The sequence below is a fragment of the Miniopterus natalensis genome, chromosome 10 (genome assembly GCF_054644295.1).
Source record: "Miniopterus natalensis isolate mMinNat1 chromosome 10, mMinNat1.hap1, whole genome shotgun sequence".
Lineage (NCBI taxonomy): Eukaryota > Metazoa > Chordata > Mammalia > Chiroptera > Miniopteridae > Miniopterus > Miniopterus natalensis.
This window is the reverse complement of record NC_142090.1, coordinates 10,214,769-10,336,664: the sequence shown is the minus strand read 5'-3', so window position 1 is coordinate 10,336,664 and position 121,896 is coordinate 10,214,769. Positions and strand designations below refer to the sequence as shown.

General features: G+C 47.1%; 1 protein-coding gene across 2 annotated transcripts; it reads right to left on the bottom strand.

Annotated features, from left to right (window-relative positions):
• Nucleotides 1-2,362: 2,362 nt before the first annotated feature.
• Nucleotides 2,363-104,673, bottom strand: CREB3L2 (cAMP responsive element binding protein 3 like 2). Of its 2 annotated transcripts, none has more exons than XM_016221921.2 (12): nucleotides 104,257-104,673; nucleotides 48,529-48,745; nucleotides 34,298-34,473; nucleotides 32,296-32,383; nucleotides 28,556-28,740; nucleotides 25,746-25,892; nucleotides 24,807-24,865; nucleotides 23,144-23,212; nucleotides 10,387-10,486; nucleotides 10,023-10,149; nucleotides 8,473-8,689; nucleotides 2,363-6,772 (listed from the first exon to the last, which is right to left on the bottom strand). In XM_016221921.2, the coding sequence occupies exons 1-12, from the start codon at nucleotides 104,356-104,358 to the stop codon at nucleotides 6,697-6,699; spliced, it is 1,563 nt and encodes a 520-aa protein (XP_016077407.1). In that variant the 5' UTR covers nucleotides 104,359-104,673; the 3' UTR covers nucleotides 2,363-6,696. The 2 variants fall into 2 exon arrangements, with proteins under 2 accessions (XP_016077407.1, XP_016077413.1); XM_016221927.2 differs by lacking the exon at nucleotides 104,257-104,673 and adding an exon at nucleotides 68,205-68,575.
• Between the last annotated feature and the right edge of the window lie 17,223 nt (nucleotides 104,674-121,896).

The following is a 121,896-nucleotide window of genomic DNA, read 5'->3' as shown; positions in this document are numbered from 1 at the left end:
GTTATGGGCCAGGTGGTTGGTTTGCTTATAAAAGATATGCTTATAGGCAAGTCCTTTACTCTCTCTAGGAACTGGCTAGTGCTGAGAGGGGCAGTCCTTCCTGGGGCAGCAAGGCCCCAGATGTCAAAGCTTCAGAGATACAGCAAATATAAAGGCACGATCAATACAGAATGGCCTCAACCCAGTCTTTGCCCCTCCACACCACTCGGTAGATCCCAGCATGTCGAGCAGGAGGCTCCCGTAACAGGCTCCCAGTGTAAGAAAGAGCGAGGAAGGGCGAGTTACTAAAGCCTCGCAGGGAAGGGCCCCTGTGCAGGAACAGAAGGGAAAGTCACGGTGCTCAGAGGAAAGGCAGCAGGAAATGAGTGCACCGGGCTGAGGGCAGGGTTAGGCGAGGAGCAAAGACAACGTGCTGTTGTTCTTGTTTGTTTCCAGGTAGACAGAGTCCACGGCTTTGGTCTCTAACCTCCCCGGGACTCTTTCTGAGGCTAAACGAAGCCCCAGCCCCTCAGGGAGGAGAGCACTGCGCTCAAAGTCACAGGCTGCAATGGAATAAGGCGGTTTTGCTCCGGTACTTTGACCTTTATCAGCCATTTCACCAGAATTCCTGGAGCGTGAATCTGCGCTCGGCGCCCCCTGCAGCCGTTCATGTGAAGACGGGCCCCTCTCCCGGCTCAAGTCCACGGCCTCATTCTCAAGTGTCTAAACCGGGAGGCATGTTCCCACGCACAGAGTTCTGAAATCTGGGCAGGGAACAGCTAGGAGAAGACAACAGACTCAGCGCTCAGGCTGGACATTTCTAGAGAACCCTGATTTTCTCCGTGACTGACTGAAAAAAACAATCACCTCTCTCAATATTCCTCCAACCGGAGCCTCGGATTCAGCAAGAGATCCCATTCAAATTGCTGGTCGGAGGCTTCCTTCAGCTCGACTAGATAATCAGCTGAGCACGCACATGCAAATCCATGCTCAAAAAAACGAAAACAAAAACGATTGCTCTTAAAACCAGATTACCAGGGTTTTAGAGACTGGACAACATTTTTCTATTTAAGAAAAAAATACTTTTATTTGCAGGAAATGGAAATACAAAAGCATAACAATTTCAATTCATTTCTCTCCCCAAACTAAGTACAAGTTACAAAGCATTTATATTTTTGGTATTTACTTAGCTATGATAAAGAATAAAAAGTCATTTAAAAACAGCGCGATACAACAGGTAATAGACTGGCCGTGTCTCTACACTTAGACACTGCTGGTCTATTGAACTCGTTACAAACAAAAGGCGAGCCCAGCCATCAGCACAGACATTAAAGCTCGAGGTTGATTATGGTTCAGGGTCTGCTCAGCGCTGTTTAAGGGTCGCTCACACTTTGTCAGAGTGCTGGTGTTTTCCATAGACTCATAAAGTGTTTTTACCTGAAAGAGAGATTTTCCTAAGCACTGTGGGCTTTGGGGCCATGGTGCCAAAAGTTCACGTTCTCGCCCAGTTGGTGAGCAAAGGACAGGAGCAGAGCAACCCAGCTAAAACCCCTGTGTTTTTTCCTTTCCAGGGTGCAAAGCCCACTCGCTGGAACTCGCAGAAGATTGGGTGAGAGGACAAGAGATGGCCACCTGGGGGACATCGCCAGCCTGAGGCAAAGAACTGGACCTTGCACGGGGCCAGCGCAGGGAGCAGGCACTGTGCTTCCTGCCCAGGGATCTTAGAAGTGTGCAGTGTTCACACCACGGAGTCTGCTCAGCCTAATCCACAAGCTGTTGCACTTCCAAGACCCCATAGCTGTTTAGCCAACTCAGAGTAACCAGTTGCCCTTGTTTCCTATCTATACAGTAACACTTAAAACGTATTTAGCACAGCACTCAGCCCTTAACAAGTGCTCAAGAAATATTTTTTCCTTCCTTCTTGAAACCAAGAGAAAATAAAGCCTTCCTGAAATTTAGGTTGTTCAAAATGACCATAGGAAACAAGGCCTGGATTTTTCCTGTACTAAGTGCTGACTCTTTGGCCATGGAGGCATCTCGCACTGATCCCCAAGTGGGCCAGGTTCCTTGGCCTTGGGAAAATGTTCTGCTAAGTGGATTTATACTACCTTTAATCCCAGCTGGTCATTTTTTTACGCGAGTGCGCCTCTACACAATGGGATTTTCCTAATGGGCGTAACCCTGACCCTGTTCTCCTGATGTACAAATCTGGTCGTTGCTCACTTTTAGGAAACCATTTCTGAGCCTTTGGATAAAGTTATTTCTCCCACCCCCACTGCAATGTAATATTACAAGGCTATCTATGAAATCTCCCATGCATAAGGCATGTGTAAGGCACGAGTGTCTAAGACAAGGGAGGAATATGTGTATGTGTGTGTGTGTGTGTGTGTGTGTGTGTGTGTGCGCGTGACGGGGGGGAGGAGGGAGGGAGGGAGAAAGAGGGAGAACCTTCGCACTTGTGTGTTTGAATAGCTATTGATTAATGATATTTCCTCACCCCCTTATTCCCCAGGGCCTCATGCAACACTGTTCCTCGGGAGAAAGGGAGGGAATGAATGAATGAATGAATGAATGAATGAATGAATGAATGAATGAATGAATGAATGAATGGAAAATCTGAAATCTGTCTCTGGCTCCTTCACAGCCCACATTTCACAGCGCCCCCGCTCTCTCCTGTAACTGCTTTCTGGGGTGCAGCAGGTGGAGGGGGGGGCGGGAGGTTTATCCTATATTTTTCCTAATTGTCTCAGCTGAAAACCATTTTAATGAAATCACTCTGCCCGGGCACCACCTGCTACCGGTTCCACAGTCCCGCAGGCACTGCGAGCCGGCAGCTGGTCCTTGATAAAGGTTCTCAAAGGCTGGGTTCCACAGAGCCAGGTGAGGGCCCCAGGGCAGGCCAGGGCGGCTGCAAGCCTCGCCCCTGCCTCCAGCCTCCCACGCTGGCCGGGGAGCACGGCGGCCCATCTCCCCCGGGGTGTCTCCATTTGTGCACACCTCTCACGTGGCAGGTGTGTTCAGAGGAGCAGGCCCGGAGGGGCCTCGGGTCCTGGTTTTGTGGTTTGGCTCGGTCTCAGGACATGGGAGGGAGGAGCCATGAAGGGCTGAAAACTTTTAGTGAAATGCTTGTGACAGAAATCCTGGACCCCGACTCACTCGCTGCCTGCACTGGGACGAACCGATTCCACACTCCTGTGCTACGGGCACACGAGACTCCCAGCCTCTTTCGGCATTCAGCCTAACCCGAGAGATTTAGGAATTAGAAACATGGTATTTATAGTTGGCTTGTAAATAAGCTAAGCTCAAAGCTGCTTTTACAATCCACAAATCCGGGCTCCAAATTAAAACCACCGATACAAACAAACAGATCGCCTCATTTTGCTCACACTGGAGTTGAACCTCCCCCCCCTTCTGCCCTAAGGAGCAGCGGAGCTCGGCTGTGAGGTTTTTACATAACACTCGCTTCATGTGCGAGAGGCCCCAGGGTCCCAGCACTTCAGGGGATTCATTCCCAAAACCGGCGGCGAGGCCTTTCACTTTCAGTATCCATTTCCCAGTGTAAAGTCAAGAGCTGTGAGGACCACGCTGGGGGTTCTAGGTTACTCGGGGCTCGCCCAGGGAAAAGGTGCCTGTTCTCTGAATTGTTATAAGAACCTCCTCCAATGGGGGTCATCAAAGAAAGGAAAGAGGGAAATATAATTAACACGTACGATGGACAGACTTCCTCGCTCCGGTTTGTGATCGCCGCTATTTGAAATCGGCGGGGCTGACCGGGGATTACTGACCAGTCTGGGGACCCGCTCTGTGGGGTCAAGTCGGGGACAGAAACGTGCACCCGTCCATTAATTATTTGGGACCCACCTGCTATTATCCAACTCTTGTCTCCTGACCCCATTATGTTCTCCTAAAGGCATGTGTTCAGTTTCCTTTACTCGCCAAAGCAGGGAGTGGAGGGCAGAGGTTCTCGGCACAGCGGCAATACTAGCTCTCGGGGCCCCCTTAAAACGGCCATTTGGGCTCCCAGTCTGATGTCCCCTGTCTCTAGATTCCGATTCCGATCCGAAGAGCCGTTTCCCAGACAGAAAACCCTACTGCGTGGAGGTCTGGGGAGAGTGTGTGGCCATTTGGTTTTATTTACTTTTATTACATTTATTGGGGTGACATTGGTTAACAGGGTCACGTAGGTTCCAAGTTACACCTCTATGGTGCATGACCTGCACATTGGAGAGGCATGTCAAGCCAGGGAAGGTGGGGTGAGAAAGGAATCCCCAAGGCACTAAGGACGGGGCTACCAGTTTGCTGCCCCTTCCCCTCTCCCTCCTCTTCAGAGGAGCAGATGTCCCACGCTGGCTGATCTAGGAGCCTCAAAAACCTGATCTGGCCTGGCCGGTGTGGCTCAGCACTTGAGCATCGACCTAGGACCCAAGAGATCATGGTTCGATTCCCGGTCAGGGCACATGCCCGGGTTGCGGGCTCAATCCCCAGTTGGAGGCCCGCAGGAGGCAGCTGATCAATGGCAACTGTCTCATCATTAATGTTTCTCTCTCTCTCCCCTCTCTCTCTTCCTCTCTCTGAAATCAATAAAGATATGTTAAAAAAACAACCACCACCACCAAAAAAAAGCCTGGTTCCGGTGTGGCAGGTGGGTAGGCTGACCCATTCTCACACTTCTGCCCCTATGGAACCTTTCCTTTTGCAGCGTCCAAATACTACTTGAGTTAATTCTATCTTTTCTCCTTACATGACACGGTTACCAGACAGCAGCCAGGCCCAGGAGGATCCAGGGCAGGAGAAACGGAGAGAAAGGAGTGGAGGGGAGGGGAGCAGGAGGCAGGCTAGCAACCCCGGTTCCCACACATCCCAGACGGCCCAGCCCTCCTTGGCCAGCGTAAGGGGCAGCGAGGAGCGTGCCGAGGACTGACAGGGCCGCCAGGACCACTGCAGTCTGCACCCTGCTCTCACACGCTGCCGAGAAGGTGAACTTGGCCATCTCCCCATCTGGAACGCTCTCCACCGTAAGTGGAGAGACACAGGAGTCACGGATGGTGAGCCCCAGATGTACCTGGGCAGACAAACAGATCTGCTTACGAGGTATGGTGGCAAATGTTAATGACATTTACCACGTATCGGACAGGGAAGGAATGGAAGGCCCAGCTGTGGGATTAATCCCTCTTAAGTACAGGTTCTAATGACAACGTAGATGAGACAGGGAGAGCGAGAGAGAGAGAAGAGTTAGAGCTAAAGGCCCTTCTGCTTCTACTAAAAATAAAATACAAAATGTAAGCTAATTTCCTACAAAAAATCTTTTATGAGCTAGGGAAAAACACTTCAGGAAAATTTCCTACATTATACCATAAAAAGGCAATTTCCATTTCTTATCTGTATGAAAGTGGAGAGATTTTTTAACTACAAAAGTTACTTTAATCATTAAAAAATAATAATAAAAGTAGGATGGGGGTTAGGTTATGTCTCTTTGGGTGAGCTGCAAAGTAGCCAAACCTGACTATAAAAGGTAAGACTGTGGATACACAAATGTCACCTGCTCCAACCCCAGGAGCAGCCTCGGGCCACCCTGTGTGGAGGCGGAAGAGAGAGTAAAGCAGGTGGAGGGGAGGCAGGAGGAGGGGCCAGGAGCAGAGAGACAAGCTAGCAAGGTTGTCCCCAAATGCCTGCTGTCAGGACAGGGCTTCCCTACTCTGTTCTGGGCGCGGGACAGACCAAGGGTCTGGCCACAGATCACAGGCCTGAGCCATCCTTTCCTCTGAGTTCATTCTGTAGGACGGCACATGCTTACAGGGGCTTCCCAACTACAGCGACAGGGCCCCAGGAACACAGGGGTTAAAGGAAACGAAACGGGGTCTGGAGGGCCGGGGAGCCCGGAGCCCAGGCTGCCCTCGCTGGCCGAGGCCAGCAGAAGACTGTGAGGCTGGGAGGGCGGCGGCCCCTCCGGGGTTGCAGCGGGAAGCCTGGGCGAGCTAATAAATACTATTTACAAACGGGGAGGAGAGGCCGGGAGGCGATGGATCGATGGGCCGCGGGAAGGGACGGGTCCCGGAGGTGGAGGTGAGGAGTCCTACAAGCAAGGAGCCGGGCGGGTTCGCGGAGGAGAGAAGCCCGAGTCCTGCAGGCATTGCACTTGCGGCCTGTCCGGGGCAGAGCGAGCTGGAGGCCGGGAACTGCAGGGTGGCGGGGTGGTGGGGTGGCGGGGCGCTCACTGGACACACCGGCACTTCCAGGGCTGACGGTGGCCACACCGGGGACCCGGGCTGAGTCACAGTTTCGCCAGATCCCGACAGGTATCCTGGGATTTTCATGGCCAGAGTCTGGGGTCTCCAATGAGTAAGAGTCACCTCTTCTTCACAGAGCCGGTCACACCCCGCAGGTGAGAATCAGGCCGTACCTTTATCTTTCCGGCACTATGGGTAGAAACAAGCCCGCTTGTCCCACCCCTGACCCTAACGTGATTTCCTACGGCAGGAAGCGAAAGGGACCCGCGGTGCCCGGCTCCCCTCTGCAGGAGGGACTCGGGCTGGAGGGGAGGCGCGCTCACCGCAGGTGGAAATCGCAGGCCGTCCTCCCGTCCAAAGCCGCGGCTGCTGGGCCACTGCTCAGCCACGTCGTCAACCGTGCGGGGTGGGGAAAGGGAAGGCTCATGACAAAGGTGGTTTGGGGACGTAAAAGCAGAGCGAAGAGAAAGAGGGAGGTGGAGGCCGCCTCTCAGAAGGTGGCGTTCACTCTTCTGTCGAGTTCCACGACCTTCAGGGTTTCATTCCCCTCCAGCTTGGCGCTGACCCTGGGAAGGCATGGAGAGGAAACGGAGGTCTCAGCCAGGCCGGGTGCAAGGCAGTCATCCCACCGTTACAGCTTTGAGGGCTGGCGCAAGCACGGCTCTTCCCACCCGGTAGCAGGTCCCAAGTCTCCCGCCACCGGCCCATCCGCCGTCCACTCTACTACCTCTGTCCATCCCCACCCGGGAGGAGACATCCGGCCCAGTCCGAGGCTGATTTGTTATATGTTGCTTTCAAGTTACTGTATTTACTGAGGGTGGTTAGCCCTGTGCTAGACTCTGGGAAGGAGAACACAGGAGAAAGGCTGGTCCCTGTTCTAACATAGCAAATAATCCAAATAAAGGCCAAAAAACCCCACCCAAAACTAACTTGAAATAACAATAAATATATAACAGAAAATAACTACGTTATTAAATTGTGTAACAGCCTGGAAAGTCTCCAGCCACTCGGAGGAGGAGTATGCAGCTTCAGGAGGGAGGAGACATCCCAAACAAGATGGGATTTCAGTGGGGCCTTGAATAGCTGAGCTAAGAGGGGAGATGACTTGTGTCATGAACCAAAGAATCAAGCAGCTGAGTCTCTGTAGCTCTAGAGTTTCTCTATAATAAAATAATAATAACCTCTTAAAGTAGTTAACGAGATTTATATGTCATATTTAGTGCTTAAAATGGTAAGTGCTAGCACATGTTAAATATGCAGGTATGATGTAAACCTATAAAGTAAATGTAATCAAGAACCTTCCCCACAGCACTAGGGGGAGAAAGCTGAAGAATTAGAACCAGAATCTCTCCCATTCCACTGGCACAGCATCATTTCTGGGAGGTGCAGGGGCCGATCACCAACCACACCACACACAACCAGGAGCGTGCAGCAGACCGTCCCTCCTGTTTGCCACCCTCAGGTACCTCCCCTAACACCTGATACTCAGGTAAGCCTCTACGTTTACAAAGGGACTTTTCTCCATGACTATCTAAGGGAAACGATTCAGGGAGGATTGGAGCCAAATGTGTTCTTTTCAGTGTGGAAACACGAACATGCACAGGGCCTTTTCAACGGTGCCCCTCAATATAAATATATACTTATAACTGATGCATGTTTATTTACATATAAATCATAAACCTATATATTGCTATATAGCATAACGTATACAGGGTGGGGCAAAGGTAGGTTTACAGTTGTGTGTACACAAACCACAGTTTATTCTTCTATCATCATTTACTAGGATTTTTTAAAAATTATTTTTCATACAAACAACTGTAAACCTCCTTTGGCCGATCCCTGTATGTACGTCTAGCTGGAAGGCAGTAGAGAAGGTGTCTTGTGGCTCCATTTGCCTAACAAGCCTCCTCCTGTGGCTGAGCTGTGTGTTCACTCCTGTGGCTTTGAGACGACGATGAAGAGTGTGAGGAAGGGGGTCAAGCCCTTTCCCTATGTCACGGAGCGACCACTGCACCACTGCCAGCTCCCCAATGACAAAGCGGGCTGTGCCAGGGCGGGAGGGGGCGGTCTTTTCCCATGTCTGCTAAGGGCAGCTACTGGCAAACAGTAGGCCCGCAGAGTCCCAGGCCCTGGAAACAGGCCCTAAAAGAGTGGAAGGACGGGCTGGACTAGGCCTCCGGGAGAGTCTCCCCCGCAGTCCAGGCTGCTGGCTCCCGACCCATCACCAGTGCATCGGAGGAGAGGAGTCTGTGTGCCATCCACTCACAGGCGCTGCTGCAGCTCCAACAGCACTGACTTCTCCAGGCTGCTCTCGTTCGAGATGATGAAATGGGGAAGATCCACATCAGGCCTGGGCTCCAGCCCCGACGCCCTGAGCAGGGAGGAGCCTCTGTCCCAGTGGCCCAGCTCCCCGGCCGAGGCGGGGCCAGACGGCTCCTCCAGGGGAGATTGTTCCTCGTAGATCAGCAGGTTCCTGGATCTCACTGAGGACGGAGGAAAGTGACAGGTGTTAGGAAGAGACCACAAGGACACATCACATCCCTCACTTGATGCCCTGGGTGGGGGAAGATGACAATCCATGGATCTCATTGCCCAGGACTGAGGGTGCAAGCTGGAGGTGGCTTTCTATAAAGGCTTCAGGGTTTTGTGCATTGAAAAATTACACCAATTATACAGTGTTGTAAAAACAATAGAAAAGCAAATAAACACAATGCAAACTGCCACCCCCACTGCTCTGAAAATAAAAGTCCCCTCTCCTTGCCCACCCGGACCATCTGCAGGAAACACTGCATGGAAAATGGGAGTGAAGCACTTGGAGAGGCCCAGGCTCGGCTAAAATAAGCATCCCCATGACTAGGTCTTGCATGGAGAGAAGGTACAGGGGCAGGAAACTGCATTTTCATTTAGAAACTGGAGTGAAGACGCAAAGCCAAGGCCATGAATAGAATGGCGGGACACTCTCTTGTTCTACAGGATAGTTGTGTAGCTGGATGGTGCTGTACATATATTCTCATGGGCTCCCATTTAAATTTAGAGATCCGGTAGCTTAGAGAAATAAGAATTTCCCCAGAGAGCACTGAAAGTATTTGGTTGCCATGCCAGCATTTCTGTCACATACCTGGTAGGGATGCACCTGTCTGGTGAAGACCACAAACGTTCAGAACTGCAAAACGGTGCCTCACCAAACCCAACACCGCTAATTCCACGCAGGGCCTTTCAGTGTCTGTGTGTCAGTGTGGATGCTGATCCCTACCTACCACCTGTTTGTTTCCTACCTACTTAAAGGCGATCACTGATCTACGTGAGAATGCCATCTGTTTCTTATCTAACACCTCAGTCTCCACATTCTCTAATTCTTGGGCATCATGGTTTATAAGACATAATGATTCTTTAATTTCATTTTACAAACTCTTACGCTGGCACATATGATTCTACTGCATGGAGGTAGAATCCCAGGGATTCCCTTAGAATGTCATGAAAGCTTAATGCTCCTTCCCCCCAAAACCACATCCCTCTTCTTACTAAAAAAAGGAGACATCAGAATTTGCCAAGAAACATAGTCACGAGCCGGAGTTTGCAAAGTGTGCTCCGCTGAGCTCTAGAGAATTCCCAGTGGTGCCCCTGCCCAGTGGGGGGTGGGCACAAGGGGAAACCCAGCAGGTGGGCACGCCCTCCCCCACCTGCCTCTTCCCTCCCTTCCATGGAGAAACTCCACTTTTAACACTTTTTAAAAATCAGACTTTCCCATAAAGTTGAGCTTTCCGAAAGCTCCGAGAGGTGACACGGAGACCCTTCCCAGGGCTGAGTGCGGCTCACCCACGGAGGCTGTGTACGGCTCCGGCATGGAATGCTGGCTGGGCAGGGCCATCTTGGTGGCGGAAGGATAGGGCCCGTAGCCCTGGAAGAAGCTGCCGAAGGCCACGGCAAAGCACAACACAACCACCTGCAGGGTGAAGGAGAGCAGGGGAGCTTCGATTCCAAGATCCACAGGGCACACCTTCAGGCCTGCAGCACCCGAGGGGCCCAGGGAGAAAGCCTCCCCCCAGCCCCACCACGGGTCACCACGCAGAGTGGGCCGCACGCTGCCTCTGAGCCCACAGCACCCGGACTGCAGGGAGGGGAGGGATGGAGACTGGGGAGCGGGGCGGGCAGTTACAGTGCTGCCCCTGGGGAACCTCACCATCAGGCAGGTGCCAGTCTGCGTGCCGGCCAACTTGCAGGTGCGAGAAACCTTGCCCATCACCAAAGTCTGCAGCTTCTGCAGCTGCTGGAGGAGAGTCCTGTGAACATAAAGAACAGAACCACGGAGGGCACCTGAGGGGTAAGACCATGCTTTGGGTGGATCTGCCTCAAGCTCCAGGACAGCTGCTGTGACTTTGTGCCTGAATTTGGAGAGAGAGCCAAGGGACGGTCCCCCATGGAAGAACATGGGGACACCAGTGCCTTCTAGGGCCAGCGTTACAGAGCATCCTGGGGGCCAATCAGTCAGTCCCTACGCTGTTCTGAGTACTCGGTGAATGCCCCAAATTTTCCCTGACATGTTGGGACTTGTCGGTCAGCCATTGGGGAAAAAAAGTGAAAAGACCTTTCTGACTGGCTGGTGACCGTGATACAGGAGAACTCATTTACCCAAAGAAGAGAAACACGGGAGAAGACGTGAGAAAAAGGAAAGGGAGAGGAAAACGCCCAGCAGAGAATGATGGAAGGACCAGAGGTGGTGGCCGTGACTGGACAGGACAACAGTCACAGAGCTACCCTCAGAGGGCAGGCTAAGGGAGAGAGAGGGGGTTAGCAAGAATGGCAGAGAGGCAACAGCCTTGGCACCTGGAGCCCATGGTCCTTGAAGGCTCACGGCACCTCCACGGCCAAAAACAAAGCCAAAATACGAAAGAGCCAAGATGCCTGCTCAACTGCATAGCGCCCAGGCCCAGGACCTCGGAAACCAGCCTCTGATATCGACTCAAAAAACAGTTGTTCTACCCCTGAAACTGGACTGTGCACAACCTTAAAAGGGAGGGGTTTGGAATGAGAATAGTCTCTTCTGCTCTGTGTGATTTCAGGTCACAGAAAGAGCGGGGGTGAAATTCTTAGCAAATCCCAGACACGACAAGCCATAGAAAAAGAGCTCACAACACACCCTCCTGAACCAGCGCCTCGGAGGTGAATTTCTCATGAGCAGTGAAGAGTCGAAGCTCCCGCCTCCCTCATCCCTCTCCCCCAAGCCCAGTGCACAAGGCCGAGTGGAAAGATTTTACAAGCAGATGCTTTTCCTTGAGTCTCAAAGGTTTTCAGAAAAGTCATGCCGTGATGCAACTTTAGAAAGCCAGACAAGTTCACTGGGAAACATTAACCGATCCCTTGTTGGCAGAATTCCTGGCTTTCACGGATAACTTGCCTCTCGCCACAGTCTATCTCCTGAGTAGCTTTCAAGGGCTCGGAGACCAAGCAGGTTGTCCCAGGGTTTGCAGCTTCTCCTGGGCAGGTGTCAATAAAACGAGTCCCCTGGGTGTAAGCCAATTAAGGAAGGTTGGCCACTGGATGATACCGCTTTCAGCAGTTAAGCGGGTAAAAGTGGGGGCAGAATGGCAGCCACCCGAGCACATGCAGGGGAGGCTTTCTGAACCCCCAAAATCTGAGTGTGGCCCCAACTACACCATATTTTTACCTTGTGCCACGATTTTAATTCAAGCAAATCAAAATCGTTCATCCCATTAATTAGTATCGTTAATGGAAATTCATGTAGATGGAGATTCTTTAGTACTTGGTTGTAAATTTTTAGCTTTATGGTTATGTAGAAATACAAGCACACGTAGGTGAGACCCGATTTGGTCTTTAAAAGTGTTCTGTGCGCTTCTCAAGGCTGAGAAATACTGCCAGAAGGATTACCTTAAATTCTGCTTAAAGAAAACCTGTCATTTGCGACAACATAAATGACCTTGGAGAGCACTGTGCTAAGTGAAACAAGCCTGGCAGAGAAAGACAAATCGCACATGGTATCAGTACTATGTGGGATCTAAAAAAAGAGTCAAACTCAGAGAAACAGAGAGTAGAAAAAAGTGGTTGCCAGGGGCTGGCGGGTGGAGGAAACAGGGAGAGGTTGGTAAAAGGTACAAACTTTCAGCTGTAAGATGAATACATCTTACAAGGTTTGAAGATCTAACGTATAACCTGGTGACTATAGTTGATAACGCTGTATTGAATAATTGAAATTTGCTATGAGAGTAACGCTTAAATGTTCTCACCCAAAAAATTCAAAATAAAAAGGTAAATACGTAAGGTGTTGGATGTATTAATTAACTCAATGTGGAAATTCCGTTCACAATATAGCAAATGATCACACCGCACACTTCATATAACTTACAATTTTGTTAACTACACCTTGATCAGGCTGGGAAAAAAGAAAACATTTGCAATGAAATGCTCACTTGACGCAGCAGGTATATTTCCTCGCCACGCTTCTCTTCTTTCTCCCAGCACCTCCCAAGAGCACTCCGCTCTTACCCCAGCACGCCTGCCTTTCCAAAATCGAGAGCTAAGGGGCCTACCGCACACCCCCTTCCCGGCCGAGCTGAGACGGGCTGGCAGGAGCGCGCATTAATCCGTCACCATCTGTACCGGCCCCAGAGCCCCGCGGGGTTGTCCCCGACGTTTCCTGGAGGTCCTGGGGCAGACGTACAGGTGAAGGCCCAGAAAGGACCGGGGGTGGACCACGCGGCACAAACCCTTTCCTCCTGCATTCTGGCCACCTCCTCGGTACCAGGTAATAAGGTCTTTGTTGCCAGCTGAACTACGACAAAGGGGCCTCCGTTCCCTGGGCTGCCTGGGATGTGGCTGAAGAGCCCCGCCTGTGAATGACAGCTGCCACATCTGCTGGGCACCTCTGCTCCGTGGGGCGCTCCTGCTGGCGGCCGAGGTGCCCGAGTTCAGCTGTGCCCTGCGCCCAGTGGGAAGGTTTCTCCATCCAGGTTCTGTAAGACAGCAGCTTTCCAGACGGTACCGAAGCCGTTTACTCCTCTTGCTCCAATGTCTAAGGTGTTTTTAAAATGAAACCACCGTTTCCATTTTTACCACCCGTCCCCACTCACCCACGGCCTTCCCACACTTCCCCCCTGCCCATCGCCCGCTCCCGCCCCGACTTCAGAATCTGAAACGCCGAGAAAACCAAGTCCGTCCAAGGCTCGGAACATGCCTCCCTTCCAATTTCTGCTTGAGGCCCCTGGGCCTGGTACTCCCTCCCCTAGAATGAAGAGTCTCCAGGGGGCTCCACGGTCCCCTCAATGCAGACCTCTAGCAGGCCAGATCCACCTGAACCCCAATGGCAGGCGGCCTTGGGCCGAGTGCTACAGTTGGAAAGAAGGACCGTTTCAGCCGCCTGGGCCAGCAGGCACATGCTCACGGGCCGTGTGGCACCTCCCTCGGCATTCATCCCCCCAACTCAAAGTCATTACACTCTGAATCCACTGCTAGTGAAAATGGGTGGTCAGTGGTCCCTGATTTCCGACAGTTTATAATCTAACCCTTCAAGATGAGCAAACGCGTAGTTTAAAGCAGGTACATCCTAATTTGGAATTTTGGCGGAGAGCAACAGCGATTTCACGTGCTGTTTGCCGCTGCTCTTGCTGGGACTGGTGGAGGTGACCCAAACGGATGGTGGAAACGATGAGACTGCGAAGGCCTCAGCGATCAGCAACCCTGAGTGGTTTCACCCAAGGGAGGTGGGTTGGTTCGCCCACCCTGAAAATCTAGACAGACTTCTACGGGCTGATAAAGTTGAGGAAGTTCATATCTTTTCATACAACAGAAATATTCGTTTTTGTCATAAGGAAATAAAATCAACAGTGACGGAGTGAGTGCCCACCGATCGGGTTCGAGGAACATCACAGACTCAGACACTAAGTAACTGTCTCAAAGACACAGAACTAGTAACTGGAAGACTTAGATGTAAACCAAAACCAGACTCCATGCCCCTGGGCGCTTTCCAACACAGTACAACGTGGTGCCCTAATCTAGAACCTCAAAAAATTAGCCTCCAAAACACTTATTAGCTCAGTAGATTTTCTTAAATCCAGTGACACTGATATCACATCAACAAGAGCCCAACCGGGAGATAAGTCCACCGCTACGTGTAAGAAGATTACTATCAGCAGGGACCACGCCACATTCAGAAGAGACGAAATAAAGCCAGCCCGTGGCAATGAGACACATACCAACAAAGTTTCTGTGACAGTGACACAGATGAAAACAGGAAGGGCACGTGAACGTTTACCGGCACTTCTCTGGATAGACCCAGATAAGATGCAAGTGACAGGTAGGAGGTTCAGGGGTGCCGCATGCCCCACCTCAGGCCCCAGGAACGCACGCCTGGGCTCCGCTTATGGGAATGGAAACTACACCTGTCTCTCTGCCGGACACCGAGGAGCAGATGCGATGGCCTTAGGACGGCTCAGCTGGTACAGTCGCTGGAACAGGGGCACAGGCTCCCCCAGCAGAGGACCCTGAGCTTAGAGCTCGGCACCACTTCTCTGTGTCCTTCATCAGGTCCGAGTTTAGGCAGCTGGTCAGAGTTAATTCCCGTGACCTCACCTAGTGCCAGGGTAGTGAGAGAATCCCTGCTGGGGGACTCTGGGGGTGTTGATACAAGTACCCCATGAAGCGTGCTTGCTGTGTCTTTCCACTGGTGACAGATGAAGCCAGGCCTCCTTACGGGAAAGCCTGGGACCTCCTCACTGACATGTTCTAGGATGGTGTGGTTTACTCTGCTCTCCCAGATGTCACTGGGACAGACCCACAGCCAGCATGGATGACAGCTGTTACCCAGCTTGCGTGAAGGGCCAGGCAGAGGAACGGCAGCCATCAGATCAATGAAAGAACTGTTTTAAAACTAAAGCTATAGCCCTGGCCGGTGTGGCACAGTGGTTAGAGCTTCGGCCCAGGCACCAAAGGGTCGAGGGTTCGATTGCCGGTCAAGGGCACATACCTGGGTTGAAGGTTCGATCGACAGCCCCGGTTGGGGCACAGGAGGGAGGCAACCAATAGGTGTGTCTTGATGTGTGTCTCACATCGATGTTTCTCTCTCTCTCACACGTTCCCTCCCTCTTTCCCTTACACTCGCTCTAAAAAAAAAAAAAAAATCAATGGGGAAAAAAATATCGTCAGGTGAGAATTAACAACAAAAAAACTCATAAAGTTATAAAATCAACCAGAGGACGGACCCAAAAGTGCATTCAAAGCTCAATATAAACTTCTCCTTGACCACTATATTCTATATCATCAGTGATCACGGCTAATTGCGGCTTAATGAATTCTTGGGCTTCCGGGAGTAAGGTCTTAATTTAGAGAAAGGAGTCCCCTTAGCAAACGTTTATCTGGGCCAAGAGATTTCTCACGACTTGTTAAATCGGAGTGTCCAACACTCAACTGAAAATGTGGATTCTGGCCTGTGGTGAGATGTAAAAATATACCTAGTGGCTGTCCTCATACAGTTCCCTGCAAAAGAGCATCCGAAAGAAGCTGCCAGTCTTGCCCGAAATAAAGCATCCCCCCCGGATCTTGGGAGGCGTATCGAAGGAAACTGGGCAACACATTCAGAAGGAGCGACAGCGAGAGACACAATCTTACAATCACTGGGAAACGCATCAACAGACTCGTGTGTTTCCTTTGTATTTGGTTTAATTTTGTTTTCTTCTGTTTCTTTCAGAGGGAGAGAGAAGAGTTATGTCATTGCATGTTATACTTTGAACATTCAAGGACCTAACTTCCCACTGGAGTCAGAAACCAGGGCCCAGGAAGAATGAACGGTGGTTCCCAATGACTTGCTGCGCCGGGAGCCGCAGACCAGGCCCTCTCCACAGACATACTTTCTACTGAGTCTCGAAACAGCTTCCTCACAAAGGGAACCACCTGGGCTGTGGTGTGTGTGTGCACATGTGTGTGTGTACAAACCACTCTCGGGGTAAATCAGTCTCCTACAGAGATGAAGGAGCTTTATTCACATCCTTGGGAACTACCTGGGGTAGTATTTTCCAAATTCCTAATCATGAACCATTAGTGGGTTGTGGAAACTACTGGGATGTGACTGGTGTATTTTAAAAAATAAAACAGAATCAAATAGAACACAAAATATTTGAGGGCATCACACGTGGCAAATAACTACTCATTTGTGAAACATCCATATTAGTCACATATAGGATGTATATGTACGTGTGGTGTGCCTGAGTCACGACACAAATGTAGAAATGGTTATAATCAAAAAAAGTCTCAGCGCCACTTACCTAGGGCAGACATGCAAAAATATATATACGTGACTATCAGGTGGCTTCATGATGGAAGAGCTAAGCATCCAAGTCCTTCTGAAGCAAAATCCCATCTGAATCCCTCCCTACCCCACCCCACCCCACCCCTACCCCAGCCCAGTCTTCTGGAGTTAGTGTCTAAGGAGATCTGAGTGTTAGGAGGGTGTCCAAAAGCTAAGTCCAGGGCGGAGGGTGGGGAGGTGGTGGGATGTAACATTAATAACTAGGAGTTCCATACACGGCAGAACAATATCTAAGGGGGTCTCATGAACTAACCCAAAGACTTTTTTTTTTTAAGATTTTTTATTGATTTTTAGAGAGAGACAAAGGGAGAGGGAAGGAGAGAGAGAAACGTCAATGTGAGAATGAAACATTGATTGGCTGCCTCTTGCACACCCCTGACTGGGGATCGAGCCCACAGCCTGGGCATGTGTCCTGACTAGGAATTGAACCAACAACCCTTCGGTGCCCAAGATGATGCCCAACCAACCGAGTCACACCGGCCAGGGCTATCCCAAGGACTTTTAAATACTGAAATACGACACATACAAGACAGCCACATTCCGTGAAAATCCTAACCTTTGAGTGAGTGCTCATTTATGTATGATCTTCTGTCTAAGTTTTGAGGGGTGTTCATGGGGCTCTGGCTTAAATGAAGAGAGTGGGGTATAAATTGTTTTCTTTCTCTTTCTGAGTAATTGCTACAAGAAGTTTATTTTGCAGGGATGAGAGGACACTTGTGAAATATTCTATTACCTACTGGCCCAGGAATACAAAAAAGAGCATCGCAGAATGTTTTCTGGGGCTGTGCAATTTCTAATTTTACCACTAAATTACACCACAACGCCTTTCTAATCTCCCTGGGGCGCTTAGTCTAGTACTCAACAACTCTCTGAAGTCTGAAATATTTTTACCTAACAGAAAGCTTATACTCTTTGCACAACCAGAAGTTGGAGGTAATGGAGGAACGTGAAGTGAATTAAACCAAGACAAAGGTCTACACAGGGGTAACGTGGGGTCACTCATCAGGACTCACATGACCTCTGTGTAGAGCAGGGAGTGGGCTCGGCAGTTATGTCCAGTTTAGAGAGGAGAATTCACACAGAAAAGACCGTGACAGAGTGTAGGGAGCAGATACACAAAACTGGTGCGAGAGACACAGCCGTGTGGCTGAACAAACAAATCAGGAGAGCCAAATACAGCCAAAGCCCGGTGGGCTTAGCTGGAAAAACCCGTACCAGGAATTGTATAAAGATTTTAAAGAACAAGAAAGGTAGAGTTGGATAGAGAGAACTATAGCTAGGAGGAAGGTCGAGGAAAACTGGGGAATTCTTATTTCTGATAATGACAGACATACATGTCAGGACAAGCACATCCCTTATTCCCATGAGCTCTGGGGGAAGGGTACCAATGAGACTCACATACCACCCATCTTCTCCTCACCCAGCGCACCCCAAGCCAGGCAAACTCTGCCCTCAGGTGCCCCAACACCTGCTCCTTCCACCTCCCTTCAAGGCCAGGTTTAAATTTAGAATTATTGGACTCCCCAGGGTTCCTTGCCAAAAAGCAGTGGTATGGGCAGAACTACTCTTGGCCACGGCCTGCTCCCCTCTGCTTCTCATCTCCGGCTCTGCCCCACACCAGCAGGGAGAGACAGTCTTCCTTGGGTCTCTCATGCTCCTATGTGTTGTACTGACTATGCCATGGCTGCTCTTTTCCATGGGACACAACATGGGTTGTCTACGAAGCTGGTAACCTTGACAGATGAGGCAGTCTCTCCCTCTAAGCGAAAAAAAAAGGCTTATTTACGGCCTGCTATAAAAGCGGTAGACTCCCCAAGCTCAGGGTTCCTTAGCTGTGACAGAAACCCACTGAGAACACAGCATCCACCCAGATTCATCGTGCAGAGTGGGGGCAAGGAGAATCGATGCAAATATGCTGCTTGCTGTGCTGTGAGTAATAAAGTCCTTTGTCTCTGGAATCTCATGACTTCTGTAAATCAGACCCAATAGAATCCATATCTGATACACAGTGAAGGGTTTTAAGCACACACCTGCCCAAGTTCAAACTCCATACTGGGCCCTCACAAACAGCTGCATTTAGTCACCCACCAGCTTAATGGGTGGCCCTCTGGTGTCCTGGTCCACGCTTCATAGAACATATTTTGTTCAGGTAGAGATCCACACAAGCCCTAGAAATGGACTAAGATCCTTCAGACAGGGAATTCCAGGGTCCTAGGTACCAGGGTATGGTTTGAAGGGGTACAGTGAGAGCTCTGGATAGACACACCCCCTTGGTCCTGCTGATCACTCTTCCCAAGCAGAGGGGTGTGGCTAGAGGAAGCCAGAGCAAGGTCCTCTAAAACATGGGGTGGAAAGCAAGGCCCTCTTGTCCGGGTCTGCACTTGGCCCTGTGCTTCAGAAGGGCAGTGTTCTCCAAGGAGAGAGGGGTGCACAGCAGAACAGAAACCAAAGTAAGGACCCATTTAAAAATTAAGTGGCTGAGTTCCAGTCCCCATTCTACCTCTAAATGTTTAGATGACCTTAACCTCACTGGGCCTCCGTTTCCCCTTCTGTAAAATGAAGTGATTAGAAGTTAGGTAAGATGATCTCTAAAATACACTTCAGGTGTAAGCTCCTGTGATTCTACAAATCAGGGCTCGAGGAAGGGGTACTCACAACAAAATAAAAAATGAATAGGACAAGCTAAGTCACGAATCCCGAAAACTGTTGGGCTAGGTGGTGGTGTGTGTGTATCACTCACTCGTGCAGAAAAAAAAGAATGTAAAGAGGGAAAGACAGGACTTCTCAGGAATGAGACCAAGGCAGGGCCAGAGAGCCTGCAGCTCGGAAAGATGAACACGCACAGGGAAGCCAGGAGGATCCTCCAGCAGCCACACTCGGGTCTCGCCTACACTTTAGAAGTGAAAATGCATTCCTGACTGAGCACAGGAAGGAGGCCCCCAGGGAAACTCTCTCTCATCTCACACATTTCCTGAGGGCACACAATTAGTGGATCACCAGCACGGGGGTGTGAAGGTGCTTTCACACATCTCAGCTCTGCTCTGAGGAGGCCCCAGGTGAGCGGAGCATAGTGGCAGAAGGGTTCAGAGGACCTCGTCTCCTCTCTGTCCGCCCCCCTCTGCCAGCTTTCTGAGCTCAGCTAAAAGGGTCTTTCACCTAGTGGCCAATTAGTATGTGAGGTGGCTGCTGCTGAGTGTGGTACGGACCAAAAGATTCAGAACTGACTCTAATCTGAGTGCTCATTTTCATCTGGATGGAAAAGTCTTTTGTGGGGGGCAGCACAGAAATAGTAACATGAGAAGAGATATAATTTTTTCTTTACTTTGGTCAATGATGAAACACCGACGCGCCTTTCCCGCCATGTCCTGCCACATGAAACAAGAGCACCCAAGGTGTCCCGTCCCACTCCTGCTGACCCAAGTTTCTAGACACTCATAGCAGTCACCTTGACCTCTGTCCAACTACCTCCAAAGAACAATGGTACAAGGAACAGAAACAGAACACAAACACAGGTGTGTGTCCATGAGGCCCAGCCCTGTACTTAGTCCAAACACTGGGTCACTTGCACGATGTGATGTGACGAAAGGGTCCAAAAGTCTCCCCTTACCACACACCCAAAACACCAACTCCTCATGGCCGGTTTAGGGCGGGAGACCGCCACGGTTTACGTCACAGTCACACTGGCCAGTGTGGTGCTCTCTGAGCAGGGGAGGCCTCCTTGGTGGGGAGCAGGAAGAGGTTAGAGGGACCAAGACCACCATCCCTGTGGCATCGAGAGCAGCTCTGCTTTTATTTCCTGACCCCTTGAGTCAAAATACACTGAAAGCTGCTGGATTAGAAATTATAACCCTAGGAGCTCCCTGATAAGGTTATATCTGTGGGAAGCGTATGGGTCAATCAGTTACCAACCAGGAGAGGTAAGTCGTGTGTTTTTTTAAATCCTCACTGGAGTATGTTGGTTTTTTTAATCAGTTTTTTAGAAAGAGGGAGGGAGAGAAAGAGGCAGAGAGAGAAACATCGGTGAGAGAGAAACATCGATCGGTTGCTTCCCATATGCAGCCCAACTGGGGATCGAACCCGCAACCTAGGTATGTGCCCTGACCGGGAACAAACCTGCAGCCTTTTGGCGTACGGGACGACGCTCCAACCAACTGAGCCACCCGGCCAGGGCGGAAGAGGGACGTCTCGAAGAGGGAGAAGAAATTCAAGGAGAGCACACAGAGGACCTCGGGGGGAACCACAGTGGAGGCTCCCGACAGTCACGGGACAGAGCAGAGACCCAGGTCATCCGGTAGGTTTTGCTCAGTAGAGGTCCCAGAGGCTGAGTGACTGGGGGAAGATTCCACACAGTAAAGAAGACAGAAGAAAAACCATCGCTGACTCTGAGAAAAGAGCGAGTTATGCTGACCCCAAGCTCAAGTACGCCATATGTCCCCATGCCTCGTATTATATAATATTTAATATCCTATAAAAATAGCTATGGCTGTTATTTAAAAACATAAAACAATTGGCAAAATCGGGTTGCTGTTCTATAGAATAGTCAGTGTTCCTCAGATGGTAGCTATTTATCAAATCTGATAGAAATGAGGAGTCTGTAGAAATACGTTTATCAGTATAAAAATATGGCCAGTGTATTTTGTTAAACGGAAAATTTTCTTAACCAAAGAACACATACAATAGAAATACACATATGTATAAAATACTCCAAATTTATAAAACGTATAAAATATTCAAAAATGTAAATATATGTCTGGGTAAAAAGGCTGCAATTTTTAAAATAACTGTATTTTCTAATTTTTTTCTACAATGGCCATGTGTGGGTTTTTGGGGGGTTGTTTTTTGTTAAAGTTTTTTTCAGGTCAGCCTGGAGAGGGAGAGATCTGCCCTTTATCACCAGCACCCGCTGTTCCCAACATAGCCTTGCTGTGCCTCTGCTGCCCCCGTGTGGCTGAGGCAAGACATGACACCTGGAACCCCGAGGCAAGCCCCAATCTGGACCAAGCTCCAAGGTTATCTTGTATGGATTCCTGTTCCCCTATCACAAGTTCACGGCCTGGACTTGTCCCACTCATGAACACCAGGCTCCCATGACAGGAAGAGCTAGGACATGCGTGGGAAATCCTATCTCCTGATGCTAAAGAGATGGATGCAGACCCTGGTAGGGGGTCGGGACCCGGAGGACCACTCCCGCAGGAGCGAAGGTGGAGACTAACAGCCAAAGGTGACTGTGACACCAGAATCCTAAAATAGTATTGGAAACGTCTCCTTTGCCTCAGGGGGTGAAGGTGATGACACACGGGGCTGCTGATGGTTACTCACTTCTGCCATCTGTCTACAGAGCACCTGAGGCTACATGAGCGCGTGTTCCCAGAAACGCAGAGGGAAGTTCAGTGGGTTCACAATGCCCAATATCCCACCCCACCATGGTAGTTTTAACTTACGATTAATCAGCCTGCTGTTTGAGCAACAAACCATGAAGATCTGATAATGTTATTATCAAACGACAGGCAAATAGATTTAACCCGAGCCTTTAGCATTTGCAAAATTGGTAGAAAGCATTAATGCTAAGCCTTAAAATGATTAACATTTTGTTTACCTAAAAGTCAATTTTTCTCTGCTTGAATTGTGGGATCTATAATAACAAAGGGCAACAGGATCCCCTGGCGAATCCCCTTACTCTCAAAGCACAGGTACGCACCATGTGCACACACAAACACTCGCATTCTGTTTGAAACTCCCCAACTGCCCATTTCTTAACCCTGGACTTTAGCCCCTTTCTCCTGCATATGACCCGGGGATAAAACTCAATGTGGTCCTCCTACAGGGTGGCTCCGGAGTCAGAATGTCTGCATTCAAATGCAGCTCTAGCATTCGCTGTGTGACCATGGGCAAATCACCTAACCTTTCTGAGTCTCAGTTACCTCCTCTATATCACGGGGTAGTTATAGGACCACCTCACGGGGCTGTTGGAAGGTTAAATGAGTTAATATCTATAAAGTGCTGAAAATAGTGCCTGGCACAGGGAGTCCCAGAGAAACTCATTAACTCATTCTGTCCTTTGGTTATGTTTCAAAATGGGTTTGAAATGTAATTAATTAGATAATTAATTTTTTGAAAACAGTAATTAAAAAACAAATTTGATTTTCTCTTTTTCCCCCCCACTAATAAAGACCATTTCTTACTAAAATTGGGTGACAATGAAGTGGCCAGAGCCTCCTTGCCCAGCTCTCAAGGTTGATGCCCCTTTCAGGAGAATCAGGCTTATTAACTATTCTGCTCCAGGCCTCTCCTTAACCCCCTTCAACACAGCCCTTGTCAGAATCAGCCTCTTCATGTCCACGTGTTTTAGGAAAAGTAAAGAGCATGCATGTTCATGGGTGTGTATGCACAAGCATGTGTGTTCACGTGTGTGTGTGTGTGTGGTCACATGCCTGCATGTGAGCACGTGTGTGTTGCGTGTACATGTCTCTCTGTGGTACAGCTGTCCCGACCATCCTGAAACAACTATACTTGCAGTGGGATGCCCTCCACTGTCCTCCCAGCTCTGGCCCGGATCTCTCCGCCCCCTTTCCCCGCTTTCCATCAGGCAGTCCCACCAGCTCCTCACTCCGGCAGCACTTACCTGTTGGTGTTCTCCAGGACCTCGACCTTCTTCCGAAGCTCCAAGTTCTCGGTGGAACAAGACTCCACCCTGCACAGGGCACAGAAAGAAGCAAATTTGTGTGATCAGTAGAGCGCTGAGCCAGGAGCTCGAGTGGGGGTAACTGGGGGTCAGAGCAGGAAGACGGGGAACCAGCTTCTCCATCGAGGTGAGGGAAAGAGCCTGGCCAACCTGAGCTGGGGAAAGGGTGAGGAGGCAGAAGGGAAAAAATCGAGGTGAGTAGCAAGTGCCTTGACAATAGAAAACAAACAGGAGGGTACACAATGTGAGCTTCCCTTAGGGTTTCCCTCCTGGTTTTCTCTCACCTCCCTCCCGCTCTCAAGGCCCATCCCTCTTCTCTCTCTGGACCACAGGGCCTGGGTGCCACCAGCTGTGCTGCAGGCCAGGAGGAATAACAGGAAACCAAGGGGCTTGCGGCAGGGCGAGAGGAGAGGAGGACCCAGGACCCCAAGACAGGAATCCGGGAGCTGGAGCGTGCATGCCCCGAGGAGGCGAACAAGAGGTGTTCACAGAAACCTCTTGACCCTGGGTGCCTACTGAAAATGATGGAACCGAATGGGACCACTTAAGGAAAACCAACTTTCAGTAGAAACTTCAAGAGCCAGCCAGGATCCTTGACCACGCCTTTCCCCAGACACATCTGAAGATTCCTTTCGAAATCTGGGGCCTCATTCCCACCTAGAAATGCTATTAGTTTTTCGGCTAGAGAATTATTTTCTAGGGCCAGCGCAAAATTGTATTTAACGTGTGTTCTTCTAAAGGCCCTCCTGATATTCCAGGCTTTTCAGAAGAGCCAAAGCTGCCTTGCAGGATTTTTGTGACAAGCCTGTCACCTGTAGCATGAATCACGGTGGGCAGAAAATAACAAGGCCAATCTGACTTTCACTCCCTGTCCGCCTCCTCCAGGGTGGGAGGGTGTGGCCGAGCGAAACCGACTTTTCGGCTGGGCTCCCTTCGGCTGTTCCAGGCAGCGTGAACGTGAATGTTTGCACTGGTTTGTGAAAGGGAGCCTCCAAGGACTCAGGATCTTTGCTTGGAAATGGTGTGGTCCAAATGCCCGCTAAGCCTGAGTGCCTGGATGGACCTTGAGAATATCAGAGAAATAAATCAGACAGAAAAAGTCAAGAACCCTATGATTTCACTCATATGTGGGATAAAAAATGGAAAGGAACAGAACACACAAGAAAAAAAGAAAAGTCATAGACCCAGACAACACTATGACGGTTACCAGAGGGAAAGGGGGTGGGGAGGGTCGTAAAGGGGAGAAGGGGTCGAGTGTATGGTGAGAGGAGATTTGACTTTGGGTGGTGGGCCCACGATGCAATATACAGATGATGTATCATAGAAATTTACACTTAAAACCCATATAATCTAATTAACCAATGTCACCCCAATAAATTTAATAATAAAAGACTGAGGGTACCCTTACTTCTTGCCATTATCTAAGCTTCTTCTCAAAACCACTAGGTGGCAGGCGAAACACAATTGATAGCCCAGGAGTTTCAAGCACTGGCCGCCGGGCAAGGACTTCAGGGGCCCCCCAAGGAAAGCAGGGGCCCGGCCCGCTCCCCATTCCTCTGTGGATATTGCCCGAGCAATGTAACCAGTCTGGCCAGAGACTTACTTTTTCTCCAAGCTGTCCATGTATTCTTTCTTCTTCCTCCTGCTCTCCTGCGCAGAAATCTGGGATACAAGCGAAGGAAAAACGATTAAGTTCCAGTTATATCGGAAAGCCTATGGCGTCGACGGAAGAGAGGCCATTAGCCCAGGAATCACTTCTGTGGCCTCTCCTCATTTGTCTAACACAGAACAATGGTCTGCAGAAATTTTTATTAAAAAACCCCAATAAAAAAAAAAAGATTAAGCCAGGACTCATGAGTATTTATATTTATTTATAAATTACAGACAGACTGGGTGAAAAAGGTGAAGCGATTGAGAAGTACAGGCTGGTAGTTACGAAACAGTCATGGGGATGTAAAGTGCAGCCCAGGAAATATAGTCAATAATATTGTGATAACCGTATACGGTGCCAGGTGGGTACTGGAAATATCGGGGGGGGGGGAACAGTTTGTAAAGTATATTATTACCTAACCACTATGCTGTACACCTGAAACTAATACACAATAATGTTGAATGTAAACTGTAATGGGAAAAAAAATGTTTAATTAAAAACTAACTAAATAAATAAATTTCAGGCAGGCCTGCCAGAGGAAAATATTGTGCACATCATAAAGCAGAAATTTCAAAGGCTGAGATTTTTTTAAATGATGTAAATGGAAGTTCTGGTATTTTCCTGCCACCCCCGGATGAATCATCTTGGGCACCGAGGACGTGAACACCGAATGGGGAGTCCACTGACCCAGAGGATGGAGGGAGGTGCTGGAGCCACACAGGGTTAGGGGGGTGACTATGCCGCCACCCGGGGCCCGGGGAGGGGAAGGGCTGAGCCTGGGCCCCGCCACGGGGGCGGCTGTTGCTGGCGGGCGGGGAGGGAGGGAAGGCGTGCAGTTCGAGTCTGTCCTTGGTCTTTGCTCACAGAAGGGCCTGAATTCGAAGGGCTCACCTTGTTCTTGATTTTCCTCCGGATTTTCTTCAGGGCCTTCTCCTCTGATTTTGTCAGGGGCAGTTTGGTGGGGATGGGATAGCCCTCGGCGATCAGTGTCCTCTTCTCCTCCTCGGTCAGGACCAGGGGGCCTGAGCCCTGCAGTTTCTGTGCAAACCAAGGACCAGAGGGGGGTCATCAAAGGAGGACAGCTGGGCACACTGAGGCCACCTCTCCCGAGGGGTGAGAAGACCCTGTTATAATGTCCTATAAAAAGGCTGAGAGAAGCCTGGCCGGTGTGGCGCAGTGGTTGACCGTTGACCTAGAATCCAGGAGCTCTCGGTTCGATTCCCGGTCAGGGCACATGCCCGGGTTGCGGGCTTGATCCCCAGTTGGGTGTGTGCAGGAGGCAGCCGATCAATGATTCTCTCATCACTGATGTTTCTCTCTCTCTCCCTCTCCCTTCCTTTCTCTGAAATCAATAAAAATATATTAAAAAAAAAAAAAAGAGCTGAGAGAAAAGGCAGCCCCATCTGCTCTTGGTGATAAAAGGGTTCTCTTTGAAGTGGAAGCAGAGATGGAGCGGACACTCTCAGGTGGGGGTTATAACCTAAGGATTATCATTCAGGGGAAAGGGGAAGAAACCTCCCCCATTATTCCCCAGAAGGTACCCCGCTAGCCACCGTGTCCAAAGTAAAGGACGGGATTCATTTCTCACATCCCTGGAGGTTTCTTGGCCCTGGGGTAGGAAGGATTCAGATGGAGCCCTAGCTGGGGAACAGAGTTTGCTGTTCCCTGAAAACGCAGTTTTGTGAGACGCTCCGCACACACTGGGAGCTGCTTCTGGCCCTTCACTTACTGCTAAGGAGCCAGGGCTGCCGGGCTCCACCTGCGGGCACTTTCCATGGAAGTTTCTGGCTTCAGTGCAGTCCCAGACTGTCCATCGATTGAAGATGAGAACTGTCGTTCATCTCATGTAACCCATAATGGGACAACGTATGCAGTTAGTCACACTGAGCGCCTATTGCGTTTGCTCCGTGTTACGTCCATGGAGGGCTCGAAACAAACCCAGGAGCTTGTGGTCAAGGCTGAGACTGAACTGACACACAGGGAAGGACGGGAGCAGTTAGATGCTGGGCTGTAAAATTAACTCAAGGTGCATTAACAACTTGAGAAACAATACTTATATGAGTTTGCGTCCTAAGGGAAGGCTTGGGTCGGAGGTAAGGCCTGAATTGGGCCTCCTGAAGGAAGGGGGTGGTTTACACGAGAGAGGATTTGCATTCCAAGCAAAGGGCGGTATTTTGAAAAGTGAAGATGCTACTCTGCCTAGAGTGGGGACGGAGCTCTTGAAACTGCAGAGGGTTGTCCTAGCAGGTTTGGCTCAGTGGTTAGAGTGTCAGCCTGCAGACTGAAAGGTCCTGGGTTCGATTCCAGCCAAGGGCACATACCTCGCTGCAGGCTTGATACCCAGCCGGGGTCGAGGCATGGGTAGGTAGCAACCAATTGATGTGTCTCTTTCACATTGATGTTTCTCTCTCTCTCTCTCTCTCCCACTCTTTCGGAAAAAGCAATGGGGAAAAATACCCTGGGGCGAAGGTTAAACTGCAGAGAGGGTGGAGGCTAATACAGAGTAGAGTTACTAGGGCTTGACCCCAGCAGGCACTCGGGAAACACACCCCGGTTGTGGAAAAGGCTGGGACCCTGGAGGGCTTCCTCCATGAACATGCAGGATGGACAGACTATGGGAAGACAGAAGCTCTGCTTGTCATCGAAGGGGCCAACGTCGAGTGGAGAAGGTAAAGGCGGGGTGGAAAGAGCTCATTCCCCTGTCCTTAGTCATGGTGATAGGAAAGCACGTGGCCCTAGAACTCTCTGGGACTAAATTCAAATTTTCAAACTTATGTTGATGGGCAATTCTTACAGAATTCTCAAATATATGATTTCATTCAAATTTCTCTATATGATATTAGAAATTCAATAAATTGATTATAATGTTTAAGATATAGTAGAAAAACAGTGAATTCCTTAGTACCATAAGAAGTTCATAGCCTATCCCTATTTTTTACATGGAAAACGGTGCCCTTATATACGCTAAGGATGAACGACGTCATGACTTCTAACTTGTCCCTGGGTTAAAGGCCGTATCACAGGACAAAGGGTTAAACTACAATTTTGGAGCTTTAGACATCAAAGCGTTTAATTCCTGAGAGATTTTTAAGTTCACCAAAGATTGTTTATTTAAAAACAAAGTTATTCTAGAGCTGTATCAAAAACAACAAACCTGCGCTCACATCACAATGTAATTTTGATAGGAACATTCTGTTATTTCTACAAGGCAGAATTGGGTGTAACAGTTGAAATAAACTTAATATCATGTAAATAAAATAAATAAAATTAAATAAAATAAATAAAATAAAATATAAAATAAATAAAAACATTAAAAATTTTAAAAATTAATAAAATAAAATAAATAAAATAAAATAAAAACAAAGTTATTTCCTACTGCAGCTCATAAGGATCGCCTACATTGATGGTAAATATGTGGGATACGATTCAGAAAAGCAATACGTTTTTATTCCTGGTGCCATAACTATGTAAAATAAACATGATGAAACGGGAGGTGTGCACAGGAAGAGAACTGTGTTACTAGGTGACACCACGAGCCATTCTTAAAAATGTTCTTTAAGATCATCACCCTGCCTTAAACCTAAAACGTCTTTACAAGAAGAATCCTGTGGCCTTGAACGACAGCCACTCTAGATGAAGGTCCAGGGGACAGACGGACAGATGGACAGGGCTCACGCCCAGAGGATCCGGGGGAGACTTACATGCGGAGCTGTGAGGAGCGGGGAGCTGGAGAGGGCGGAGGGGGCCCGTGGCACGGCCCTGGCTGGGCTGTGGGTCTGAGGCAGGCCAAAGGGGTGCAGGCGCGGGTTGGGGCTCAGGCTGCCCTCCGAGTCACTGCTGTGGCTGCTGGGAGGGGTGGGCGGGAGGTGCAGGTGGTCCACGGAGGCTGGGGAACAGAGAGCAGGTTTCATCCATCAGAGGGCAGCGAGGCAGGAGCCGGGGGCAGGTAATAAACTACACATCAGACAGCGGAAGGTAGGGCCACTGAACAAACCAAGCCCACAGAGAAAGATCTCCGAGATGTACTGTTAAGGGGGTGGGGGTGGAGGGGATCAAGGTGCAGAAATGCGTATAAAGGAGCCCTCCTTTCGTATGGAAAAGAAGGAGAGAATAGAGGTGTGTTTGCTCTCTCTGCATAAAGAAACGCTGGAAAATAGGTAAGAAACTAATCAAACGATGACCAAATGGCAGGGGGACCGGAGGGTCGATGGGGAAAATGCTGGCATAACTTTTCACTGTCTTCATTCTGTATCATTTCTATAGTTGGACTTGTAAACATTGTGACTGTATTGTGATCTTTTAAAAAAAGATAAGAAAAGAGCAAAACGTGGGAGCCCCTGAGGGTTCGAGGAAAGCTCATTTCTCTGGAGGGTGGGCATGGTCGACCGACCCACAGGCGTTAGAAAGTGCTAAATCCATCAGTAGACAGAGAAGCAGGCACTGGAAGCCAAATGGGGTTCTGCAGAGTCCCCTGCATCTGAGTCCATTCTTCCCCATCTTCAGGGAGGTACACGCACTCTCCCAAGGCCCTGGAGCCTCGGTCAGTATCAATCGTATCAATCACGTGTCCCCAGGGCAGCCGGATGGGCTCCAGAAGAAGAGAGAATTCACTGAGTTCAACCCTACAGAAGAGCTCTGGGGTCTCCCTCCTTTTTCCAATTGGCGGATCTCTCCGCTGTTACTGAGCCAAGGGACACAACCTTGGTGAGCCTGTCACCTCACACCCGTCCTGGGTCCTCACGCACACCCGGGCTGGCTTGGCCAGAGGACCGCCAGGGGCTGTAAACGGTACAGGGGCTGTGCAATAAACCCGACAAGCTCGGGAATCACGAGGCAGGCCTGACAAGCCCAGTGGCCAAAAGCAACCACACAGGATGTCTGATCACAAATTCCTAACTGGGCAGGTCCTGGTGGGCCCACAGGCTTCACCTCCCAGGCCCACAGCTTCCTTGGCAAAGGTCAATTTTTATCTTAAGTGAGCTCTGCCCACTGTTCTCACGCAGAACGGATAGCATACCTTTGAAATGTTAGAGCAATTTCCTTTCCCTACGCCTCGAAGGCACAGCCACCCACCCCAGAGCCAAGACCACAGAACCCCTCATTGTTATCTTGTTTCACACCCATGCATGTTAATTACGAACTAGCCCACTTTGCCTTCTATCCAACCCCAGAGATCTCCCCCGCTCCCCTCCCCTTTGCCCTTCCCGCCTCCTTAATCTACCACCAGTGGATCTCATGGAACCTCCTCTCATCTCCTCCTTTGATGGCAATGTGTAAAATAAGCCGCAGAACTGCCATTCTCCACGAGCACCTTCTCAACCTGTTGAGATTTTCCTTCCTGGAAATTGTCGTCAGTTTAGCTCAAATAAACTCATGTCCATGGGGCCATGGGAAGGCCGCAGCCTTCCTCTCTTTTCTTCAAATAGATGGACTAGCAATGGAAAGGGCCTTTCTGAGAAAAATGGGCCCACCCAGGGCTGCCTGTGGGGGTGACCAGCAGCGGGCAGGTGGCTCACTCTCCTGCTGAAACACCTGACTATCGGAGGGACAGGGGACAGGTCACGTCCCACTCGGCCGCCCCCTTGCGACCACGGCGTCCCATCTCCATTCACAGCCCCCACTTCTCCCCTTACTCTCTCATTCTATCCCTCCTTCGCTCTTTTGCTAACATGCTACTTTTTGCTAGCAGTTTCCCTATTTCTCTGCCAAATCCTTTCCAAAGAGCTCCCTGGGCTTTGCAGTGTCTATGGGCACTCTTAGGGCTAAGGAATATTCTAGAACAAGCCTATATACCTCTATTGTCAACATTCCTTCCAACAATCCCAGGCGGCTGAGGGGGGCAGGTAGGCACCTTAAATACGTGCTGGTCTAGAAAGGGGTCCCGGGTGTGTTAACCAAGGTTTTCCCGACGCTTCGAATACCTCTGGCACTCGAGGGTGTTAAGTGAATTAAACGGGAAGCCATTAGACTGAGGTGCTTCCAAGGCCCTGGCGGCCTACGTAAGCAACCCAAAACCTAAGCCTGTGAATGCTTCAAGGTCACCAAACTGAAACCTAAGGACACCAATCACGAGCAGCAGACTAGGCTTCGCGCCACACCAGCAATAATCTCGCTCTGCTCGGCCCCTTCTCTGAGCCTCTCCCCCAGCTCGCTGGTGGAGCGCTTCTAACCACGTTCGGTTTGGTGCTGCCGGGTTCCAATCAATTTTTGCTCAAATACACTCAAAACGTATAATACACCTCAGTTTATCTTTCAACAATGCTTATTTTTAAAAAGCATTGTAAAATGCTTGTAAACAAACAAAAACAAGAGTAGACTAACCTATTAGGGGCTCCCACCGTCTTCCACGTGGGGCTGTGACTTTCTGGAGAACTAGCCAACTGCTTCATTGTCCCTTTCACTTGGTACAGCCCAAATTATCCCAATACTTTTCTCCTTTCTAAGGAGAGGACACCTCACAAAGAACCACAACAAAACCATAAATGTCAGGAAACGTGAAGCGCACTTGAGTCTGCTCTCCCCTCCCTATTAAGGGGTTACTGTCTTGGCCACAGGTGCCTCCGTCTCCGATTTCTAAACACCATCTGAAATGCGGCTCTTAGGTTACTAAAAGGGCTGGGACACCAGGCCGCTCTGCCTAGAAGCTCTGAGGCGTTCAAGGATATTGAATTTCCCGATCTGCTTGTCTAGGATAATGAAGGACTGCTGTTTACTCTGGAGACACCTCTCCTCCAGTGACCCCGGAGTCCGCAGCCACTGGGGGACTCGCTAGTACAGTTTCCATGCTTTCCGAAGCAGACTGCAACCTAAATGAAGAGAGCAACACGTATCTGACAGAGTACTAACCAGAGTCATAAAAATAGAAGTAAAACGACCACAGGATCTAAAGCCGAAAGGCACAAACGCGTGTCACTCGGTGCAAAGAAGTACTGTCTCGATATGATTCTAGTCAACATGATTAATTTTTAAAATTTCGCCTTTTACTGATAATAAAGGCAGATGCCAACCCTGATTCAACGGTCACAATCAAATCCTAAATTAGTTTCTTGCAGAATGAAGGTAGACGGTGTCCGCGAGAACTGCTCATACACACGTTACGTATACACCAAGCACACACTCCTCTTCTACGGCAAATGCATATATGAGTTTCTTATTTGTTGACCACATAACGAGCTATCCTTGTATGAATGAAAAGGAATGTCACAGCCTGGCTGAAGGCACAGAGTTAAGAAGAGCAGGACCCTTGCAGGAGGGTCTCAATAAACAAGGCAGAGAGACCCTCACTGGTGTCTCTGTGACTTAGGGGTCTGCGGTCGGGCTTCCTAACTGTGGGCTTCCTATGAGAACAAGAGGGCGTCGTCAGAAAAAAACTGACATAGAGACAGAAAAACGTGAAACTATGACCACTGGTGACCGAGGGGGCTCAGGAGAGGGGACAGACCTTCTTTGGGAGAGAAGTTGAGGAACCGATCCACTTCATGAGGCTCCAGCTTAATCTTGGGGATGACTGTCTGGCACGAGGAATCAACCTAAAGGAAGAATTTCAGACACAGTTTTTAAAAACCAGTAACACCCCCAATGAAACGCCCAAGGGAGCTATTTGTCATCTGCGTCTCCCTCTGACGGGCAGCCCCGCACCTCCGGGGCCTGAGGCCCAGCTGAGCACAGGCGGCTCTGCAGGGAGGTGGGTTAGCCGTAACCTCCCTCTCATTGCCAAGCCTGGCAGCCGTAACCTCCCTCTCATTGCCAAGCCTGGCACTACAGCGGATGGAACCCTCAAAACCCTCACATTAAAAGCCCAGGCTCACTTACCAGTCCTCTTTCTACTGTTTTTATAGGAATAGAAATGCATTTTATCACATAAATGAGAATTTTTTTTTTTTAATGTATATTTTTATTGATTTCAGAGAGAGGACGGGAGAGACAGACAGAAACATCAATGATGAGAGAGTCATTGATTGGCTGCCTCCTGCACGCCCCTCATCGGGGATCAAGCCTGAAACCCAGGTATGTGCCCCAACCGGGAATGGAACCGTGACCTCCTGGTTCATAGGTCGATGCTCAACCACTGAACCACACCGGCCGGGCTGAGACATTTTTAACGAGCCCCAGGCCTGCACCAGTTTGTGCTGAGTAGGCACTGGGTAAGCCAGGCTTCATTCATTCTATCCAGGCTCCCTGATGACCGGCAACATCTACCCATGAAATACGAGGAAGGGAAAGGAGAAAAGGCACCTGGTCCATGCACAGGAAGCAAGGCCATGACCCTGACCTTTCTAGCCAAATACTTAAAAACAACTGAACTGCCCTGGCCAGCACCAAAAGGTTGCTGGTTCAATTCTTGGTCAGGCCACATGCCTGGGGTTTTGGGCTCGATCCCCAGTAGGGGGTGTGCAGGACGCAGTCGATCAATGTTACACTCTCACATCAATGTCTCTCTCTTCTCCCATCCTCTCTCTCTAAAAATCAATAAACTATTCTTTAAAAATAAACAAACAACTCAACTGAAGTAAAGTCTGGGTAGCCAGGACCCCAGTCCAATGAGAGACTCAGGTAGCTACTGAGCACGGAGCTCTCCAGGGCAGGTGCAGATGCTCTGCCCACCCCCTCATCTTCTCATAAACAGACTGTAAAGAGCACCAAGACCGAGCAGGCAGCCAAGCGGGGGCGGCTCCACTGCTCTGTGCCACCTTGTCCTGAACAGGTAGATGACCACACTCCGCTCGGAGCAGATCTGACTTAAAGAATGTCGGTGGAGTCACTGTTTGTCACCTGAGACTTTAAGTTAAGAAAAGTTAGGACTGGCTCCAACATTGGTAGGAAGAAGCACAAGTATGATTCTGGCCCATCGGCAGACAATGGAAATACCCAGAGAGAAGATGAAATTCTACTTGCTGTCGGCGTGGAACCGAGCAAGAAGAAATTCCCAATTTCTTACGCTTTCCATGGGCAACACAATATGAATTGGTAGGTGGGAGATCCTGGAAGCGGATCATTGCAACTCGGCCTTGCAGCAGGCCAGGAAATTACACAGGCTCTAGCATCCCCCATAGCCGCGGGTCTGTAAGCCACCGGTTGCACGATCACCTTAACCAGGCCCTTCCCGCTGGCTTAAAAATCATACCCAAGGGGAATTTCCTGTGGGGTTTTTTGTTTTTGTTTTTTAATACCATGGATATCCATCTGTTGTTTTTTTTTCAATTTTATAATAGCTATCAAAGAAAAACTAAAATCATACTTGCTACCAATTTTTCTGGACAATGCCCTTAGAGGAAATTATACAGTCAGGGCTGACACCAAATCAACATACCCTTGATACATACACACACACACAGTTATATTCCTTAGACATATACAGCCACTAGCACCAGAGTAAATGCCTCATTAGAGAATGAGAGTCTTTGGATCCACTCTGTTTATATGGAAGATAACTGAGTGTGTACCCCAGTATCCATTTCCAGAGGAGGTTCCTCCTTTTCAAACGGGGTGGAGATGGCTGTGATGGTCAGAGTGACAGAGGGGACGAGTCCTGGGGGTGACTCCTCCGTAATAGGCTCGGTCTTGATGGTGGTTGAAGGAAAGTCCGCAGACAGGTACCATTTCTCACTCTCCGCTTCATCTGTGGGAAAAAGACAAGCACACCTGTGAACTGGCTCAGGGCATCGGGCATAAGTCAAACAAAGGACCACTGATCTTTCTCGGAAAAAAATAAACTAACAGCTCCAACAAAGAATTATTAAGAGTAGAATAAAAGGAGGGTGTGAGAGAGAAGCTAAATGGATAAAGGAATAAATGGCAAAGTAAGAGGCCATACTCGCATTCACTTGAGTGTAACTAAGCCTAAAGGACTCTGGAAGGATCCATAGAAAAGAAACTTGGCTTCCCGTACACGCAGGAAGGAAACTGCGTGGATGGGAGACGGGATAAGATGGAGAATTTCAATGTGTCATGTGCAATACTTTCTGGTTTTCAAACCAAGTTAATGTGTTATCTATTTCAAAGTAAATAAATAAGCACATTTAAAAATAAGAAAGAAAGAAAGAAAAGCAAACGGTTGGCCGCCAGGGTCTCAGGAGAGAGGACCACAGACAATGGTTAGGAGGCATCTCCACCCTTCTCCCAATGGACAGCTCTCTGCTTTCTTTCTTTCTGTTCACTCTCTGTCTTTTATCTTCTTTTGTTTCCCTACAACCCCACTTATGCTTTAAACCAGACTTAGACGGTCAGAACTTTACCTAGGCCTCTGGGAAACCAGAGTTTATCGCTACCACCTGCCCCTTGATGAAACGGGCTACATATTCATCCCAAGAAAAGGGCTCGACCTTGGGGAGTCTGGGTCTGGGTTTCCCACTGGCTTTTGTGATCGTGACAAGGCCCGGGGGCGGCAACGAAGCAACACAACAGAGCAGGCGGAAGCACCTCTATCACTTAACGCACATTCCTCGACGACCCCCGCCCAACCCAGGGGTTCCAGACCTAGTACCTCAGTGCAGCCCTGGAAGAGCAGGGAGGAGAGCAGGAAAGGAAAAGGCAAAGAGATTGCAAATGGGCGCAGAACAGGAAAGAACAAGCCGGGGATTCTCCAAAATCAGCATTCCTTACCCAACCCGTTTTACTAAAATGAAGAGAAAATAAAGCAAAGGTATGCTCCCTGGCTCTGTGAAGACATTTATACACTCACACCACATGCTCGGTGAGCCACGACTGCTCAGGGGAGCAGTGGTTCACATTATGAAATGATTTTACACTCAAGAACTGGACTTAAGTCTTCTCATAAAAAACTACCTGAAAGTCACCCTCTACTGTCAGGGGTGGGGAAGAGTGGGCACTGAAGCAAAAAACTAAAGTTTGCCATTATTCTTTAAAAAATACATATATATTATTGATTTCAGAGAAAGGAAGGGAGAGGGAGAGAAACATCAATGATGAGAGTCATTGATTAGCTGCCTTCTGCACGCCCCCTGCTGCGGATCGAGCCCACAACCCAGGCATGCGCCCTGACCGGGAATTGAACCATGACCTCCAGGTTCATGGGTCGATGCTCAATAGCTGAGCCATAGCTGCTGGGCTGAGGTTTGCAATTATTAAATGGTATGTCATGAGCAACTTCCTTCCAACAGAGGGAAGAGTGACTTTCACATTCACAAAGGAAAATGGTCTGCCCCCTAAATCCAATTTATTATTGACTTCAATATCCCAGCCCCAATTTAGTTCCCAGAGTTAAATGGAGATGCGCGAGAGGATGTTTTGCTCTTAGGGCTAGTTCTACAGTGCTGCTGAGTGCGGCGGAGTGACGGGGGAATTTCCATCTTTCTTGGGGTGAGCGGGGTGAGAGCCACTTCCCTCCGGAGGAGGGGTAGGGAAGGGAACAAAGGGCCTTTGATGGCAGCGGGAGGAGGGAGACCACACTGTACTCGACACAGAATTCTGCTGGCCAGATGGGCGCCCAGCTCAGCTCAGAGAAGCAGCCACACGGGGAGCCCAAAGGAGACTCTAACGCCTCTCCCCAAAGGAGCTTAGGAACGGGACCACTGTCACCTGCAGGAAAGAAACACCGAAGGCGGATGTGGGGACACAGAGAGCAGAGCTCACACTTGCTCCATGCCACAATCACACTGAGCAATATTTATTTCTGAAAGAGATCGTATGATGAAACACAAAGCCTCCGTGTACATTCCAATTAACAGTCAGGAGATATTCCTTAGAAAAAGGCCACAAGCAGTTACCAGGAAATTGAGGCGAGCCAGGTCTCCTGGCTGTGAAGTTATGAAAACTGGGATGAAACTTAAGTCACGAGGCAAACAAAGGAAAAAGCAAAAATAAACACAAAAAGCAAATACGAAGTTATGACAGAATGAAGACAAGTAATGGAATTGGCTCTCCCGGTCTCACTGAGGCGTTCTCAAAGCGCGCACATTCACAAAGCAGGTCAAGGTAGTTCATGGTCTTAATGTTCAGTGCCCTGTACCCTTATTTTAAAAGAAATTTATATATATAAAGTCATTGCTCTATCAGGGATGGAGACAGAAGGACAAACCACGACACGTGAACTATGAAACCCAACTTCCTCTCTCAAATATAACTGAGCTCTTCAAGCGCGGGGCCCGAGCAAGATGCTTCTCCTTCCCTGGGCCTTTTCGAGGACAAACAGGGGGTATTGTCGCGATACTTCCACCCTCCAGCACAGCAGCTCAGTCTGCTGTCCTGAAAGATACTTTCTTAAAAATATATGTTCTTACTGATTTCAGAGAGAGGAAGGGAGAGGGGGAGAGAGAGAGAAACATCAATGATGATAGTGATTGAGCGGGTATCGAACCCTGACCTCCTAGTTAATGGGTTGGGGCTCAACCACTGAGCCACACCATCCGGGCAAAAGATACTTTCTGAGTTAGAGGTTTATGGCCATCAAGCTCAAATACATCATTTTATAGATCAGGAAACAGACAGGTAAGCACAGTGCAAATTCGTGGCAGGACCCAGATCTCTGTACTCCCAGCCAGTGTTCTTTCCATTAAGGAAGCAACTAAACACGCAGACAAAGATTTGTGCACACATCTGCTCAGGACAGCATTATTTATAATCACACAGCACTGAAAACAAACAAAACATTAAAGAGCAAGGACAAGGTTAACGAACTATGGTGCACCCACACAATGGACTATTCACATATCCAGTAATACAATATTACATTAACAACAAGGCAAAGATTTATGATAAAATATTAAGAAAAGACCTGGATATTAATTTACATACTGTTAATGAAGAAAGCGATAGAAAAAAAGACCAAAGGAAATATGCCAAAAGCATATCTCTGGAGAAAAATTCAGAACACGTGGCATTTTTGTTTTTAAATTTTACGCTATTTCTAAATGGCCTATACTGGGAATATATTGTCCCTGGATGTTCACACGTGGGCATGGCCAGCTTCTTCCTGTCCTATTTTATACCTTCGGATGGTAATTATTAGATAGAAGCCCCAGTGGCTCAAGGGGTCCATTCAGCATCCTTTGCCTCAACAAGAGTCAATGAGTGCATCACTATATATGTAATAAATTGCATTACTGGCTCCAGCTGTTCACTCCTCCAGCTCTCCACATCTCCTGCCCCATATTTTGTAGTGTCCTCCTGCTGTGGACTAATCCCCACCCTGGGACTGGCCACATGACTTATGGTGGTCAATGGAGGTTAGCTTCCTAACACAAGTGGAGTCTCAAAAGGCATTTGCACAACTGGAGTTACACACTTGTACTTTTGCCATCACATGAGAAGGATGTGTCAGAACAACCTCTTGATCCCAGGGGAAGGATGACAGACACATAGAACAGAGTTACCCGCAAATGAGCCTGGCTAAACTCAGCCAGCTCTCAGCTGGCTTAGATGTGGGTGCATCTAACTCAAATGGCAAAGTCGCTCAGCCCCCCAAATCAGCCAGCCTCCAGCCAAGACACAGACATGTGAGCTATGATAATAAATGACTGTTGTTAAAGCTAACGAATTTTGCATTATTTTGTTATGCGGTAACATAGCTGGCTGATACAATATAGTCGAATATATACCCAAGAAATTAAATCATTACATCAGAACCTATTGCAACAAAAGAATTACACTTCATTTCCCTAATAATTTCTCTAAACCATCCACTGTGAACCATATCAATACATATTTTTTAGACTGACTCATTAGGCGTCCCAGTTACATTACTGAATAAATGAGAAGAAAATCAGCCAGTAAGAAGCCTGGTGAGAAATCCCAGTGGCAGCTGGAATTAGAAAAAAGAACTTTCATTCTGAACTTCTGGGTGTTGGCTGGTCTCTGTCCCTCGTTGGAAATAAATATCAAATCAGAGAAAACAACATGACAAATGTAACCTATGAGGTAGGAGGTTAACAAAGGATAGAGTAAAAGGAAACGAGTAGAGCATGTATTATAATTTTCCACCTGACCTTATTTTTGAATTTTTGTTTTATTGGCAAAAAAGATCAACAGGGCCACCATAGCTTAGAACTGGGATTATCCTTAGATGTTTGGGTTACTGGCTAAACTACAAGAACAAGTGTCAGCACATACGCTACACCCTCTAATTTCTAAAGCTTGAAGCTCCGATATTGAGTTAAAAAAACGTTTTCCCCTAAATTGTGTTCATACACCTTTTAAGATTCATTGCAGAAGGAAAACATCACCCAATAAGGTCAGCAGTGCCCACTGCGGGGAGTGGGATGAACCCCTGCCAATGTCATCTGATTTCATTTAAACAGCTTCCTGTCAAAGGTCAGGCCCAACTGCCACATTTCCTCAGCATCACCACTCAGCTATCAGCAAGAAAATAAAAACAAGCCACTGTCTCGTGGGGATGAGCAAGTCCTTCACATCCAAAGACAAAATGGAGCAGCTGTGAGCGATGGGGCTGGACGCCAAGAGTATTAAGACAGGAGGGTGAACGGAGGAGCTGAAGAAGACGTGAAATGTAAGCCAACGTGGAGGCAACACCAAAATGCAGGTCCTCAACCATTTCCATATGTCCTGCATAAATAACTGCACTGAATAGATGCTGATTCCTGGGGAGGGGGGAAGAAAAGACTAAACTCTAAATTAGGAGCACATGGTATCTTTATAAATGTTATACTATACAGGGTGTCCCAAAAAATGTATACATACTTTTAACAGCTGATAGCTCAATTTTGAAAATGAAATGCATTTTAATAAACACTGCCCTTATGATTATACATAGTGCGTGTATACATTTTTGCAAAAACCCTATATATGTATATGTTATATGTATGTGTATATGTGTGTGTGTGTGTGTATGCAAATGCACACATATACATATGTGTACACATATAGTGTGTGTATATTCTTAAAAAGAGAAATCACGTGGGACAAATACCACTTATATGATATACTTACGTATATATCCATTTGCTATTTCTATAACATGTCTTAAGTGAAAAGAAAATTTTTGTCAATGAAATAAGTATGCCCCATCTAAATCCCTCAGCATTTGATAACTGTTTTGCCCTTTGAAAATTTTCAAAGGAGTGAGCAAATCTTGACCAGTTTTTGACATAAAAATCTCTTCAAGAAAAACGGTAAGGCTGGGTTCTAGAGGCTGGGCGAGGGCGAATTCCGTTGGATGTGTCAGAATCCTACGAAACTACAGCTGCTACAAGTTCGAATGGCAGATAGAGCCTGTCTGCCTGCGGTCCCCTTCCTGGGTGACTTAACTCTGAAATAACCTTCAGTCATGAGTGGCAGGACAGGGTGTTGACAATAGTAAACATAGTAAGTCCTTAACTAAGAGTATTTACTATGTGCTAAATATCGTTCTAAATGCTTTACATATATTACCCCCACTTTAGAGACAAGGAAACAGAGACATTAAATAGCTCACCCGAAGTTACACAGCTGGTGCATGGCAGACAAGCCACATGCACAGCTATGCTTGTGGCCACTCCAGTACATTGCTTTTCAAGATTTCATTGATTAAACAGAGCTCTAGCCAAGAGAGGTTATTCTTCAATTAATGTTATCTTGAGCCCATAACTAGCCACTACAAAAGGTGCCGTATTGGGTCTGCCTATGCTTCTTTTCTATGCCAGTTAGTAAATTATGTATTTAATTATGTAAGAATTTACATAAAGGCAACAACAACAATAATAATATCTAATGCTTATTTAGTGCTTGCTAATTGCCACGCACTCTCCTAAATGTTTACTTAATACATATTAACTCATTGAATCCCTACAACAACAGTATGAGGTAAGTATTATTCCCATTTTAAAGGTCCGAAAAGTGAGGCACAGAGTTGAGCAACTTGCCCAAGATCCCACCATTCGTAGGAGACAGAGCCCAGATTCAAACCCAGGCAATCTGACTCCAGAGATAAACCGCGATATTCCACCGGTGCTCTGCTTTCAGCACCTCAGGCCCTCCTGCAGCACGCAGCGGTTAGAGTATGAATTAGATATCTGTGGGACAAAGGACTGATTTCAAGAGATTCGTTTTTAGCAAATAAATAATTTTTTTCTTCACGGAACATATGATTCTCACTCATGAGTTTCCCAGGTATTTTAATTGCTAGATAGGTGTAAACATTGCTTTCTTATACTATTACAGCACTGCAATGGCTAGGCAGACAAAAAAGTCATTATTGCACCTTAAAAAAACACAAAAAACGGAGAAGCATCATTCCTTTTTACCTGTTAGAAAAAGAAAATGAAAGGTAATGCTGCCTGGCTGACGTGGCTCAGTGGTTGAGCGTCGACCCATGAACCAGGAGGTCACGATTTGACTCCTGGTCGGCCACATGCCCAGTAGGGGCAGCCGATTGATGACTCACTCTCATCATTGATGTTTCTATCTCTCTCTCCCCCTCCGTTCACCTCTCTGAAATCAATAAAAACATATTTTAAAAATAAACAAATAAGTAAAATAAAAAGTACTGCCAAAAAAGGTGATTTTGGTGATGGATAGCCCAGGCTTCAGACTCAGAGAGGACGACCATTCCTCTGCATGCCCAGCCCAACATCAGGCTCTTTCTTCAGCCCACCCATGCCCGGGGACCCAGGTGCCCTCTGGGGGTAGATGACCGGCACACCTTTCTTTCCACCCCTGAATCCACCCCCTCTAACTAAGATGACTCAGGCCGATGCTCTGGTCAGTGGCTCAAACTAAACTCGATGAAAATACACCAATTCATCACTCCTCTGACTGTCCCTCGGGTCCCACTTCCTTGGGACATTTCAACACCAAGCGTCTCCAACACTGCAAACTGGAAACCCGTGTCATCATGACTCATCTCCACCCTGTACTCAGCATACTCGATCGTGTGGAATTCTGCCCTGGGTTTCATCTAAACATTTCAAAGCCCGTTGTTTCCTTTGCCAGGCATGTTATACGCCTTTCTACGTCCCCCGGCATTACTTCAGCCGTGCACACCTTCCCTGCTCTGGCACCATCACCCAGGAGACAGTCTTTTCTTTCCTAGTCTCCAAAAACCTCCATTCCACTTTCCTAAGGCCCTGTTGCCCAACCGACGCTGAGTCACTGCCTCCCAGCAGACGGCCCCATCTCCCCTGAGCTCCAACATACCAGCAGCGCCTGCTCAGCTGTGGCTCACAGACTACTCTTCTCATTCCCACCTGGGAAAACAGCTCCATAAATCTACTTTATCTCTACTAAGCCAGCCTACAGCCACCCATAGCCCCTGCTAGCTCTAGAAATCCGACTAGCTTAATCGGAAAGAAGATAATTATTATTTATGTCCCTGGTCCCACCTCTCTAGACCTGAAACAGCCACAGTGACAGCCCCTCATCCCACCCAAAATAAAGTTGCCTTGGCTTGTGCGTGGTACAGATACTGTACTAGACCACTTCTGTATTAGTATACACTATGCTGAGTCTGTTGGTATTTTATTTATTTTCTAACTTTGTTCTTGCGCCATCTGGAAGGACAGGGACCGTGTCTAGTTCTCTCCAAACAGCCGCAGTCCACAGCACTACTAAGTTTTTTCCCTTAGAAAGAAGACTGCAATTAAGGAACAAAGCAAATGAATACCTAGCCCCCCAATTTAATTACAGAGGAACATGAGTAAGATGGTAACTCGTGAAGATGCCCCCCATGTGGTGAGATGCAAGATTTGGTCATTCGAAGACAAGCTTTCATTCCTCAGTCAGGGCATAAAAATAGACGCGGACATTTTACATTCCACTTGGATGTTTCTGCTTATCTCTTTATAGCCTCCTTTATTTTTCCAAACAGAAAACCCTGCCTAGCCTCTGGTTAGCAGCCTTAATCATGGGAAGAAAGGATCGGGCTGGATGTAGGAGGTCTTTCTGGGAGTTTCGAAGGCCGAGCCCACATTCCTAGGCCTGGCTCCTGTGGTCGCTGAACCACATGAAGTTCTTTAGCTCGAGTGTTTCAAAAAGTCTACGAATTTAGCCCTGAAGACAGATGACTCCTATGTAATCTTAGACCAGTGTTTCCCTACCTTTTTTTTTTTTTCCTCACAGACTCTTTTGAGGATCTAAAAAAAAAAGTTATAATATGCTGTCAGCAGAAAAACTGACGAATGTTGATAGCCCCCAAATTCTGTACGCAACTTGAAGGGTCTGCAGTCCATCTGAGGTCCATGACGCGATGGCAGGACACGAACATCTATAGTTGTCCCATAGAATTGGCCTGGGGTTCAAGGAGGGAGGGAGAAGAAGATGGAAGAGTCAGCAAAGAAAGAACAGGGAAGGAAGAAGGGAAAGAAAGAAAGAAAGAAAGAAAGAAGGGTTAGGTTGGGAGAGAGAAAGAGATGGGGAAAGGGGAGGAAGAGGGAGAAAAAGAGAAAATCCTAACAAGCTTGGAGAGAGTCTCTACTCAAAGTGTTTCTCTTATCACTTTCTTTCAGGCCCAGAAGCAATTATAGGAGAATTGCACTTAATCGAAGTGAAACTGGACAAGATGGCCTGATTCACTGGCTTTCCCAGGTATAACAAAATGCTCACCCACTACCCATCACTAGAAACAAGGGCTCCTAGCTTTGCTTAAGCTGTTTTCCCAGCGCAGGAGATAAAGAACATGAACGTTAGTGGGAACAGCGGTTTTTAAATGCTGCCAAAAGAACCGTCCCCCTCCAACAGGCCCCTGTGGACTGACCCTCCCTGAAAGGAGACGCAGGATGTTTCAAACAAATAAAGGAATTCTGTTCCCCCAAATGTTGCCATCCACAAAACTCAGAAAAACCCCTGAAGCTAAGACCTGGACAAAGCTTTTCTGAGCACGTTCTCCACCTATCACGCCCACTGCCTAACTGTAATTTCACACACGCAAATGGTTCCTTTCCACGTCCACTGTCCCCTACTCATGAAAGTGCTTTTGCTGGCATAGGAAGGTGGGTTTCACTGAGAAAGACTGGTAAATAACCAAGATGAACTGCGGGTCAGAGACTCTACAAAATATATCTGACACGCTGTACCTGTTCTCAGCAAATTACTAGCACAGCCTAATGCAACACCGGATCTATAAATAGTACAAGGTGCCAATTGTGGGAACTGAAGGACATGTGCTTTGGCCTAATGAGGAGAGGCTTCCGGGAAAAGATGGACTGATTATTTCTCCCCGAACTAGGCTATTGATAGGCGGCACCCATGAGTTCCATTACGTTGCATTTATAGAGCTTAGACTTTAAAAACAAAGAGAGAGTACACCTGAAGCGAATATAATATTGTATATCAACTGTCACTGGAAAATAAATGTTTTTAAAAGTTGCACTCTCCAAACCCTTCCCTACTTTAAAGCTGATAATACAGACACAAAATTAATAATAATAATAGTGTCATCATGGAAGAGAAGGGACCCTGAACTTTCAGAAATCTGCTAATGTCATTCATTTCACCAGGGATCTTTTACCATCGCCACTGGTTTAATTCTACTCAGTGCTTCAAGGCCCAAATAAATTCTGCCTCATTTATACAACTTTTCCTGTGGCCTTCAATGGGCGTGCTCTCTCTCTTCTCAACGTGTACAGCTTTATTTCCTCTTGGGACATTAGTCTCATCTGTCTGATAAAGTATTTGGGTACATGGCATCTTCACCAGGTTCTGATCTACATACAGGCAAGATCTAAGTTTTACTATTGCATCCAACAAGTAACCAGCTTGGTGCTTGACACACAGTAGGTGTTCAACAAACATGCAGAATTGAAGGGGAAAGTTAGTTTGCTAGATTGTTAGGCCATTTCTAATCTGCATGATCTAGAATGGAAAGGCTGCAGGACAGATGTTAAATATCTGAATACAATATAATATCGCTATGTTATCACACTCCTGCCACAGGGCCTTTGCACTTGCTGTTTCCTCTGCCTGAAAGCCTTTTCTTGAGAGAAACATTTAGTTCTTTCCTGCATCTCCTGCTGATCTTTGCTCAAATGTTATCTTGTCTGTCTATCCTATTTAAAATTTCAACACCCCCCTGCTATGGTTTGAACATATGTGTCCCTGCAAAATTCGTATGTTGAAATCCTAACCACCAAGGTGATAGTATTAGGAAGTGGAGCCTTTGGGAGATGCTTAGGCCATGAGGGTATAAACGGGGATCATGAGAGTCATAAATGGGATTAGTGCCTTACGAAAGAGACCCACAGAGCCCCCTAGCTCCTTCCACCAGGTGAGGATAGAATCTGAAGTCTGCAACAAGGAGAAGGCCCTCGCCTGACCATCCTGACACCCTGATCTCAGACTTCCAGCCTTCAGAACAGTGAGAAATAAGTTTATATTGTTTATATTGGTATTTTGTTATAGCAGCTTGAATGGACTAAGACACACACATACACACACACACACACACACCCAGCAACTCCCTATCCCTTTTTCTAAATTAGTTTTCTGTATATCACTGATCGTCATTTAATGTACTGCCTAGTTTACTTTTGAATTTTTATTTTTTCTTCCCCACCTCCTATCCTAGAATGTAAATTCTATGAAGCAGAGAGCTTTATAAATTGTATTTCCTCCTTTACCCACTAATGCTTAGAAAAGTCCCTGGCAGATTAACCACAAGATAGATACTCATTAAATAACTTTGGAATGAATTTTTAAAATGAATCATAAAGCAATTATAAAACAACTACTTCTACTTGGCACTGATCTTATTTAAGATAACTGCTAGCCCAGCCGGGCGTGGCTCAGTGGTTGAGTGTCGACCTAGGATCCCGGCGATTGGGGTCCAATTCCTGGTCGGGGCACATGCCCAGGTTGCGGGCTCGATCCCTAGTTGGGGGTGTGCAGGGGGCAGTCGATCAATGACTCTCTCATCAGTGATGTTTCTATCTCTCTCTCTCCGTCTCCTTTCCTCTCTCTGAAATCAATAAAGACATATTTAAAAATAATAATAATAATAATAAGACAAGAAACACCACCTGATCAAATACTCGCAGCCCAGTGTGTCTGCACAGTAAGGGGGCAAGCAATGCATGCAAGAGCAGAGCTGGTGTCTCCCCTGATGCCATCACCAAAGGGTAGGACCACCTTCAGACTTCCATACCTTCACCCTTAACAAGACTAGAACCCCTAAGTGGTTGAATGGCTACACTATAAGGAACTGATGATACATGATAAGGGAGTTCAGACACGGAAGAAGTCATTTGACAGACATCACTCCAAGGAGAAGTGTGCTAGTCAATTCCTGAGACATCCCCTAGGTCTCCAGTCTTTCAGGCACTCACATCCTTGTGTGGTCTCCTGTCACAGTGAATCAGGGCTGCCCTGTGGAGCTGACAGAAAACTTCAGGGCTAGGTCAGAAAAGGTATGTCAGCTCCAGCCTTGGTCTCTCGGATCCCTCACTCCTAGCAAGCAGCTGTGCTCACCACTACACCACCAGCGCATCCCTCACTCTTTGGGAAGCCAGCTGGCATGCTGCAGTGACTCTCAAGAAGCCCCATGGAGAGGACCACATGGAGAAGAACCAATTCACCAGCATCAAACTGCCAGCTCCGTGAGTGAGTCCCCTTAGAAGTAGACCTTCTAGCCCTGGAGAAGTCTTCAGATGACTGTAGCCTCAGCCAACATCTGATTTCAAGCTCATGGGTGATCCTGATCCAGAACCACCTAACTGAGCCACTCCTGAGTACCTCATCCACAGAAATCATGAGAAATAATAAATGATTATTACTGTTTTCAGCCATCAATTTGGGGAGATTTATTACACAGCGCAGATAACTAATACAAGAGGTACCGGCAATGACATCCACAAAGGAAATAGGGCTTGAAACAGAGGCATCAAGAAAATTGTAGAGATAATGGGCAAAGCAGAAAGGCGAGCATTGGGGAAAACCATGAGCAAAGGGAGGTACGAACATTACACGGAAACCACACCCACTCAGAACCTCAGGATGGGAACAAATCTAAAGGACATTAGTCCAACCTTTCATCTAATGCTAAAGTCCATTCTTAAGATAATAAAACGAAGGCAGGGGTCGCATGAATTTATCTAAGCTGACACCCAGAGGAAGACCCAACTGCCTATAATTCTCCTCCATGTGGTGATATAAATGAGGAGCATTCAGCTGCAATGGAGACCCATTCCTGAGTTTGGACTGAGGTCACTTCTGAGAGTGATTTAATAAGAACTGAGGGAGGAGGAAGACAGAGAGCAGGAGACGGGGAGGAGGGAGGAAAGGGGGGGAGAAGCCGAAGAAACAGAAGCAGGAGACCGAAAAAGGAGAAACAACAACAGTCATAACAGCTCTACACAACAGAAGGAGGGAGAGCGGAGGAGACAAGAAAGGAAAAACCGATTTATCGAAGTGCTGTGGTGGGCATTGTCCTAAGTGCCTTAAACACACCATCTCGTTTTACCTTTGCCACCACTCGAATTCTTTTAGTTCTATTTCCTCCTTCCTTCCCAAGGGACTTCCTTACCCTCGCCCCATTCCCCTGGTTGAGGTACAGAAAGTGGACAACTGCAGGCAAGAAAGATTAAGTCATCATGCACCTAACCTCCTGTCAGGAACAATCTGAGCATGCAGTTAAGGCCCCAGCAGGGTCCAGCCAAGAAAGAAGCCACTAACAGATCTGGGGCATTCCCTCGCCTAAGGATATAAGGTCAAATTTCCTGGACTGCTGATCAGTACACCTCTACTCAAAGGAAGACCATATCTGAGATGAAAAAGAGAAAAACCTACAGCAGTCTCTGTCCCAAGAAATGCTGTTTTACTGGTCCCACAGCCGGTGCTTTTAGAGGCCGGTAGTAGATCTCAGAAGCCCAAAGGAGGAAGGATTTTAACCCAAAGGTAACACCCTATTTCAAGAAGTAGATACAAGTATTTGCTTTTAACCAAAGGGAGGCATGAGGGAACTTGTCCTGCAGGGAGTCGCTTTCCAAAGATTCTGCTATATGCACAGTGGTATGAGGCGTGGAGGGGGACACCCAGGTCAAGCCAGAGGAGGTGGGGTTAGTGACCATTCCTTGCCACGCCATCCTCCAGTGAGAAGAAGGCAGTGAGGGTTAGAGAATAGTTTCTAAAACTTACTCAAGGTACTGAAACAGCTGGTTGTACTTCCAAGAAAACAAAACATAGAAAATTAACTTTAAAAGGCATATATACCTTAGAGAGTTTGGAAGATAGGGCATACACCAATTAAAGGCCTATAGAGTAGTGGTCTTCTCTAGGACCAGGAAATCTAGACCTTTAGCAAATACCAACGCAATGGCATTGATGATGGACATGAAAGGGTCACCATCAAGAAAGTCTAGGAATGATCACCAAGATCCCATATACATGGGATGTCAACAGAACATGCTGGAAGTGGACTGAGAGGATGCCCAAGAAGCTTCTATGGAGAAAAGCAGTTATGAAAATTCTTTCTTATAAAAAATGACATGAGCTCTTGGAACAATGGACTTACAAGAATTATCAACTGGGCAGGACACCCTGGTTTGCAAAAGGATGTTTTGCTGCCCGATCCACAGAGTCAGAGAAAGCAAATACCATCACTCAGTTATAGTGAGTTCCCGGAGTACAGTCTGGGGTAAAGAAATTTGCCCTGTGCCTCTTTGCATTTCCCCGAACCCGGGCACAAGGCTGTACAGAGTTAAGTCTGTGGCTGACGTGGGTGTTGACAATACTATAACACACACTCCACACCCTCACGGAGTCAGAGGTGCCGAGGCCCCTGCTCTGCCTTTACCGTCATTGAAGCTGTCGCTGGAGGTGACGTGGGTGAATGGTGACTGGGCCCGCGGCTCCTCGCACAGAGAGTAGCTATGCTCGGCCTGGATGAGAGGCGCCGGGGACGTTGGGGAAGGCTCCACCTCCATCGACACAGTCTTCTCTGAGAGGAAAGGGTCATTCAGGAGCTGGCCCAAGACGTTCTGGGAAAACTCATCCAGAAGTTCCGAGAAGTGCTGCAAGAACAAAGGAGGGAGGACTCAGTTTCTCTTAACCACAATCTGATATCTACACAGAAGTTCACAAGCAAGTATATCACCCAGGGCTTTAAATGAAGCCGCTCAGATACAACGTCCAGGTCTCTATGGCTGCGCAGCCACTACCCCAAAGTTTTAGTGGCTTAAAATATCCACAGTTTATTATTTCTCAGCACTTGGTGGGGCGGCTGGGTGGCTGAGCTGACTTCTTCTGGGTTCCTCGATAGAACTGTAGTGAGCTAGATGGCTGGCTGGGGGGCCGGGCTGGGCTGGGACATCTGGGCCTTTTGCTCAGAGGCTTTTTCAGGCTGGGATTGCTCACAGGGTATAGAAATATTCCAAGAGGTAGCAAAACAAAGCTGAATGGCCTCAGGAGTCACTCCTTCCACATTCTTTTGGTCAAGGCAAGTGACAAGGCCAGCCCTGATTCAGGGGGTGGGGAAGATAGATTCCTCTCTCGACAAGAGGAATGGCAAAGTCACCTTGCAAAGGAGTGTAGACAGAGAGGTTAGCATGACTCACGGTGGGGCCGTCACTGTAACTACCTACCACGATCTGCACTGGGGATATTTTTAAATGGTTATCCTGTTATTTATAGCAAAGCAACAAGTTCAAAGGCATCCGAGGCAGCTCCCCACCACCTGCACTCTGATCCTCTCTGGTTTTCCTTAATTTCCTTAATTCCTCCATCTCCAGCACCACCAACTCCCTAGCCCCCACCACACCATGAAGGTGATACAGGAATAATCTGTACCTATATTCACAGGGACTCGTGCATCCCTTGTTTCACTGTCTCAGGCTGAAGAAGCTGCAGCCCCATCCACTCTCCCTCACTCATAGGGGGATGCTCGTGGCATGAGATCTGTGGAGCAGGAGCCCATGACCTGGGCACCATTGACAATGGACTGGATCGCTTTATTATGGGGGTGGGGCTGTTCCATGCATTACAGGATGTTGAATAGGCCTCTACCTGCTCAATGTGAGTAGCACCTCCCTAGTTTTGAAAGTGAAAAAATATCTCCAGACAGTGTCAAATGTCCCTGGGGGGGGGGGGGGGGGGGGGAATCATCCTTGGTTTAGAACTGCTACTCTAGAGTATATTAAAAATAATCATGATTTAATTCAATTTAAAAGTCCGTTTTGACAGTAGCTGTTAGAGCCACTTCTTTCTTAACGTGCCCTGAGGCACAGACTAACCTGGGTCATCCTTACTGATTAAACTTCAGGGGCGTTTCTGGTGTAGAAAAGAAGTTGCCAAAGCAGACACAGCAATAAGAGAACTGATTGCAAAGGGTGACACCCGGGGTGGGCAATGAAAACTCTCGGGAGTCACACGCGTAAGTCCTACCACTGAGCTGACGTGTCAGTGAGGGAGTTATGAAAACGAATGCAGCCTGGGGAGCGGAAGGCGGGAGGTGGCTCCAAGGTGAGAGCTCCAAGATTAGGGCAGCTGCAGGACAGAACCTCTCCGGTAATAAAGCAGGACAGCAGACAGCACACAGGAGGCCCTTGAAGGCCAGGGATCTAGCCTGCAACCGGGGTCCATGCCCTTGACTGGAATCGAACCCGAGATCCTTCAGTCCACAGGCAGACGCTCTAACTGGCTAGAGCTCTTTTTTTTTGTTTTAAGAAATAAAACATGAAGGGACTGTCAAAACTCCCACCCAATCCTCTCAAAGTTAACAGCTACCCTGAACTTGGTATTTATCATTCCCATCCACACTTTTACTACATGTGTATGTATCCACTGCGTACATATGAATTTTTTAAACTTTAAATAAGTAGTACCATACCTCACACATCTTTCTGCAGCCTTACTCTCTCCAAAAAAAGTGTTTCAGATTTATTCATGTTTATACGTGTAGCTCTAGCTCATTCATTTAAACTCCTGAATTGTATCCCACTGTATCTGTCCATTTTCTCTTGAGCAGTAGAGTATTATTATATATGATACTGTAATAAACATTCTCAAATATGAAGGGACATTTTTTTCAAGTACGAATCCTGTGACCCACCTTCAGAGATTTTGACTTGGTTGGTCAAGGCATCTATATGAAGGCCCCACCACCACCACCTGATTCTAATGCTCACTTAAATTTTTCAACCACTGAAGGCTGACCCCACCTCCACTCACCACCCCTCTCCTCACACCACTGTGGGGTGAAGTCCCTAGACGTTTACAGATTCCCTTGAAGATCAGAGGCGCCCAAGTCAGAGGAAGAGGCATGGATTTTGCAGCTCCCACGTGCTAAACTTTAAATAGACACTGGGGAAACAAAAAAAAACAAAGAAGAAAACAGAAAAAGCCCAGGCCTCCCCTGAGCTCACAGCGCAGACCAGTGCTCCTCCAGCATCATGTGCTATGAATCGCCTGGGGGTTTACAGACATAGATGCTGACTCCCAAGTCCAGGGGCCCGAGGTTCTGCTTTTCTAACCAGCCCCAGGGATGCTGCTGGTCTGAAGCTGGGAGCAGAACAGCTTCTGGCTAAGATTAGAACCCAGGTTTCCTTAACTCCAGGATAACCTGAAGTCGGGGTCTGATTCCCTAAGCAGCTCCCCGAAGACAAGTTTACTGGTTCCCTGTTGGTAGACAGTCTGCAAGTGTCTGACGGAGTTCCTTCCAAGACCAAAATGAAGGTAATGAAAAGGGAAAGAAATAGCACAGAATGTAAAATGCAAAAGCAAGAGTTGAACTCACGGTCCCTGCATCCCCAAGCCACAGTTCTGTCCCCTGAGCTACACTGTCAACTCTGGCCAGCTGTGTCGGCCCTGCTAGCCCTCTGGAATCCACTCTGTCCTGAGGCAAGGCTCTTGGATGGCTGAGCTCTCCCATGGAAGATGCCAGGTGGGGCTACTCTGCTGACACTGTTTTCTTTCTCTGGTGCAGCACTAATGAATGTTTCCATGCACATCCCCTAGATAACCAATAATAAACTTTTTCAAACTCTGCCTACGGTCCCTGAATTCCCCTACTTTGCATTTTGTCATAATTACCATGTTACCAAACAATTTAGCCCTAAATGATATCAATCTTGAAGAACTCAGAGGTGTTATCAAATGCATTACGATAATCTCCCCTCTGCAAAAAGAACCTCCTGAAAAAAAGAGACCAACTGTGCCCAACCACCCTGTAACACCTAGGAACTTAGAGACTTGGGGAGCACTGAGTAGCTCCCAGGGAGACAGTGGTGATGGGACAGATATGCCCAACTAGTCCCAACCAGATGAGGTGACTCAGCCCAGGAACTAGCCCCTGCTGGCTCCCCTTGACAGCTGTGGGCTCCAGGGCTCAGCAGACAAGTCAACATTCCACTGCTGGTGCAGGGACCAGGCCAGAACTGGCCCATCCTTGCCAGCCTGTGAGAGAGGGACATATGGTCTCGGAGCCCCAAAACCAGAGAAAGGAGCAAAGTGAGCTCAAAGGGGGAAGTCTTTCTAGATCCTGCACCAACGTTAGCAAAGGACTACTCACATCAACCCAAGGGTTAAGCAATTTTATTTTTTTAAATATGTTTTTATTGACTTTAGAGAGAGAAGAAGAGAGAAGGAAAGATAGAAACACTGATGAGAAACATTGATCAGCTGGTCCTGCATGCCCCCTACTGGGCGTCAAGCCCACCACCCAGGCATGTGCCCCGACCAGGAATTGAACCAGCGACCTCTTGGTTCATGGGTGGATGCTAAGCCGCTGAGCCACACCGACCGGGCGGGTCCAGCAATATCAGTTGAGTTCTTTCAAGGACATGGCCACAAGAGCATTGGACCATTCTGCCTAACAGTTTAGTCAAGCTTTATGGGTTTACAAAGTACTTTCATAGCTTTCCCGCCCATCAGCGCTCACAGGAATCCCATTGTCCAAGATGTCAGTCACCTACTATTAGGAGACAGAACTTGAACGAGGGTCCACTTATTTCAGATTGACTCAACTTTTCTACATTGTTTCTTGAAGAAAGAAGCACTTGAGCTTCACAATCCAACCACATGGAGATGCTCTAACAGGTATAAAACTTGATGCGGATACTGGTCATTGGCGATGATGCTGACAGGATCGGGCGCTGGACTCATCTGATGGATTAAGTGCTTGAACATGTAAGACTTTCAGAAAATGAGCTGGGTGCTTCCTATAAGGTAGATATGTCCCCATTGACAGATGGGGAAACTGGGGCTCAGAGTAGGTAGGTACATTGCCTGGGGTTGGGGTTGCACAACTGGAAAAGGTAGAATTGAGATTCCATCCCAAGTCTAGCCGGTTCCCAAGCCCACACAGACATACTGACAGTCCATCCACTCATCCACTACGAACACATAGTCTTCCACATTTGAAGTGCAGAAATGCGCTAGGGGGTGTCAGATGGAGAGGCTCCCAGTATCGCCTACATGGCACCTTGGCAACACGGATGAATATATTTACTTGCCTCTAGTGCCTGGTTCTGCCAACGGGTTCAACATAGTATCACGGAATCTCCGGGTTGGAAGAAACCTCCTGACGGGTAAGCCTCAGTCTCATGACATAAATGTTCCTCGCCCGCCTCAGTGAAGACGCTTGGTAACTTCCTTTAACAATCAGTGTCAAGGTCTCATCTCCCCATTATTAAACACCCACCATTCAGTAGCCTCCGACCTGGCCCAACCATCCTGCAAAGTCTTGTCTCCCTTTATTTTAACACGATGCTTTCATTCCAACCCTACCTGATACTTTCATCCCAACCCTAATGGAATTCCTTATGACACTGTAGCAATATAGCTTTGGAGACAAACAGCCCTGAACTTGAATCCTAGCTCCAGCTGTGCAAACCTCCAGCTGCGCAAGAGCCTTCAGTGGTCGAAACTTCAGGTGGCTCCGCCTGTAAAGTGAGGATAACAATAGTACCAGCTTCCTGCTGCGCAGATTAAATTAAATACTGCATGTAACGCACCTAACACTTTGCTGGCATAACAATTTTTTTAAAAAGCTCTTCAAAAACACAAAACCCTATCACAATGAAAACAATAAAATGTGGGCACTTTCTACTTGCTCACTGGCTTCTCACAGTGTCCTTCCTAGAACATCCCTTCATTTCCCTCTCTACACATCAGGAAACTAAGAAAAGCAAATCTATTTCTTTTACAGTCATTCTACACAGACACAATTTGAACTGATCTTTTACTTCCCTGACCAACTCCAGCCCTTCAAATAAGTTTTACTTAATTTGACGTTTTTACTTTTCTTTGATGTCCCTTTCATACCCAACTAAAGTCCTTTGCCATTAGGCCTTATAAACTATAACCCGAATGTAAACATTTTCCCCATCCCCTGAGCCTGGCCCAGAGCACAGATCAGGTGCACTCACCAACTGTAGCATTTCCATCTATTTCATTCGACACAAACCCAGCCACGCAGGAAACAAATCCGAATTAGCGCCTCGGCCTCCCAACAATTACTAGTAAGTGCTATCAAATGCTTAAACCGTATATCCAAATCTATAAATCAGATGAATTAGCGGGAGACACTGTTAACCTCACATAAATTCTTTACTTCATAAAAACTTGCAATGGCTCTGAAGCATTTACGTTTGTGCCTGCAGGTCATTAACTCCGTTGTCAAAGGAGCTCACAAGGAAAGAGTGGTTTATGACCTGGGCCGCCTCCTGCTGCTAAAAGCTGCCCCCAGGACACAGGTCCTGGGGGTAAGGCAGGGGGAATATAGTAGTAAGAGAAGGAAGGATTCATAATTCCTGAGCTCCAGCAGCTGGTTGCATAAAGTTACTAAGCTCTTCCTTGCCCTGCTCCTGAGGTTCACTCATTTATCACATGTAGTGAGCAGCTACTCCAAGCAAGGCACTGTGCTCTACGTAATCTGAAAGGGATGTCCTGTTCCCCTGCGGACCAACGTGCTCATAGAGCATCTTCAAAGCATTCTGCCCTCCCTAGGTGGCCCATCAAGCATCTTTTGTGCTGGAGCTAACTGAAGAGTGCTGGACCAGAGCCAGGACTGGAGATCGAATCCAGCCCTGCACTTCACGGGCTGTTACTCTACCTCTTCTGGGCTGTTTCCTTGTCTGTAAAACTCTCTGTCTCTCTGTATCTCTCTGTCTCTCTCTCTCTCTGTCTCTCTCTCTCTGGGGGGAGGGGGAGAAATGGTGTATACTTTGGACCTGATCAGTAGTTTCTCACCTTTTTTAAAGCGTCCCTGCCCAAAAAGTGCCCACAGGCACTCCATACAAACAAGGGCAGGATTCAGGTGACTCACTCGCTCCCCAAAGCCTGCCCACGGTCAGGAGAGGAGGAGCCCACGGATCCCTGGTTAACTGCTCCCAGCAGAGGGAATAGTAATCACACACAAATAGTTACAGGTCACTGCTAACAACCTATTCAGCTCTAATACCCTATAATTTTCTAAAACGTTGCAAGCAATATGAAATGGAAAAGCGTTCCAACTTAGGAAAAGGAGAGGAAACACCCTCTTTCTGCTTCTTGGGTTTTTAAGCTTCATCCCCTGCAACCCTGCCAGGCAGTGAACCAGGCTGAGCCCAGGAGGTGACCTGAGGGGTTCAGAAAGCACAGCCAGGAGGCACCCTCAGCTCCCTTCGAGGCTTCGGGCCCAAGGCCTGCCCGGCTCCACTGTCTGCGCCCACAAAGACCCCATTCTCCCCGCCTGCAGCCTGGAAACAGCTGCCTTGGCTGCTGGCCTCTGGCTGATTCTTCACTCTCAGGCAGGGGAAGAAGGCTTCTTAGTGAAATATCACAGCTAGGAGCCTTGCCCAGAGCACAGAATGCTCCAGAGACTGGAGCCATGGATGAAGGGGATATGGTGGGGGCAAGACGGCCGCCCCCAAAGCCTCAAAGAAATGCAGAGAAATAATTTAGAGGGCAGGCCTCAAATTCACTTTAAAAACCAAGGTTTCCCTCCAGCAAAACGGCTTGTCTGTATTAGGAGGCAGGAGGCAGGAGGGAGGAGACCTGCCTTCCAGGACAGGGGTTGGGGGGGATGTTCCTTCCACCGCATGTACCTGAGCATGTGCCCTGCACTCATACACACAGCAAATGGCCAGGTGCCCACCAGGAGGGGCAATAGGGGCTTTGTCAAAACCACAAGAAAAAAACTGGCGCACAAGTCAAACCCTGTTACAGTAACATTTGAAGGGGACCCAATTTTTTTCTAGTACCAAAATTTAGGTGCATTATATATTTCTCTAAATAAAGAAATTTAGGGCTGAGGCTGAGAACTCTATTACACAAGAGGTTGGGAGGGTTTGGGGTTTTGTTTTTTTAAATGACATCTGCTTCACTGAAATTTCACAAGCTGTAACAGAAATTGTTTTTAAAAGAGCCCTACTCCAAAACATACAGACTTTGGTTTGTGGTATCGGATGTACCTCTCTTTGTAAAAGAAGTATGGGAAATAGGTTAATCAAATTATAATGGTATTGGGGGATGCTTATTTAAAGGAACCTCTATTATAAATTCATCGGTAGGGTATATTTGATGTGAAAAGGGCCACCCCTAATTAATTTATGTAAATATGAATGTTTACATATGATATTTGCTTCAAGGGAGGTGAGCCAATACTAATTTCTTTCAAGTGATTAACATTTTATTATTGAAACAAGTAATGATGTACTTTCTCCAAATGCAATCTGATCCTGAATGGTCTATAGCAGTTCTTCTTAGCTTAACGTTGGATGTTAAAAATTTTTTCTTGTTTTGTTTTATACAAACAAATCAGTTGTGAGATTAAGGCAAAACCACCCAGGAAACATCAGGGCATTTCCTCATACCGTTCAAGGAAGGCATAAGCTAAGACGGTCATTGTTTGTACCCTCTTGGGTCCTCCCCTAAAGGAACTAAAATCAGGTATTTTGCCAGTCCAGAAAAACTTATGATGATGATAACAGGCTCCCAATCACAGACTGACAAAGCTTGAAGGAATGTTGGACATCACCTGGGCCTACCTGGTCATTCTAATTTGAGAAAACCAAGGTCCAGGGTAGTTCATGAAATCAAAGACCTGAGGGCTAACCTCTTTACACTGTAGATTCTGTGACAAGAGACATGGTGACTAAACATAAGGATCAGCAAATGGGTGATCTTCCACAGACTTCTCTGATGAGGACATACCTTCTGCAATGAGACAACCCTATCTTAGTCAAGACCCCATGCCCAAGGTGTCAGGAATAGAAGAAAAAATTAAGAGCCATAAAGTTTTCAGAAACAAAAAGTGGCATATCCTTCAAAACACTTCCTTTATTTATGGGCCGGATATGTCATCAGAATCACTGAGATAATCTTACCCTCAGAGGTCCACTCCAAGGAAAGGGAGAGGGCTTCACAAGGGCCAGGCAGTGTCTGCTTGTTGTTTAAATTAGCAGGGAGTGACTCACTGCCAGGAGGCACCCTTTCACCCTGAGATAAGAGCAACGGGGATCCCACAGGTTGCAAAGCTGTATGCCCTGAAAGTTCTGGCTCAGAGCCTCCTAGACTTTGGCTCCTTCAGATCTCACATGGGTGCCCCACCCCTCTGAGAGACTGGCCTGCCCAGACATACCAGAGGATCCGAACCACCCGAAGGAGTGTGTTACGCACTGGACTCGTGAGTCAGAAGACACAGGTTCTGGGTCAGCTCTGCCACTATTGGCAGGAACCTTGGGCAATTCACTCACACCTTCTACTCCATGTTAAATTAGGAGAAATACAATCTGCCTTTCGAAACTGTTGTGAAGATAAAATGAGTGCATAGATAGTCTGATCCAGATACAATATGGTACTACAGTAAGTGAAGATGGCCTGAGAACCACTAGTGGGCTAGGAGCAGGAAAGCTACTTCACAGGTATCTCTGAGCTCCCTCCCGGCTAGCCAGCTCGCAATGGCAAATACCAGGGGCATGGCACCCATCTGCTGTCTCCTCCTGCGTGTTCCTTCCTCTTACAAAACCCAACCAGCTGAGCTAATAAACCCTCTTATCTACAAATGCTAACTAGAATCAAGGATCTCGACAGCCTGGTCAGGACAGGACATCTGGAGAGAGAGAAGAGGGAAAAGCCACCAGTTAGCTTTCTCTCACCCCACACTGCCTGCTCCAAACCGAGCCATTGACTCCAGTCCCATTACTAGAAACAAGAGGGACTGGAAAGCAGGCTCAATTGTTTTCAAAGGAAGAAGACACAGTTAAGGGTGTTCGCCGCCCCCCTCCCAAAAAAAGAAGCCAAATTTGATGTTTCTCTATTACAACAGTTCCTTTCACGGAGAGCTCAGTAAATGTTAGCTGCTTTATTGTTGTTATTAACTACATGCCTAGCTGACTCTGGGACAAATTATTAAGCGTTTCTCTAATCTATCAGCCTATTCACACTATACAAAATTGTGAGGCTTATTGAATAACTTTTATTCTTAGTGATCTCATACTAGATTGCAGTTTCCCACTGGCTCAATGTTCAGTTCATCAATTCATAACTGATAAATCTCCCTTTTCCTCTTTTAAAAACCAAGCCCGTATCTCCCATTCCCTGCAAGTCCTCCACAGATCATCAACACCACCATCATATCCATATGCTTCTCAGTGCCCTTTCATTTTGACCAGCAATAATCATTTTTATGCAAACCTCTCACTCAAACTTTTATATGAGAACTGGTGAGAGAGCCAAGCTGGATTATCAATTTTCCACTTTGGTGGCATACCTGACCAAAAAAAAAAAAAAAAAAAAGGCCCAGATAACCCAAAGTAAGAAGGTAAGAAGAATGATATCATCACCCAGTGGGCAGCTGAGAGTCCATGAGAGAGCACAGCAGAAAGGGGGGAAATCTGAGCAGCTTGGTTGTGAGACAATGTCCTAGACATGCTCAAGGATCCCTGACCTTGACTAAGCGGCAGCCAGTCAAATCTTTCCCAACTGATGGACATTTTCAGGCTCTCAAGTCTTGCTCTGGAAGTAGACTCCAGGTGCTCCAACAGGCATTCCTCTCGGCGTTTTTGTCACCAGGATAGTTCCTCCCTATCATCTAGCTACAGCCCTGCCCTTCCTCTGCATTTGAAGTTGGAAGAGTTGGAGAATATCTAAGAAAAGTGGGGCGGTGGGGGGGGGGGAGGCCATAATCTTCTTTCTACAAAACACCATAAATAGAACCCAGTGCTCTCAGAGCTGTTATGAAAATACGCAAACTGAAAATATTCTGCAGTCCCTCTGAGAAACAGGTGCAAACACCACCTGTTAAAAGTTGTTACCAAACAGCTTACTTGAGCCTTTTTCTCCCCCAAAAAACAACTGAGAATAACGCTTCTACATTTTTTTTTCATGAGGGGACAGTGGTGGTAACTGCTCATTGCATCATAAATAGGAAGCATTTGCCTTCTGGTCATAAAAGATTCTTCTGGGTTACCCATGAAGCCAATGGTCTCAGAAATTACATAAGGTTTGAATGTAATAATGATGCAATCGGTGCCTTGGTGTGGGTGGGGCAATATTTTGCAAAGAAAGTCAGCAAGGCTTCATTAGTAAATAATATATGAAGTCAAAAGGGCAGCTGCTATTGTAGAAAGAATGCTCTGTTTGGAAGGGAAAGCTTTGGACTTAGGCTTCTTTCACACTCGGCTCTGTGACCTTGGGCAAGTCATGGAACCTGTCTGAGTCTCTTTCTTTAGAATATAAAATAAAAGAGTTAAGACCAGCTGGTCTCCCAAGGCCCCTGCAGCTCTGACATGCTGAGACCAGTTGTTATGTAGGCAGCCTAAGGGAATAAAATAGCCTGAAAACAAATCTTAAGCCTGAGTCAATGTTCCCTGAAACTACCTCTCTGGCCTTTCCTGAGGCTCTTTTGGCAAAGAACTAATTCCTCTGAGGATGGCTGAGCTAACAGCTGGATAGTCCTGGCTGATTTCTGCCTTTGAACAGCTGGTCTATGAGACAAACAACCGGACAGGCTTTTATGGGAAAAAAAAAAGAAAAAAGACTCAACTTTTGCAGGCCAAGTATAGATGGAAATATCAGACTTAAAAAGTGTTGTGCTGCTTTCCCCTGGCCCGCAGCCCCTTACATGGACCAATATCCTTCTGGCCCGAGCTATGCAGAACCTCGGTGAGAAATGGGGGCGAGAGAAGGGACTAGACAATTCTAGGAAGGCCCAGGAAAACTCCTGGCCATAGTTTCATGTTTTCTGCTTCATTCCTTAGAAGAAACCAGAAGTTCTAAAGCGGTCAGAGGTCTCCACTAGACCGTGGTGGCTGAGGTAAAAAGATTATTACTGTAGGTAAAAAGATTTTTCATTGATTGGGACTCTCCTGCTGATTACAGGGTCCTGTGCACTAAATGCATATAGCTTCCCCTCACCATCATGTTGACAACCAAAAATGCTACCATATGTTTCTAAAAGCAAAAGTAGCTAACTGTCAATACGTAGACTCAGCTGGATCATGAGAAAGCTATATGTTAGCTCAGGCTCTTTCCGTGGGCCTGTTTTTATTACTCATGAGAAATGTGGCGCTATGTTAAAAAATTCTCCTGATCACCATCCGGGCCATTGAATTGTATCCCCTCCGCTGCCTAATGACCCACCAATATCTGAGTGTCCCTTCCCCCATGAATCCTAATACTCTCAACGTTTGCAAAGCTCAGGTTTCTAATAGGTTAAACCTCTAACTAACTTTTAAAGTTCTGGGGCTTGTAATAAACGGATCCTTTCCTCACCTTTGTTTAAACAGATTTTTGCCACCAGCAGCCCAGTTAGAAGGAAAAGGGAAAGAAAAACAGCAACTCACAGAGCCGTACACAGAGCCTGTGTGCAAAACCCGGGGGCGGCCGGACCACCTCGCTGACTCGTGATGTCTGCAACGCGCCGTAAAATTAGTAAATTGTGCCAGTGCTAATACTCCAGTCTCAACAAAGTGGTTTGTTTGTTAGGGCTTCTAGCTCACAAAAGAAGTATTTAAAAACGCTACACGTAGCCTTGGAAACAGACCAGGGGAAAAGTAAACAGAAAGCACAAGTTTTGCCTGTGCAAGCAACAGGCCCTACACCAAGGACAGCGCAGCCCCGGGCGGATGAAGGGAAACGAGATGAGCGGAGGGTGGAAAAAGCAGGGTCACAGCCAATCAGGAGAGCCTGCTGATCCGAGGTGGACAACCCTGACTCGAGAGCTGTCATCGATCCATCTATCTGAAACTTAAAATAGCCCACATAAGACTGTCTCAGTAAGTTACCGTATACCTAAGCAAGTAGCTATTTAAACTGTTACTGTAGAAAGCTATTTGTTTATCAACATTCACATCCTATACCAAAGTGAAAACATAAATTGCCTATATTCTCAATGATACACTAAATAATTGTCTACAAATGCTATCGCGCAGAAATTTATAGACGGATATCTGACAAAAAGTTGACAGTGCCTCTGCAGAGTGTAACAGATGTGGTTTTTCATTCCCATCTGTAGTTTCTACAATGAAAACCTACAGGTTTATAATGGGGGGGGGAAGCATTTGTTTTTTTTTAAAAACAGACTCCATTTAATCAAATTAAGTGAGACCAGGTTTACATAGTCCTCGGGGAACAAAGAACAGTGAGGATCGCTGAATAGAGACATTTTCTGCCCAGATGATGCATATTTTATATTTCATTCCTGATTTAAAACAACAAATAATAATAATAATCCATTGGCAGGTGCAGGCTTAAAAGACAGACCACTTCGCAGGACAATTACACCTCATTTTCCCCTGAAGCTTCAAATGTTAAATGGACAGAAATCGCCTCTCTCATTCTGTCCACCCACATCGACAGCAATTAGGACCCACATCATCTGGGCCCTTCTCCAACAAGCAAGGTACCTACCAGGCCACGTGCAGGGTTTGTCTCCACTAACAGTGTCAGTCAGGAACTCGGGATGTAATAGAATGGAAAATGCTGGAAACAAGCTCCCCTTTATTCACCCTCTCCCCTCCAGGTGGGCCCTGACAGTCTCCCAGCAACTCCTCTATCAATAACGCCTTTTCTTTATAACTCAGAATCTCCACCCTTGGCCACTACAATTAAGCTTTTATCCTTAGATTGTATTCAGTGGCGGTTTCTGTCCTCTCATGACTTGGGGCCACCAGCCACAAATACCTAAAGTAGTATCTTTGATCCTGCACTCCAACTCCCCTGTTCCCTTCCCAAATTACAGTCCGCTAAACAGAGAGAACAGACAAGCACTGGTTGCTCGCTTTCTCTCACCCACTGTAGCAGGCGGAATTCTAAGATGACCCCAAGATCCCAGCTCCCTGGTGGACGCACCCTAAGATCCCCTTGAGTGGGACCTGTACGACCTCGGATGACGGCTGCCTTCTGATGAGTGCCAGGCTACATTATGGTGAAGGCTATTTTGCAGGTGTAATTCGGGTCCCAGTTCCATTGACTCTGAGGTCATCAAAAGGGAGATTATCCTGGGTGCGTCTGCCCTAACCAGGCGAGCCCTTTCAAACAAGACCCAGGCATCAGAGAGATTCTCCTCCTGGCCTGGGAATAGCAGGCCAACAAGAGTCCTACAGAAACCAAATTCTGCCAACAAGCCCGGGAGCCTGAAAGAGGACCCCAAGTTCGGTGGAGAAGCTGACACCTGACTGCAGGTTGGTGACTGAGACCCTGAGCAGAGGACCCTGACTCTTGGCTCAGGGGCACTGTGAGATAATGCATGTCATTGTCTGAAGCCACTAAGCTGTGGTAATTTAGGCAGCAACAGGAAACTAATACACCCACCAACTGGTCACATAACTGTCCATTCTCCTGCCCACACTCTTCTTGTCCACGCTCTGAGGATGCCTATGTGGAGGAAGAATTCATCCTGAGGGTAGATGTAGGGCTGGAGGCTCTGTGAGCCTTTTAGTCAGCCTCAAACTAGGGAGCGTGGCCTGGCCGGGCGTGGCTCAGTGGTTGAGCGTCGACCTAGGATCCGGGCGATCGGGGTTCGATTCCCGGTCAGGGCCCATGCCCGGGTTGTGGGCTCGATCCCCAGTCGGGGGTGTGCGGAGGCAGCCGATCAATGACTCATCATTGATGTTTCTATCTCTCTTTCTCCCTCTCCTTTCCTCTCTCTGAAATCAATAAAGACATATTTAAAAAACAACAAAAACAACTAGGGAGGGTGGCCCTGACCACCCCCATGCCCAACATGTCTGAGACACTCCACCCGTGTCTTAAATCTGACGCTCAGCCTCACCTCCCTCTGTTCACTCCTGGGACATGAAGCTAAGGTGCCAGCTGTGACTTCCCACCTGGCCTCCCGGAGCACAGATCCAGGTTTGGAGAAACCTTTTTCCTGACAGTCTGGCCAAGACCAAGTAGATTTTTTTTATTTTTTTTTTAAAGAAATTTTTACAAGAAAACTAAGGGGGAGGAGGAGGAGCATTTTTGGAACGAAGGCAGATACATTTACACAGGCATTTCTGTGTAAATGTATCAAATTAAGCATTTCTGACTTAACTGAGGGCCAGTCACAGCCTGGCCTGGCTGCTGCGGCTCCTGGAACACTGCTCGCCACATCCGCTTCCTTCCCGGCCCTGTCTTTGCAGGAGGCACACACTGTGCCAGTCCCCTCTGGCACGACTTGAGTTTGAGTTGGCACCTTCCTGGCTCTGCAGCCTCCTTCCAGGTCCTCCCACTCTGGTTTCTAGCTGAATGTTGAGCAAGGTACTCCCCCGTCCGACCTCGGCTCCTCTCCCAGGCCTCACACCAGGGACCTTACAGGCAACACTTCTGCTCCACTCACTGCCTTTAGGCCTCTGTGCTCCTGTGTCTTATTAGTGTTCTCTGATCTCCTGGGCTTTGACTCACTTAAGATGAGGAATTCACTATGTGTCAGCCAACGATGCTGAATTCCAGGGATACGGAGAGGCTGTCACAAAGCTCAGGCCTACTGGGACTGCCTAACACATGCCTATTAGTCCATTACTGACGCTGGTACTAAATAATCTTAATAATATTAGTATTATACTATATAAGTATGCTATTTATTGTTAATATTTTATTAATATGATATAATATTAATGTTACATATTATTGGTATATTATTCCAAAATTCAGTTCATGGTCAACCTATTTTTCTTGGCTAGTACCTAAGCCGAAGTAGCACCATGGTGGGGTCCAAAGCTGACATGCACCTTTTCTATTTCCTACAGGTATACTCTATAAAGTTGGGGGGAAAAACAAATGCATTGGAGTTTCAGGGTCTAAAGGCCATCTCCCTATTGACTCCTCACTATCAGATACCACTGCAAGTAACAGAAGGAAACAGAATATTGATTTGCCTTGGCCAACATGAATCAGTAGAAGTAAATATTAACCTCTAAGGGGGTCCTCTTGGCTATTCAAATGTATGCTGGGCTCAACACAAGAATTCCCTAGTTTGACTTTTCCTATCAAATCCACAAGTATGGGTATTAGTGTTTTACTGAAAACTAGCCTCATGAAAATAAGTTGACTGTCCCCATCCATCATCTGTCTTAGACCACAAGCTCCTAGAAGACTCTTCAGATGCCTTTGGTTGCCTTTGTTCTGTGACCTGCACAACATGAGTGGCCACTCAAATGAGTTCTAATGATGGCAATGAAAACCAGCGAGGGTCCCTGGGAATCACCCATGTCCATTTTGTTAAGGATGGCTGTGCAGGAGTCATTGGGAATATAATGAGACATTCACACAAGAATGGGAAAGTTCCTAAACAAGTTACACATGAAGGCATCCCTTTTTCTAGTTGAGAACTGAGTCTATAGCTCGCTTCAGGGTCCAGAGGTCACTAGTCTCAGAGTAATCTCAAAGGCCAAGCCAGCAAAAACAGATGTTGTTTTCTCTCAAGCAGATACCAGCTATCAAAGTTCAGAAGGAAACAGAAAGAAAAGTTCAGAAAGAAACAGTTGGACCTGAAGTTTAGCATTCGGATTACTGACCCCATCATCTGTGCCACTGTGAGAGCACTCTAGCAATCGGGCTTCATCTGCTAATGCCACACAGATGTTAAAAAAAGAACATGCTGGAAACTGTGTTGTGTAGGTGTCAACTGAATCTCAAAACATTTTATAAAGGATCCACACATTCTCATTTAATTGCAGAATTATCAGTAGAAAAAGAATCTTCTTATGCTCCCTCCAGCCCTAGTAATTCAAAGGTTGGCTGCGTGGGAAGGCTTTATCCACGAAGGTCCAAGAGTTGGGGGTCTTATTGTACAAGTCACTTCCTTATATTTCACTTTTCCCATCAGTAAAACGGGCACCAGTGTTACACTAGCCTCTTCCACACCACTTATTTGACCTGGGTCTGTTTAGCAAGTCTCTTCCATCACTTTATTCATCAGCTAATGTGTACATAAAGCTTGTCAACATCCTGATCAAGATTAGGAAAATAGAAACCTAAAGGAGACTTCATTAATGTTTATTCTGAAACATTTATGTTTCTTCCACTAGGAAAAAAGAATGTGTTATGGGAGAGTGGAACTAAGCAGTGACATCAGCTTAGACGCTCATCGATGGAGCCGATGCCACCGTTTACTGGACAATGGTGCTATCCGGGGGCGGTCATCTCCAGGCAGAGTAGCTAGGAAACAAAGGTCACTGACAAGATTACGTGTAGATTTTTCTCTCAGAATCTACTGATAAGCTTCATATCAACACAGTTCTTATCATCAGAGGTGTGCTGAGGAAAATGACTAAGGATATTATTTCATGAACTCTTCACAACAAATACGTGAATTAAGTCATATTATTATCTCCGCTTTATCAATGAAAAAAATGCCAGCTCAGAGAAGTTCTAAGACTTGGCGAAAGTTGCACAGCTGAGGAAGGGACAGAGCCAGGAAATCAAAATGAGTTCTTCTCACTGTGGAAGTCCCTCTTTCCACTACACCATAGGCCTCTTGGACCTTCGTGGTCAAAATGTGGGCGACTGTTGTGATGTGCGTGGGCATAGGAGAGGCATTGCGTTTTCCAGTGAACGTCTGTTCTCACTCATCAAAGGAAAAACCAAGACTCACTCGATGGGCCTCTGCTAGGGGCAAAATGCCTGATAGTCATTTCAGAAAGACAGGTAAGGGCAGGTAAGCTTACCCTCAATCCATCCCCCTCACTGGGTCATTGTAGAGATCAAATGGCACAGACCACGTCAAAGAACTTTGCAAATGCGAAAGCCCTCCTACAGGTAAGGTTCATTACCACTGTCCCCGGCCAGATGCAGAGGGCGGTTTCTCACCTCCTCCTCTCCGTGCATCTGAGCTATTTCCCGGGAGTGCTTTTTTCAGGATTTGGTTTGCTTGGGGAGGGGTGTTAAGATGAATTGTGGGGCCTCCACAGATACCAGAGTAGAAGTGTGTCTGTGTAGCCTTCCAAAGTGAGCCACTTACGGCTCAGTGAATCACGGCACAGCCAGTCAGTAGAATAGCAACAGAATGGCCAATCCTCATTGTATGTGGAGTCCCTATGTGCAAATCTGCCTACCTGCTACGTTTGTAACCTCAGTATCAATACTTGAGGTGCTTTCTGTCGTTCACAAATCTGCACAGAGCAACAGAAACTTGAGTTTCCTGAAGTGCAGGCTCTCAGCTGAGCTTGAACCAAGCAACCCTCTGCCTTCTTGTTCCAGATCTCATATTGTAAACAAGTGTCCTTTTCATGGTCCATTTACTGCCACATTTTTCACATTTTTGCACTTTTGTGTTGGTGATTTTGCTGTTTAAAATGACCCCCAAGCATAGGGCTGAAAGGCTGGCTAGTGTTTCTAAGAGAAGCAAGCCGTGATATGCTCTATGGGGAAAATCCATGTGTTCGGTAAGCTTGGTTCAGGCATGAGCTATAGGGGCATGGGCATGAGTTCAATGTTAATGAATCAGCAAAATATATTAAATACGGTGTCTTTAAACAGAAACACACGGATTCTATTTAGGCATTAAAATTTGTAAGTACAAAATGGAAACTTGAGGAAGTGTGGGAAAATACCTGTTAGGCATTTATTTAAAGGATTACCTGGTAACTATCTAAAACCATATACCTGAAAAAGACTGGGAAGGAATATATAAAACAGAGAATCGTGTCTCTAGGTTAGTGGAAATACAGATTTTTCATATTTCTCCAACTTAGGTAATGTATTTTCATGGTTTAAAAATAAAATTTTAAGTGCAGAATAACTGCTACCATGAATGAGAAAAATACATGAGTCCTTATGGTCAACTTTATGACTAATGCTATGTTAGGCAACCAGCCCAAAGGTAATTAGAACCATCAGGAGGTCTAATGAGGTTTAATTCACTTCACTGAGAATCTTGAAAGTGAACTTCCTAATATGGATCTGATTTATCATCAACAACCCAGAAGGTCCTCTTCCTGTTTTGATTTGCACTGTCCCTACCATGTACTCAGTGTCCTTCCCCACTGCCGATATGACGTCACTCCCAGGCCCTCTGAGTCTCAGACCCTCACCTCAAATGTCACCCCAGAAAGGCAGTGCCTATGCCTCCAACTGTAGTCGTGGACCCTGTTTTATAATCTTCATGGCATTTACCATTATCTGAAATTATTTATCTGTTCCACCTGTTATTGCCTGACCTCTGCCCCCCTCATTGCACTATACAGGGACCGTCCCCTTGCTCACTGTCGCACAGCCACCTCACCCACTCCACCCACCACCACACCCAGAAGGCCGAAATAGTCAATAAATAGTTGCTGACTTATCGACTCTTAGGTCTTCCTGATTCCTTTTTCTCTTTTGGCCCCAAACCAGCCATAGTCATTAATTTACCTGTCTTTTTTTATTTATTTCTTTATCATTATTGTTGAAAATATTACAGGTGTCTCAGAGGGAAGAGGAAGGGGGTAGGACGAGATTAACCAAAGAATTTGTATGCATATATGCACAACCCTTTACCTATCTGTCTTATTCCAGGAGTTGAGGAGTACATCAATCATGGGTAAGTCCTCTCGATTTATATGTCTCGATGACTCTGTTCCCACTTATTTCGGGGAAACAACAGGGTTCTGAATTAGAGATCTGGGTCTCTGGAAGTCACTGCGGTTGATTTACAGTGAGATTGGCCCTGGTGGTGTTTTGTTGAAAACCTTATCGCTTAGCTAACTCCACATGCCTTCTCCATGACCAAATGACTGCGATCGCCTTCTAACTTCCCCACACACATTCCAGTTCGGCTGAAGTCCTACGGGTGGATGGATGAACAACAGCGTCTGAGATCTGCTGTTGGTTTATGTTAACGTTTTTCAAGAAAGGCCAGCAATCCCCAACACACAGCCCTCCTGAAGGGAGGCATGCGGGCGGCTGTGCAGGAGGAGACTTTTGGGTTGGCGATGACCGTCTGGAGAAGCGACTATGGAGAAATGATTTTATCTCTACTGTAAAATGCTTTTTTACACGTGTGTGTTTTCTGGCTGTGAAGGACCCTGAGCTATTTCTAAGATCACGTCTTCATCAGAAAGCAGCTGTAATAGAGAAAAAATGCTTTACCTAATCCTGTTTCCATGATGGTTTCCAGGCAACTGCTTGATGCTTGATACGATCATGGGTTTTCGCAATGGCCAGTGATATGACACAGTCAGGAGAAAAAAGAAGCAGGGGCTTGTGAGCAGCAAACATGGAAGGCTAAGCGGAACTTTCCTGATGAATCATAAGAAGAAAAAAATCCAGTCGCTCTTAATGGACAGACGATCAGAACCCTGAGAGGCCCGGGCACAGGCTTCTGTCTGGGACTCTGAAACTTCACAGCACAGCTAGGATTCTGCCCTTGCATCTTGAGATACAAGTTGGATTTGTCCTACCTGCGCACGAGGAATAAGAAAAGGGCATGGACGGAAAAGGGATTCTAGGGACAGTCACCTCACAGGGGGATCTGAGCACGAATTCCTCACTGGGCAGATCCAGGTGGGCAGTCCCGCCCCCAGGCCTGTAACTTCTTTAGCGAAAGGTTTGAAGCCAGCCCTGCCCATTGTTACTGTGCATCTAGGTTAACACGCCTTGGAGACGCCAGAAGTAATACCCCTCAAAGGTGTAACCACCCTAGGAAAAGCACATAATCTCGTTAACTCTCCCGAGTTCCAATCCCGCCTTGCTTTCTCCTACTTTCATGTAATCTTCCCTAATTCCCTCCTTAATTCCAAATGCATCAAAGAAACTGCACAACCATCCTTCTTGGGAGCAACTGAGATCTTGCTTCCGGCAGTGTCATGGGTTTGGCTGAAATAAGCTCTTATTAACAGTTCTCTGCAGGTCTGGATCTTTCTTATGTTGACAATGATAATTAAAATTGTGAATTGACCCTGTAGCATTTAATGATCACTGGGGACAAAAGTGTAGGATTTTAGTGTTTACTACATTTCACTCCAATTGTATATCATTTTTCCTGAAAAGGAAAGGCTAGTAATCAATTGAGGAGCACAACTCACAATTTACAAGATGCCTGCTCCTCCTGGGAAAGTAGGAATGAGGCCAGGAGGGCTGTGGCTTCTGTCACTTATAGGTAGGTGTCTCTTTGCTCCCTGCTCTAACTGCAATCGCTCCTGCTTTCTGTTTTCATAAACGTTCAGCAGAAGAAACAATCAAGGGCCTTGCAGGGTGGCATCACCCTTTCAAGGACAGTCATGCTTTAGGTCTGAGCTACTTAAGGAACACCCCTATTTTTATTTATTTTTTATTTTATTGTTTTAATATATCTATTGATTTCAGAGAGAGGAAGGGAGAGGGAGAGAGAGATAGAAACATCAATGAGAGAGTCACTGATTAGATGCCTCCTGCACGCCCCCCAACTGGGGATCGAGCCCGCAACCCGGGCATGTGCTCTGACCAAGAATCGAACCGCAATCTCCTGGATCCTAGGGCGATGCTCAGCCACTGAGCCACGCCCGGCCGGGCAGCACCCCTATTTTTAAAACCCAGTCGATTTTTGCCAAGCTCCCAGATCCTCCATGTGTAGGGTTTCCCTGGAACCGCGAATAAAGGAGTTTGGGATTCGCACAGTGTTGTGTAACGAAAGAGAGAAGACAGGCAGGGGGCCTGGAGGGATGGTGACCACCTGCGCCAGTTTGCTCAGATGTTTTAGCATTGAAAGCCTTGCGGCTAGAAAAACTCCTCAGTCCCAAGCAAAGCAGGACAATTGCTCAACCAACAAAAGAGGAGGGAGAAAACTGCAGACGCCGCCTAAGCACAGGCGAACTTAGTCATTCAACACGCAGCCACGGAGAGCCGGGACTGGAAGCCCTGCGCAGAGGCGGCCTGCTCTGAAACTGCAGGGAGCCAGCATCCTGGAGCCTCCGCCCTGCTCTCTCCACGGGATCCGGGCTCTAGTTTAACATCAAAAAAACCTCTAAAACGCAGCATTCCTTAGACTTAGCCACCGGTAGAAACATCATTCCTCCAGCGTTTTCACCTGCACTTAGAGGTACCTAATCGATGGCCACAATAAATCACTTTCCTGACCTCCAGTGGTCGCCAGGAGAGCCTTGTGCGAGCGGTTAGCACCCACACTACCCTCCATCATCAGAAAGCCCCCGGAAAGCCTTGCCCATTTTAACCTGCAGGAGCGAGAACCATCAGACAGGCATGGAAAAGGCGCCTGTTCACAGACATTTCCTTTCAGAAGCAAACAGCAGAGGCCTGATGGATAGCAGCGAGTTGAATCCTCACCTGCTAAGTGCCACAGGGCAAGTGTGACAATGGAAATCCTATGACCCATTCTTCTGGACAGCCTCACTCATCTCGCCTTGGGCCCTCAAGCCAACATCAACATCAGGTTCAAAGATACTCACCACGCCTAGAAATCTGTGCAAGGAAACCTGGCAGTTGGTTATAATTTGGGATTAAAATGTTGTTCTAATTGGAAAAAATTCTGAAATAAAGAGCAATTCAGAAAATAATTTAGCAGGTAGCCCTGAAGCCCACCGCCCAGACTCTTACAACGTACATCTGTGATGTGGGCCTCGGGTTTTCAAAAAGAGAACAGAAATGTGACAGATAAAACTAGAACCCCACTCAAAGCAGCAGGGACCACAGGAAGGTAGAAGCTGAGTCTCCGAAAGATTAACTAGCATCCCCAAGGCTACACAGGGAGTGTCTTCGGGAATTCAAATCTCATTCTTCCTCGCTGTAAGTAAAATTTCTCTTCTCTCTCTGGGCCCCTCAGGATCCACTTAAAATCATTCCTAATTTGATGCTTAAAACACTAATCAAAGCACGTGATTCCAGGACTCAGATTCCGCTGCCACCAAGTGCTAACAGATGCCACATATTTGGTGACAAGACCGAACCGTCAATTCACAGTGGGAACGTGAAACTTCAAATCAGAAAAGACCAAAAAGGCCTTATAATTATTTTATAAACAGTTGTTTCCTGCTTCCAAGTAAGTGAAAATGAAATTAAAAAGCAGCCATTGTGTAAAAGATGTAATATATAACTAGTGGAGCATAATTTCCATATAATTGACATTTTTCAGTCTAGAACTCCCTCAAAATTCCCTGCAAACCAAAACTGAGCTCTCGCAAGCCCACCTCAGCCCCTTTCACTCTGCCTATTCCATCTTTGGGGTCCTGAGAATCCATCAGGGTCGGGCCAGATGTTTTTTGAGAAGCCAAAACCCAGAAACACCATACTGAAACAGGCCCAAATAATGTCGACAGTTATTTCATTTTAATTTGCTTGTCACAGTCCAGGTTCTGAATGCTGTGATCCAGACACACAGCACAGTGTTTCACCTGAAAAGTGAGACCATTCAAACAGGTGAAACAACATTCCCCAGGGTTCGGTGGATCTGCTCACCTTTTTCTAGGAAAAGGAATCCGCCGTTTGCAGGAAAGTGGCAAAAATTCAATTAACCCAGCTGTAGAAGAGCTGCCTTTAGAGAGGAACAGTGTTCCATTTTATAAAACAGAGGCTTTTCTCAAAACAGTGTATATGGATTTAATCCAATATCCCTACTGATGTAACATTAAAATTCTCAAAATGTTCTGTCTCCCTCTCTTCCTTCCTCTAGCCAGACACACTGACATGGGTTTCCCAAAGGGACAGTGCTCATCACACCTCCCTACCTTTGGACACAAGAGGCTTGCAGCCCAGAATTCCATTTCTCCCATCGCCACCTGGAAAACTTCATACACAGCCTCTTCCCACTCACCTAGTAAGTCATCTCACTATGTGCCCAAAGTGCGCCCAGAGCCCCTGACATTACTCCTATTACTGCCGTTATCGCTTATTTTGTGCATTTTTATCTATTTCTTGCTCTTCAGGGCTGTGGCCACAGGATTTAACACAGTGCCTAGAAACAGCAGAAGCCAAATAAATGCTGGACAGATCTGTGACAGGCATTCCCTCTCACTCCTCCGCCCTCTGCACCGCATCCTGTCCATCCACAGGGCTGCCCAGGTACAGGACTCCCGGTGACCCTTCACACTGAAATCTCAATTCAGCCCTGACTACCTCCCACCAGGAAAAAAAATGCAGCACCTGCAACCTAAACAGCGAGGCCACTCCCTCAACTAACAAAGAACCCTTCAACTCAAGAGAAGATGGGTCATTTTTCTTCATTTTATAAAGTGAAGGATATTTTGCTAATCCAAATAATTCCTACTCCCTCCATTCAATTTACCTGTTTTGAAAGTTTTCTCCAAAGAACACGCCTGTAGAAAGATATCAGGGGTAAAAGAAGAGTGGTAAATGCAGGGACTTTATCTCTTGACTCTGCCAAGGTCTTAATTGATCAATAAGCAAAAATACTTCAGATAAGCTCTTCCTAACATTTGCTGTCCCACGGGGTGAAATAATAATCATAAAAGAGCTTCCCCTCAGGAAGGTGGAGGCATCCTGTCTAGCATCTTGTATACTAGGCCTGACCCACTGAAGTCTCAAGGAGCTTGAAGTCCTGTTAAACTGAGTCAATTACTTTCTAGTTTTCTCCTAAATCCAGGCGATCACTGTACCTACTACTCTCCATGGTCCCTGAGGGAGGCAGGCAGCTCCCTGAGCCCTTCTCTTCCCTCCCTGCTCATGCAGTTCCCTGGGGTCGGTGGGAGTATAGTTGAGTTTAGAATTTATAGGCCAAAAGACAATTCAGGGAGTTCGTGTCACCCAGGCACACAAGGCCAAATGTATGGCTAACAGACTAACAGAGTTAGAAGAGCATTCATATTAAAAAGAATCCCATGGAGTTTGGGACTTTGGGACAAACCACTGAGCTCTCAAATCTGGTACCTGGGGAAAAATGATTGGCATGTCCCCTCCCTCGAAATGACCAGGAAAAATATCCTTAACTACTTAAACAAACCCAGCAGCTTGAGATTATCTGATGGACTAAAGAGTTTCAACATCATTTTATTTAAGGAACTAACCTTTCTGCTTAGCATGTGCTACAGTGCAATGTCTAAATGTTCCAAGTGATCCAGTTAATGACGGGGATAAGGCTCTTTTCCCCACACACCTTTTGCGTCAGAGGACAACTAAAAAGCTGTTCCTGAGCCAGGGCCGCCTGAGCAGCCTCCAGTGAGGTCATCCAGCTGAGGCTTCCCCACTCTGCCTGGCCACTGCTTAGATACAGTTGGATGGATCTGGTCAGGGGTGAAATCCAAGGAAGGTCTGGCAGGTTCAGGGTCAACGTTTAGTGCCTGCATTTTACAAACTTGAGCTCTGGCTGCAATAAAAGGGAAGTAATAACTTAAGCATTTCTTTTCAGTCTTCTGAACATCGATTCATGGGTGGGGGGTGGGGGGGTTAGAAACAAAATTAAAGCAGAAGACACTATGGTAGACTTGAGAATCTATTGACTCCAAGGAACTAGAACTGACTTATCAATGAGGATTGTACAGCCCTCAATTGGGGGGACTGCAAAAATGTCCTCAGTACTATGCAGCTCCTCCCATGAAGAGGTGGTCTCCATTTCTCTGCTCACAGATTCCAGGCTGGCCTTTTGAGTTGTTTTCACCAAGAATGTGGTAGAGGTGACATTGTCCAAGTTCTGAAACTGGACAGAACTTAACTCCAGAATCTGGTACTTCCAATCTATTAGATGGGCCAGGTACAGAAACCCAGGTACAGAAACCCACCAGGGCAGGAAGCCCCAGATACCTAGCAAGGGGCAAAACTGGGAAAACAAGAACCTTGTCCCCAGGGTAACCTGTCCTTCCCCAGCATATCACTGGTCATGAGGTTTAGACACCCTGAGAGTTACTCCCTAAAGATAACATCCAGGCCTCAGTTGTATTTCTGCTCCAGGCCCAGAAAAGCATCGAAACCAAACAAGTGGTGCTGTGGCTGCCTCAGGACCAGCTACATTGGCTAATGACCCCCTGTCCTGGCACCGACCAATCAGTAGAGGCCAGGATCCTGAAAAAGCACCCCTGGAAAGCTGATGAATATTCTATTGAGACACTCCCGAGGCCCCCCTAAGATTTCCACCTGCAAGAGAGAGAGAAATATGCTCAAGGCAAAGGACCTAGTGCACACTCCCCACCAGGGGAACATGCCAGTGCCATCTCCATCCCCCTTCATCCCTCTGCGGGGATCCCACAAGACTTGCAACCAGGGGAGCAATGGGCAGAGGCAGCTAGTCCCGGGCTTACCCCCTGAACCCGTCTTCAAGGCGCCTCCTCTCTGACTCCTCAGTGAGCCAAAGCAGCCCAGCCCAGGCACTCCTGTTGCCTCTTCTCTGCCCTTGTTTCATGTACTTTTGCTGTCTTCATGGACCCAATACCCTTTGGCTCAGTGCTGTGTAGCCCTTCTCTTTAGATGTCCCCCATCCCCCATCCGTAATAAATTCAATTTTTCTTTATTCACCATTTGAGATGGCTATTTAGCCTGCCCACGGACCACCGACCTTAACCTTTCAATTAATAATACAAGAATAAACTCAGTGTTTCACATACTCACAACTGGAAGCCTACTTTTGCCCACCCGTGTATTTATCTTTGACCATGGAGCTTGCCTAATTGTTTCCCTGGATCGTTTAAAATCATCTTCCCTAAATTTCTGATACAGGAATAATTATGTTTAGGTGTTAGTTGATTTGTTTTGAAACCCTAAAATAGATATGGCATCCCCCTACTTAGTTTGGTGTTTTGGGTTTTGTTTTGTTTTTTGTTTTAAGCCTATCTTACTCAGTGTTTGGCACATCTGTTGAAGAAAGAAAAGCAAAGAAAAATGACAAATGATGACGACACCAAAATAAGAATTTATCCCAATCTATTTTCAGCAGAAGCCTATTCCTGGAAAGTCTAAATAGCCCCCTTCACCCCCTTTAAAATTACCATATTAAAGAAACCCTCACTTAATCTACCAACAAGCCTGTACCCTGGCTTCCCAAACACTTCCAAATCCATCAGGCATTTGACAGGGGAATGTTTTCCTCAGCTGTTTACCTTCTCACACTCAGCACAGGTACTGAAGTACCTGAGGCTATGGATCCATCAAATACAAGAATGTTAAACCACCCAGAAAAACCGGACCACGGCAGTCAAGATTTTCTCTGAGCTCTCAGGCCCCAGGGAGGGAGGAGGGGGACAGCTGTGATATGCAAGGTAGCCAGACACTGAATTATCTGGGCAAACTGCTTCCAAATTCTTCAGATTCTACCCTTCAGCTTACAGAAAATCGCAAACCACTAGTGATTTTAGTTCCACTAAATATCTATTTCGACTCAGAGACTATCCAGTAGGGGAAACAAGATCGATGAGAAAACTGCCTATGAAAAGACACTCAAAATGCAGATCTCCAAAATCTGAGTTAGGTCAAGGGGCACAGTGGCGGGTGGTACCCCACAACTGTTCAAACTGCCGCCCGCTGCAGTCATCACCCTCCTTCAGATAACTAACAATTTTCCTATCAATAAAAATCCATTCTCTTCCCACTCTCCCTCAAACACACATCATACACACAGACATGTTTACACTTATTACAAGAGACAAAAGCCAAAAAAGACAGAAAAAAAATGTGGAATTCTGTTAGTTTAAGCAGTTGATGTTTTTTCCCCCTCTAGAATAATTAAATGAAATCAATAATCAAAGCCTCAAAATTAACTTTGAGGCTTTTGAATCTACTTCTGAACTATTAGAATATTATTATTAGAATGTTAACAGAACCTGTAACAGAGAGAAATGCTCCCTCTCTCTGGTGCCCTGCAGGCAGATAGCGCCCTGCTATAAATATGCTAATTAACTAGAGATTTTTTTTTTCCTTGAGGCTTGAATAGTCCATTGCCCTCGTCAGCAAGAGGTGGGGCAATATGCACAAAGTAATGACTGTTTTTCAAAGATTGACAGGTGTCTCCAGACCTAAAGTGACACCTACCTGTCTAAGGCTCACACCCATCCCTTGCCTCGCCCACCCGTTCTCCCTTCTTCTGACTCTAAAAGACACCTGAATTCCAGACTCTCTTAACATAGATTTGAGGATTAGTTCTCTGGCCTTCTCCAGCTGGGTCTTCTTGATCAATAAACCTTTCCCTGTGTCAAACTCTGACATATTGAATATCGACCTTTCTTTTGAAGCATCGGGCACCAGGAACCTTGTACCTGTAACAATCCCACAGGTGATTAGAGACTAAACATCTATTAGGCCAAGGTTAGTGGTTCTTACAAAGCACCCTGGCCCCAGAAAGCACTAACTAAACAGTCTTAGAGACGGCACGTGGCCCATATCAGGAGGGAAGAGCACAACAGGAAGCCGGGGGTTCCCATCTGAAAGATGCAACTATCCGCAAAGCCTGGGCACAAGTCTGCGCTCTCTTAAGGTCAAGTGAACTGACCAAGGAGATCTCATGAATCTCCCTCCACTTAAAATGGTCTGATTCTACATCTGAGGAAGAGCAAAAGAGAGTGCTGATATTTATGCCAAAATTGGCAATTGGGAGATCAAGCCACTGTATCTAGACTCCTAGCCTAGGCAGGGATACTTTTCTTTATTTATTTTTTTAATTCTCACCCGAGGATATTTTTTCCATTGCTTTTCAGAGAGAGTGGAAGAGAAAGAGAGAGAGAGGAACATGGATGTGAGAGACACATCGATTGGCTGCCTCCCACACAAGCCCTGGACTGGGGCCGGGGATGGAGCCTGCAACTGAGGGACGTGCCCTTGACTGGACTCCAACCCGAGACCCTTCAGGCCGCAGGCTGATGCTCTCAGCACTAGACAAACCGGCCAGGGCTAGGGCAGGGATTCTTAAACGTTAGCATAGTCTTAATCCCTTTGGGCAGCTCTAACAAAATACCACAGGCTGGGTGGCTTATAAACAACAGAAATTTATTGGTTTCTCTGAGCCTCCTCCAACTAGGTCTAAAATTAGGTCAGTCCCCCAGTCCAGCCCCCTCAACCCCATCACATGGTCTCTGTCCCAACCCATAAATGAATCCATCCAGTTTGGCAGCTCCCACCTGCCACACCATCGGTCTCCAAGTTAAAGCATAAAATCATGACAGCGTATGAGAGCATGTCTGTGTACATCACAGGGGGCAGGGGGAAAGTAGGGGGAAAGGAGAGGAAGGGAAAAGAGGGAAGGAGGAAAGAAAGAGAGATGCAAGAGTCAAGAAAAGAGTAGAGCAGAAGAGCAAGAAGGAAGAAAGAAGATGCGGTGCCCAGAAAAACATATAAGGACAAATAAGGTCAAATCAGGACATTTGTGGGGCTGCTTAGTCAGGAGACACAGGGAAGTCTGGCACCACAGCAAGATCCCTGGTCTTCCTCGTTAAGCCAAAGCAAACTGTCCTTAGTCTGAGAGAGAATGTGCGTGATACCAAGATCTCAAGTCATAAAAACGATGTCTGCTCTTTCATCGACCAGATTTTTAAAAATATAGCCGCAAAGGACATTTTAGGAAGAACTGGGGCAATTTGAACAGGGACGTATTAGAAAACAGCAGGGCATCGATGTTAAATTTTTTTTTGAGCAATGGGGGGATTTTTATTGAGGCCTTTTAGGAGTATGTCTTTGTTCCTCAAGGATGCTTGCTAAAGTATTTAGAGATGAAATGTCATGATGTCCCATCTAACTTTCAAAGGGGTCAGCAAAACAAAACACACAAAGAAAGGGAGAAATAAGCTAATGTGGTAAAATATTAACAACTGGTGAATTTAGATAAAGGATGTGTCTTCATTGTACTATTTTTACAACTTCTCTCAGGTCTGAAGTTTTTTTAAAAAAACAAAAACATTTGGGGAAAGAATTATAAACTAGCCCCAATCTAAAAAGCAAAACTTCCATAAACCTTGGGACACCCCCATTTGCCCAATAAGTCCCTCCTACAGACTCTGAAGGCACTATTATGTGGGGATCAAGGGCTTATCCAGCTCATGATTCAGGCTGCCTGAACTGGGATATCATCTATCACTGATGCACAGAACAACTTACTTAACATCTTCAAGCCTCAGCTTCCTCACCTGTAAAATGGGGCCAAAGATAGTACCTAACTCAAGGGGTTGTGAGAATTAAATGAAACAATCCACAAAAGTTATTATTGTTATTATTATTACTTATGTGAGACAGGACAGGATAACACCATCCCCACTTAAATTACCCAAATAGAACCCCAAAGGATAAGCTATTTTGTTCTAAAATGTTTTCTCTCTCGTCTTCTTATGTAAAACACAGAGAAGCAATCTCAGCTGGCGTGTGCCAGAAACCACAGAAGTTGGAATCAATCCACACACATCACGTCTTTAAGAGGGGAACAGGGTGACGCCTCTCCACCAAACAAAGTTTCTTATAAACTCTGTTCCTTAACTTCACTCAGGCTAAAGCACTTGCAACGAAGAAACGGCAACTGTAAGAAAGAAAAATGAGCCTCCTCTGTAAGCAGGACAGTCCATGGAGCTGGGTAGGGCTCGACGGGAAGTCCAGAGTCAAAACAGACTCCTTCTTCTGGCAGGAAAAGCTGGGCCGAGGAGCTGCAGGGCCGGTCCTCCCCTCCCCACGGCGAGGGCCTGGAGGCCTGGGAGTGTGGCCCAGACAGAGCACATTCCACAGGCTGGAGCGCAGGCGTGGGGCCAGCGGCCTTCAACACCACTTTTGTACCCTCCGGCAAGAAAGAATGTCTGGAACCAACAGCATGTGCCTTGTTCGAAGAGCAGATTTCTCCTCTGGCTGTTTCTCCAGCTTACAGGAGAACTGTTATGCGGGGCACATCCACTTATACCGCCCTTCCTTCAGAACCTCGCACCGCTGGGCAAGACTTGGGAATGTGAAAACTATTCGGGCTTTTCAAAACTCTCAAGGATGGTGTGTTCCTAACATCAGTGCGATCACAGCCCCTGAATTAAGTTAGCGGGAACACCGTGACACACACAGATTTTAAAGAAAAGAATCGAGTCGACACAGCCTCAAGTCGCCCACTTGTTCCCAGGATCTGAGCTACATATAAAAAACAAAAATTAGAGGAAGACATGTAAGTTGTTACACGGGACACTAAGGGGAGCTGGGGAGATGCAGAACCCGCTCTCTGTGGCAATGCTGTCACCAGCGGGTGTCAGCAGAACTCGAGTCTTCACCCTGGGCGATCATACACCCCTGCTTGGGGTCCCCTCCTTCCCGCGGCAGATCATCTCACCATGCTCTTCTGCTCTTCATCACGAACTTCTCCCGATAGTCACAAAGAGCCACAGGATGTTTATTATGCATATTCTAGCTCTTTGTACCTTTCTAAAAGTATCCATTAACAATTAGGTCAACCCAGAGAAAAGGAATATAACCTAAAATTCTGACGCTTGGATATCAGTTCAGAAATACAAAACATACACAAAATGAACAATACATAGGCATTAAAAAGTCATAGATAAGTATTAAAATAAGAAAAATGTCTATCGTTGAATGTAAGAGTGTGCCACAAAAGTTATAGGAAAACTATGCCTTATGAATATCTAAAAGAAATAGTCATGGAAAAGTGTAGGCTAATGCAACAGGATTTAACAACAGTTCTGGGGCATTCTGAGTTTTTGAGAGGTGTCTTTTTTGTTCATTTTCCAGTTTCTGTAATAGAGTAATATTCTTCTTGTATTGAGCAATACTGTAATAAAAGTTTTCCTTGATTACAAATGCAGAACAATGAATCTGAAATAAGAGCAGATTTCTTGTTTTGAATTCAATAGCCACCTAAGGGAACTAAACACCAGGTATCGCAACATTCATCAATAAATACATTGTGGATCAACCAACACGGAGTATTTCACACCAGCATGTTCCCACAGGGATACCCTGGCCACAGAGCCCTCTTGTTTGATTTGGGGAACGATCCCAAATACCAACAGAAGGATAGAGGCTTCAGGACCTCTGCAAAAACTATTTATACAGGAGATATGCGCACACACACACACACACACACACACACCCCCCGCTTAGTCTTCAGTATGAAAGACTAAGATGATTTGGAGTCCCTCAGCTAATGAGGGACTTAGTCATAGTGACCCCTCTTCCCATTCGTGTGTACAAGATCTGGGTCCTAAGGGGTGGAGACCCTGGCTGTTGTCTGAATCCACAAACTCGAAGAGGGTGTGTGCTCAAAGTTGATAAGCTCTGACTAATCACTACAGCAAGGGACAGACAATACAGTTTCCTAGACAGTGACCCACAGGTGCCTATTCTCTTTGAACACAATGGAGACCCACATGGCCCTTGGGAGCTGGGAGGAAGCACAGCTAGACTAAGTTAGAGGACTGTCTGCCCCAGAGTGAGTAAGCAGCGAGCGCTAAGAGCAGAAGTCGTGTAGTCAAGAAAGTAACATAGGGCCCATCGGGCACCAGATATGTTACTACGCCGGGGGGCTCAATGTGATATACCGGGGACACCAGAAGGGACAGGTTAGTTTTCCTAGTGCCATGAAGACCAAAAGTGAGAATGGCAAGAGGGGTCATAGCTTTACGGTTCAGTCTCAAAACCTTCCTCTTCAAAAGCGCTTTCATTGTTAATCAGCTATTCACACAGAGCTTCTAATTAACAACTCTCCCATCCATTGAGTCATTTAAGGAACGACAGTAACCTAATCAGACTTGCACTTTGGAGAGATTTTTCCCAAATTTGGGAAAGATGGTAAGTAGGAAGAAGACAAAGGAGTGGAGGAGGGCTGTTCATAGATGACTGCAGCAGTCCTGGTAAAAGATGGGGGTAGCTTTGTCCTAATGAGGCAGCCGAGAAGATGCAAAGAAGTAGGTGGCGTCAAGATATTTAGGCAGGAAGGTCCATAAGGCTGAATGACTGATTAGAGATGAGGGCGTAGGAAGGAGATGATGCCAGGCTGGCTCCTAGGTGGCTGACCTGCCCGAGTGGATGGATGACTGCACCATCCGCTGAGAGGGAGCAGGTTCGGGGTGGAGCCCAGGGGAGAGAAGCACCACGAGCTCAGTCTTTGACATACTTGGTTGAAGAACCTTTGAGATAGCAAGATGGCAACTGGATAATCGGGTTTTCGAGAGAGATGCAGGCTGAAGATATAAACTATAGGCCTAGCATAGTACAGATGGTAACTGAAGTTATAGGAAGTTGCTCAAGGAAAGGCCACAGAATGAGAAGAGAGGACATTTCAGCATCGAGCCCTGAGATACCTCAAACCCTTTCAGATGATTGTGAGACTCAAAGAAGGTAACGCACGTGAGTGGAATTTGTAAACTGTAAAACACTATAAAAATTGGTTACTATAAAAGCTGGAAGGGCTTAGAGATAGTTCTCCATGTTTTATAGATGTAGAAACTGAAAGAAAAGTTACAGATCAAGGTCAACAAGGGCATTCGTTGTAAGAGAAAGGACTGGGCAGAAGTTTAATTCATATCAAAGCTCCAAAAAGTCCAAGAGAACAGACTAAGTTGTCTGTGAGCCCAAGAGGCTCCGGGAAGTGGGCTTAGAGTTACTCATAACCAGGGCATTTCTTTTTGAGAATCCACAAATGAGTCCTGTACCGAGGCCTCTGCAGTAATCTGGCTGCAGCCCCTGGGGGCCCGGCTGACACACTGTAACCTCACATCTGCAGGACTCTCGACCCTTCTCCCCTTCTCCCTCCGTTAAAGGGCCTTTGTCGTTTGTTCCCCAGAGGCTCAGGCAGGACAGAAGGCTCTTTGCTTCTGCACTCCTTAAGAGCGGGACAAAGTTTGGGGAGCGGGGAAGTAAGAAAGAGACTTCATTCTGCACATTTCGGGCAGGACCAGCACCCGGGGCTCAGTGGAAAGTAAAAACACAAGCACTACACAACACACTGCTCCTTGAGGCACTCACTCCCCATCTCCCGTTGCCTCAACGCCCAGCTCTAAAATGGCAGGAAAGAGAGAGGCAACCGAGCCTGGCACAAAACAGCTTTTATTACGTCCCTAGGAAAACTCTTCGAAACTATATTCATGTGCTGGAGTGAAAAGTGATTTCACCCTCAGAACAGTGACCTTGGACTCATTCCGTCCAGCTGCACATATCAGACACAATTCAGCGCAGGCCACTGGGAGAGACTATGAGTGGGAGGCCGGACTGGATGACCCTCGGTGGTTTCTCTAGCTCCAAGATTCTGCTCCCATATGTAACCACCAGATGGTCCTAGAAAAGAACCAGTGTCTTTCAAAAACATCTATTTTCTCTGAGCTAATATGTGAATCAATGGCACTCAGAATCCCAATTAATCATGTTTGGGGTTCAACATGGGTATCCAATCAGTCAGGAGTTTGCTCTCACCTACGTTCTCTCTGGGGCCTTCTCGGGGTCCCTTTTCCTAAACATACAATGACCACCCAGCCACCAGGCATGTGCTAAGTCCTGCTGACCTGACACTTTCCCCATACAGATGCCATCTCTCCCCATTCATCGCCACCATCAAGCCTTGGATGGCATCGGCCCCACATTAATCATCTGGAGAAGTGTGGGAGGGTTGTTGGTGGGGTTTTTTTTGACCAACATTGTAATTTGAAAACTGTACATCAGGGCAAAGATGAAAGAACCGTATAATGAATACTGTATGTCGACCACCTCGATTCTACCACTAACATTCTACTGTAGTTGCCTTATCACAAATCTACCCATCCGTCTCTTCATCTATCACTCTATCTTACTTTTGTAGGTGTTACCTAGTAAATCCCAGCCCTAGTATACAAGTACAAATCTGATCTGGTGACTATTTTCAAAATTCTCATGCCCCACCTCCAGAAATCTTGACTTAGTCAGTCCTGGCTGGGCTCAGGCATCAGCATTTTTAAAACCCTCTCTGCAGGTCATTCAAATATGTAGGAAAAGAGATAGGTGAGAATACATCAGCTTCTCATGGGCCCGGCCAATGGGAGTGGGAGAGGCCAGAGGGTGGAGACAGAAGAATGCCACAGCTATGCAGCGGGCATACCAACACGCAGCCAACCACCCACGGGCACAAAGGACAAAGGACGCAGGGAGGGCCTTGGAAAGACCTGCCTTCATTCCTTCAGGGCCGAGGCTGCAGCAGAAGAAATTCAGATCTAAAGACACTCCCCGGGCCTACACACTGGTCCATCGGCCCTGCCCAGCCGCCTCCCTCCATCCTTGCCAGCTCCCTTCTCGGCATCACACTGCTTCCAATCTCCCGTGGAAGGCTGCACGGAAACGGGCTTACAGGTCTTCTAAATTCTAGCAAGAAGGGGATCAGCAATAAATGCTGCCTAGGTTTTGCAGGGCAGACGATCCAGAAGCAGAATGTATCAGTGGCAGCAGCAGCCGAAACAGGGGCATGTCCGTTTCCGTTCCCACAGGCATCCAGAGCACACGCGTGAAATGGTAATGCCACAACGCAACAATTTCAAAATAAAACCGTGGGGACAGGGAACACCTATAGGAGTTCAGAAAAAGAATGATAAATAGGGGCTATACGAAGAACCTTGGAATGACTCACTGGGCATCTAATCAAATAATTAGGAGCAGCATCAGAAAAGTCTGGATATTAATTTCATGTTGAAGACAAAAGATAGATAATAGAAACCTTGGTGTTTTGTTTTCTTTAAGAAATGCAGAAGTGGTGACCAGCAGTGCCTTTTAATTTGAACTAAACACCCTACAATGAGGGAGCACCCTTGACTTTTTCTGAAGTGATGCCACATAAATAACTTCATTTAGCCCTGGCCGGTTCGGCTCAGTGGTTGGAGCGTCAGCCCGAGGACTGAAGGGTCAAGGGCTCGATTCCAGTCAAGGGCATGTACCTGGCTTGCAGGCTCCATCCCCAGCCCCAAGTCAGGGTTCATGTGGGAGGCAGCCAACTGGTGTGTCTCCCCCCTTCCCCCAGTCCCTTCCACTCTCTCTAAAAAAACCAATAGAAAAAAATATCCTTGGGTGAAGATTAACAAAAATAATAATAATAATAATAACCTCATTTAATCTTCATACCAGCTCCATGAAGCAAATGAGGCCAGGGTAAATAGAATTAAATCACAGACCGCTGTGCTCAATGAACCCAAAAATGTAAATGACCTGACTTCTGGCCACATTTTTACCATGTGAAAGCACTTTAAAGAAAAACTGAAATCAAGGCCGGAGAGAAAAACCTCTCTTCAAACCGACTTAACAACGGGAAAGGTGAGTTTGAAAAGCAGTCGGGACAAAGCAAAAAAAAAAATGTCCCGATGACATTTCTGGTTCTAGTTCCAGGAGCATTTCAGACGGGTGGAGAAACAGCACTGTTTTTAAGAAACGGAGATAAACTACAACCCAGAAGAGCCAGACCGCGACCTGGGCAATCTCAGCACAGCTTCCGTGGGTTGGAGCATTGGTTAGATTCCTGTGAATCTTGAGAGAGTCCACGGTTTATCTCTGAATGGCCTATAAAGAGACCTACTTTGTGGGGGGTTTTCTTTAATTTATTGGTGGGGCATTAGAGGCCAACTTTTAAAAGCAAGAGGTCTACACAAAAATCTGTATTCCTGGGCTTCTTTTAAAGCCAGATCATCTGCCAACGCTGGGTCCAATCCCTGTCTGGCGAGTCTGCTGGACCCGAACGGCTGCTGCTTCCTCGGGACAGGTCCTGACCTCTCCCAGTCTCTCCAGTTCCCCCTCCTCCCTATGGTTTACCTGCCTGACTCCTGAGCTCAAGTCCCCATGAAGGCAGATGATCCAGGAAGGTGGCAATCGTCACCCATGATGCTGCATGCAGATAGTAAACCAGGGCACACTGTTTTCCAATGAGGGCGAGTAGGAAAGAGGGTGGGACACTGGTCAGGCAGAGACACGGCGGAGCAGGAAGCTGGGCGACCCAAACCCCTATTATTCCCACCGGGTGATGAGGAGTGAAAGGAAACGAGGCCTTTCCGAGGGAGACGGAGGCCAGCAGGGGTGAGGCAGGGGAGGCAGGGGGCTGGGCCCCACTCAGTTTTCAGCTCAAATCCCAGCCCGTTGCAGCACCAGACACAGAGGGCTGCTCGAGAACTCTCTGCGGAACAGAGACACGCGTGACAACCTCAGCGACACGTGCGCTCGCTTCGGCAGTTGCCCGTGAGGGCCTGAAAATACAAGAGCAGCAAAACGAGGCCGAGGTCGCTGATGGCATCTCAGAGGTGACTTGAGAACTCAGAAGTTCTGCGACGAAACTCTAGACTCACGCTACGAGTGGTAACTGATGCTACTCTGGAAAAAAAGAAAATGCAAACTAGTTGTATTTTAAGTGCAAAATCTGAGCAATTGGCAGTGTCTGCCTGGAGTGCGCTCCCCGGAGAGGAAGTGTGAGCTCAGAAGGTAAAAGAGCTGCAGGCGAGGGGAGGAAGAAACCTCCACGCTCCGCACCTGTCATCTCCGGCCGCCATCCCAGCCCCAGCATGTTTTATTCATTATCTATTGTGACACTTTTGTTTTTCGTCTGGTTTTCCTACTTCCACCCCCAGGGTCAGGACAGGGCAGCCCATCAGGCCAAGAGATCCCAAAGCACAGGATGTGAGCAGTGCCACTGCTTGCAGAATAGGATGGTTGACCAGATCCTTGCACCCCTGGCACCGAAACATCCTGGGACTTCCGAGTGGACAGGTATTAGAGGGATTAGTCAGGAATGGGAGGGAGCAGGGAGCCTCTCAGATGCAGAAATGACCCCCAAGAAAGGTTCATGGGCTAAGTCAGGTTCTTTTTTTTTTTTTAATATTTTTTTTCCATTGCTTTTCAGTGAGAGAGGAAGGGGAGGAGAGAGAGAGAGAAACATCAATATGAGAGAGACACATTGATTGGTTGCCTTGCACAAGTGCCCTGACCAGGACCCGGGATCAAGTCTGCAACAGAGGTACATGCCTTTGGCTGGAATAGAATCTGGGACCTTTCAGTCCACAGCTGCCTAAGTCAGGTTCTGGGCTCCATCGAGCTGGACCTGGCATCAGTACTTGGTGAGGTGTGACAGAGTTGGGTCCAATCAGCCTCACAGGACTAGCACCAGGACACCTAGCCAGTGCTTCTCAAACTTTAACTACATGGGAATCAGCAGGGGAGCTGCTGATTGTCAGAGTATTATTCAGTCTGAAGGGAGGAGGGCCTGAGATTCTGCATCAGTGACAAACTCTCAGGCGATGCTGGTACTGCCAGTCCAAGGACCACACTCTGAGTAGCAAAGCTCCAAGCCAGTAGTTTTCAACTTTGTTTTCATTTTAGAATCACTAGGGAAGCTTTTAAAAATTCCTGCTGGCCAGGCCTCATCCCAGAACCAATTAGATCAGAATGTCTTGGGCTGGGACCCAGGCAGCAATATTTCTTATGCTCCCAGGTAATTATAATGTGCAGCCAAGATTGGGAATCGTCACTCTAGGCACTGCAGATGGTCACAGCAGGTGCCTCAGAGTCCCAGGGGGTTCATCTGGACCAAAGCAACTCGAGGGTGATCAGCAAAGGAGGTGACAAGATGCCCAGTTAGGAAGGTCTCAGACTGGTGGGCCACACCCCTAAGCCTGGACAAACACAACTGGAGAAAGGGGGCGGGAAGGGTTGCTGGTGCCCAGGGCTTACCCCAATCGCAGACACCTGTAAATAGCAAGCCTAGATCCAGATTTCCCCAACCAGTGGATGCGCAGGTAGACTCCAGAACTGGTAAAACAGTAGGCTAGAAGTCCTCCGTATTTCATGTTGGCCCAATGTAAATGCTCCTCGGTCCCCAGCTACTCCCTACATTTGGAAAGTAAACTCTGCAGTTTCCAATCCCCCAAAGACTCTTACCAATGCACACCACCAATGTGACATCCTCCAGGATGCCATCATCGCCAGGGGACCTTGCAACAAGGCAGGAGAATCTAATAACAGATTCCAAACCCTGAGTTCGGGTCTTCACACTGAGGGCTGAGCAAAGGTCTAGAAGCAGTGGCAGAGTCAGACACAGTCAGAGGAGAAGGGAAAGGCCTGCGTGAGAGGAAGGAAGGAGAGCGAACGGACTGAAGAAGGGAAAGGAAGGCAACAAGAAGGGAGCCCAGGTGGGAAACGGGACATGGAGAACCCTGGCCAGTAGCTCTGGGGCCCTTCAGGGACTGTGCCTGGGTCAGGAGTGGGCCAGCTCTAGGGTAAGACCAGATTCTAAGAGGGTCAGTGTTTTTAAGATTTAGGTTTACTGTGTTTCAAAAAGTATTTAAAAGGCTTAAGAAAACCTGTAAGGTGAAATAAAATTTAAAACGGATGGAGAGCAGAATGCTGGACGCGGGAAGACCAGGTAGCAGAAGAAAAACCAGGGCAAGAGCTTCGCTTCAGCCCTGGGTGTTACGAATGAACATGTGGGCCAGAGCCCTCCACTAATAGTAAGAAAAGACAGCTTCAACTTTACTCTCCTCTGAGTCAGAATCTTGAGAATACTCTGAGATGTTTTTAATAAGCAAGATTTATTTTTGGCTTATGATGTAAGCCACTCATTTTTTATGCAGTTTCCAAAACAGGGGTTTATCCCCCCAGAAAACAAAGACAAAGGGTTAGGCTTAAGGGACAAACAGCACAGCATCCAGGTGAAGCACTCCCTTTAGTTTGGGGTGCTGAGCTCACCTGTCAGTGCTCAGGGTCTAATTAGTGCCCAGTGGCAGGAGAGAGCAGGGCTTCCCTGGGTGCTCTGGGAGACGGCCCGCAACCCAGTGGGGGTTCTGGTCCCTGCACATGGTGGATATCGCTGTGCAGAGACTTGATCCCTCTTGGTCTCCACTTTAAAAGTACCAGCTTCAGGACACTACCTCTGAACATTTGGGGGCCATGAATACCTTTTGAAAATGTAATAAAAATGCACACCTGCTCTGGGGAGCATTTCAGGAGGATCCCAGTTCAGTAAGTCAGAGACCCAGCTTAAGAGCCACCACTCTACTCGGTTTCAAGTCTCACAGGTTCCCTCCAGCAGAAAGCACACTGCCTTGGTCACCAGCACTTGCCTCCAGAGGCTCACAAAACTCTAGTGATATGGACTGAATTGTGTCAGCCCCAAATCAGTATGTTAATCCCCTTAATCCCCAATGTGATGATATTTATAGATAGGAGCTTTGGGAGGTAATTAGGGTTAGCTGAGGTCATGAGGGTGGGGCCCTCATGATGGGATTAGTGCCCTTAATGGGAGAGAAAGAGAAACCAAAGCTCTCTTGTGCTCCAGAGCTCCCTCTCTCTTTCTCTCTCTCTCAATCTCTCGATTTCTTGCTCTCTCGCCCTCTCACCCTCTAGCTCTCCCTCTGCCCATCATGTGAGTACACAGCAAAAGGAAGGCCAGGAAGAGAGCTCTCACCAGGAACAAAATTTGCTGCACCTTGATCTTGGACTTCCCGGTCTCCAGACTCTGAGGAACAGAAGTCTGTCGTTTAGGCCAACAGATTTATGATATTCTGTGAGAGCCCAAGGAGACTACGACACCTAGACACTGTCAGTGCCAAACACCTCCACCTGGTCCACTGTGGGGTATAAGAGCCTCTGAGACACTGACCCCCTCATATTTACCTCTTCTGCCACATGGCCCAGAGGCAAGGATGGAGAATGCCCTCCAGAGCGCTATCGAGCACACGGGTCCAGCACTGAGGAGACCCCCAAAGAAGGACTCTCAAACAGTTTGAGAACAAAATGTCAGGGCTACTGGCAGCCCTGGGACATGTGGGAAGGGAACAAGAGGGCTGAAATGCAAAGTTCAAAGGGAAAGCTGGTAGGGAGCTAGTGGCCTTCCAGACATGTTCCAATAACTCCAGCTCACTTAATACCCCGCTACACAGAGCGAGGAGGCCATAAACACAGGCAACTCGAGGCTGCTCTTTTAAAAACATGCCAAGTTTCAGGCAGTGTTATTAAATGGCTCCAACCAGGCAAAGCTGCTTACTTTCAAACTTGTGTTTTTAAATACCATCGCTCTCCACCAAATAACAGACCTTCACAAATCCCTGCTCAAAGCCAGTTCCTCCGAGCCTGGCTCCTGGGTCTGCCCTGGACTTTCCTCACCGTTAGCATGCGGCTCAGCTTTGTCTCACACATGCAATTGTCCTGGCAGCCCTGCTAGTCCGGGATCCTCAAGGGCAGGGCTCTCTTCCTTCTAAGGATCACTTTTGTGATCACTCCAAGAGGCCGGATTCTAGGTTCTGAACTCAGAGGTGGCCCAGTCATTATTGTTGGCCGGCTGCTTTTCCTGAGAAAGCATAATCAGACCTTTTGATTCTCATATACACAGCACCTGTGTCCCCGCCACTCTCCTCTCCAATGACCAGGACTTCTTTATAAGTCCACTCGCATTCCGGGCACAGGGGATGAGCAGCCGAGCCCAGGAGTGCCGAGAAGTGCAACTGGGGTTTGGGCACACTGCACCGAAGTAAAAGGAAATAAATAGATCCTTTATCTGTGCATGAGAGGGTGTGCTCAGTCATCTCAAAGGTCCCTACCTGACCTATGATCCCATCAGTTTGGGAAAATGTTATTTTGTAATGTGGCAGACACTGCTGCTTGACCACTCGATACTCATCCTGCCCTCCCTCCTCACTCTCAGGCATGCCAGTCTTGTTCAGGGTAGCAAGGTATCCAGCTAAAACACCCGCCTTCCTGGCCTCTCTTGCGGTGAAGGGTGACCAGTGAAACCTAAGGGGAATTCTACTAGGGACCTTAGAGCAAGCTTTGGCTTTTCTAAGACAGGCACCACCCCTCTCCGCTTTGTTCTCCCATTTTCTTTGTCCTGGGGGGTCTGATGTTATGTTGGAGGCGAAGCAGTCATTTTGCATTCATGAGGCAATGCCCATGAGAGCAAGGGTCTACTTGCTAAAGAATGAAAAGGTGGGACAATCCTGGGCCCCACTGGCACTGTTCAACCACTACACTAGTCTTAGGAGGCCAAGCTCAGGACTTCTTGGTTCATAAGAGGATCCTTACATGTTTCCATTACTGTATTTCCAAGTCAAGAGACTTGCAATCTTGAAATTCTTGTTCTTGGTTTTGTTTTTTTCCCCTGAAAGCATATTTCTAAAAGCTCAGGTGATAGTTTCTCAAAAGGGCAATGAGAAAAAACATATCTATCTACCAGGATATTTTTATTTTGGTTGGCAAGTACCATAGAACAAAATTCATGAAAAGTCATCTGCATTTCATGAAAAACCTGTGAAGGGCTAACCAGTCTCCCAAGTTGCCAGCTGTTTTGCAGTGATGTAGCTTCATAGAGAAGGACCCCCTGGTAACACATTCAAACTTGTCAGCCTCTATAGCTAAGGACTTCTCTCTTTGGCATTCAATCCCATTATCAGGAATGATTGTTTTGCTGTTTAAAATAAAAATGCACAACTTCTGGAGGGGATGGAGATTTGGGGACAGGTTTCTAACGGCGCCCTCCCAAACCCCTACTGAAATTGCCAAAATAATAACAAGGCATTATGGAAAGGGGTCCATTCTCATGCCAGATTCTCCATGGAACTTCCGTAGATAAAATGCTGGTTGGTCCAGATAAAAGGAAGGCAGAGAAGACCAAATTAGAACCTTGCTTCCCAAGAAAGCAGACCCAGGGGAGGTTGTCTCACTACTCACATCAACTACTTTGGAAGGGCAGAAGCTGAATGTAGTTCAGGCCATGGGTCAGAAGGAGGGGGTGTTGTGAGTTAAATGCCTTTTGCTGCAGTTTACGATAACACTCAAAGCTGCTCTGCTGGGAAGGCCCAGGGGACAGGAGTGTCACAGCAGAGGAGAGGGAGTCCTCCACGCTTCTCCCCGATGCTGTGGGAAGGGCCCCACTGGGGCTGGCCCAGGCCACACTCAGGGTTCCTTGCCCTCTCCCCTTGTGCTAATGGATTCCTACCACAATCAGCCCCAGGAACACTATTTATATTAGAAGAACACTTTAAACGATCTCGACGGCCAGTCACACATGGTTATTTCGGGAGATGGCAAGGTCAGGGAAGGGGTTGCCCCTTCTTGCCTTCCCTCCTGTGACTTGTTAACACCTGCCACCAACCCACCCCCTCAAAACCTACAAAGAATGTCAGCTCTGCAGAAGCAGGTGCCTGACACGTCAAAGCATGAACTCAGTCATGCAAATCAATACCGGGCTTTGAACCTGAAAAGATTCAGGTAGGAACTAAGGACACTTTTAGGGGGTTTTCCCTCCTAAATGTCTGGTCACTACATTAGGGTGGTCAAAAGTTACAAACTTCCAGTTATAAGCTAAACCAGTCCTGGGGATGTAACGTACAGCATGGTGACTGGTTAACAACACCGTGTTGCATATTTGGAAGCTTCTAAGACAGGAGATCCTAAAACATTCTCATCATAAGGGAAAAAACTGTAACTGTGTGAGGTGGTGGATATTAACTGAACTTATACCCACAACAGTGAGATCATTTCGCCATACACACAAATATCGAATCATTATATTGTCCATTTGTGTTATATGTCAATTACACCTCAATAAAACTGGAGAAAATAAATAAAACAATTAGGTCACATTGAAGAGACTTTATTCTATCACTGATTTTTTTCCTTGACGTTTAGAATTCAGCAGGGGTTCTCTTCCTATGCTCCCCTGAAATTACTGGAGGAGGGCAATGGAGGACAGTGACCTAATATCTCCTGGGTAGTGGCCACGGACCAGACAGGGAGACAGACACTTTATTTGCATCACGTCACACATGCTCTATCACAGCCTTGTGCAATAGTCTCAGAAAGGTGCCCAGAGTAGGGAGTGCCAGAACCACACTGTAAACTCAGCGTCATTCATTCATCAGGTACTTTATTGGATACCTATGATGTGCTCGGTGCCGTTCTGGTAGCTTCCCAACAGGTGTGCCTATGGAGTCGTCCCAGTGGAGGCTGGAGCCGAAGGAGCCCCTGGGCTGTGATCAGCCTCACCCCTTACTTGACTGCACCAGGCAGGCACCGTCATTTTCTAAGAGTGCCGTGTCGACAGAGCTGGGAAAGCTCTGAACAAATAATTTGTCAGTGGTAATGAGGGCTATGAAGTGTGTGCTGACTGCAAAATGCCTGCCTTTGCTCCCAAGCCTCTCCCCCCGTGGGTGAGCCCTCAGCAGACCACAGGGCCTTCAGAATCCCACGCCAGAAACAGGAAAGTTCAGAATAAGAAAGCTATAGACCCATCATGCTCAATCCACTCCGCCAACCCACCTCGCAGCTGGGCCTGGCGTTATTTCAGTTTCCTCCTATAAGTCTGTATTTAAATCAAAAGCAAACACTCATCTCGGCCCACCTCCTGCTTCTATTGTATAAACACAGCTGAAAAACTAAATGGTTTCCTCACTGCTATTTTTCTGCCTCTCTCGTCATGCACGAGAACGCACAGATTGCCCGGGTCGCTGGGTGCCTCCAGTTAGAACACGACGTCCTGGAGCCCACGGCTGGCGGGTTTGTCGCCCTCCAGGTTTGGTTGTGGCTTCTTCGGTCCCCTCAGCTCGCAGCCCAAGGCTTTCCAGCTGCTCCCAAATGTAGGTCAGGGCTGCAGGAGAGCCCTGGAAAGAAAACTTGCAAATCCAGAGCAGAACCAGAAAAACAACTCCTGGCAGCACCTCAGAAATGAATAGCATCTCAGGCAGGGAAGTTAAAAGTCCCAGCTACAAAATTCGGCTGGGCTGCGGGTTCTTTGGTTACAAGAAATATAGTATTTCCCCCACTCGATCCCAGTGCCTAAGCCATTTGTAAATGAAAAGGAAGGGGGAGGGGTGGTTACACCAAACTTCAGCTTTTTAATGGTATTCTACTGAAATCTATAGGTCTGTTCCTAAGTTGTTCTAAGTAAGCTTTCATTAAAACAAAACAAAAAAATCCTACACATACACTGACATGTACATGTTTAAGGCTCTTGTGGGCCAGTTTGGCTTCTTGTTGGACTAGGAAAGGCAGCTTGCCTGTGACTGATTTTAAAAGGCAAAGTTAACATCAAAAGCTGCCACAGGTAACCCCAGCTTATGAATCACAATCCAAAAGTCTGTGCCAGCGGCATGGTGATGGTGGGGGGTAGGTTGTGCGTGGTGGGGATAGACCATGGGGTGGTGCATGGGGAGAACTCTCTGTCCCTTCTGCTCAATTCTGCTGTGAACCCAACGCTGTTCTAAAAAATTAAGTGTATTGTTTTCAAGTTTGTGATAAAAACTCATGATTCCCAGTCCGCCAAGAGATCACAAAACCAATGCTGCAGCTGAACTGCGGGGTGAAGCCGCTTCCTCCCGGGGCAGCATCCTCTGTGCTCTCCAGCCCCCTCTCTCCTAGACGCTCAGTCCTGACTGCAGAGCTCCTCTTTCCAAGCCTGTCCCCGAGCTCCCTGGGTGAGACCTAACCTGAGATAAAGGCAACATCCCAGAGACGGGGCAGCAGAGAGCAAAGGTGGGAGCCAGCCCCCAGCTCCCAGGCAGGCCGCAGGGGGTCCAGCAGAGGCCCCTCTGCAGGCCCTGCTTGTGAGATGCACATTGTCTTTGCAGCTGCACCATTTTTTTCCATGTTCCCTCCACTGGAAAGCCCTCAGACTCATATTCTTATTACACAACCATTTGTCTTCACCTGCTCCCAGTAGTATGTCTAACAAAAACAGGGCCAAGGATGATTTTTTTGTTTGTTTTTCTGCCATTTGAATATCATGGACGTCTCTGTGATGAAACTCATCTTTGGCGACCGGTGATAACTTTCTCAGCGGGAAGTGTCAGGAGAAATAAAGAGAGGAAAAGGCTCCAACCTTAGTCATTTAGAAATCCCTCCGCTCTTCTATAGGTGTGAGTCCAGGGACCATTCTTTCCCATACCCCAGGGCCTGTGAACCGTACATGACAAGCAAGAAGGCAGGCACGCTTGCACACAGCCTCCTCACCGAGGACAAGGTCATCAGAGATAGCCGGGCTCAGCCTGGGGTGAGGGACGAAGGAAGGACCCTCCTAAAACTGCGCGGGCACAGCGACGGCTTCCGAGGGCAGTTTGGAGGATTGGTTTTAATCCCCCACAAGAGTGCAACGAAAGAGGCAGTGCCATGCATGCTCCCCGCCAGCATATTTCTCAGCTCCTGCCTTCTGCAGCTTCTCCTCTCTCCTGGAGCAAGGTCCCCGATGCCTAGGCACAACGCCACACGGCATGCCACGGGCACAGACCGCAGGGAGCCCGTGTGGCCGAGACGCGGGCACTGCCCTGCACGGCGCGCGCAAGAGCTTGCAGGGCCTGCGGGCGGCCGGAGAGCACACTCAGCCCTTGACCTAGACCACCCTGCAGCGACTCTTCCCACTGCTGGATCCCGCGACAGGCGACACACTGGCCTGGACTTTCTCCACACTTCCCTGCTGTTTCTTCCTGAGTTCCATCTGCAGAGCCCTCTGCCCCTGCTACCCCCCCAAGTGTCCCCCAGGGCTCCATCGTCAGCCTTTCTGTCACACTCCTCGCTCTCAGCCTGACCTCCCAGGACAGTCTTACATGAGATATTAGCTTCCCTTACCCTCTATTCAGCTCGTAACACCCAAATCTACATCTCCCGTCCAGGCCTTTCTCCAGAACTCCAGGCCCAAATTTCCAGGTGCCTTTTAGGTACCTGAATGTTCCATGAACACATCAGAATCACCATGTCCAAAACTGAACTCAGTATCTTTCCCACCAAACTCACTGCTCCTCCAAATAGTCCCCTTCTAGGTCAATGGCAGCACCATCAGCTCGGTCACCGCGTCAGAAAACAGGGCGTCAGAAAACAGGAAGCCTCCCCGTACCCCTCTATCATCCTCCAAGTTTCCAAGTCTAGCTCTTAACCCTTTCTTGAATCCACGTGGTCCTCCCCGTCTGGTTCAGGCTTTCATGGCATCTCGTTCTACTTCATAGATGAAACAGCCAGCAGGTTATCTTGCAGCCATTAATTCTGCCCTCCAACCCATCCTTGATAACCAGTAGGGTTTCCTTTCTAAAGCACATTTCTTCTCCTGTCCCTCTCTCGTTAAAAGTCTTCCAACTCACTGTCCACAAAAGAATATCCAAATAGTTAACAAAGCATGCAAACCACTTACGATCTTGTCCTGTCTCCCAACACTCCCCACACAGCACCCTACTCTCTAACTACATAAAACTATTTGGGATTTCCAGACTCAACCAAGATGTTTTACGCCTTCCTACTCAGTATCTGCTGTTCCCACCTCCTGGAAAACTCCTATTTATACTTCAAGACCCACTGCAAATATCACCTCCTTTGTGAATTATTCCCCAGCTCTTCCTCTCCTTCGGAACTGTTATTCCATTCTCTGCTCCAGCAATACTTTGAATACAGTTCTAATGTGAAATGTACACCAGGTATTTAATGGTTGTAATTTAACGACTTGTTTACATGTCTTCCTTCCCACTGCACTGGGAGAGCCACAAGGTCAAGAATGTATATCCTGCTGCCTTGACCATGTACAGGTTTGGAAAAGCAGTTCATTAAGTTTCTCAAATTGGAGGAAAGACCAGCTGTGGGAGATGCTTCCCCAGGATGCACAGACAGGAAGCGAGAAGGCGGCAGGAGTTAAAGGTTGAAGCTTTAAAACCCTGGGACTGGTAAACATGGACTTAAATTTCTGTTTAACACAATTAGCCAGTGAGAAGCCTTCATCACAAAGCCTTACATCCTCCAAGTTTTCTAAAAACATCGCCCTATCAGTTTGAATCCTGCAGGTTCTTTCTCAGCCAAAAGGCATTTTTCCCTTTAAACAAAAACTATTCAGACATTTCCAAGATATGAAATGTTCAAAACCAGGATTTTCCACTCAGACAACTAGGAAACTGTTTGTAGACTTTCCCCCCCCCAGACTCCTCTTATTTGCCAAGAAGTCTGAAGAGAGATTTTTTTTTTCTGGTGTTAAAAATGTTTCCTACCTCTCTGCCTCTCTGTTTTTCCATTCTTTATTTTGTCTGGATTTTACTGAGGCAAGGTTTTAAGTCAGAAAACAGAAGCTGCGAAATGCAAAACTACACCTGCCAAATGAGTTGCCCCACTGAAACAGGCGAGCAACTGACTCTTGTTGTTTTAAATCGCCCATTTTTTAAAGGTGAGAGACTTTCCAGGATAGGAGCATGACACTCGGGAAGGAACTGTGGGGTGAAAAGGAGCCACTGGGACTGTGTCATTTTACAGATGGGGACACTGAGACCAGGGACAGGAAGTAGCTTGTACTCTAATGAGCTCGCACATCAAAATGTTTATGCTCCAAAGAAAACCTCTCTTCCAAGAGCCACTAACAAGGAGCAGGTATAGAAATTTGGGTGGCTCAGAGTAACCCATCTCAATTCTTAAAAAAAAAAAAAAAAAAAAAAATTGAAAGTAATGTCAGTAAAGTTTAAATAAAAAAATTACTCCAGAAAAGAGCAAGTCGAAAGCACACACTTTGGCGCAAGGCCATTGTGACTGAGCTCGACAGCAGCTGGCACACCAGAGGAATATATGGTTCATGATCTAAGAAGTTACGTCTGACTTTTGCTTTGACCTTCCCAGTCCTGGAAAAAAGTTAGACATCCCACTGGGGAACCACACAGCAGGTTTCCCCAGCTGAAAAATAAGCACAAGCCCAGACAAAACACAACCTGCATCTGAGGGGTGACACTGACTCTAGAAACAGCTGTGTCCCAGTAATGACCCGTGAGCTTCTCGCAGGTTTACACCACAGGAGAGCTGAGTCATTAAACATTCCCCGAGATAAATGGGGTGCAGTGATAAGGGGGATCAAAGTGTACCACAGCTCTTCTTAGTCTGCGTAACACACCATGAAGTTTCAAGGGTTACCCAGCCAGAGCTGTTCTGAAGTTAATGAGGCCCCAGAAGGATCTTGGGTCATACTCCAAAGATCTCCCACTATCCATGAATTGAAAATGACAGATACAGAGATCTGAGAACCATCTGTATTCAAGCTGATAGAGGAGCCCAGGGGAGCGCACAGAGAGAACAGAAGGCCAAGTACCGAATGCTCACATTTTAACAGGTTGGTAAGGAAGCCAGTGAAGGAGGGAAAACTAAACCCACCAGAAAGTCATGGAAGCCAAAGTAATAACGGGTTACAAGATGACCTGGCAGTCAACATCGCCAAATATTTCCATGCGGCGAAGCAGGCAAAGACAAAGAGAAGACTGGATTTAGCAGTTAGGGAGAAGCTGGAAGACCTCTAACAGTGTAGGAACCAGAAAACACAGGATGCAGGAGTGAGTAGAAAGTGAGGAAATGAAGGCCATAGCTACTGACCACTTGCTTGAGCAAAGCTGGCAGTAAGCAACAGAACCCGTGGCCCTTGGATACCTAATCTGCCCGGCTCGAAAGCAAGCAACGCTGCCTTCGACACTACCCTAGTGGAGACCTGGGACTGTTATTCCAGCCCCCCACCCGCATCTTGTTCTCTCAACTAAACAAGGAAAGATACTGACACGGAATTACCCAAGTCATTTTATACTAAAATTTCAGAACTGCAAGAAGCATTCACAAGAATGCAGAGTTTAAAAGCTATTTGAAGGAAAGAGGCCACCGAGCTTATCCATTCTCCAAGACTGCCTCACTCTACTGAAAGTGCATCAAGCAGTGATGAGGCATCCCTGAGCGTCCTGTGCTCGGTTGAGCATTGTGGGAACACAGGAAAGGCAAAGTCATGCCTCCTGTCCTAGAAGAGCTTGTGTTCCAGCTGAGCAAACCTCTTTATTGCTCTGGGCTTCAGATTCTCCGTAGATAACACATGTCATCACCTATTTTGTGCCTCGTGAATGACCTGGACGGTTCCACTCAGGGAAAACTTGAGGTCACTTGGAACTTCATTTGAAAGAGCCTGAGAGTGCTTGGGGAGCAGGGAGATGGAGGAACAGGCTCAAGGTTGACACAAAGATGCTGAGTCTCATCATTTTCTTTCAATTCTAACTCTACAGAGGCAGGGAATGTGGGCACTACTCCCTCATTCATAAAATCATTCACAGACACCTTTTACCCTACCAACTGCCCAGCAAGACCTAGGGCCATGTTCCCAAGACAGTCGGCAGACAGTTCAGAGCCATGCTGCAAATAGGCACACCCTTATCAATATTCAAATAGCCACATGCAACTGGAAAAACAACTTTGGAAACTGACATTCAGCTGTCCACCTGCTGATGTGAGCTTGTGTGAACCTCGAACAGTACAAGACATTCCTGTCTTGCATGGTAAGCATGATAACACGCTCAGCTAGTTACCTTCAGCCGTGATTATTTTCCTCTGATGCTCAGAGTTCAGATAATATAGTTAATTCTAGATTTCTTCTTTAGTGAGTTGGGGCACAGTGGTACTCCCTCCATGATAAACTTTGCATGCATTTCAGGGACTATTGATGTCTCTATGGTCTTCCTTCATTGGGCACTATTTGCACAGTTACAGAATGTTCTTAGAGCTTTGCAAGTGAGTGGCACAGTGTTTGGTTTAATCTTTTGCTCCCAAGGCTAATTGTGGATTTTAAAATATTTTCTATTTGCTCATCCATCTTTGTGATAAAACCAGCCATTGGTTAAACAGATACATCTTTTAGTTAAAAACACACACACAAAAAAAAACACTGCCAACTCAGACTATTTTACTAACAGTCATTACAAATGTCATCCAATTGAGCCTACAATAGCTCCTCCATCCTTAGATTAGGTAACTAATCTAAGCCAATCATATAAATCCCTTTCCAGCCATTGATTTAGAAATGGTCATATGATCCAATCCTTGTCAGGAAAGCTCAAAGAGAAATCAGCTGGTAGGCTTCTGAAAAAAGTTTCTTCTATCCTAAAGAAGGAACACAAAGAAGATACAACCTCTCTTCCTCTGGATATTGTCATTTTGAACTGAACACCTGTAACTTATATGGGTAGGAGTAACCTCAAGATGAAATCTGCATAGAGATGGAATCTGATCCATGATGACACTGAGGAGTTGCTGAATCAGCTAAATAAGCAGCTATACTTCTAGGCCTCCTGCAACATGACATAATAATTTACTTATTATATTAGCGATCTGAAGCAGTTTTCAGTTACTTGCAGCTGCAAGCATTGTAATTTAATTCCATTATTACTCTAGATGCAATGACTTGTTTCTCCTGCAAGAACTTCACATCAGAGCTGCATAGAATATTATCACTCATGGATCTGTCAAGAAAGAACGCAAGTACCATACTCTCATCTTTCAGGACTGTGCCCAAGTCCACCTTCTCCCAATTCATGTTAACATCATGAGAACAATTTCAGAGACAATACTATAACGGGTCAAAGATTTTTCACCAAGCCAATAAAAATCCTTTAGATCACAGATAAATAAGCAACACATTTGCAATGCTACCTTATGGATATCAGCCACATGGATGGAATAGTAGAGGGGTAGTGAGGGCTCCCCCTCCCAATTCCTCAAATATTTCTTCCCTGTTACCTGACTTGCCTTAAATGCTCCACTTGGAAATTCATCCTTTTGAGCTGAATTATTTATTAAATACTGTAAGCTTATCAAAACTTTCCTGAGAGGAAATTTAAGAGGGGAAGTTGGAAAGAGAACATTATTACAGTGAGCACCTGGCGTCCAAGAAACAAGGGAAACACAAAAGAGATGAAGGTGAAAAAAGGTGAATTGAGGGCCTTTAAGACAAATTATATTCCACAGTTTTGTCTCCTACTGGAAATCATTACCTTTATTCAGTCTGTGGAGGTCAGGTGACCAGAAGTAATGATATCCTCAAGCCACAAGGACAACAGGAGACAGACAACAAACCACAAGCTTCAGTGTCCCCTGGAGCCCTACCCATCTCTAGGCCGGCGGGGAGGAAGGGGAAACCACCAGCCAGTGAGATCAACCACCTCCATCCTGGCAATCAGTGACAGATGTGGAAACCAGATGGCTTTCACATCCGGACACCAGGCAGGTTGACCATCCCCTTAACTCCCCACGTAGCACTGGCTGGGATCAGTCATTTCACTTTAAGATCCAATTGGATGCAAAATTTAAGTAGCATAACCACTAAGTTATTTTACAAAGAACTGGATTTATAGGAATTTTGCACTTAAAACAAGCAGAACTGTAGTTATCTTTGCAAAGACTTGGTAGTTCCTGTTGTATACTTTTAAAAATAAAATAAAACCATTGCAATAATTGATAAAAATTCCTGTTTTCCTCATTGCTAAACTGAGATATAAGAAAGTTACCAAAAATAAAATAAAATAAGGTACCAAGATCACAAAGTTTATCATACACAAACACACTGGTAATCCTCCACCCTGAGGGCCCTCTCCCACCAAGCACTCCTGTCTCTCTATTCTACACCCAAGGCCTCCCCAACTGGAGTGGTGTTGAGGTGTTGAACGTTAATACCACACCAGATCCCCCTCTACCCTCAAATTAACTCAGGCTAAACTTGCCTCTAGTCCAGTTTTATGCAGTGCCTTTAAATTGTCATTTTTCATTTTCTATATACATTCAGGAGGTAAAAATTAGAACAGTACAAAGGGATTGAGTGGAAATAGCTTTCTCCCTCCCTCCCTCTCTTGACCTCTAGCCCCCCAAGTCAATTTCACAGAAGTTCTGATTTAAAATAATATTTCATCATCTGTAGAGGAGCTATTTTTTAAGTTTCAAGAGGGAGCCCAAAACCCTAATAATTCAGGATCTAACAAGCAAGTCCACATTCGCTCTGTTCTGTGCTTCACTATTTTGTAGACTTTTGAGCCTTTGTCATTCAGGACCAAGAAGTCTTCATAACTAAACTAATGAGGAAAGCATTGCTCCTGATGGCTCACACAGAAGGCCCTTGAGAGACCTTAAAATCCTAGCCTCAGGCAACTTAAACCTCCTGCTTTTAAAATCTGGTAGGTGACAGGTTTGCTAAAACAGAGCATTAGCAATCATGCATGTGGTAGCTAAATCCCTATTTAGAGCAAACAGAGCGATCACGCTAGGAAGGCTTGGTGACTGGCACCGCCACCTCAGTTAAACATTAGCTGCCTCGGGGCTCAGCAGGTTCTGACTGCACAGTCACCTTCTCCCACCCTCTGACTGTTCTTTCTGGTTAACTCTGGATCCTTCATTCATACGGAGCGGTGAGCAAGAACTTGGGCTTTGGAGGCAGGCAGACTTGAATTGAAATCCCGGCTCTGTCAATAATTAGCTATGGGACCTTTTGCCAAGTCGCTTAAGCTCATTAAGCCTCTGTTTTCTTAATTGGAAAATGAAAATCATAAAAATGACTCTTTCATTGGGTCATTAAGTGGGTTCAATGGTATAATTTTTTGAAAAGCACGAACTACAATGCCTTATAGTAGGACGAGCTACATGATCTGTGCGACCCAATGCAAAAACGGAAAGTTGTTCAGAAACTACTAAGGATGGTGACAGCACAGCATCACACCAAGGGCGGGGGCCTGGGGGGCTGCGCAGGCAGCCCTCCCTTTCAGATAATAAATACTCAACAGGTGGTAGCCGTTAGCACGTCTTACCCCTTTCCCACTTACATCTGTGCCTTGCCCTTCCTGCAGACTGTCCTATCCCTGTGTAACGCCCAATCCACTCACTCAACTGGAAAGTTCTACTAGGTCATTCCAAACACAAGCACTGTGTCTCAGAAGCTACCTGCACGTACAAGGAAAATAACTGACCAAAGTGGGGGGAATCTGAAACAGAAAATGATGTTGCCATAGGCTCATGCCAGACATTTCTCCCCCCACCGTAACACCTTTGCTCTGGCTTTTCAACTTGTTAATGTTCTCCCCCCACATCAAGCCTTGGTTCAGATCCACTGGTATCTGAGGCTTACTGATCACTCAGTTCAATAACCTATTTTGCTCTTCCTTCGTCTCCCTCACCTGGCTCTACTTCTACTTTTTCCATAGCACTTACACTGTCTAACGTGCTAATTCACTTACTTATTACATTTGTCATTTGTTTATCTTTCCCTACACACACAAACACTCACACACACACACACTAGACTGTAAGCTTCTCAAGGGCAGGAATTTTTGCCTGTTTTTTATTTACTGATGTATCACAGCCATTTAGAACAGTATTTGGCACACAGAAGACATTCAATAACCGTTCATTAAAAGAATAAATAAGCCTTTGAATCAATGCACACTCGGGCCATCCTTTTTCTACCTGGAGGTCAGTCCATTCCACATTATGGACAAGTGGCAGTAATAACCAGCTTGGCAATGAGATACCCAACGGAGTTCAAGAAACAGATGAGGAAGTTATCTATTTTCACATCTCTGCCAAACGCCCCTTAGTTTCGAAGGAATCTCATCCAGTTGTCCGTGCTGCTGAATCCAGTACCTCTTACAACACTAATTCGTATACACAGTTTGTTGGCAAAGACTTGAGGCAATCGTGTCATTTTATATGAGTGAGCTGCCCAGAAGAGAGACGCGTCCCTATGTGGTGAACATAAAGTCACTTAAAAAATAAAATCGGGAGAAAAATAATCACACATCACTGCTTCATGACAATGACATAGAAAAATCAAGCCCTTAATACCAAAAGGACCGTAAGGCTTGAATGTATCCATGAAACAGTGCACGAGAATGTTAGAGCCGGCCCAAGAGGTTCTGCCTGGAGTGAATGTCACTGTCACAGGCACCATCTCAAACCCAGGCCTGTGATCTCACAAGTGCCAGTCACAGGGCCCCATAAAGGAAATGTGGACGCCTGTGCATAATTCATCCCCCCAGCTCAAAGACAACCCCAAAGCTGTGACATTACAGCTGCTGGATGAGACATTTTTCAGTGTGTCTAAGAACAAAAGAGAAGAGCTGCCCTCCGCACATGGTTAAAACACAGCCCATGTCAGGAGAAACATCTGGAGCATCCAATTATCAGAAGATTTTTGAGGGCCAACGTGCTCTAAGTTCTGTACTGACGACAGGAAGCACATCTGGGCCCCCAATCCAAATGCGGCCCACGCGGTCTCCTCGGGACAAGCTCAGTGAGCAGAGCCTGGCAGATCACACTCCACATCTGGCTTGTGCCCCGGCATGAACTGCCAGCCCTCCCAGCCCTGCACTCTGCATTTTTTAAACAAGCCATTCTCAGCCCCCACAAATGCTTTGGTGGGAATCATAGGGAGGCCCTCATCCCTTTTCCCAAAATAACGTCAGACAGAGGCAAAGGTCAAAGAGGTGGAGCCTGCAGGCCATTTTGCAAAAGTTTCAAATATCCTGGCACTGACCCCATTAAAAGAATCATGAAGGGGAAACAACCAAGCCTCTCGTTATCTCGTTAGTGTTTTCTCTCTCTCTCTCTCTCACACAGACACACACAAACACACACACACACACACAAACTTCTTTGTTTATAAAAAAGAAACAAAGGCCTCACAAAAAGTCATTAATCGGCGCTGGCTGCTGGGAAAAAAATTTCATTTTGCAAATTTAATACCAAAAAAAAAAAAAATGAAATGGAACACTTCCAAAGAAATGTCTCTGCCCGGTGACAGCTTAATCCCCAAAGGGGTCTCTGAGACATAAAACTGAAGGAACTGGTGAGCTGTCCCACCTTCTCCAAAGACTTTCGGAAACATGCCACTGCCTCAGACTTTCCACACTCCTCTGCCCATCTTTCCTCTGAAGGATGGGGGGGAAGCAGAGTTCTTGGCTGTACACTCAAAGGAGCCAAATAAAGCAATTTTCGTCCTAATGCGAAGGGGCCTTTCCAACACACACAGAGACAAACACACAGGCATGCACACGGACACACATGCATACACACACACACAGAGACACACACACACATGCACACACAGACACACACACAGGCATGCACACACACACGCACACACACACGGGCGTACTTGCTGAAATACCAATAAGTAAAGGAAAAGAGAACATGACAGCGAAGGAAAGAAAATGCTACTTTGTTTAGTCTAGATTTTAAAACCCTTCCCACAAAAACCTAACTGGAACAGAGGCCTATTATTCTCAAAACACCTTGGCCCCTCCCGCTTCACAGCACCGACGGCCACAGGAAACGGCATCCCAGGTGTGACAAAGCCTGGGGGCGAGGGGTACAAATCGCTACAGCAACAGTGGCACCGCTACCACTGAGAGTGTACAGGGCCGGCCCCCAGCGGCACCTATTCAGGGAGAAGCAGCACGCCTCTCCCGATGCCCCCATGCTGCGCTCGCCTCTTCCCAAACGCCCCATCCCGGCTCCCGGTGCCCCGCGGCCCCCGCTGACAGCGCGCCCCTCGCGCCGCCCTCCCCGCCCCGCGGGCGCTCACCGTGTGGTACAGGAGAGCCTCGGGGTCGCCGGGCTCCGACAGCTCGCTCAGCTTGCGGTCCCACTGCAGGGCGCCCTGCTCCCCGCTCTCCAGCACCTCCATGTGGGCCGAGCTCCGGCTCCGCTCGCGGGCCGGCGGGCGGGCGTGGGGGCGTGCTGTGCACTGAGCGAGGGCACGCTCGCTCCCCGCTGCCCCGCGGAGAGACCTGCCGAGGGCTCCCGTCCGGTGTCCTCGGAGACCTGAAAAGCCCCGGGGGAGACAGGCAGTCGAGGGATCGGGCCGAAGGCTGAAGGGGTTAAAACAGGGTGTGCGTCCAAAATGAAGGCGGGAGAACAGCTCTCATCCCAAGAAAGTCCCTTCTCAACAAGCCCACTTTGCTCAGCGGCTCCAGACACAAACTTCGAGACTCCCCAGGGCTCCTCAGCTCGGCTGCAGGACCCACCTACGGCCCCAGGACCCACCTACGGCTCCACCTCCCTCCAGGGCAGTGACCAGTGGGAGACTCGCCTCGCCCGCTCTGTCCAATCAGAAGTCTCTCCTCCGCACGTCCCGCCCCCAAAGGCGGGAGGGGGCGGGGAAAGTCCGGGCCCAGGCTTTGGAATGTGAGCGGACGGGACCCTTGACGTCATCAGGGAACTCCTCCAGCCGGATCGCCGGCAGCAGACCAATGGAGTGCCTGAGTCCAGCAGTGATGGCCTGGTGTCGGGGCCAATGAGAATGGGGCTCCTCGGAGGGCCAGCCAATCGAATAGCGACAAGAATACATTTTTATAAAAGAGGGAGGGTGAGCCCAGCCTCCTGGAGGAGACTCCGCAGGAGTCAGCGCGCATCGGGGGAGAAAGGAGCCTCTGTGCGGGAAGATGTACAGATTGTCCTAACTCTTTCCAAATACGTTAGCTCATTGGAGTCTTTCAGGATTTTAAAAAAATGAATTACGTGTTATAAACAAATATAAAAATTCCCCATTACGCATAAATGCGTATTAGCACAGTTCTAGCAAATTGCTTTTTCTTTGCATGTTTAGCCCTTTTTGTTCTGCATTTGCTGCTGACATGTTTTTTATGGGTTTCAAATATAGTAAGTGTACTATATTTCCTCTTTCATTCGCTCCACGACACTATTGACAAGAGGCAATGGCTTGCTTTTCCAGGTCCTAGAGCAATGAGCTAAAGACCTTTAATTCGTAGAGCTTTTATCTCAGTGGGAGGAATCAGGCAATAAACAGATTTTAAAAATAAAGGCATAATTTCGGAAAGTGATAACTGCTATTATGAAGAAAAATAAAAGCCCGGTCTATGCTGTTATATGCAGCAGTGAGGGCAGTTCTGGGAAGGTGGAGTTTGAGCAGGGAACTGAATGAAGTGAGGTCTGAGGAGGCGCTGGCCTGTCCTGACTGACAGAGGCCAGTGTGGCTGCAGCAGGATGTGCTGGGCAGTGAGCAATAGGAGGGGGGCCCGAGACAGGCTGGAGCCAGACCACCAGGCCTGCCAAACTAGCAAAGAGCCTAGTCTAAAGTATTTCCCCCATTGTTGTGATTTTTCTTACCCCCTTGAGATTCCTCCTTTTAAGAAAACAAAGTCCTGCCCGGCTGGGTGTGGCTCAGTGGTTGAGCGTCGGCCTAGGATCCAGGACATCATGGTTCGATTCCCGGTCAGGGCACATGCCGGGGTTGCGGGCTGGATCCCCAGTCCCAGGTGTGCAGGAGGCAGCCGATCAGTGACTCTCTCATCATTGATGTTTCTATCTCTCTCTCTTTCTCTCCCCCTCTTCCTTCCTCTCTCTGAAATCAATTAAAAAAATAAAAAGATTTTAAAAGAATACAAAGTCCTAGCCCAGCTGATGTGGCTCAGAGACTGACTGTGGACCTATGAACCAAGAGGTCCCTGGTTCTATACCAGTCAGGGCACATGCCTGGGGTTTGGGGCTCTATCCCCAGTAGGGGGAGTTGCAGGAGGCAGCCGATGGATGTCTCTCTCTCTTTCTCTTGTGGATGTTTCTATATGCCCCTCTCCCTTCCTCTCTCCTTAAAATCAATAAATAATATACGGTGATGAGAGAAGATATGACTTTGGGTGGTGGGCACACAGAGCAATATACAGATCATGTAACATAGAAACCCACACTTGAAACCTATATGTTCATATTAACAGTTGTCACCCCAATAAATTTAATTTAAAAAAAAAATAGCCCTAGCTTGTTTGGTTCAATGATTAGACAATTGGCCTGAGGACTGAAGTGTCCCGGGTTTGATTCTGGCCAAGGGCATGTACCTCGGTTGCAGGCTCATTCATTCCCTGGCCGCAGTCGGGCACATGCAGGAGATAACCAATAGGTGTGTCTCTCTCACATCGATGTTTTTCTCTCTCTCTCTCTGCCCCCTTTCACTCCCTCTGAAAAGCAATGGAAAAAATATCCTTGGGTAAGGATTAAAAAATAATAATAAAATCAATAAAGACCAAAAAAAAATCTTGAAAAAGAAAACAAAGTCTTTGAATATAGTTTGCTCACTTGAAATATAATGAAGTCTTTGCCAATTGTCTCTAGAGAAGTTCCTTAAAAAGCACATTCAGGTATTAGGTATTACTTTGTCCCCTTAGCAAGTATTATGGTAGATGGGGTCAGTCAAATGTATTAGAACTCTGTTGTTTTTAAGTGTGGTAGGCAGTTAGGCAGACATGGGCAGAGCAAGGACAATGGGTCAGGTACAGAAGGCCACCAGGGCGGAAAGCCCCAGGTGCCCAGCAGGGACAATTGTAGGGTGGGACCTCGCCCCCAGGGTGGCCTTTCCTCCGCTAGCATACTGCCGGTCATGCAGTTTGGACTCCCTGACCTTTCCTCCCTAGAGATAGCATCTAGGCCTCAGTTGTAGTTCAGCTCCAGGCCCAGAAAAGCAACAAAACCAGCCACAACTTCCTCACTCCCAAGGCCCCTTCCTTTACTGCTATAACTTGTTTCCTAAGCCCATTTCCTCTAGGAATTACTTCTGCTACCTCTGTGATTTTATAAATAAATGTTCTCTTGCTCTGAATTCTTTCCTAGCTGGAACTCAAGTACTGAGGTTGCTGAACCCAGGTCCAGTCTCAGGTCAGATACCCGGTGCCTTTCCCGCCACCTACAACACAAGCAGTTGTTTATCATGGCAACTGTTTCATTTGCCTGGTCCTGTCTCCTGGATCTTTCGAGAACATTTTAGTGAGGAAGTGGAAATTCTACTTTATGTTGTTGCACCTTCCTTGTATAATATTTTTTCTCATTTTTCTCTTTGTCCTTGGTTTTTATTTTCCAATCTGCCCCCTCCCTCACCATATCCTTTTCATAGATCATCTTTTCAACTTTCAAAGACCTTTTCAATTTTTGTGGCATAACACTCCATACAAGCTAGCGAGGTAAAAAACATGTACACCCTCCTTAATACCGGAATATAAACATTTACCTGGCAAACATTGCTGCTTTTGAAAAAGTCAGCCCCTGGTTACCCCACGTGGTGGTGCCAGTGCCTCCTAGTGTTTGTTCCCTGTGTAACACTCACCTTGAGTGTGGGCTGGACCTGGGGACTTGCTTCTACCAGACAGAATACAGCAAAAATGATGGGCTGTCAAAAACAATTCTGGTTCCTGTCACCAGACTGAAGAGATCCATTTGCCTGGACGCATTGATGCCCGATAAGACAGAAACAAGGGTTTGCAGCCAAGAAAGTAGGAATTTATCAAGAAGATGGCACCATGCCGAGTCACACAGGTAGCTCGTGCTCAAAGATCTGGCTCCCGGATGGCTTCTAGAGGATGGGTCATATAGGGTGAAAAATCATTAATCATGGTGACTAAGGGAGGTAGGGTCAAGGGAGGTAGGGTAGTCTTTACTGATTGGTCAGTGCTAGGGCAGGGGGTAGTTGATCCTTGCATATGGTCCTGACGTCAGCCATGGTTTCACAAGGATGAGGTGGGTGGGGGTCAATCTGGGGCTGAAACACAACTGAGGCCTAGATGTTACCTCTAATTTGACAGAAACTCTTTCCCTGTGGTCAGCAGACCCTAGGCTTTGCTGACCAGAACCTCATTGTCCCAAGGGCTTAATGATTAAGCAAGGGAGAGGGAGGTGCGTGAGTCAGGGAACTAGGTGAGGCTAGTTTGAATCAAAGGGGTAAAAAAATCAAAATAAAAGGCCAAATTAAAGAAAATAAGGTTTGTGCGCAGTTATACTCCTGACCGCTTGTTTGGTCTTCCTCTCTTCCCTGCTTGCTCTCAAGGAAGCAGGCCGCCATGCCGTGAGCCACCCCATGGAGAGGCCTACATAGCAAGGAGCTAAGGAAGGTGTCCAGCCAACAGCCAGCAAGGAGCTGAGGCCCTCAGTCCAACAACCCAGGAGCACCTGATTCCTACTAATAACCACGTGAGTGAATATGGAAGCAGACCCTCCCCAGTGGAGCCTTGAGGTCACTGCAGCCTTCCGAGTGATCCTGAACCCGAAGACCCAGCTAAGCCTCGCCCAGATGTCTGACCTACAAAAACTAAAGATTATAAATGCATGTTGTTTTAAGCCACTAAGTCTTTCCTTCATAAAATAAGTAATATGATAATTGGTACCCTAAATGTTTAATTAAATTTATCTCTACTCTAATAGTAATGTCGCAATCCCTAACGATGAGTTTTATCGGCCTCCTTTGTTTCATAGTTACAGTTTGTCTTACTACTTTTCTTAAAAAATATTTTTTTATTGATTTCAGAGAGAGGAAGGGAGAGGGAGAGAGAGATAGAGACATCAATAGTAAGAGAGAGTCATTGATTGGCTGCCTCCTGTACACCTCCTGCTGGGGATCGAGCCCACAACGGGGACCTGTGCCCTGACTGGGAATCGAACCAAGAGCTCGATCATAGGTTGATGCTCAACCGCTGAGCCACGCCGGCCAGGCATATCTTATTATTTTTACTTTTACACTTCATACTAGCTTTATAAGTGATTAATCCGCTACCTTTACAACATTAGATTACTCTGAATTTAACTATATATTTACCTTTACCAGTGAGATTTGTACTTTCAGGCTTTCCTGCTACTAATTCGTACTCTCATTTTAGTTTCAAGAAGTCCCTTTCACATTTCTCGTATGTCTGATCTATGATTGGCGTCCACAAAAAGAGAGAGAGAGACACAAGCACGCACAGGGAGGAGAATGCCATGTGAAGACATAAACTCCTGAGAGGTGGAAGCCATGTGATGACGGAGGCAGAGCTCAGACAGATGTAGCTCTAAGCCCCGGGAACCCAGGATGGACAGTCACCACCGGAACAAGAGCAGGCAAGGAAGGAGCTACCTGAAGTCTCAGGAAAAGCACGGCCTTGCCGACGCCTTGATGTCAGACCTCTGGCCACCAGAACTGTGAGACGATTTCTGTTGTTCTAAGCCACCCAGTTGGCGGTACCCTGGTGTGGCAGCCCTGGGAAGCTAGGAGCTAGGCATCTGCTCTATGACCGCCCCTCCCCTTCGCATAATCCTCACCATTCAGGAAGCTGACTGCTGCCCAGCGTCACACGTATTCTCTCACCCACAATTTCACTTGGGAAGACCAAGTCTTCAAGGCTTATGTCATACTTCGGTGTCAGGCTATGGCTCTGCGGATGCTTTTGGTTATTTTGCACAGCTTTTCATGTTGGCTTAGGCAGATTTTTCCTTTTGGCAACCAAGGCAATGAGCTTGCTACTGAGCACTTTCTTCAGGGTGTAGTTCAGCTGGACTGACTCCCCAGGAAGGACTGCAGCTGAGGGAGGGGAACCAAGGTGATCATATCTTTCCACCACCAACTTCAGTTTCCTTGCCTGTTCTGATATTCACCTTCTGGCTAAGCCTTGAGGTTCAAGTTCATCTCCAACTCCACGAAAGCCTGAGAAGGAACCAACTGGAATGCATCTGACTTTCTGCCATGGGGGCTCCACATCTTCACACGTGAACTGAAGATGGCCTTGGCCTCCTCTAAACGTCCGTCTACGAAAAGGGTGAGTGGCAAGACTACTTCTTTCTTTTTTCCTTTTTAAAAATATATCTTTATTGATTTCAGAGAGAGAGGAAGGGAGAGGGAGAGAGAGACAGAAACATCAGTGATGAGAGAGTCACTGATCAGCTGCCTCCTGCATGCCCCCGACTGGGGATCGAGCCTACAACCCAGGCATGTGTCCTGACTGGGAATCGAGCTGAGATCTCCTGGATCCTAGGTCGATGCTTAACAGCTGAGCCACGCCCAGCCGGGCTCTACTTCTTTCTTCAAGAGAGTTTTATACCTGAAAAATGTGGATACAATATGTCTGGAATTCACCAAGTACTTAATAAATCCTTACAGATAAACTGAAGAAATTATGGGACATAAAAAGGGAAAATTCAATAGATTAATGTTTATTGAATAGTCCAATTGAAAGCATGCAGACACACATGGGGCTGTGTCATTTTGGGAGGTGGATTATGTTTTTATGCTGTGGGAATCTATCAGTGACCAATTGTGGATATAATTTGTCACAATCATTAGGATAAAGGCTTAGAAAACATTAGAGCAAATTTGTAAATAGATTGGCACATGGAAAGATAGAAAATAGTATTACACAAAAATCAGGAAACTATCTTGTTGGTTCATGGGAAAATATGACTTTTGATCATGCATATGCCATTTATTTATCAAGAACAAACAGGGGAGGTTCTAACTTAAGATGTCAACACAGGAGGATCCCTGTGGATGGGATGACCTCCTCGCATGGACAGACCAAATCTACAGCTACCCATGGAACAATCTCCTCTGAAAGAAACTCAAAACCTAGCTGAGAAACTCTGCACATTGGCTGAACGAGGAAAAATCCACATCAAAACAGGTAGGAGAGGCTGACACACAATCTTGCCACAACTGGCACTGTGACCCACAGTCAGGAGGGAACTCACAACACCATGCTGAACCCTGAGGAACAAAGGGTTTGGATTCCACATCTAAACCCCAGTTTTTCAGATCTGAACCTGAGAAATGACACCCCGCAAAACATCTAGCTTTGAAAGCCAATGGGGCTTGGGTCCACAACACCCACAAGGCTGTAGTGAACTAAAAAACAGTTTTTAAAAGGCTCATAGGGCCCTGACTGGTGTGGCTCAATTGGTTGGGCATAATCCCATGCACAGAAAAGTTGCTGGTTCGATTCCTGGTCAGGGCACGTGCCCAGGTTGCAGGCTCGATTCCCTGTAGGGGGTGTGCAGGAGATGTCTGCTCTCACATCATTGTTTCTCTCTTTCTCTACCCTCCACTCTCTCTCTAAAAAATCAATGGGAAAAAAAAAAGACTCTTACGGGCTCATCGGGCTCCTCCCCACCCTGGCCCCAGCCCAGCAAAGAAGAAGTCTATAAAAAGCATTCAGTTTTTCTGTGAAAGAGGTCTGTTTGCTTATCTTAAAGCTTTGAAGTGAGGGTCAGCCAAGTAATTCAACACACATCTAGAGTTCTATAGAAATACACTCCAAAGACAGAAGCCAGGAGGTGCTATTTCACACTCTCCGTCTGCCTCACTCCAGGTCACCAGTATCTCCTGCAAAGGAGTTTGTGAACTTGTCTGGCATCTCAATTTTTGTGGCTGCCACTCAGAGACACCTCCTGCTCACCTGGCTCTGGTGGCCCGTGGGGCTTACATTTGTGGTTACCGCAGGACTGTGACAAATGGAGAAAGAATTCTTAACCAACTACTCTCCCCCAACCTGCGTCTAGCACGATGCGGACTACAGACTAAAACACACACCCCGTCTTTCTGTGAAAGAGGCTCGTTAGCTCACCTTCATCACTGTGTCCTGAGGAGCAGGCTTCTTATGAAACAAACACACATCCAGGTACTGACTACAGTCCTCCCAGAGACGGAGGCGGCCAGGGGGCCTCCTCTTTGTGCTTTTCCTCTGCTCCATCACAGATCATAGGTGATTCCATGTAAGGAGCTTACGTCCCTGTCTGGCTCACTGGCGTTCGTGGCTGCCACCTAGAGGACACATCCCTTGATAGCCTTGCTTTAATAGCCACTGGGCCTTTTGGTCGCAGCTTCACTGGGACAGTAGCAAACAAAGTAATAGTTCTTAATTGGTTTTCACATCAAAGCTTAGTGCAGAGGGAACATACAGAAATGCCCATTTCCTAGACTTCCCTCAAGTACTGGGGGTTAGGACCTCAACATATCTTTTCGGGGGACATAATTCAACCCATAACCCCTATCAAGCCACTGTCCACATTACCCCATGAATCCCCAGTGCAAGCACATCCCTTTATTGATCATATTACTGCCCCTAAACATATCTTTGACTCTTTCATATACCACCATAGTCTTTTTACCTTTTTCTTTTTTTTTTCTTTTTTTAGCATCTTTACACTTTTATACACTTGTCCGTGAAACAGGTTCCTAAAGGGAGACTGCTGGTCGAAGGCTATGTCCATCTGACGTTCTGAGAGCGACTAACAAATTGTGCACCTGCGTGCAAAGCGCGCTGCGAGGCCACGGATTTATGCAGAATCAGTTCATGCCTCAGATAAAAGAGCGGCCAGTGGCCAGCTTCCAGTGGAGCTGTTTTTTGTCATGACTGTAGACAGACAGCTTTGCAAACTTTAAAAGAAGCAGCCTGGTCAGCTCCAAGCTCCTCGATGGGACTTGAGTCCCCTTCCCTGGTGTGTCGGTCGTGCTTGGCGCAGACTGATAGTTGACAGCCGGTCACGCCAGCGGCATGACAAGTGTTGTGAGGTCAGGCTGGTGTATGTGATGCCCACAGGGACCATTTGCACACTGTGGTGCACATCGATCGCTCTTCCTCTTCAGCTGACCTGGATGAAGTCGCCCTCAAACGTGGGAACGGGCTTGGACCTGGCCAACTCGCCCCTCGCACAGCTTCCCCCGTGGAGGGCGGGACGCGTCCAGCCCGGGGCCGCTCCGGGGACTGCCGGCCATCGCGTTCGGTTGCTGCCCATATCTGACCTTCATGAAGACCGTTGCACGTCTTTAACCAAAACTCCGCCTGGCTCTGGACGGCAGCCACCCGCGAGGCACATTTAAGCTTTTGCTGTTCATTGTGACCTGCAGTGTCACCTACGACACCATGTCCGTATCCACACAGCCGCCCTGTCAAGAAGGGACAGGCGTCCTCCTGCAGACAGCCACCCCACCAGGGCAGCCACCATAGTCTTAAGAAAAAGAGACAGGCCTCGTTAGGAGCAGGATTTAGCATCGCTGTGATTACTTCTCGAGATGTGTGCCATGCCCTAGGCCCTTCTGTCTTCCCTTTCTACACGTCCGTTCAAGAGCTCAACCCAGCTCTTTCCCAACAAACACTGAGTTCTCCAAATGGAGCCCCTGCCTTCTGTACGGAAACCATGTCATCGGGCTGGAAATTCTGAGAACTTTTCATTCTTCAGCTGTTTTGCCTTTTATTATATCAAACCCTGCGATCTCACCTGTCTCATCTCTGAGCATCGGTTTACTGGGTTCTGAAGACATGAGTACGTATTTTGTTCTGTGTCGTGGCTCTCTCCCATCCTTCAAGAGTTTCTTTCAATTACCATTACTTAACCAGAAACAGTGTCTTCATAGTTCACAGGAGTTCTTTCTTGCGTGTAGAACAGGACCGAGAGGAGATGTCTGGGAGTCTACAGCTCCTCCTGGGCATCCAGGGTGATCCGATAGGCTCCTGAGTCCTATCAGCCCCAAGGGATCTGGGAATAAATGGTAAGAAGAACTCTGAGTACTGAGGTAAAGAATCAACCCAAAGGTGGGGTGAGGGGAGCTGCTGCCAACCTCCGAGAAGCCGGCCCTGGTGGACCGTGAGCTGGAAGTGCTGGAAGGCACAAGCACCTCGGCTTCAGATACGCTTGCTTATGGATAGAGAACAGCCCCTGATATAGGTCCCAGTGGTGCCACTCTGTCTGAAGCCAAGGTAATGTGTCTCTCTGTCTCTAGTCTTCTGTGAGAGGGGATTATGAAAGCCTAGAGAGCAGGCTTCTCTTTGAAAATCCAATTTAAAAATTTGTAAACTTCTTCCCATCTTGGCAAATTCAGAGATGGCAGAGCCACTGCGAACAACAGGAATTGTCACAGGTTCGAGTGGCTGTAGCCACCGGTCACTGGCCCTGCTCCACCGTTGCTGCCTTCAGAAGAGCTTGAGCCACACCCTTCTGGTGCCACAGTGCAGTGTCACAGTCACATTCTAAGTCATACACCAGTGTGTCATGAGACCCAGCCTGCTGATATACGTCAGCTCTTTTCAGACCATTAGAGGACATTTCATTTTCTCAGTCAACTGGCTAATTGTTCAAAAATAACATTTTATTAAACCCTGTGTTACAACTTATATGGAAATAAACTTCAGATAGACTAAAAAACATTTTTTAAAAATATGCTTTTATTGATCTCAGAGAGAGGAAGGGGAGGAAGAGAGAGATAGGAACATCAATGATGAGAGTCATTGATCGGCTGTCTCCTGCACGCCTCCTACTGGGCATGTGCCCTGATGGGGAATGGAACCCATGATCTCCTGGTTCATGGGTTGACACTCAACCACTGAGCCATACCGGCTGGGTGGAACTAAAAATTTAAGTGTAAAATGAAATAAAGCCATCCAGAGAAAACAGAGATAAAATACTTACATCATTTCAGTGTGAGTGAGGTGTAGGCATAATATAAAAGGCAGAAAACATATAGGAAAAGCTAGATTTATATATACAGACATATGTATGTATGTATGTGTCAATGTAGGAAATCTCCAAATCTAGAGAGAAAATAATGAGTTTATTTGAGCCAAATTGACAACTGCCAGGAAGCAAAATCTCAACAGACTGAGAAAAATCTCCAGAGAATAGCTGCTTTACAGCTTATTTTATATATTAGAATCAAAGGCAGAGAAGGAAAGAGGGTTACGTGAAATCCATTGGTGGTAAATTAAGGGGGCTGGAGAAAGAAAAGCTGGGAAATCTGTAGGACTGAATAAAGAGTAAAATAGAGAGACACAACTTCTTTTACATTGGTCCAGGATAACTAATAATGACCACATATAACACAGAGGGACAGTATTCAGGAACAAGGTAACAATAAGGGGATCTGTGGTTTCGTAAAGATTGACCTTTGTCAAGGAAGCTACAGGCCTAGGTAGTGACTACCCACCAAGATTTGCTCTTAGTTAGGAATTTCTACGTTCAGACCATCCTGTATGGTTATGGTCTCTGAGTTTGCAGGGCCACCATGCTGGCCTTCCCTGAGCTTGTCAAGTTTAGTGTGTGGCCCCTTTTTGGTCCACTGTGTATACATATATACACAGAGAAATACGCAGCCACACAGAATACATAATTTATATGAATGGGACAGAAGGGAACCAAGATTTTCCACCTTAAAGATGCTTTTTGGGATATTGATTTCAAGCTGCTTATTAAGAAAAGACTCAGAAAGAACCTTTAACATCCTTCCCCCCCGCCCCCGTTCTACCCAAGAGATTTAGACCCAAAAAGCCTGCTTTAGGAAGAGAGCCTTGGCTTCATCACCTTAAAAATCTTCACCCCAGCATTAGGCTGAAAGACTTCAAGCCCCTTAGATCACCCCTGCGTCCCACTGTTTCTGAGTCATCTAGCGAGAATTTTCCTGCAAGTCTTCCACTCGTCCTCAGCTACCTGTAAATCACCACTCCAGCTTCTGAACTCTAGTGTCCAGCCCCACCTTTCTCTTTTGTCCATAATGTCTTATATACCCAATGTTGCTGCGCTGTCTTTGGAATTTTCATGCTGATGTGAATTCCCTATGCGTGTGTATTAAAATTTTTATTTCCTCCTGGTAATCTGTCTCTGAAATTTTATTATTAGCCCAGCTGAAAGAACTTAGAAGGTAGGAGGAAAACTATTGATTGTTTTTAGCTCCCCCACAGAATTAAAATATTATACATGCTGTGGTTAACCTGAATCGTTTTCAGTGAAGTGAGTTTTTTTCATTACTTTCCCCGCATGGTCCCATTTCACCCCAAGCATAGTAGGCAGTTAGACAGACATGAACAGAGCAAGCATGATGGGCCAGTACAGAGGTCACCAGGGTGGAAAGCCCCGGCCCCAGGGTGACGTTTCCTCCCCTAGCATCTCTCTGGTCATGTGGTTCGCACACTCCCCTGACCTTTCTTCCCCTGGCATGTTGCTAGTTTTGCAGGCTAGACTCCACTTTAGAGGGGACCAAACAAGGAGGTCAGTGAGCAGCCCTTAAACATTAAGCCCCCAGGACAATAAAGTTCTGACCGGTATCAAGTTCATCTAGGCCTCTGCTTTGTTTCAGCTCCAGGCCCAGAAAAGCTCCAAAGCCAGACGAGTGGTGTCATGACTGACTTCAGGACCAGCTGTATTGATGAATGACCCCCTGCCCTGGCATTGAACGATCAATGGAGACCCCAAGGACACACCTGGAAAGCTGATGAATAGTCTATTGTGATCCTTCCCTGAAATCTCTAGATAAAACTCTTCAAGACGAAGGACCCAGTGTGCTCCCCCTCTCTGAAGCACGCCCACTCAAATCTTCTTTTAGAGTGTACTTTGCTTTCTTTCTCCTAAGCTTTAAGGGCCCTTCTTTTGCCTCTGTAACTTGTTTCCTGAGCCCACGCCCAGCTGGCTCACTTTTCCTACCTCTGTGACTCTAAATAAACTTTCTCTACAATTTGAGTGTTGGCTCTGAATTCCTCTCTTAGCCAGAACTCAAGATCTGAGGTTGCTGAACTGAGGTCCAGTCACCAGTAATAACTGATGCTGTTTTCATCACCAACACAAGCAAACAGTATTAATTAACAGCTTGGGATACACCTTTCCACACTTCTTTATGCTCATATAATTCTATACAGATATACATACATTTAGGAAAGCGTGGTCAGTTTTTTTGAGGGGGGAAGTGCTTACTTCCTTACATTTTGCTTTTCTCACTTAATAACAGATCTTGAAAATCCCCCAAGTCTTTCAATTGTGGGGGCCTAAAAAATATTAATAGTTTTCCTCCCACCTTCTAAGCTCTTCTGATTGGGCTAATAACCAAATAAACAGGTTAACAGGAGAAAATCAAAGTTTACTACATGCTCATGGGGGAAATCACATAGACATGATAAATCCATGAATATTCCCAAGACAGAGAGGCAACATTGGGTATATAATACATTTTGGACATCGGAGGAAAAGTGGGGAAACGGGGTATTAGATTTCAGAAGTGAGAATGGGCAATTTCTAGGTAACTGAGGAAGAGACGAACACACATGGCAGGAAAATCCTTGCTGAGTGACTCAGAAACAGTGGGGGTGTTCAGCCAGCAGGCACCTGCCTGAAGCCCTCTAGTTTAACATAATTCAAGTTAGGAAGCAGGTTTCTCTAAATCTCTTGAGCAGGAAAGGGTGAAGGGTGAAAGGTTCTTTCTGAGTCTTGTTTCCTAATAAACAGCCCAAAATCAATATCCCCCCAAAAAGCAGCTTCAGGGTGGCAGAATGTTGGTCCCTTTCATACTATTGTAATTAGCTAGTTATTAATAATAGGAAAGGAACAAAAGAGACGCCAGACGTTATAGGTTTGTCATTTGGGCAGCTTTTCAAGGAAACTACAACTTAACCTTCCCCTGGGAACCACAGACCCATTCCCTGCAGATCACTGGGGGGAGGGGTCCAACAAAGGGGGAGATGGGCGCATGTTCAGTCAAGTCCGGGTGACACAGGGAGGGTGGCTGTCAATCAAACCTGGGAGCAGAGATCGTTGGCTGGAGGGGGCAGGGCCATTGCAAGCCTGCAAAAATTTGGGGATACATAATTCCCCAAACAAAGGAGTTCTCTCTCTTGGCTCACTCTTGGCTCTCTGGTTCCTTTGGCTTTGCTCCTGCCCATGTTCCCTCCATAGCTGCATGACCCGTGGCCATGTGGACCCCATACACAATGGACTGGTGGACTGCAGCAGGGAACACAAGCTAAGCTAGCCTGATGCTATAATGGGGTGTGTAGGCATGGAAAGGAAACTCTGGACACTGGCTGATTCTAGCTCTGCTGAAGCCGAAGCTACACTTGATATTTGGCCAGACAAGGAGAAATGGGACCTTGGAAACTCAGGGGTGTAATTACACAGAAATAAAGCTTCCTACAATATCTCAACCTCCCATGGGCGCCTCTGGAGATTCTTATTCCAGCTGTACCCCAAGAACCCCACTTCCACCAATAACACCTTTACAATATAAAGCTAATGCATTCTTGTTAATGACTGACTGGAAAAAGATTGTTAAAAAATAAAGTGAGGCATATTAAAAATTTTAACAGTTTATCTGGGCAAAAATCAATTCACATCTGACAGCATCCAATGCAGCAGAGAGAAAGGAGCTCTGAGGAGCTGACCAGCATGAAAGACTCTCATAGGCAGAAGGGAGCAGGAACTTGGAAGTTACACTACACAAAAAAGCAGGTTGGGTATGCAAGGTTACTTTCTTCTGGAGAACAGCAGGGGGCCAGTAGGTCATTTAACTGGTGCTGATTCCTTGATTCCTGATTTTCTGGTTTAAGGTTCCGTTCTGGGAGAGCAGAAACTGACATTCTGTCTCAGCCTGGTGAGGTGGGGCTGAGTGTTAGTGGCTGCACTTTGGGCCCATTGTCTTACATTTAACAGGATGAAGCACTTTTTGTTACCTCAATGGCAAGCATTTCCTCCGCTTCCAGATTTTACTTCCAGAGGCACCAACGACATATGGGACAATGCGCTTCTCTCTGTGGAATTTCCCTGCAGGTGACCTCCCAGGGGTGGGGAATGAGGCTCAGGTTGTTGAATTTGACAGCCCAGAAGCACAGGTACCCAAGGAGCGGGGAAGGGCTGGAGCCAGGGTGGAACAGAAAGGAGTGAGGACCCGAAGTGGCGTGAAGGGCTGCGGGCGGAGCAGGCGCCCCAAGGATAGTGCAGGCCCTCACCTCAGGAAGCAGCTAGCGCTGCACCCCAGAGAGGGCGGCGGAGGCCAGAGCGTACCTACAGGAGTGTGGACAACACCATCTGAGCTGATACTGAACCCAGGTTCACTGCTCCAAAGCCAGTGCTCGAGAGACAGGGTCTGACGGAAGGAAAGCAGGTGTGGCCGGAAAGGGGCCGCATGCTCACCTCACAAGCTCAGGGGAGGCCTGTGTGGCCTTGCAAACTCAGCGACCTACAGTAGCCACAAAGGACGTCTGAAATGAAAACTTTTTAACCAAAAGTAGTTTATGGCAAGTAGTCACGTCTTAGGCTAGAATCTCCCCTGACAAAAGCCAGTCTTTGCCTTAACTAAGCCTGTCTATTGTCTTTTGCGTCTAAAATAACTTACCTTTGATATGTCAGGGTAACTCCCCTTTTTCTGGACCCCCTCTGGGTACAAACAATGCACTAGGGCAGAGACTACAAATCTTCTCATTGTTATTTTTATCATATTAATTGTTGACTGTTAACTATCCTGTACCCACCTATGTAAAAGATATATATGTCTATCCTTTTACTTTCCTCCAATCCCAGAGGTTTTCCCTCCTTTACTTTCTCCAGCCTCTCTAATCTATCACCAGTAAATTTCTTGGAGCCCACTTACATCTTGTCTTTTGACACCAATGTATAAGATAACATACAAAACTGACATTCTCTGGAACATCACCTCCATGCGTTTAGATTTTACTTCCCCGCAATTGTGGACAGTTTGGCTCAAAGAAACACACAAAAATTCTTCACAGGTTCGAATGTTTCTTACACTACCACAGGTTAATTCAAGAGCCGGCAGCTTGAGAAGATGGGGGACTCTCATCGCAGGGACCATCCTAACATCTCAGTGCAACAGGAGTTTGGACGAGCAGGGGAAGGGAAGGCAGAGGGGGCCGCGGGCCCTTTGGAGGCTGCTATGTGCGAGTTAGCACAGCCTGTTCGATAATCATCTCTGAGCCGGTCAAAGGAGGGTCTGTTTTCCCTCATCCTGGCTTTAAGGTGGAAGGTAAGCAAATCTGGAGCTGAAATGCCTGGAGGCCAGGGCCCTCTTCCTCTGGGGTTAGCTCCTAGAATCCTTGAAGCATGCGGGCTGTTTATCAGTAGCTACATGTGAATTTACAAGTCATCGTTTAGAGAAACAGTATTAAAAGAATGGTGGGGCGGCTTACAAAATTAAATAGCTGGGCTGCAAAGAACAGGAACTGAAGGGGGGGGTTCCCCAAATTTTGTTCATTTCGACAACAATGCCACCATGTGGCTGTAGGAGAACATTGCAGCCAGCACACCCAAAAAAAAAAAAAACGATCCGCTGGGAGCGCTAACAGCTGAGGAGTCACTAAATAGAACCAATTCTCATGTTCTAGATCAATTTCCAACTCCCAGTTCAAGATAGAGAAATTTCCATCAACCCAAAAACATGCCCTTGTGCTATTTTCTAATCTATACTGCCCTATAACCCCTTTTCCAACTTCTATTAGTTTTGCCTGTTCGAGAGTGTGGTATTGTGGCCAAAAAGGGGCCACATGCTAACCTGACAAGCTCAGGGGAGGCCTGAATGGCGGCCTTGTAAACTCAGAGACCTAAAGTAACCACAAAGGATGGTCTGAAATGAAAACTTCTTTAACTAAAAGCAGTTTAGGGTGGGTAGTCCCATCCTAGGCTGGTATCTTCCCTGACAAAGATCAATCTTTACCTTAACTAAACCCGTCTATTGTGTTTTGTGTCTAAGATAATTTACCTTTGGAATGTCAGGGTAACTCCCTTTTAATCAGACCCCTCTGGGCACAACCAACCCACCAGGGTGGGGGGCCATAAATCCTCTCATTGTTACTGTTATCAGGTTAATTGTTGACTGTTAGCTATCCTACATGTAAAAACTATGTAAAATATGTACTGTCCCTCATTTCACTTTTTATCCAATCCCAGAGGTCCCCCCCTTTGCTTTCTCCTGCTTCCCTAATCGGTCACCAATGGATTTCATGTAACCCCCTTACATCTTCTCTTTTGATTGAACGGATAAAATAAGGTGCTAAACTGCCATTCTCCTGAGCACTGTCTCAATCCCGTGAGATTCTGCTTCCCAGTGTTTGTCGACAGTTTGGCTCAAATAAAGTCACAAAAGTTTTTCTCAGGCTTGACTGTTTCTTACATTGACAGTATAAATGGACTCCTACAATACATATTCCTTTTTTTTTTTAATATGTTTTTATTGATTTTAGAGAGGAAGGGAGAGGGAGAGGGAGAGAGAGAGAGAGAGAAATATCCATGATGAAAGAGAATCATTGATCATCTGCCTCCTGCACACCCCCTGCTGAGGATCGAGCCTGAAACTCGGGCATGTGCCCCGACTGGGGATAGAACCATGGCTTCTTGGTTCATGGGTCAAAGCTCAGCCACTGCACCACACTGGCCAGGCAGTTCATATCAGAGGAAAATCCTCTCCTGCTTCTGGCAGGGAGAGGGGAGGGGTAGCCTATTCTTCTCAACAAGGCCTCATCTCAAAAGAAACTATTTCATCAGACCTAACATTGCACCAGAGTTCAACTGACCTGGGGAAGGAAAACACCCAACTCCATTCCCCTCTATCTAGCCTTTGTGTCCCACCGAGGGGGAGAGTAGACTGAGAGCATTTGTGAAGGTCATAGCCCAAGGCACAGCCTCACTAAAAGTCTGAGACCAAATCGGGGTG

Coding starts and splice junctions, on each gene's coding strand:
- CREB3L2 (XM_016221921.2), bottom strand. CDS start 104,358: ATGGAGGTGCTGGAGAGCGGGGAGCAGGGCGCCCTGCAGTGGGACCGC. Junction 32,384..34,297: donor CTCTGGAAATGGATACTGGG/GTACACACTCAG, acceptor TTCTTCCTTTAG/GTTGATTCCTCGTGCCAGAC. Junction 25,893..28,555: donor CGCTCCTCACAGCTCCGCAT/GTAAGTCTCCCC, acceptor TGGTTTGCACAG/AAACTGCAGGGCTCAGGCCC.